Source organism: Balaenoptera musculus, chromosome 4, assembly GCF_009873245.2.
Source record: "Balaenoptera musculus isolate JJ_BM4_2016_0621 chromosome 4, mBalMus1.pri.v3, whole genome shotgun sequence".
Lineage (NCBI taxonomy): Eukaryota > Metazoa > Chordata > Mammalia > Artiodactyla > Balaenopteridae > Balaenoptera > Balaenoptera musculus.
Genome location: NC_045788.1, coordinates 39,955,377 through 40,072,798, shown reverse-complemented (window position 1 = coordinate 40,072,798; position 117,422 = coordinate 39,955,377). Strand labels below are relative to the sequence as shown.

Genomic DNA, 117,422 nt, shown 5'->3' with positions numbered 1-117,422 from the left:
TATGTATAACTGAATCTCTTTGCTGTACAGTAGAAATTAACAGAATATTGTAAATCAACTATACTTCAATAAAATTAAAAAAAAAAAAGACTAGCTTTCTATAGGCAGAAAGCTAGGTCAGATACTCTCTCATAGTCTTTTCCAGCTCTGTGGTTTTATGATTGTTTAAGACTAATACCACAGCAGAATTCTCTTGGCAGGAATTCCCTGGTGGTCTGGTGTTTAGGACTGCACGCTCTCACTGCCAAGGGCCCAGGTTCAATCCCTGGTTGGAGAAGTAAGATCCTGCAAGCCACATGCAGCCAAAAAAAAAAAAAGAATTCTCTTGCCTTCTCTTGTTTTCATTTATACCATTCAGTGTCTCTGTTTGACTAGTATTGCTAGGGGACAGTCTGTCCTTGTTCTCTGGCCAAAAGAACACACACACACACACACCACAGAGGAGGGTCAAATAATTAACTCAGGTATTCCACAGACAGATTCCAAACTGCGTGAGTCTAGTAGAGGAAAGATGTTCACCATTGCCCTCCTTATTGATCTGATTCGTCTCTGAGCATGGTCCATGAGCACAGACCTCACTGGCCTGACCTTGAGGGTGTACCCCCATGGTTGTCCTTAGCACTGGAAAGTGTCCTCATCGACCCCCTTGTCTCTCATGGCACCATGCCCTTCTCCCCCAGCCTCACCGTGCTTTCACTTATTTCTTTTCTCCCCCTTTTCTCCCCACTTTCCCTCTCCAGGAGTGGCCCTTCCCCAACATTAGCAAGTCTTTGGCCTCTTGCTTTGACCTGGAAATTCTCTCAGTCCCTGAGTCCCTGCTTCGGGCTATGAGTCACAATTTCTTCCACCTGTTCCTGCTGCTGGATGGGAGAAGAGGGAAGGTTTATATCCTGAGGTGGAGATGGGGTCAGAAGGACATGGGCTGGAGAGACTTGTTTTCTATTTCTTTTCTTTCCTCTCTGTGTTTTGGCCATCCTATTTAAAATGCAGACATCTTGCATCAGATGGGTAATCCCCTGCCAATAGCTCTCAACAGGTCCATATATGGGAGTCATATTCTCCTTGCTACTCTAACTTAGGACCTTATCAATCAAACGAGCACTGCTTTCCTCCCAGTCTTGTGTAACATTGCAAGGTCCTCTTTTATTAACCAGCCTTGCGACTAGCCATTGCCCTCTACTAAGAGTTGAAGGAAAGGCAATCTCTCCATATGTGTAAGGTCTTATGAAGTTGCAGAGGTCAGCAAACTGTGGCTATGTCTGTGAGCCAAATGCAGCCCACCGCCTGTTTTATAAGTAAAGTTTTATTGGACATAGCCATGCCCGTTATTGTCTATGACTGCCTTTGCTCTCTAACAGCAAAGTTGAGTAGTTACAACAGTGACCTTGTTACCAAACACAAGTTCATGTGCCTGACGCACAGTGAGACAAAATAAACTGAAATGTCAGAGTTTGGAGCAGAGAAAGGTTTATTGCAGGGCCAAGCAAGGAGAACAGATGGCTTGTGCTCAAAAATCCTGAATTCCTCGATGGTTTTTGGGGAAAAGTTTTTACAGGCAAAATTTGGGGTAAGGGCTGCATGGTGTGTGACTTTCTTCTGATTGGTTGGTGGTGAGGTAGCAGGGTGGTGCTCCAGGAATCTTGTGCTCAGCCTGAAGTTACCATCCTCCACCTGGGTGGGGGCCTTAGTTCTGCAGAAGAACTCAAAGATCTTGTTATGTAAATTCCTTGAGGAGGAACCAGGACCCTGCCCCAAGACTGCACTATTGTTTCTTTCTGTTTTAATTTTTATTTTATATTGGAGCATAGTTGATTAACAATGTTGTGTTGGTTTCAGGGGTTCAGCAAAGTGATTCAGTTATACATATACATGTATCTATTCTTTTTCAAATTCTTTTCCCATTTAGATCATTACAGAATATTGGGCAGAGTTCCCTGTGCTATACAGTAGGTCCTTGTTGGTTATCTATTTTAAATACAGTAGCGTGTACATGTCAGTCCCAAACTCCCAATCTATCCCTTCCCACAACTGTTGTTTCTTGACTGCTCCTCCCTTGTTTCTGCATCGCCTCCCTTCCCTGATTAGCAACTGTTTGAATCTGCCCTTTTGAACTCAGGGAAGGCCAGGGAGGCTGAATGAAGCCTATTTCCTACAAACAAGAAAGGGGGGACACAGAAAGGATTTGTACCCGGGAGCCCCGCAGGGTCGTGCTCGGTTTCAACCCTGTGGTCCACAAAGCCTAAAATATTTAATATCTGGCTCCTTATAGAAAAGGTTTGCCAACCCCTGATACAGTGCATCACAGCTAAAAGGAAGAGCACTTCAATCAAAACGATTACGCTTAGCTGCTGCTTTTAAGGGTTTTGGGTAGCTTTTTTCTTTTTTTCTTTTGAATAGGAGACTTAGGCTCTGGAGAAGTTAATCCTTTCATTTTTCTTTCCCTATACCCTGCATGCCTTCATTGTGGCTAAAAGAAATGTCATTTTTTAAATGGCAGAATCTATAAAATTAACATATTTTTGTCACTACCAAAAATTTAATTTAGATGGGCAAGTTCATAAATGTGAAACCTTGGAGTTGCTCTTGACTCCCTCTCCTCATCCCTCTATCCATATCCAACTGGTCACCAAGTTCTACTGCTTCTTCCTCATAAATGTCTTCTACATCAACCCCCCCTTTTCTCTATTCTCAGTACCGTACTCGAAGCCCTTATGTCTCACCCGCACTGTACAATGGCCTCCTACTTACTTTCTTGGCCTCCAAGCCATCCTACCTCAACTAAGTCATTCTCACTATATGTAAAGTGCCCTCCCTCCACTAAATTACTCACCACATGTGCAACCTTCCTCAACATGTACTAGTCATGTATACCTCACCATATGTACACCTCTAATCTCAGAATTGGGCTTCTATATTATTAAATAGCACTACTATTTACCTAGTCACTCAAGCCAGAAACCAAGGAATCATCTTTGATTTGTCATTTTCCTTCATATCCCCCACCTGATTGATCAGCAAGCCCTGTCAGCTCTACCTCCAATAATTTATAGTAATCCTAACAGAGTTAAAGAGAGTTCAATTAACACTTATGTTCCCAGGCCCATTTAAGAAACAACTGAAAGGTAAACATAAAAGTCAACAAATAGAGATCAAAATACCTAGGGGCCTAGACTCAGCTAATTATTGTTCTGACTGGCTCTCCATTTTTATTTCTCATCCCTGCTGTGCCTTCCCTTAGAATGCCAGTTCCATAAATTTCTCTGACGTGTGCCCTCTAGGTACATGCAAAACCTGTTTGCCACCTGTAATAACTGTCTGTCCCTGAATCTAACCCATATAACAATTATTTGAATATTTTGTGCTTATCTTTCTGGTCTTCCCCTCTCAAATTTGTTCAAATTCTTTGTGACCACTTGGTATAATGACCCCAGTCTTCAAAAGATTTTTCCTCAGTTACTCTTACTGTGGATTCTTCATCTGCTCCTTTTAGAGGAGATCCAGTTTACTCCTGGGTCTGACTTCTTGCAGGCAGGGGGCATTTATTTAGTCAGAGGTCTTACCTCTTTTCATTTGTTTTTTAATAGGCCCAGTCACTACTCCTGAACTAGTAATAATTAAAACATCTTTATCTTTTCTAATACCCTCTTTATAAATAATTAGAACTGAGTAAAATCCCTTTTCCTTTTGTATATATCCATCCTTGTCTCCAAGAGGTCATGTTGATCTTCCTATATGTCTAGTCTCTTCACTAAGCCCTCATTCTGTTTCTACTATGGACTGAATGTTTTTGCCCTCCCCAAATTCATGTTATATACTAACACCCAATGAGATGGTATTTGGAGTTAGGGTCTTTGGTACGTGATTAGGTCATGAAGGTGGAGCTCTCATGAGTGGGATTAGTGCCCTTCTAAAAGGGCCCCCAGAGAGCTCCCTTGCCCCTTCCACCATATGAGGTTACAGTGAGAAGATGGATGTCTATGAACCAGTAAGCAGACTCTCACAGACACTGAATGTGCCAGTGCCTTGACCTTGGACTTCCCAGCTTCCAGAACTATGAGAAATAAATTTCTATTGTTTATATGCCACTCAGTCTATGGTATTTTGTTATAGCAGCCTGAACAGACTAAGAGAGTTTCCTAAGAAAAGTTTACTCTCCCTCTAGCTAATCATCTTGTCTCCCTTTACTTTGATTTCATTCTTTTTTTTTTAATTAATTAATTAATTAATTTATTTATTTATTTATCTTTTGGCTGTGTTGAGTCTTCGTTTCTGTGCAAGGGCTTTCTCCAGTTGTGGCAAGTGGGGGCCACTCTTCATCATGGTGCATGGGCCTCTCACTGTTGCGGTCTCTCGTTGCAGAGCACAGGCTCCAGACGCGCAGGCTCAGTAGTTGTGGCTCACGGGCCTAGTTGCTCCGCGGCATGTGGGATCTTCCCAGACCAGGGCTCGAACCCATGTCCCCTGCATTAGCAGGCAGATTCTCAACCACTGCACCACCAGGGAAGCCCCTGATTTCATTCTTTCACTTCCTTTGTTCTTATAGTCAGAACGAAGCATAACTTTCAATTCACCCAATCCCTCCTTGATTTCTTGAGAAAACTTCATTGTTGGAAATGAAAACTCCAGGCACAGGACTTTTAGGTTTTTTTCTACCTAAGGAAGTGGCATATTCTCTTTACCTTAAGAGCGTCCATTCCTATGTATGGGTTTATTAGTAAAATTTACCATTGTTTTATGGGTGAGATTTGCAGTTTGGGTCTCCAAAACCTAAAGCCATGATAGAACTTGTGTAACAAATCCAGAGACATTTGGGGCCACATAGCAGGGCTGATTCTTGAGTCTATGGACAAGCCCCATGAATGTTAGTTGTGTCATAATTTTCTCTCTGAGCTCAAACCACCAGAAAGCGGAACAAAATTCAGACAGCTGATCTAACACTGCCTACCTAGAGCTGGCAATAATAATTTAAAGCCAGAACCTTGTCTAACACGCAAGCCAATATCATCTCTTGACTGGATCATTACAATAGTTCCTAATTCATTTCCCTGCCACCATTGTTACCAAGCAAGGGCTTGCTGCCCAACATGCATAGAAGCCAATACTATAGCACTGACTTTTGAGAAAAGAAAAAGCTATATTGTGAGGTCGACCAGCAAGGAGATAGGAGGCAGGGCTCTCAAGTCTGTCTCCCCAGTATGGGGTTTGGTCACACTTTTATGAGTTAGGGGAGGAGTGTTGGAATGTGGAAGCACTGGTGGGGATGGTTTGTATTGGAGGGCTTTGGAACTTGGCCATTTTGGGTAAGGATGGTAAAGGGTCTTCAGCACCAGATCTTCCTGAACAATGGACCCTTCACTTCTGAAAGTGTTCCTGCATTCAGGTTCTGTTCATGTCCTGGTCCTTTTCTTCCGTGGTGGGGAGAAACTTTGGTTCCCGGTGTTATTTGAGGTAAAAAATTTCCCCTCTGTGCCTTCTTTGGCCACATGACTTACAGTTTTATTCTGTTTCTCTAAAAAACTCAGTATCTTGTTAGAAACAGGATAAGGCCAGTTTGGGGCTTATCTGCAGTTACACCATTCTAGTGCCCCCCCCCATAGTTCATCTTCCACATAGCTGCCAGAATGATCTTTTAAAAACTTATATAAGGTCAAACAAAGGACACGATCAAGAAAGTGAAAAAATAACTCATAGATGGGAGTTCTCTGGTGGTCCAGTGGTTAGGACTCTGTGCTCTCACTGCTGAGGGCCCAGGTTCAATCCCTGTTTGGGGAACTAAGATCCCACAAGCCATGCAGTGCAGCTAAAAAAAAAAAAACAAAAAACAGATAACTCATAGAAAGGCAGAAAGTTTTTGCAAATCATGTGTCTGATAAGGGCCATGTATCCTGAATATATAAAGAACTCTTACAACTCAACAATAAAAAGACCAATAACCCAATTCTAAAATGGGCAAAGGACATGGGTAAACATTTCTCCAAAGCAGATATACAAATAGCCAATAGCACATGAAATGACTCTCAACATCATTAGTTATTAGGGGAATGCAAAACAAAAAACAAAAAAACAACACATTAAGAGGACATCCCTGGTGACGCAGTGGTTAAGAATCCACCTGCCAATGCAGGGGACATGGGTTTGAGCTCTGGTCCGGAAAGATCCCACATGCCATGGAACAACTAAGCCCATGTGCCATAACTACTGAGCCTGCGCTCTAGAGCCCATGAGCCACAACTACTGAGCCCATGCGCCACAACTACTGAAGCCTGCACGCCTAGAGCCCGTGCTCCACAACATGAGAAGCCACCGCAATGAGAAGCCCACACACCGCAGCGAAGAGTAGCCCCTGTTCACCACAGCTAGAGAAAGCCCGCGCACAGCAACAAAGACCCAAAGCAGCCAAAAATAAAAATAAATAAATAAATAAAAGTTAAAAAAAAAAAAGTGGTGCAGCCACTTTGGAAAATAATTTGGCAGTTCCTCAAAATTGAAACAGAGTTACCATATGACCTAGCAATTCTACAGAAGAGAAAAGAAAGCATATATTCATACAGGTATATACCCAAGAGAAATGAAAGCATATAGTCATATAAAAACTTGTATACAAATATTCATAGCAGCATTATTCATAAAAGACAAAAAGTGAAACAATCCAAATGTCCATGAATAGATGAATGCATAAAACGTGGTATATACATACAATGGAACATCATTTTGCCATAAAAAGCAATGAAGTACTATTACATGCTACAACGTGGATGACCTTGAAAACATAATGCTAAGCGAAAGAAGCTAGACACAATAGGCTGTATCATTCCATTTTTATTAGGCAAATCCATAGAGACCAAAACCAGACTATTTTTTGCCAAGGCCTGGGGAAAGGGTCAAAGGGAGTAACTGCTAAAAGGTACAGGCTTTCTTTTTGGGGTGATGGCAGTGTTCTGGAATTAGTGGTAATGGTTGCACTCGTTATGAACTGCTAAAAACCAATGAATTGTACACTTTAAAATGGTAATACATGTTATATATAAATCATATCTCAATTTTCAAAAACACTAATGAGAAAAGAAAAAATTTGTAGTAGATCATGATCTTCTACTGGTTAAACTCTGCAATGGCTTCCTATAGTACTCAGATAAAATTCAGTCTCCTCACCTTGGCCTACAAGGCCCTATATGATATGATCCCTACCTGCCTCTCTTATCTCATACCCCATCACTCCCTTCACCCCCTGTCTCACATTTACATTACATTCTGGGCTCACTGGCCCTCCCACTCCCAACTTTACACTTAACCTTCCTCCTGTTTAGAGTATTCTTTGCCTAGGGCTGCTCATGGCTGCCTCTTCCTTGTCATGGAGGTCTCAGATCAATTTCACCTCTTCAGAGAGGCCTCCCTCACCATTCCCATCACTGTCTATCATATTACCATGTATTATTTTCTTCACAGCATGTATCACTGTCTGAAATTGTTTGTTATACACACATTTTCTGAGAGCAGAGATTTTGTCTGCCTTGTTCACTGCTATCAACCAAGTGCTAAGAATAATGCCTGGCACAGAGTAGAGGCTCAAAAAATACATTTTGAATGAATGAATGGGACCTAATTTGTGAACAATGGAAATTTAGATATTTTGAAGGTACTTGGGGTGCTGAGAACTTCAACTGATTTTGAATGAGAACCTCAGAAACCCCATTCCTGAACACATCGAGACTACATACATAGCATCCAGGGAGAGCAGTAAGAAACAGGAGGGGTGTGGAAATGTACCTCACCATCATTTCCAAATTACCAAAGACAAAATTTTATAGTTGTGGAAACCATGATAAAACTGCCCAAAGTTTATGAAATCAGCTATATAAATCTTGCCACATAATTCATGATTCTGTCTGTTCTCTGAGAGGAGAGTTGAGGCACGCACACACTTGATCTGGGCTCCTTGGAGGAGATCAAAGGGAGGATGGCTATGAGGCAGCACAGTGGGGCATCTCTGGGATTGCAGTTCAGCCCAGACTCTGGGCTCGAGCTTTGTTCCTGGGAAGGGGTAGTAATAAAGAACAGAGCCCCCGAAAAGTACAGAACACAAAGTGCATCTGCTTTGGGGCCCAGGAAGAGGGTAAGCTGGGAGAGACGGGTGGCATAACAACCATTAAGAATGGAATTAAGGGGACTTCCCTGGTGGTCCAGTGGTTAAGACTCCATGCTCCCAATGCAGGGGGCCGGGTTCGATCCCTGGTCAGGGAACTAGATCCCGCATGCCACAACTAAAGATCCCGAAGGCCACAACGAAGACTGGCACAGCCAAATAAATAAATAAATAAATAAGTATAAATATTTAAAAAAAAAAAGAGAGAGAATGGAATTAAGGAGCAACCAAGAATATACCTGTGCTGGGAGGGAGGGGGATGTCAAGATAGTGGGAACCACAGGGCTGACCTCGGAGGGCAAATGAGGATGCCGGGAGCCAGGGAGACACCTCTGAAAGAGACACCCTACTGTTCTTGAAGGATCTGAGGCCTGGAATTTCCATATTTTGCTGATGAAGACTGAACCACGCGCTGCTGTTTCACGTTTCATCGATATGACCTAGGGAAATGTGGTTACACATATAACATAGGGAACAGTGCTCATATTCCCTTATCCAAATGAGGAAAATATTCTCTTTTTATTCTGAGATAATCTATGAATCATATACGTGGAATCATTAAGTGGAAGCAACATTAGGGGGAGGACCATCTGCCACTGTATATTTTAGTGAATTTGATCATGAGGTGAAATGCCTCTAAACTAAGCCAGGTGGAAAAAGGATGTAAAGATAATTTAGGTTTAGATTATCAGATGAGGAGAAAAGTTTACTGAGGTAGGAAAGAAAAAGCTTGGAGGGTTGAGAAAGGGAGGTGGCGCAAAGAAATCAAAGGCTGGTTTAGAAACAATAACCAATATTATAAAATGGGAAGAATAGATTTTTAAGCTTAAAAAGGTAAGGCTTAAAAATTTTTTTTTAATAAAAAAGGTAAGGCTTTATTTTAAATCAGTTTGAACATTTACATGCAAAGTATTGAAAGTAAGTGAAAGTGATTTTTAGAAAGTTTAAATCTAAGAAAGGAAGCAGAACGTGATGTGGCCCAGCTTGCCCAGACACACTGAGGTAGTACCTAGGGATGACCTCCACCGTGAATTAGATGCATGTCAGGTTATAAGAAGGAACGTACTGCTGGCTTGCACAGAACTGAATTTCCAGAGCAGCCTGCAGGATGGCCTCTGCTGTCAAGCCATCCCGCACACTCTGTGGCCCAACGACTCTGCCTGAAGTAGGACTTTCATCACTCTAAAGCCTTCACTGCCTTCGCATCCATGTCTTACAGACTCTACCCTGAATTCTGCCTGGATGTCTAGCCCCACCCTACCTATTTAATCTTTGCTTTTAGTTCTCTCCGGAACACATCCCTCTCAAGGCCTGCCTCTCCACTTGTCCTGCATCTGGGCCTTTGCCTAAGAGGCTGCCTTTGTCTGAAGTGTGCACTGTCTCCTGTCTGCCTAGCCACATGCCACCCTTCTGTCAAGGTGGAGCTTACATTTCACTTCCACCATGGGTCTTTCTTGATTGCCCCTATCTTTGAACTCCTCAAATACAATTACTCAATTACACACTGCCGTGCATTATTCGCTATTCTTGTACATGTAGTAGCATCAGGAGCTAGCGGCAAGAGAAGAGAGGAATTAATAACAGAGGGGAGTGAATTCCCCATTTTAGATTCGGATTTGGATGTGGGTGTCAATAAAGGATGGAGGAAGGACAGCAGCGTGATCCCAGAGGCTTTGATGCAAGAAAGGAAGCAGGGTCAGTTGTAATGAGCCCCTTGCTTTCCCTGTCACTTGGCAACAACATCTTCAGTTTTAAGTTCAGCATCATGAGGAATGAGAAATTTATCTGGATGTCCCAGATAATGGAAGCTTACCGTGCAAATTCTTGGGTTTCACCCTACCTACTGAATCAGAATCTCTGAGGGTAGGGCCCAGCAATGTGTGTTTTAATCATGCTCAAGGTAATTCTGATGCACGGTAATGTGAGAGAACCACTGCTTTCGAGCATAAAAACTTGAAAACTACTTGCCTTTTGGAATAGAACAGACAAAATATAAAGTGGTCCTTTCTTGTGGGACCAGAGTCGCCATATGAACACGACTTCTTGCCCAGTGCCGTTGCAACAAGCAGCACACCAAACTAAACACTCAGGCACCATGCTGCCAGGGCAACAGTCCACCTGGTCACCTCGTTCAGGCAACTGACTGCACTGCTGTTTGGGTCCACTCAGCCCTGATCATTACTTATAACAATACTGGAGGGATTCTTTCACTTGGGACTTGATAAAAACAATACAAAGGCTAATTGAAGCTGAGTGAACCACAGTGTAAAAGAAAATGCATGCCGTTCACTAATTACACCCACACAATGCTACAGAACAGACACTGCGCAGTGGCATTCTGATGTTGTATTCCAATGTCTCCACTAAAGAAGTGGTGGAAATTCTTAGGCAACTCTCAGGAAATGTTTCTGTTCTCAACTGGATTTCAGATTTTACATTATCCAGGCTTTACTGATTCTCCTCTGAATAACTGACTCACTCTGTTCTTGCCACACACCAGTTTGCCCAGGAATGACAGCTGCTTTCCAAGTCCTTTAAAAGAATTCTCAAAATCTGCATCTGTAATTGCTCAAAGTTCAGATTTACTGAGATACCTTCCCGGACAATGGCTGTGGGGTTGTAGCTGTCCTTGAATGCATTGTGGTGAGCCTGCCACCAGCTTCGTACCGCTGGGAAGTGGCCCCTTTTCCACACTCACAGCTTTGCATCTGTCTCTGATGAGCATCTCTGTGCTCTGCCTATATTGAGCTTTACAATGAGATTCATAACCAGTTCAGTGCCTTTTGGGAAGAAATAACTTCCAGACTGAGTCCAAACTGAAGAGGATTTCCTTGGACCCATATGAAAATTTGACAGATGCTGCCAAAATGCCTCTCAGAGGGGTTTACCAATGTGCCCCAGAAATGTAGGGGATGCCTGTTTCCCTACAGCCTCACTGGCAGAGACAGAAATTTCTTTTTCCTGGGGATATCTTAGTGTCCTATGCCATCTTCCCGTGACAGTCACCATGAGAAGAACTTAATCATCTTTCTTCAGATGCTGCTCCTTCCTCTCGGATGCAATTTTCATTTTCAATTTAGTTCAAAGAATTGAACTGAGAACTTACTTTGAAACTACTCCTCACAAGTATAAAATCACAATGCTGGCTATGATATTTGTAATGACCTCTATTCTTTTTCTGTTTGAAGATGAGTCAAGAAGGAAAAGAAAATTTTAAACGGTCCTGCCCCTTTTTGTATAATAGAATTTGGGGTCTCATGGCATCTACCTCCATATTCCAAGACTTGTCTTTTTGTTTCTGTTCATAGAAAAGCACTGTTATTTATTGGGAGTCAAAAGGTTCCCTTACCACACAGTACTGTCCTGTTCTTAATTTCTAATACAGCTGAAGTTCAAAAGTTAATCACTAATGCAGAATGTTAATTATAAGGGAAACCAGGCAGAAGAGAGGAGGAGTATATAGGATCCTTCTGTATTTTGCACTCAATTTTTCTGTAAACCTAAAACCGCTCTAAAAAATAAAATCTGTTAATTGTAAATTACGTAAATCAATTTTTATTACTGCTCCATTATTATAATATTTGTGAGATAAGATAAAACCAAATACAACAAACTGTCCATTTCAATTTTAACTCACTACAAATACTTTCCTACCTGAAAATTAAATATCATTAAAAGAAAGAGAATAAAATAGTCTATTAATTTTTTAAGGCAAAAAATAGAATGGGGGCTTCCCTGGTGGCGCAGTGGTTGAGAATCTGCCTGCCAATGCAGGGGACACGGGTTCGAGCCCTGGTCTGGGAAGATCCCACATGCCGTGGAGCAGCTGGGCCCGTGAGCCACAATTACTGAGCCTGCGCATCTGGAGCCTGTGCTCCGCAACAAGAGAGGCCGCGATAGTGAGAGGCCCGTGCACCGTGATGAAGAGTGGCCCCCGCTTGCCACAACTAGAGAAAGTCCTCGCACAGAAACGAAGACCCAACACAGCCATAAAATAAAAAATAAATAAATTAATTAATTTTAAAAAAATTAAAAAAAAAAGAATGGGCTATGTAAGAAAATGCTGTATTTTTTAAAATATAAATTTATTTATTTTATTTTATTTATTTTTGGAGCTCTAGGCACACAAGCTTCAGTAGTTGCGGCACACAGGCTCAGTAGTTGTGGCGCACGGGCTTAGTTGCTCCGTGGCGTGTGGGATCTTCCCGGACCAGGGCTCAAACTCGTGTGCCCTGCATTGGCAGGTGGATTCTTAAGCACTGCGCCACCAGGGAAGCCCCAAAATGCTGTTTTTATAATTGAGAAATACATACACAGAAAACAACAAAACACATTTTACAAAAACACATACAGAAAGAAGATACTCATTTAATACGTTAGAATGGTGATCTTTGGGGGCAGTGAAAATGGAGGTGGAGTATGATGATGAAATGGAATTAATAAGAGAGGGACATTACATGGACCAACAATGATAACATGCCGTGAGCTGAGTATGATCAAATCTGTCCTATGAACTTGAAATTCAGAAAGGAAAAGAAAGTAGTGGTTCTCAGTCTGCGCAGGGAGGTAGAGTTCAGAGAAATTTAAAAAGAACATACATGCTTCAACCCCATTTCTGACCAACTGCATCAGAAACTCCACTTGTGAAGCCCAAGCTTGTGAATTTTGCAAAAGTTCCTGTATTAGCCAGGAACTTTTAGTTACAAAAGTCCAACTCAAATAAGCATAAGCAATAAAACAGACTGGATTGGCTCATGTGACTTGGAAGACTGGGAAGAGGTCTAGCTTCAGACACAGATGAATCCAGGAGCTCAAGCGATCTCATCATGCTCTCTTTCACTGCTCTCAGTCTCTCCTATTGCAACAGGTTCTCTTTCCATGGGATAGGGACATTTCTGGTCATGTGGTCACCTTTGTTCCTGAGGAGAAGAAGGTGGGGTAAAATGGAGCCCTGTAACTGACAACCCCTCAAGGGCCATGGGAAGTGAAGTAGGAGTTCCCCAATAGAAGGGACAGGCTAAACACACCAAACAAGAGATAATTACCATTATTTCCCAGGCAGTTTAATTTAGAATTATTTGAACGTTCCCTTATAGGGCAGTATGGAGCTTCATGACTTAAAAAAAAAAAAAATCACTGGAAACATTTTCCAGGTTCCTCATCCTGCCATCCTGGCCTTTTGCTCATCTGGCGTGTGCTGCCATGTTCAGTCTGGTCATGAGGATGCCATCATATTCAGTTACACCATGCTTTGTCCCAGGAATACAAAAGCATTCATTTGAACTTGCTGTGTGTCTGGCTTACAGCTCTCCAAAGTGGGCTTGGAATAAAAAAATAAAGATATTTAAGGCACCTGGGCGTTCTGTGCTTTTCCATATGGATTATCTAATTCTCACAATGTAGATGATGAGTCTAAGATGGAGACAGACTGGATAAATTAATTTATCCAAGGTCATTGCATGTAGAAATGAACCCAGGTTTTGTAATCTCCAAACCTTATCTCTGTCCAAGGTGCAATGCTGCACAGGAAGCATTAATAATAACAATTGCTACTATTTATTGAGTCTTTCCCATGTGCCAGGCAATGATTTGCAAATATTATCTCACATATTCTCACAACAGACTATGAAGAAAGTGTTATAAACTCCGTTTTACATATGGGAGAACTGAAGCTGCCAGAAGTTAAGTAACTGTCCAAATCACATAGCTGTCTGGTGGAGCCGGGACTTAAAACCAAGTACATCTAAGAAAAAGGAAAATTTCAGAAGGTCATATGCTGTATGATTTCATTTATATAACATTCTTGAAATAACAAAGTTGTAGGAGTAGAGAGCAGATTAGTGGTTGCCAGGGGTTAAGGATGGTATAATGGATTATGAAAGAGTAGCGCAAGGGAGATCTTTGTGATGATGGAATAATTCTGTACCTTGATTGTGATGGTGGTTACATAAATCTACACATGTGATAAAATGACACAGACTTATACACATACATTATACCAATGTCAATTTCCTGACATTGACATTGTACTATAATTACATAAAATGTAACCAATGGTGGGAATAAGGTGAGACCTCTTTGTACTATCTTTCCAACTTCCTGTGAATTTCAAATTTTAAAAAACTAAAAATTACTTCAAAATTAAAGTTTTTAAAAAGTACACCTGATTCTAAAGCCCATGTCCTTAATTGCTGTCCTATATTATGGTTTCATTATTTGAGGATGAGACTAGCAGTCCAGGAGAGCATAGCACATAAGAAACTGAACATGATTATACAAATGTAAGGTATCATTATCATTTGGTAGCATTAATATGGAAATGTCAGTTCTCCTAGAAGATAACTTCAATATATTTTGCCTCCAGTAAGTCAGAAAGAGAAAGACAAACACCATATGATATCACTTATATGTGAAATCTAAAATATGACACAAATGAACCTATCTATGAAGCAGAAACAGAATCATGGACATGGAGAACAGACTGGTGGTTACCAAGAGGGAGGAGATTGGGGGAGGGATGGAGTGGGAGGTTGGGGTTAGCAGATGTAAGCTTTTATATATAGGATGGATAAACAGCAAGGTCCTACTGTATAGCACAGGGAACTATATTCAATATCCTGTGATAAACCACAATGCGAAAGAATATTTTTTAAAAAGAATATATATCTATGTATAACGGAATCACTTTGCTGTACAGCAGAAGTTAACATTCACACAACATTGTAAATCGACTGTACTTCAATAAAAATTTTTTTAATTAAAAAATTAAAAAACATATATATATTTTTAACATCTTTATTGGAGTATAATTGCTTTACAATGTTGTGTTAGTTTCTGCTGTATAACAAAGTGAAGCAGCTATACGTATACATATATACCCATATCCTCTCCCTCTTGCGTCTCCCTCCCACCCTCCCTATCCCACCCCCTAGGTGGTCACTAAGCACCGAGCTGATCTCCCTGTGCTATGCGGCTGCTTCCCACTAGCTATCTATTTTACGTTTGGTAGTGTATATATGTCCATGCCACCCTCTCACTTTGTGCCAGCTTACCCTTCCCCCTCCCCGTATCCTCAAGTCCATTCTCTAGTAGGTCTGTGTCTTTATTCCTGTCTTGCCCCTAGGTTCTTCATGACCATTTTTTTTTTTTTTTTTTATTTCATATATATGTGTTAGCATACGGTATTTGTTTTTCTCTTTCTGACTTACTTTACTCTGTATGACAGACTCTAGGTCCATCCACCTCACTACAAATAACTCAATTTCGTTTCTTTTTATGGCTGAGTAATATTCCATTGTATATATGTGCCACGTCTTCTTTATCCATTCATCTGTCGATGGACACTTAGGTTGCTTCCATGTCCTGGCTATTGTAAATAGTGCTGCAATGAACATTGTGGTACATGACTCTTTTTGAATTATGCTTTTCTCGGGGTATATGCCCAGTAGTGGGATTGCTGGGTCATATGGTAGTTCTATTTTTAGTTTTTTAAGGAACCTCCATACTGTTCTCCATAGTGGCTGTTATCAATTTACATTCCCACCAACAGTGCAAGAGGGTTCCCTTTTCTCCACACCCTCTCCAGCATTTATTGAAAAAACAAATATATTTTGCTTCCAGATTTTTTTTTTAAATTTATTTATTTTTGGCTGCATTGGGTCTTCGTTGCTGCACACAGGCTTCCTCTAGTTGTGGCGAGCGGAGGCTACTTTTTGTTGCAGTGCGTGGGCTTCTCACTGTGGTGGCTTCTTTTGTTGCAGAGCACGGGCTCTAGGCATGCGGGCGTCAGTAGTTGTGGCACGTGGGCTCAGTAGTTGTGGCGCACGGGCTTAGTTGCTCCGCGGCATGTGGGATCTTCCCAGACCAGGGCTTGAACCCGTGTCCCCTGCATTGGCAGGCGGATTCTTAACCACTGTGCCACCAGGGAAGCCCGCTTCCAGATTTTTAATGCATAATAAATCTAGGCATAAAGCTTGCTTTGCTCCATATGTGAGTAACCAGACCCAGTTATGCACCTTAGCAAATTTACTTGGCCTCCACCTGTGCCCCTCCCCCCACTTCCACTGCTTGCAACTACTACCACCCCATCTCCTAACATCATCAACTTCTCAGCTTCCCCTGAGGATGAGGGCTGGGCTTCAGCAAGGAGCCCAATACATAAATTCCTTCTCCTCCCTCCATGGACTGTTCTGAGTCTCAGGGGGTTTTCTTTCCATGCCTTCCTCATTTCTCTTTTTCCCTCACTCTTGCTACCCTGGGATTGCACCACCAGTGAACCCATAGTAGGTAAGGTTTGTTTCAGGTTTTGTTTTCTAGGAAAACTGGACTAAGATAATGTGTGTTGCCAAAAAGTTCTGCTCAAATTAAATTTTGTCAGATTGAACTATATTTTAAATGAATTTAAGGGGATTTTTCTGTTTAAGATTTTAATGGAATGAGAACCTCTCTGCAATTCATATAAATACATTCTACTATCACATTCACTTTTTGTAAGGTTAGATTTTTACCTATTAGTTTTTCACAGTTAAGTTTATAGAACACAGGCAAATGGCTCATACTAAAACAAACACAGTTTAAAAATGTGTACGTTTTTAAAATTTGTAACCAACAGCAACAAGCATGCCCAGTGTGCCCAGATTTTGAATTCTAATACATTCTTTAATAAAAAGAATCAAGGCTCCTTAGGGAAATGGCTGATTCTAAAGCTGGGACAGGGAACATACAAGATGAAGCATTCTGTTGTACTCAAAAAACAAAAGGATGGCGCAGGTCAAGGACATATGGGAGCCAATGTGAAGGAGCTCCCAAAAACAAACCTGGAAGAATCTGAGAGCAAAAATAACATAGCGTTGAATTATAACCCCCAAAATAAATAAATGTTCAGGAGTCCATACTGGTATAAATAAATGACTGAAAAAATGAACAAGAGAAAAGAGATGTCTTCCTTCTATTAGAATTCCAAATAATTGTTGTAGCTACTTCCTCTCAAGGAGGTGGAGCTTACTATCTCTTCCTCCCTTGAGTGTGGGCTGAGTTTAGTCATTTGCTTCCAAGGAATAGAGTATGATGAAAGGGGGAAAGTTTCTTTATGGTGAAGAAACCTGGCAAACACTACCTAAACTAAATGAGCAAGGTTAACATAACAAGTGATAAGTCATATTGATAGCATATATCCCTGATATGATGCGACGAGAATGGTACTTCACTTCTGTGATCATCCTCTTCAAAGCCTGTGACCCCAGTCTAACCAAACACACACACACACACATACACACACACACACACACACAAATCAAATTGAGAGGGATGTACAAAGTACCTGACCAGTACTCCTCATCCTCAAAACTGTCAAGGTCATGAAAAATAAAGAAAGCCTAAAAAATTGCCATAGATCAGAGGAGGCTAAGGAAACATGATGACTAAATGTAATGTGGTGTCCTGGATGGGATCCTAGAACAGAAAAGGACCATGAGTGGAAAAACTAGTGAAATTCCAATAAAGTCTGGAGTTTAGTTCATAGCAATGTATCAGTGTTGGTTTTTCAGTTGTGACAAATGTAGCTTGCTAATGAAGATGCTAACAATAGGAGAAACTGGGTGAGGGGCAGACAGGAACTCTCTGTACTATCTTGGCAACTTTCTTGTAAATCTAAAACAATTCTAAATTTAAAGTTAAAAAAAACCCTAAAACATTCTAACTTACCAGCTACTTATAATGTAATTTAAAAACAGAAACCAGAAAGGAAAAACATTGCATATAGATTCAGCAGGAGAGGAGAAAAAAAGATATTGCTTATATTTCACATGAATTATCATACACTTCCTTTTTAAAAATAGTTCTCTGATGGTGTTACTGGAATATTGTAAATGAAGAGGGAAATCAGAGAAGTAAAGGAGAGCAAGAGGCAAGGTCAGAGATTGGGGTGAAGGCTAAGGAAGCCAGAGTGAGAGGTCAGAGTCTTCTGAGCAGGCACCGCAAGCTCGGGGAGCCCACAGGTGGGCTGAGCAAAACAGCCTGCTTCGCCTCTTCCCCGGCAATGCCTACCTTGCCCGACACTGTAACCCAGTTGGAATTGAGCTCAGTAATGCAGAAAGAGACTTTTTGGTGTCTGAGGGAAGTCGTTAAGATCTGGAAATCTCCATATCCCAGATTATCCAGAACTACCTGGGTCAAAATCTGGATATTGGTGAGGGAGGGGAGAAGCTAAGCGACTGAGGGAAAAATTCAGCTAAGATTCTGTTTGCTCTTTGCCCTGCAGGAGCTCACCATGGTGCTGTCCAGTTTTCTCAGACACAAGATGTTTAGAAATAGACAAACTGCTTCAGGGCAGAAATAGAGACACAGATGTGGAGAACAAATGTATGGACACCAAGGGGGGAAAGCGGCGGGGGTGGTGGGGTGGTGGGATGAATTGGGAGATTGGGACTGACATATATACACTAATATGTATAAAATTGATAACTAGTAAGAACCTGCTGTATAAAAAATAAATAAAATAAAATTCAAAAAAAAAAAGAAATAAACTGCAACATCATTTTCCCTTTCATGGGATGGTGGTGCTAATTCATATTCAATAAACTACTTAGAAAAAATACTCCCACCAATAACACTGATTTTAATTGATTCTTATAGCTTAAGTGACTATAAATTCTACTCTACAGGAAAACCTTAAAAAAGAATTTAAAACTTAGCTTATATTTACTTCCATGTTATAAATGAATCATCATATAAAGTTTATAATTTAAAAAATCTTAGCTGATTTTATTATATCAACCCACTGGTAGAATAGGTATTATTTCCATCATATAAATGAGAAAATGTGAGGCTCTGAATAATTAAGTACATGGTTGGAGGGCATACAACTAGTAAGTAGCTGATCTAGGTTTAGAGCCCAAGTCATCTGGCTTCAGTTCTCGACCTGATGCTGGTCACTCCATACTCTCAGCCTGCCTGACACTGCCAGGTCCCTTTATAGGCTCAGAACTTCCAGCTTGAATCGGGTGAAGGTAGATTCTGGTACACTTTGGAGATAGGTTGTGCCTCTCACACTGGCAGGTGAGCTTAACCTTGCAGCTCGCAATGTCCTCATCATGTGCTGTCAAGCAATGGGGAATTGGCTTTTTACACAGTCACAGTTGCACAAAACGCACTGAGTTCTAGGAAAGGCAGCGGAGGTTTCTTACATGGCATTTAAAAGTCTCCAATGAAATGATATGTTGATTAAGATTCTGACATTTACTTTAAAATAATCCAGGAGGGGACGGAGGGGAAAGAGGATACCAATGACATAGGAATGGCCGTAAATATGTAGGAAATGGCACATACACATAAGAAATAGGAATGGCCTTATAACGTAAACATTGAAGTTTAGTGATGGGTACATAAGGCTTCATTGTATCATTTCCTCTACTTCCGTATATTTGAAATTTTACGAAGTAAAAAGTTAATAAATTAACAAAGATACAGAAATAAATAACAGCAAGACTAGATCCTGGGGGAAAAAATAATTTAAATAAATAAATTGATTAGACTAGACCCTGGGGGGGAAATAGGTATCTCAATTTTGAAGAAAATAGCTAATTAGTTAGGGTAAGTTCACTTACTTTATAAATTTATTTATTTATTTACTTTTGGCTGCATTGGGTCTTCGTTGCTGTGCGTAGGCTTTCTCTAGTTGCAGCGAGAGGGGGCTACTCTTCGTTGTGGTGTGCAGGCTTCTCATTGCGGTGGCTTCTCTTGTTGAGGAGCACAGGCTCCAGGTGTGTGGGCTCAGTAGTTGTGGTGCACAGACTCAGTAGTTGTGGCTCACGGGCTCTAGAGCGCAGGCTCAGTAGTTGTGGCGCATGGGCTTAGTTGCTCCATGGCATGTGGGATCTTCCCGGACTAGGGCTCGAACTCGTGTCCCCTGAACTGGCGGGCGGATTCTTAACCACCACACCACCAGGGAAGTCCGGTTCACTTATTTTAATACATAAACTTTAAAAGATAATCACTCAGCAACTAAGCCTGTGTGCCGCAACTACTGAACCTGCTCTCTAGAGCCCGTGAGCCACAACTACTGAGCCCACGTGCCACAACTACTGAAGCCCACGCGCCTAGAGCCTGTGCTCCACAACAAGAGAAGCCACCGCAATGAGAAGCCCACGCACTGCGACGAGGAGTAGCCCCCACTCGCTGCAACTAGAGAAAGACTGCACAGAGCAACAAAGACCCAACACAGCCACAAAAAAAAAAGGATAATCACTCAAACACAATAGAAGTTTATTTCTCTCTAACAAAATTGTTGTTCAGGGGAGTGTTGCAGCCTGGAGGAGTAGAAAAGTGAAAGAGGGTAGAGAATGCTCTGTGAAGTCATTCAGGGACTCAGTGAGGCAGTGGTTCTGCCATCTTCAACATGTGGCTTCCAAGTTCCCTCCACTTGTCACCATATTGGCCCATGAGAAGGAGGAAAGTAGCGCAATACCCACTCTCTTGAAATCACAGTCTAGAAAGGCACATACTACTTCTGCTGCATTCCATTAACAAGAGCTTAGCCACATGAAACACTTAGCTGCAAGGGAGGCTGGACATTGTGGCACCATAGTTACAGCCTCTTTGGAAGAAAGAACAAATTTTGGTGGAAAACTAGCTGTCTTTGCCACAACAATCTAGTAGACTTAGCCATTAACATTGGCAGAGACCAATTTATCATAAAGCTTATGAGATGCAAACTTCTAGGCTTCTCACTTGCATAGGCCTCTTCCAAGGCCCTGTGAGGGGCCTGCATTAGTTACCAATTTCTGTATAACAAATTACTCCAAAGCTTATCAGCTTAAAACAATAACCTTATTATTCCACACAGATTCTGGGTCTGGAATCAGGGAGCAGTTTTCTGGGTGATTCTGGCTCAGAATATCTCATGAGGTTGTAGCCAAGTCTGTAGTTATTTAAAGGCTTGACCAGGGCTGGAGGATCCCCTTCCAAGATGGCTCACTCACATGGCTGTGGGCTGGAGGCCTTAGTTTCTCACCACATGGGCATCTCCATGGGGCTACCTGAGGGTTCTCACAGCATGGTAGCTGGGTTCCCCAGAGTGAACGATCCAAGAAAGAGAGAGGTAGAAGTCATAATGTCTTTTATAACCTAGCCTCCAAAGTGACATCACTTCTACTATATTCTATAGATTATATTGGTCTCACAGACCAATCTCAGTACAGTATTGGAGAGGAATTACACAAGGGCATGGATACCAGGACATAGGAATGATTGGGGGAAATCTTCATAATGGGAAGCTGGCTACCACTAGGCCCCCAGCAGTGTGTTCACATGTTCTTGTAACATTTGCAAGAGTAAGATATTTTTATATTCTTTCTCTTAATGAGCCCCACCCCCACCTCCATTATATAAGTTTTTGGCCCCATGAAGCACGAATCCTTTCCTTATGTGACCTTGCTTGAAACTTTAAACATCATTTTAGAATTTGGTGAAACTATTCCACAAACCAAAGTCATAATAACTAAATTCTGAAGGAAATGAAGTAATTTTTCAAAATGCGTTTGTTTTGATTACTATTAATTTTACCTCGTTTGTGCACTGCTGATTTATTATCAATGCTAGATGAGAAGTTAGGAGATCTGGATTCCAATCCAGATTCTACCTCTAACAAACTGGGTGACCTCCTTTTGATAAGATGCAGCCTGCTTTTTAAGCTGGCTTTTTTTTTTTTTTCCTTTTGTCAGTACAGTGAGGGTTGCATTAACTAATCCATACAGGTACTTCCATCCAGCTCTTTAAAAGTTTATGATTTAATGATGTCTCTCTATGCCACAAATTCCTCATCCTTAAAAAGGGATAACAGTATTTACTTCATAGAGTTGTAGAGATGATTAAATGAGATAGCCTACATAAGGTGCCTGGAATATGCCTGGCAAGCAGTGCATGCTCAATAAATATTAGTCATTTTTATTATCTTATGCCTGAAAGCTAACCAACCTCAAGAAGACTATTTTGAATGCTTTTATACTATCACAGTAAGTTCAGTTTTCATCTCAGATGATAGTATAAATTTTTATAAGTTGGCAAAAGATAATGTAAAGTAATATCAAGGATATGGAACAACTGGAACTGCCATACATTTATTGATGGGAGTATAAACTGGTATGACTTTGGCAAAGTATTTGATAATATAACCACTTAAGCTGAACTTATGCATATCCTATGACACAGCAAATCCTCTTCTGGCTATACACCTAACAAAATTCGTGCTTATGTCCACCAACAGACATATACAAGACTATTCATAATAGCTTTATTCATAACAGTCTTGAAACTTGAAATAAACCCAAAATGTCCTCAATAGTAGAATGGATAAAATACAATACAGTCATACAATGGGATGAGTATAGCAGTGAAAAAGGACAAAACTCACCAAGATGATGTTGAGAAAAAGAAGCTACTTCATTATGTGGAGTTCAAAATCTGGCAAACAAATCTGTGGTGTTAAGAGGTCAGAAGCAATTACCTTTGAGAGGATGCTGATTGGCAGAGGCAGTGAGCGAGCCTTCTGGTCTGCTGGAAATGTCCTACATATTGATCTGAGTAGTGGTTACACTGGCATACACATATATAAAAATCAATCAAGCTTTAGATTTAAGATTTGTACATTTTATTGTAAGTTGTACCTCAATAAAACATTTTTTTAAGTTGGTATAGAAAAACATACTGCCAGTATCCTCGACGTAGGAAAAGAGGCTTGGTCATGATTTAGATTTATGCAACTCTGTTTCATTTTAGCTAAATCTTTGACAATTATGGTCATTAGGCAGTCATTAATGAATAATTAATCATTTATTACTCCCCTATCATTTACTACCTTATTAATTGTGTCAACTGTTCATTCATTTCACAAATATTTAAGTGCTGAGTACTCTGCTAGGTGATGGGGCCACGAACAATGAACAAAAGAGACATAGTTCTTGCCTCCACAGGGTGAGGTGTATTGGGGCAAAACAGAAAAGTAAATCAGGAATTACAATTGCTTGTCACAAATGTATTATGGGGATGTAGAAGGTACCTCCTGCTACTGGAGAACAAAGCAGGGGCAACAACCCAGAAGGGAAAGATCTACTGAAGAAAATAATATCTAAGTTGAATTCAGTGACTTTAGAGCAGGAGTAGCATGCTGTTCCCCAGGCCAAAGAGAACATGGCATATCCCAGGACCTGGGAGAAGCTGAATAGGGCTGAACACAAAGTGTGCTGGAAAGGAAGCAAGGGGTGCAATAAATGATGCTGGAGAAGCCAACCCATGGAAGACCCTGCAAGCCCTGAGAAGGAGGTTAAGATGTTATTTATTCTATGGACAGGGAAGACATGATGTGGCATGTATTCTGGATGTAGCAGTCTGTCTTCAATGTGAAGAATGAACTAGAAGAAGGAAGAGACTGGTTAGGAGGCTGTTGCACTAAACTAGGCTGGAGGTGATGGAGCCTAAAACTAAGGCAGTAGAGGTGAGAGATATTTCGGAAGTAGAAGTTGTAGGACTTGAAGTATGGTTGGTTAAGCACAGAAGAGTGAAGAGTGAAGGTTGACACCCAGTTTCTGGCTTGAGTGCTCCTGTTGACAGTGGTGCCATTGCCCAGGATAGGGAATATAATAAAGAAGTAGTTTGCTAGCTTGAGGGATTTTGATGAGGTGAGAAGAGGAAGCTAATGAGTTCTGTTTTGTCTATCTTATGTTTAAGGTGCTTTTGAGTCACTGAGGTAGAGATATTCAGAATGCAGCTGGTGCTGAGGAGAGGTAACTGTCCTGAAGAAATAAATTTGGGGGGATCCCCTGGTGGTGCAGTGGTTAAGAATTTGCCTGCCAATGCAGGGATACAGGTTCGATCCCTGGTCCGGGAAGATCCCACGTGCCGTGGAGCAGCTAAGTCCATGCACCACAACTACTGAGCCTGCTCTCTAGAGCCCGCGAGCCACAACTACTGAGCCCGCGTGCCACAACTACTGAAACCCACACACCTAGAGTCCGTGCTGTACAACAAGAGAAGCCACCGCAAGAAGTCCGCGCACCGCAACGAAGAGTAGCCCGCACTCGCCGCAACTAGAGAAAGCCGCAGACAGCAACAAAGACCCAACACAGCCATAAATAAATAAATAAATAAAATAAATTTATTTAAAAAATTAAAGTCAGAAGTCAGCATTGTACAGGAATTTTATTTTTAGAAATTTCTATAAATTTTTTTTAATTTTTGAATTTTATTTTATTTATTTTTTTATAGAGCAGGTTCTTATTAGTCACCAATTTTATACACATCAGTGTATACATGTCAATCCCAATCTCCCATTTCATCCCACCACCACCCCCACCACCCGCCGCTTTCCCCCCTTGGTGTCCATACGTTTGTTCTCTACATCTGTGTCTCAATTTCTGCCCTGCAAACCGGTTCATCTTGTACAGGAATTAATTAAAGCTGTGAGAGTCGGGAAAATCTAAAATCACCCCTGAATAACATGTAGAGTAAGAAGAGGAGCAGATTTGGTGTAGAACACTGAGGGATACACATCTAGATGATCAGCAGCACAGAAAGAAGGCCCCTCGGAAAACATTGAGGAGAAACGGAGAAAAAGTAAGGAAACCAGATTGTATGCACAGCAGCTAAAGGGAGGGAGATTCTTCTAGAACTGTTAGGTGGGCAACAGGGTCAAATGGTTCCAAGAGGTTACATCAGGGAAGCCTCGGTGATCTTAACAAATGCAGTAGCAGGGAAGGTAGGTGCCAGATTTCAGTGGTTGAGGACTGAATGGGAGGTGAGGGGGTTATTGTGTCTGAATCTCAAACACTCACCCCTTCTCTGAAATTGGGGAATCCTACTGCCCTTGCATTGACTAGTTTAGTATCATCATATTAGAGTACTAATTTTAGACAACAGAGTACACTCTCACTAGTTTAAGCAGAAAAGGATTTATTAAAGAGTATTGGTTAGTTTACAGGATGTCTGGGAAGGCTAAGGAACCAACCTTGGTTTTTGCACAGTCGTTGACAGCACAGCCAGGGGAAAGGCCCAACCACATCATGGGAACTTTCCAGCAGATATGTCCTCGCTGCCATCACCTGCTGCCTGCTACCCATGAACCTAGGATCTGGTCACTAGAACCTCTACAACAGCTGCAGCAGAAGAAACAAACGCCTCTACATCTGTGCTTGCCAGAAGAACCGTGTGGCCTCTGCCTTGTGATGCTCGCTTCTGCATGCCAAGTCTGGCAGGGGTACATCTGCCTGGCAGAAGCATGAGTAACCCTTGCTACACTTCATGAGAGTCTTGGAAATACAGTCTTTAGCTTTCCAGCTGCTGAAGCCCAGGAAGGCAGGCTACAATGAATTGAAAAGGTATGGCATGATTCACTCAGTAATATTGTCACTGTCCATCCCTTTGGCTATTCAGCAGCAGTTCATCGCTCTCCCCATGCTTAAAATTTCAAACCACAAATTGCAACAACATGCTCCTTCCTTTCCTAATGCAATGATTTCTTGTACAAAAGAAGTTACATTCATTCTCTCCCTTCAAGATACAGAATCTCATCAATAACTTCATTCATCTTTGGTTAATGTTTTTCCTCCCCTGGTTAAGTTACAACTCAGTATTGATATCCTGAAATCTACGGACTAAACTGTGAAGCTAACCACAAAATTAAAAGATCAAGGGTAAAAAGAACAGAGCAAGGAAGAAAATAAGGATAGCTTCTACAGGCCACGAGGCTGTAATGGGCGATTATAACTTTCTTCTGCCCCTATTTAGTCTATGCTCCCTTTGCTCTCAGCCAGAAGCTTAAGTGGTTGGAGTCATTTACCTGATGAGATGATCCAAACCTTCTTTCCTGAAAGGTCTGAGCTTTCTATGACTCTGACATATAGATTCCTGAGGTTTTCCATTGGCTTTTACCACTAGGCATGGTAGTAATAGGAGGCAAGGAGGCCCTAGGTCCCAGATATGCTCCTCCTTGCCTTCATTGTATAGTAGAAACCCTATCTCCCCTTTAAAATCAAAATCAAGTACCCCAGCCAATACATGTAATCTCCCCCCCTTGTTCATGATGCATCAGGAATCCAAAAAGACCAGGTGTCAGTCTCAACCTCTAGTTCAATGAAACCACTTTTGTGTCTCCTAATGGACTCATTCCTCCCTTGGATAAGAAGACTGTCAGACCAGCAGGGACAGAAAGCAAAAATTTTGGGGGTGGGTCATTAGATTTATTGGTGGGAGGTGTCACTCCCACTTCACATACATGGGTTTCTGGACCCGTGTATTGTGGGCATGGAAGATATGCATTTACTGCATCCTAACTGATAGCATCATACCTCCACGAAATGTTGTTTCCCAGCTGGTACCTTAACTAGATCTCCCAAAGGACTATCTACCTTTCTAAAAGTCCATCCACTTCTAAGTGATGGGATACATAATAAGATCAGTGAATCTCAGCCATATTCTACTTCATTCATCAATAAACAAATTCCCTGGTCAGAAACAATGGCTAATGGGATACCACAACAATGAACTAGGTACTTAGTAGGACTAGAGATAATGACGCAAATAAAAATTTGGCATTCAGGAAAAGTAAACCTATATCTATAGTAAATACATATTTACAGCGAGGAAGTATTGCTGTCCTCTTCATAATGGAAGAAGCCTATGTAATCAATCTGCCGCTAGACGGCTGGTTGATATTCCAGTGTTGAAGCTGGCTCAGGGCTCAGTTACTGATCGCTGCTGCAAGTATGTTAGGTACTCAGAAGGTGAAGTAGCCCAGTCAGCCCCACTGGAGCAAGCTGATGTTGAACCTATGCATAATCTCCTTCCCTGCCGCTACAGACCCTTTAAAAATGAGACTTTTGAACAAACAGATGCCTGGAGAAAGGCCATTTTGTCCACCTAATTATTGATAACCTTCTCTGTAGGAGTCCTTGACAAGAATCCACATGGGACACAGTTATTCTCATATTCTGGGCAGAATCTAAAGATGTCCATTCATGCACTTCCTTCCTCAAATCTCCTTGTCACAACTTTCAATCTTGTTTTTTCCATGACTTGACTTAGCTCATGAATCAATATAGATCCACACCTCAGAACATCTCCTTCCATACAAAATGGACCACGAGGTGTTCCTTGTAAAACTCACACATCTGCATCTGCTCGGCAGAAAGAAGCTTGTTACGTGAGAAAACCTTGATGATGATTTCTTTTTCCCTGTGAAGGGGAGGCAAGGTCATCTGCTAAAAGTGAGGAAGAAAGTGACAGAATCAGAGATATGAGGAATTCAACAGTTTTAAAATAGGGAGAGAGCCATTTGGAAAACAAAGAAACGATTTGGGAGCAGTTTTGAAAGTGTCCAATTACATAGTTTTGTGATTTTTCTCCAGAAGCCCTACTGTAAGCCAGTGAGAAGCAAAAACCACCACAGTGGACAGGTACAACATGTTTACTGAAACTTCAAGACTATCCATTCACCTGTGTTTAAATAGAATTCCTGGGACTTCCCTGGCGGTCCAGTGGTTAGGACTCTGAACTTCCAGTGCAGGGGGCAGGGGTTCAATCCGTGGTCGAGGAACTAAGATACCGCAAGCCGCTCAGCGCAGCCCAAAAATAAAAGTAAAAGTAAAAAATAAATAAATAGAATTCCTAGTTCACAAAATCAATTTACCAGTTCTGACTAAATCAGGGTTATTATTTACATATTAGCTTTTTAATAGCAGCTTTTGTCAATTAAGGCATAAGAGTAACATATAAAAATTATTTTTCCAAATAAGGATTGTTTGGAATAATCATCTTTTAAAATCTGTAAAATCAATTGATAACAACGGTTGCCTCTGGGAAGAGGAATTAGGTAGCTGAAAGATGAGAGGGAAAAGAGATTTACTTATCCCTTTGTAGCTTTTTTTTAAAAAAACAAGACATTCCCGAGAAATCATTGCTTTCCTGGAATATACTTCATCTTTTTAAGTCTTTTCTTTCCTCCTGGTAGTTCAGAGACTTCTAATGTTGATTTAGAGGTGAATAAAAGCGAAGGCAGGGCCGGTGCTGTGCGTTGGGCCATAACCCTCCACGGTCCACTGGGGCTCCATCTCACCCGGACAACAGCCATTTGCTCATCCCTGCCTGTCTATAAACAACAAGAATTTGAATAATTGCATGTTATTTACTTGTTTCTCTGTAAGAAGGATCTGGAGATGTGTATAATCAGGATTTCTGAGAAGGGCTTGAGGCTGAGAATTACAAAGAACAGTCTTCATTTAAGCTATTTCAAAATATCAAAATCAATAGATGAGCAAAGAAATAAAGACTGCAGGGGCTTCCCTGGTGGCACGGTGGTTAAGAAACCGCCTGCCAATGCAGGGGACACGGTTTCTAGCCCTGGTCCAGGAAGATCCCACATGCCGCGGAGCAACTAAGCCTGTGTGCCACAACTACTGAGCCCACGTGCCACAACTACTGAAGCCCACGCGCCTAGAGCCTGTGCTCTGCAACAAGAGAAGCCACTGCAATGAGAAGCCCGCACACTGCAACGGAGAGTAGCCCCCCCTCGCCACAACTAGAGAAAGCCCGCGCACAGCAACGAAGACCCAATGCAGCCACAAATAAATAAATACATAAATAAATAAAAATTAAAAAAAAAAAGAAATAAAAACTGCAAAAACTTCAACAAACTTAGAGGTTGCCAAAATCTAGCTCTGAGCTTCCTGGAGGCCAGAGCAAAAAAAGAAATACTTTTTCATTTTTTTAATTGAAGTATAGTTGATTTACAATGTTGTGTTCGTTTTAGGTGTATAGCAAAGTGATTCCGTTTATATATATATATATATATATATATATATATATATATATTCCGTTTATATATATATGATATATATATATTCTTTTTCAGATTCTTTTCCATTATAGGTTATTACAAGATATTGAAATAGTTCCCTGTGCTATACAGTAGGTCCTTATTGTTTATCTATTTTGTATATAGTAGTTTGTGTCTGATAATCCCAAACTCCTAATATATCCCTCCCCACTTCCCCTTCTGTGACCATAAGTTGTTTTCTATGTCTGTGAGTCTGTTTCTGTTTTATAAATAAGTTCATTTGTACCATTTTTAGATTCCACATATAGGTGATATCATGTGGTGTTTGTCTTTCTCTGTCTAACTTGCTTCACTTAGTATGGTAGTCTCTATGTCCATCCACATTGCTGCAAATGGCATTATTTTGTTCATTTTTGTGGCTGAGTGGTATTCTATTGTGTGTATGTGCCACATCTTTTTTGTCCATTCATCTGTCGTTGGACATTTGGGTTGCTTCTATGTGTTGACTGTTGTGAATGGTGCTGCTATGAACATGGGGGTGCATGTATCTTTTCAAATTAGAGTTTTCTCCAGATATGTGCCCAGGGGTGGGATCACTGGATCATATGGTAGCTCTACTTTTGGTTTTTTGGGGAACCTCCATGCTGTTTCCCATAGTGGCTGTACCAATTTACATTCCCAGAGAAATAATTTTTGTATTTAATTTGCATTTGGAATAAAATGGAAGATGGCTGTTTTTGCCCAAAAAAAGAAATTCTTTTTTTTTTTTTAATATTTGTTTATTTATTTAGCTGCACCCGGTCTTAGTTGCTGCGTGCTGGATCTTCCTTGGGGCATGCGGGATCTTTTTTAGTTGCGGCATGCGGGATCTAGTTCCCTGACCAGGGATCAAACCTGGGCCCTCTGCATTGGGAGCGTGGAGTCTTAACCACTGGGCCACCAAGGAAGTCCCTCCCTTTGCAGCTTTTGAATTTATACCAATACATAAAAATACCTCTATAGTCCCTCAGTGTGTCCAGCCTCACCAGATACAAGTACAGTTCTCTAGAGGGCTGGATTTTCATCGGAGACTTGACTGGGAAAAGACCTGCTTCTACACTTACATGGTTGTTGGCGGCATCCAGTTCCTCTCCGGATGTCAGACTGAGATCCTCAATTGCTTTCTAGCTGTTGGCTGGAGGCTGCCCTCATTTCCTTGCTACGTGGTCCTCTCCTTAGGGAAACTCACAAGACAGCATCTTGCTTCTTTAAAGCCAGCAAGAGAAAGTCTCAGCAAGACGGATGTTATAATCTTAGTAAGTAATCACATCCATGTAACCACGTACATCCCATCACCTTTGCTGCATTCTATTGATTAGATGCAAGTCACAGGTCCCACCCACACTCACAGGAAAGGGATTGCACAAGGACATGAATAGCAGGAGGTAGAGATCATGGGGCCACCTTAGAGTCTGTCCTGTACCACAGAACATGGCTTCAGGATAAAAACTAGGGGGAGGTGTCACAGGGGTGCCCAAGGGATCTGTTAGGACCATTTTAGTGAATATTTTTCAAATGACCTGGAAGAGAGGAAAAATAACAAAATTTGCCAGTTTTCCAATGGAAATAATTTTCTAGAGAGTGAGATGTCATGACATTGGGAATAAGGAAAGACTGGTCAATGGAAATCACAAGCAACAACGGTAGCAGCATCATTGGCAAGCAGCACGGGGACTTACATCTGAGAACCGTGACACAGAAGCAATAACGGAAACAGTCTAGAGGAGTCTATCAGCCAGACAAGGTGCCTGCCTTAAGGAGTGTCAGGTAGTGCTGCCCCGGGAGGTCAGCAGTGGCGGAGGAAAACATGCTGGTCAACGTCACAGCAGGACAGCAATGGGGGTGTGGTGAAGATTCTCTTCTCAGAGACTGAAGGGAATTCCCTGGCAGTCCAGTGGTTAGGACTCCACACTTTCACCGTCAAGGGCACGGATGAGAGACTCTGATTGCTTTAAAAGAGAGAGAAAGAGAAAAAAGCATTTGCATTCCACTTAATTCAGGGGTATTTGTCACGGGCAAAAACTAAGTAGGTCATAGTATATGGTTGTCAAAGCTCAGAAAAGATAACCAACTGATTAATTTCTTACAGACTGAATAAATTAAAAATGCACTTTAATATCAAAAATCCCATAATCTAAGGCTAAACTATATTGTGTTTTATGAATATTTGCCCTCAGTTGTGTTCAAGAAATATTTATTGAGCAGTTATTATGCTAGGAAATGCTCTAGATGCTTGGAATACAATGTGAACATAGACAAGTGAGGTCTCTGCTCTCGTGGGGCTTATAATAGTGGGAAAGATGAGCATTGAATGAATAGTTACACAAATAGCCATGTAACTATTACTGATGACTGCTATAAATGGCAAGAATAGAGTGCTTTGAGAAAAATATGGCAGGGAGATACAATCTGGCCTGTAGGATCAGGATTGAAGGAAAAGTGACATTCAAACTAAGACCTGAAGGATGGGTTTCCCTTGCAAGAGGGGGAGAAAGAACAGGGCAGCAGAGGAAACAACATGGAAGAAGGCCCTGGGAGGGAAGGAGTTGAGACGTACTAAAGGACGAGGGAGGCCAGTATGGCTGGGACATGGTGACTAAGAGCTCAAAATGACAGTAGCATCATGTAGCACCTGGACAGTAAGCATTTTTAAATTTTATCTTAAGGGCAACGAGAAGCCACTGAAAGATTTTGCAAGCCAAAAAAATGACTGCTATGGTCTGAATGTTTGTGTCCCTCCTCAAATTCATATGTTGAATCCTAACCCCCAAAGATCATGGTATTAGGAGGTAGAGACTTTAGGAGGTGATTAGGTCATGAGGGCTGAGCCAACATGAATGGAATTAGTGCTCTTATAAAGGAGGCTCCAGAGAGATCTTTAGCCCTTCAACAATGTGAGGACACAGCAAGGAGTAGTCCACCCACACTGAATCTGCTGGCGCCTTGATCTTGGACTTCCCAGCCTCCAGAACTGTGAGCAATAAATTTCTGTTGTTTATAAGCTACCGGTCTGTGGTATTTTGTTATAGCAGCCCTAACAGCCTAAGACAAATGCCATAACATGATCTCCCTTTAAACTGTCACTCTCATAGCTATTGAGGATTGGACTGGAGAAGGGGCAAGTGTGAACATAGAGTGGCCAGTGAGAAAGCTTTTCGGTTGTCCAGAGAGATACAACAGTGGCTTGGACCAGGGCAATGACAATGCAGATGGAGAGAAGTGGACAAATTCAACACATTTTTTTTTTAATTGTTTCAAGGGCTTTATTTTTACCTTTTATTTTATTTTTAAGGATTTATTTATTTATTTATTTATTTATTTTGGCTGTGTTGGGTCTTCGTCTCCGTGCAAGGGCTTTCTATAGTTGCGGCAAGAGGGGGCCACTCTTCATAGCGACGCGTGGGCCTCTCACTATCGCGGCCGCTCTTGTTGCGGAGCACAGGCTCCAGACGCGCAGGCTCAGTAGTTGTGGCTCACGGGCCTAGTTGCTCCGCGGCATGTGGGATCCTCCCAGACCAGGGCTCGAACCCGTGTCCCCTGCATTGGCAGGCAGACTCTCAACCACTGCGCCACCAGGGAAGCCCTCAACACATATTTTGAAGGTAGAAAGATCACTTATTGGACGTGAAGTACCCTTCACAGGGAGATGGAGTTTTCAAGCATGACAACCATGTTTCAGGCATGAGCAACTGGGTGGACAAAGTTACCATTTACTGATAAAAGGAACGCCAAGATGGGCATAGATTTGGGGAGAAGTTGAAAAGGCTTCAGTTAAAAGATGTGAGATATTCCCTTCACCAATGGTGGTAATAATAATAATAATAATAAGATTGTAATGATTAGGTAAGAACTGAGCCACATGATTTTTCCTTTTCAAAATAAAATATGCCTTAAGAGTTAGGAGGTAGAATATTTATATGCTGCAGAAGCAGACCAGGATGTTACAGAACAACCTTTGGATTTTGAACAACTTATTTCTGAATGGAAATGCTAATGACATTATCTTAGGTTGGCAATATCCCATAATCAACTCTAGCAAGTTAGTTCTAAGCAGACTGAGCACCCCCCAGTTGACCAATCTTACCCTTGCTGATATAGTAGCTCCCAGAAAGTAAAACCTTTGGAACTAGGACCAAACAACTCTTTCAGAGTTTGTAGAACACAAATTAAAATCATGAATGACCAAACATTTCTCTTCTGAATATAAAAGAACATTTCTGAGCTCTCGTCCAACTACCTGAGGATAGCAGGAGACCATTTCTCTAAGTGAGAATAAAGCTTATTCTGCCAACATTATTATAATGTGTCACTGCCAAGTGATGCCCATATTGTGAAAGTATTGTCTGTGTTAACATTTCATAAAATTGATTTGTTCAAGTGTGTTTTGCTTTTCCATGTTGGTTGGCCTCTCAAGTCAAACATTGTGAGGCTGCTAGAAACAGCACTGTGTCTTATTCAACTCTGAGCCATTGTGGATGTTCAATGAATGTTTGCTGGGTAAAGAAATGAACGTTTATTGTGTGGAATGTAAAAAAAATGCAGAAATATGATAAGTGAATTCAATATAGATAAGTGTTAAGATAAATGCATTGGAAGAAAATAGCTCAGATCGCACTAATGAAATACTAGGTTCTGAGCTATCAAAATACAACCAAAAAAAAAAAAATCTAAAACATAAATAACTGGTTTATGGAAAATATCTATTCTGTGTTTCTCTAGGATAGCAGCTTAAAGCAATGAACTGTAAACAGAGACTTCATTCACCATGATTTTAGAAATGTAGTATTCGGATATCAAAAACAAACAGGCATTGACCATAAAGAGACAATTTTTTATGTGAAAAAAAATCAGACAGCAGTGCATACAAAGTTATACACTTACAACTGGTTTATAAAAATAGAAAGTGGACTTATTTTGTAATACATCTGTCTCTTTGGAAACTTCTATCAAAGATAATAATTACTTTAAACAGTCATTCGAATTCTGTGATATTGAGGGAGGAAGAATATTTCATAAAATATAAATTAAAAGGAAATTGATTCAAATCTCTGATGAATGATTCACTTATTACCATTTGTTTCCATAGTTTGGTTTCTTTTAGCATGGTTAAATTGTAACCTACCTGGTACCTATTCAGTGATCCACAACAGGGCACTCTAATTTTTATTGTGCAATCATTTATAAACCTTGGATTGTAGCCACTTTACATGTAAACACCACCAATGATGACTCTTAGGAAACCGGTGCTGTGTGGTTCTTTCCAACAGTGCTGAAGCTATAGCCCAACATGGTTTTTTTTGGTCCTTAAAGACTAAGATTGAGTTGCAAAAGGATTAATTCACCACCTGCTCTTCAACTTTAGCTTCAGAAACTGTTGTGTTTTTCAGAGAGAAACGAAGATTGGGGAGCAGATTTGGGAGGAAGATTTGGTTTATTACTGGATAAACTCCTAAGTTTGATTTTCTTTACGTATTTTTACCACATGCATGTATTATCTTACGATAACCGCAAAGCCACAATTTTTTTCAAGTTAGCTACTTCTAAAAAACTACGTAAGTAATAGTTGTTGTTGCTGTTCAATCTCTGCTTTCCCCAAAGTTCCATAGAACTTACTGATATTCTTACTATGAAATTCTCTATTATATTATGTAAAAAACAAAGCTGAACCTCTACATAGTCAATCGGAACAAGTTAATTCTCTGTATTCCCAGGATCATGATACCAAAAATAAGCTGAACTCTTCAAAATTCAAGGCTCTTTTTAGCAAATTTTTGATCCCAATCCCAACAACTTTTTGTTGAAGCTGCTCATAGGAAATGAAACGAGCTGAGATGAATTGAGTTGGATTGTCTTTTATTTCTTAACCTCAAGCTCCAATCAACGTGCCGTAAGCAGAGGAAATGCACTGAAAAAAAAAAAAAAAAGGCTGAGAATCTGGACAAGTATTGACGGGATTCAGTCACTGGGTAAGAAAGGACTGCCTGGCTGTGTGAGGCACTGACGTTAAGGTGATAGGAAGCAAAGCAAGTTGAAGTCATCTGGGGTCCAGGGTCCAAATTCACCCTGGAAATGAGCCCCAGATAAATTAGCTAATGTTATCTGTGCTCATCTGTGGCTCAGTTGTACTAGTAAGTTAACTTATTAAAGAATAGTGGGCAAAGAGACCTAGATCACCTCCGTTTCCTTTCTTGGTGAGGTAGGCCCACTTAGGGCTCCAAAGTTCAAGTCCGCAATTGCTTTGGAGAAGTCAAAATCAGAACCTAGGGCTTCTCTGTTCATCAAAATCGGGTTTAAAAAAAAAATGTTTTCTTTCTCCTTCAGCTCTATGTTGGTTCAAAAATATGGAACCAGTTATGGAGAAAAATACTTTGCTGACAAAGCCATCCTTTTTCCTTTAAGACGTTTCAACATTCATCTAGCCTGAGGTTTTTGTGCAAAAAAAAAAAAAAAAAAAATTTAGGCGTTAGGAAAGTTTTCCAGGATGATCTACACTAAAATACACAGCCTTTGCACATAGTCCAAATTTCTCTCTAATTAGCCTTAAGATTTCATATTTGTGGTTTTCAGCGAGGGTGGGACAGGCTTGACCTGTGTACTATAGTTTGGAAGATATACCATGGTGATTTGAATATGTCAAGTCGGTACCTATCCAACTCTAGTGGACACATTCACACACAAGCACAAAAGCCAGGGTCTCTGTCAGTACATCTCAGATTTTATCCCATTGCATTCCAGTGCCTTCTCACAGTAGAACTCATCCATCAACTGAACAGATTTTATCAAGCTTAATTTTCTTGGATTGTATTAGGAAAACAGTAGTCATATTCAATACACTTTTTAAAATTACACATGCTCTCCCATCATGAGAATAATTGTTCTGAGTTTACCTTTCAATTCCTCTGCTAACAGCACCCTTTCCTTAAGTATATTCCTCACACCTTTATGATGGCAAAATTCCAAATTCATAATAATGCAATGTGACATTACAAAAGATTGCTCTAATACATTTTGGGTGAGTTTCTACATAAATACAATGTCTCCATAATATATTGTGACATTTGCTGCTACTTGTTAAATTCACTTTTATGGTTTTGGCTTTCAAAAAAATTGTATTCGCTTTTCACGAAAATCCCACGTAGTAAGGCACCACAGACTTTGGATTGAAACTATAGGGCCTGAGATTTAAATGATAATTCTCTACTGAATCAGCCACAAAATTATAAAGTGAAATTTTCATATTTTATTTAAAATAATCATCTTTATTAAAACCACTCGACATTTATTATTTTAAATTATTTTAAAGCCACTTTGAAAAGTACAGTCGGCACTTGAATAACACTGGGGTAAAGAGTGCCAACTCTCTGCAAAGTTGAAAACCTGCGTATAGTCAGCCCTCCATTTAATTCGTTCCTCTGTATCCGCAGTTGTGCATTCTCCAATTGAACAAACTATGGATGGGGTAGTACTGTACTATTTACTATTGAAAAAAATCCGTGTATAAATGGACCCATGAAATTCAAACCCATGTTGTTGAAGGGTCAATTGTAAAGAAATTCCACACCTTTATTAATAAACCTGCCACGGGAAGTCTGTATGTAATGTGATCCTCAATGCACGAACCCTGGAGCCAGGCTGTAGAGTGGGAACCTAACTTCTGCTATTTTAATTTCTAATTTTTTCTTGAGTTCTATCACTTCCTTTTTGAATTCTAATTTATTTTGCTCTTTTATTTCTTATATATGTATTTTTTAATGTATTTTACCTCATTTTGAAACAATATAGTACTTCAGATCTGCTTATTGAGTATGTCTTTCTGACGTGCTTTTAATGTCTGTATGAATGTTATTTTACTCCTTATTCTTTTTCCTTATAATAACTTTGTATAGCATCAGATCTTGATATTTTCTTGTTGCTCATTTTTATATGAATTTAGTTTTACTGAATTTTAAGAAGAAAGCTTTGTTCAGATAACTTTTATAACTTTGTTCAAAATAGGGCAGCTTGCTTTCAGATGTTTCCTGATTGTTCCCCTTTCCCACATTAGTCTAGACCTTTTTTTTCTTTCTTTCCTTTTTTTTTTTAATTGAAGTACAGTTGATTTATAATACTATGTTAGTTTCAGGTGTACAGTAAATTGATTCAGTTATATATATATTTTTTTCAGATTATTTTCCATTATAATTTATTACAAGATATTGAATATATTTCCCTGTGCTATACAGTAAATCCTTGTTGCTTATCTATTTTATGTATAGTAGTTTGTATCTGTTAATGCCAAATTCCTAATTTATCCCTCCTCCCACTTTCCCCTTTGGTAACTGTATGTTTGTTTTCTATGTCTGTGAGTCTGTTTCTGTTTTGCATATAGATTCATTTGTATTATTTTCTAGATTCCACAAATAAGTGATATCATAGAGTATTTGTCTTTGTCTGACTTACTTCAGTAAGTATAATAATCCCTAGGTCCATCCACATTGCTGCAAATGGCAAAATTTCATCTTTTTTATGTCTGATAGTCCATTGTATGTATATATACACCACATCTTAAGCCAGTCATCTGTTAAGGGGCACTTGGGTTGCTTCCATGTCTTGGCTATTGTAAATAGTGCTGCTATGAACATTGGGATACATGTATCTTTTCAGATTAGAGTTTTCATTTTTTTTCTGGATGTATACCCAAGAGGGGAATTGCGGGATCATATGATAGCTCTATTTTCAGTTTTTTAAGGAAACTCCATACTGTTTTCCATAGTGACTGCACCAATTTACTTTCCTACCAACAGTGTAGGAGGGTTCCCTTTTCTCCACACACTCTCCAGCATTTATTATTTGTAGACTTTTTGATGATGGCCATTCTGATCAGTGTGAAGTGACACCTCATTGTGGTTTTGATTTGCATTTCTCTAATAGTTAGACATGTGGAGCATCTTTTCATGTGCCTGTTGGCCATCTGTATGTCTTCTTTGGAGAAATGTCTATTTAGGTCTTCTGCCCATTTTTTGATTGGGTTGTTTGTTTTTTTGATATCGAGTTGTATGAGATGTTTGTATATTTTGGATATTAGCCCCTTGTCGGTTGCATCATTTGCAAATGTTTTCTCCCATTCAGTAGGTTGTCTTTGTTTTGTTGATGGTTTCCTTTGCTGTGCAAAAGCTTTTAAGTTTGGTTCGGTTCCATTCATTTATTTTTGTTTTTATTTCTTTTGCCTTGGGAGACTGACCTAAGAAAATATTGCTACAATTTATGTCAGAGAATATTTTGCCTATGTTCTCTACTAGGAGTTTTATGGTGTCATGTCTTATATTTAGCAGACTTTCTCTTTCTTTCTTGACTGTTCCTGTCCTGCTAGATTTTGATTATGCTTCCAATCATTTCTCTTCAGTGTGAAGCCCCAGCCTTGAGGCAAAACTAATGCATCAGTTTTTTTGTTTTTGTTTTTGTTTATTTATTTATTTATTTATGGTTGCATTGGCCTTCGTTGCTGTGCGCGGGCTTTCTCTAGTTGCGGCAAGTGGGGGCTACTCTTCGTTGCAGTGCGCGGGCTTCTCATCACGGTGGCATCTCTTGTTGCGGAGCATGGGCTCTAGGCACGCGGGCTTCAGTAGTTGTGGCACGCAGGCTCAGTAGTTGTGGCTTATGGGCTCTACAGCGCAGGCTCAGTAGTTGTGGCGCACGGGCTTAGTTGCTCTGCAGCATGCGGTATCTTCCCAGACCAGGGCTCAAACCTGTGTCCCCTGCATTGGCAGGTGGATTCTTAACCACTGCGCCACCAGGGAAGCCCCTAATGGGTCAGTTTTGAGAATTAATGGGATTACAACACTCTGGCCTGTTGGCCTTACCTTGAGATCCTCAGTTTCCTAGCCACCTACTAGCTGTGTGACCTTGGACAAAAACTGCTGTACCTGTCTGTGCCTCCATCTCTCCTTTCATAAGATGAAAAAATAGGATGATCAGTTTTCATTCAAGGTGGTTAACACATTGACACCCAGGGATCACTTTTTGAATGTTTGGTTAATAAGTAAAATATCCATCTGCTCCTTCTTTATGAACTCATCTTTAAGTTGTAGAAGCTCTGAGGTCATCCGATCACAACTATCCAAAATCCCCAGTGCCTCAGGGAGATTATTCATGGGCTAGCCATAGTTAAAGCTTTAATTTACCCACTCAACATACCTCACACCATTTTGGTTATTAATAAAAGATTCAAGAGAAAGGAAAACTGCTCAATGTCATCCTACTAAGGACACAAATGCCCTTACTTTGGTGTTGAGTCATTTCTTATTACATTTTTTTCATTTTTTTCTTCCCTAGGCTCTCTAGAAACTTGAAGGTAACTTTATTTGTATATAATCAAATAGGACTTCTCAACACCTGGTACTTGAGCAAAAGTGGCAAACAATCTTTTTAGAATGGCCCTGGAAAAACTTTTCTTAAAACTCCAGAGCATTTTTTTAAAGGTTTCTGAAGTTTTCATTTTTTATAGCTTATGATTTACTGCTGAAAATTTGTATGATCTATAGTAAGAGTGTGCCATTTCTTTAACCTGTTGGATTGTATGTTTTCCCTTTTAAGCAACTTTGTTTTAAAACTTATGAATACAAAAAAGGCTAATCAACCAGATTTTTGGAATTCAAGTTGCCAAAAAGCATTTTTCTACATCAACCTAGGATTTATCTACAAAAATATGACCCCAAAAAAGTGTGTGTGGAGGAACTCATGACAACTAAATGCAATGTGTGGTCCTGGTTTGAATCCTGGACCAGAAAAAATGTTTTCTTCTTTTTCTATAATTATTGGGAATTGATGAAATTTAAATAATGTCTATAGAGAGCAATATTGTATAAATTTTCCTGATTTAGATAATCACGCTGTGATTATATAAAAGAATGAACACAAAACATTTGGGGAAAGAGGTATCATGCCTGCAACTTAGTCTTGAAGAGTTCAGAAAAAAGAGAGGATGTGAAAGCAAATGTGGTAAAATGTTAACATTTGGGGACTCTGAGTGAAGGGTATAGGGGAATTTTTTGTACTGTTCTCTTACAACTTAGTGAAAGTCTGAAACTGTTTCAAAATAAAAAGGATTTTTAAAAGTTGGGGGGTTAAGGGAAGAAAGATAGTAAGATTAATGTTGGTAGGAGCACTTTGAGCATTTACAGTATCCTTGAATGTTGCATGTGGAAACAAAAACCTTATTTTAATAGAAAAGTTGGGGGCTTAGAATGCCTCAAATATCTTGACTAGGATTCCAGAACAAAGTCACTCCCCAGAAGTATTCACTTTGATAGGTGCACTGATGTTTGAGTCAGTAAACTGCCATTCCATATTAGCTGAATCAGTGATATCCTAGTGAGCTAATAACTCAGGCTAAGGTCATTAGAAATAGCAGGCCCTATCAGATTGGCAGAGATGAATTGAGTTATTATGCTCAGCTAGCATGTGGGGCAACGATGGTGCTTGTAATCTGTTGGTGGGATTTAGATTGGTATAATCTGGTATAATCTTTTTTAAGGAGCAATTGGGTAGTATGTGTCACATTTTAAATGTTCATACCCTTTGACTCAGCAATTTTACTTCTAGAAATTTATCCTAAGGAAATAGTGGGGTAAGTGAACAAAGATGTATATTCAAGGATGTTCACTCTGTCACAGTAAAGAACAGGAGACATCAGTAGGAGATTAAATAAATAATGGTTTATCCATACAAGAAAACATTCTTCAGCCATCACAAAGTATGAGATAACTGACAGGGAGCAATATCTCTAATATATTAAATAAAAAGTAGGTTGCAGAATAGTATGTATAATATGATCCTATGTATATTTGCATTACTTATTTACATTTAAAGTAGAGATATTACATAGGCATTTATTTTTAAAGAGTGAGGAAACATATGCCAAAAAGAATTTTGGGTAGGTAGAGAGTTAGAAGTGTATACATTGCATTATCCATGGCAGACTATGCAATTTGCAAGTCCCAGTGCAAAATGAAAAGGGGGAGCCTCTCGATAAAAAAAATTAAGAATTTCAAGATAGTGACAGCGATCATTAAGGCAAATGTGGAGCCCTTCTAAGTGCAGAGCCCGATGTGACTATATAGGTCACATGTCCATGAAGCTGGCCCTACATATACACTGTACTATACACTTAGATATATACTGCACTATACTATACATTACACTACAAAGTATATGCTAAGATATACACTACACTAAGTGGTAGTGTATGGAAGGGTGGGTGGAAATATACATGTTGTCTATCCACTCCATCCACCTCTTTGTTATTTTGGGTATAATAATCAGGGCAATACTTTGTGATAAGGGCAATTCAGAGTGTGTTTAAATTATTCCTAAAAGGAGCTAGCATGTTAAGGGTGCCAAGATTAACAATTTGCCAGTGTACCCTTTAGATCACTTTGCATGCCACAAGAGTGCCTCCAAGAGGACTGCCAGAGATTCAATGAGGAGAGAGAGATGTGCATCTCTCAAGAGAAATGTCTGTGGCAAATTTGAATTACTTTTAAAGAGGTTCCACTTTAATGACTATCAGGACAGATAAATGATGAGTGATTTTTTTCTTCTTTTCATGTGGCAAGTAGAAGAAAAAAAAGAACAAAAAATATAAACACGAATTTCCTATCTCTAGAAATTAAATAGCTCTTCTAGGCCATCTGGGTATCCATAAATATTTTTCTACTGCTCTAATTGTTCTTTTTTTTTTTTTTTGCTGCATTGGGTATTCATTGCTGCGTGCGGGCTTTCTCTAGTTGCAGCGAGCGGGGGCTACTCTTTGTTGCAGTGCACAGGCTTCTCCTTATGGTGGCTTTTCTTGTTGTGGAGCACAGGCTCTAGGTGCGCGTGCTTCAGTAGTTGCAGCACGTGGGCTCAGTCGTTGCAGTGCGCAGGCCCTAAGGCACGCAGGCTTCAGGAGTTGTGGTGCATGGTCTCAGTAGTTGTGGCGCTCAGGCTCAGTAGTTGTGGTGCTCAGGCTCAGTAGTTGTGGCTCACGGACCTAGTTGCTCCACAGCATGTGGGATCTTCCCAGACCGGGGATCGAACCCGTGTCCCCTGCATTGGCAGGCAGATTCTCAACCACTGGTGCCACCAGGGAAGTCCCTCTAATGGTTCTGTGATAGACTTGAATTAACCAAATAATAGTATTGCTAGTCATTAGTTGACTGTCTACAAGCTAAATGCTCCTCTGATACTTCTCTTTATAAGTAGAGCTAAAAACCTGGGAAGTCTAATTTGGGATCAGCATGGTAGCTTATGTTCTGCCATGTAGAACATCAAGGTTTGATTAGGCAGATCCTAGGGATGTAGCCAAAAAGGCAAGAGGATAAGACATTCTAATATCTAACAGGCTTTAAATAAGATGGTCTAACACTAACCAGGCCCTGATTCTCAATAGTTTTTATAGGGCCTAATGAGTGAGTGTTGGGATAAGCATGTAGGTGAAAGGACAAGGATTTCCAGGGTTCAACCAAGTGGGGAAGAGGTGAGAAAAACATTAAAAGATTTGTTAAAGATTTTATTTTGAAGTCCATCATAAGGTAACTAAGTCTAACTGACACACCAGGAGTTCCAGACCTTTGACTCTGTAGGCATCTGGAAAATTTGTTGAAACTATTAGAGAAGTTCTCCAAGAGACTTCAGGGTTTTGTAGAACATAGTGACAGAACTATAAATAGAAAGCTGATAAATCCTATGAGGTGTTATGTATTTCAAGGCTAATTTCTATGTCTTGAATGTATTCAATCTTGTACTATTTTTAAATTCATTTTCTAGAATTATATGTGTATACATGGTACCATGTGTCACATCTAATTTATGCTCAGTAATAGGGAAAAACAACTAATAAATACATCAGAGTTCTACTTGTATGTGATTCTCCAAGGCAGTCAATTGTTTTAGGGCATCAGTTCTGTCTTCATTAAAGTTATTAAAATCACTCGTATTCATGAGAATTAATTTTCACCCGTCTGACTAGCACTACTATTCTCAAATTTCAAAAGAGGACCCATAATCCAGGTGTAAGACATTACTGAAGGCGGGAATCTATCATTTTCACAAATTAAAAAAAAAAAAGAGCTCCATTAATGCATCTGCCCTTTTTTTTGTCTGTAGATATTTAACTGCTTTGATCTTAAATATTACAATGACTTTTTCTTTTAAATGATATTATATACACACATGTGTTTGACATGAAGAAATTTCTAATGATATCCTCTGAAGACTGAATGGGTTATGATTTAAGAAATATTGAATTCCCCATTAATGAATGTGTTGCCCTTGATGAGAATGTTGAAGTGAGAATTCAAGCACAAAGTAGGTGGTTGAACTAGTTAACACGTGTGCTCTTTTCCAACTCTGAGACATCATGAATATGAAACAATTCTCACAGGTCTTGAACAGGGCAGAAGATGGTCACAGGGAGATGGGAAAGGAGGCAAATGAGAGAGACACCATGAAGATATCCTATTAATTCAATACCATCTGTTCTTGATTGGACATGGAATGGCAGGAGAAAAGGATGAAGAATCAGTAAAACTTAATGTTTTCAGCTCAAGAAACTGAGTAGAGTAGCACCATTAAGAGAAATGAGAAAGGATTAAGAATTAACAAGTTTTCCTTTTTTCATTGTTTTGATTGTGAAGGAATCCCCTTGAACAGGGTGACTAAAAATAAAATTAACTCTGCATTTCTGTTTTGTTTGTTGGTATCAGAGACCATTCTAGGAGACCAGTCAAGATGTGGCAGGAGGGCTTCCCCGGTGGCGCAGTGGTTGGGAATCCGCCTGCCAATGCAGGGGACACGGGTTCGTGCCCCGGTCCGGGAAGATCCCACATGCCGCGGAGCGGCTAGGCCCGTGAGCCACAACTACTGAGCCTGCGCGTCTGGAAGCCTGTGCTCCGCAACGGGAGAGGCCGCGACAGTGAGAGGCCCGCGCACCGCGATGAAGAGTGGGCCCTGCTCTCCGCAACTGGAGAAAGCTCTTGCACAGAAACGAAGACCCAACACAGCCAAAAATAAATAAATAAATAAATAAATTTATTAAAAAAAAAAAAAAAAAAAAAAAAGATGTGTCAGGAGAACCCATTCCTGACTGGACCTGCGAGGGTGTGGCCCCGAGGAGGCGGCTATAGAGGAAAACCTGGCAAACAGGCCAGAATTCAGGAGTCGAGGACGAACAGTTAATGGAGACATGCTCTGCCTCTTTGCAGATTGACTCAAGAGCTGGGACAGGCCTGAGCCTTCAAGGAGCTAGGCAAGTGGCAGAGGATATGAGGTTTAACCTAACAGCAAGGAACTCAGAATAGACTTTACAGGCTCAATGGAGCTAGTCTTTGAGAAGAATGTCATCAATGGTATTCGAGAAAACTCAAGGGAAAAACTGGAGGCAGAAAGGGGACCCAGGAAAGTATTGCATCAATCTATTCAGAAAGTAAAATGGAATTGGATATTACTGACCTGTAAATTCTATCCTTGAAACATTAATTATGTGGTACATTTTTTGAGTAAGAGTCATATAACCGTTATTTTATATTTGCAGTACTTTGAAAATTTACATGACATATCATCATCTATTACTGTGATGCTTAATTATACTTATTTAACTCTATCCTTACCTTAGGCTGAAACCACCTTAAATGGGATGGCAGGCCAGATCTAGTAGTTCTCAAAGTATGTTCCAGGAACCAGTACAAGCAGCATCAAGTGAGCACTTGTTAGAAATTCAAATCTTTAGATGCTACCCCAGACCTACTGAATCACAAACTCTGCAGATGGAGTCCACCAATTGGGGTTTTAAGTCTTGCAAGTGGTTCTAAAACACTCTAAGGTTTGACAACCACTGCTTCAGGCATTTCAGACTTAGACCTCTTTAGAGCCTGTTTAGGAAAAAAATACTCTTCTGTTTTCTGTCGACTCACAGCACTACTCTCACTTCGGATCACCAAATGTGTGTTTTTATTTCCCACACCAAACAATTCTGCCACACCAGCTGGGTGACCTACATTTAAACTGAGTTCTGACACTACCTGGAGATAGTGTCAGATCCAACAGGTTAAAGTCTTGTGGGACTGAGCCCCACCCCCTGACATCAGTCACCAGTTGCAAGTTCAAGGTGTTACCTGTGCTTCTGACCTATAAGCAGTAAATTGGGGGTTCATATAACCCCCTCCTGGGGGCTTGATTAATTTCCTAGAGCAGCTCACAGAACTCAAGAAAACAGTTTATTTACTGGATTGCCAGTTTATTATAAAAGAATATAACTCAGGAACAGCCAGGTGGAAGAGATGCATAGGGCTCAGTATGGGGAAAGGGCTCAGCTTCCATGCCCTGCCTAGGCTCGCTGCCCTCTCAGCACCTCCATGTATTCACCAACATGGAAGCTCTTCAAACCAGTTGGTCTGGGGTTTTTATGGAGGCTTCATTAGCCACTGCTTCAACCTCCAGTCACCCTCCCCTCACCAGAGGTCCCTATCCTTAGGAGCTTTCCAGAAGTCATCATATTAACATAAACTCAGAGGTGGTTGAAAGGATGCCCATTTCATTCTGGAGCTATTTCACAAGCTGAGAAGGAAAGGTACCCCTATAACCCTTATTGCTTAGGAAACTACAAAGGTTTTAGGAATTATGTGCCAAAACTGTGGAGGAAGACCAAATATATATTTTTTAAATCACAATATCATTGTGGTCTGGCAGAGATTTTTGTTAAAAACCAGCGAGGTGGGAATTCCCTGGTAATCCAGTGGTTAGGACTCTGTGCTTTCACTGCTGAGGGCCTGGGTTCAATCTGAGGCCAAAAAAAAAAAAAAAAAAACCAGGGAGGCAAAATGGTTTTTTTGTCTGTTTGGGCTGCTATAACAAAATGTCATAGACTGGGTGGCTTATAAACAACAGAAATTTATTTCTCACAGTTCTGGAAGCTGGGAAGTCCAAGATCAAGGTGATGGCCAATTCAGTGTCTAGTGAGAAGCTGCTTCCTCATAGACCATAGTGTTCTCACTGTAACCTCATTTGGCGGAAGGGATGAGAGAGCTCCCTGGGGCCTCTTTTATAGGGGAACTAATCCCATTCCTCATGACCTAATCACCCCCAAAGGCCCTACCTCCAAACACTGTCACATTGGGGATGAGGTTTCATGAATTTTGCAGGGGCACAAACATTCAGTCCATAACAATGGCCAACTATAAATAGTGGGGGTTTGCAGCTGGTCAGGCCTGGAATCAAACTGGGGCTCCAGTACTTGTTAGTTGTATAGGATCTTGAGCGAGTTGCTTAGCCTTTCTAACCTCAGGTTCCTCACACAGAAAATAGAAACAATAATATCTACCTTGAGAGGTTACTATGAACTCTGAAGTCTATGTACCTAGATGGTAATCAGGAGTGCTGACTCTGGTGTCAGACCCAGTTCAAATGCCAGCTCTTCTATTGACTGTGATCTTGGGAAAATTACTAAACCTGTGTTTCAGATTTCTCATCTGTAAAGTGAGTAATAATATACTTTCTTCATAGGGTTGTTGTGAGGATTCAATGAGTCAATATTATCAATGGCTTAGAAGACTGCCTGCCCCATAATTGCTCAATAATTATGTTTATAATAGAAATACAAATAACAACAATGATAATAAAATACATCACATAGATAGAATACCTAGACCTAGAATATGGTAGATATTAAATATTTGGTAGCAATTATTATTATTATTACTATTTTAAAAAATTTTTTGGCCTCGCTGCATGGCTTATGGAATCTTAGTTCCCCAACTTGGGCCCTTGGCAGTGAAAGCGCCAAGTCCTAAACACTGGACCACCAGGGAATTCCCGGTAGCAATTATTATTGTTGTCATTATAAAATTCTCAACAAGCATAGGGTTATAAGAGGCTCCAGTATATAGGCACCCCCTGATACTTTCATATAGTCTTTACATTCTAATGACTCCCGTCCCCTATGCATAAGCTCTATGGATTATATCAACATCAATTTTCTGGTTTTGATAGTGTACTATAATTACTCAAGATGCTACCATGGGAGTAGATGGAGCAGAGTAAAGGATATATAGAATGTCCTTGTACATTTTTTTTTTGGCAATGCCTGTGAATCTGTAATTATTAAAAAATAAAAAGTAAAGAAGAAAAAAAAAAAGATAGGGGTAGGGAGCTTGCCTGAAGTGAGAACTACTGGGGCAAGTGGTTGGGCCCAGTTCCTTATTTCTCAGCCCCTAGAATCCTAACATTCCTCTTTACCAGTTTGGGCTACTAGAAGCCATGGGAGCCTGACTAGTGAGAGCTAGCCCAGGTTCCCATAACATTAGGTAAGATATGAATTTGCAGAATCTCTGATACATGGAATTTTACATGTAAGGAACACTGTACTTTGTCACTTCCTCACCTAGCACAGTTCCTGGTGCATGGTGGCAAAGACAAGAAAAGTGCTCCTCGCAACCAAAGTTGTAACTCCAAATACAGCATTTTCCTCATAGAACTATTGCCACATATTGTCACTAGGTTCTATGACATTCATATAAGTACTTTATAGATTAAATAAGCCCTTGTGGGTTAACTTGAACACCTACTCACTAGTCATGACCATGCTTTTATGCACACGTTTCAAAGAACTAATCTTCAAGCAAACTTTTGAAATACCACCCATTTGTAAGTCACTGTACTTACAAACTGGTGCTATTAATAGAAATTTTTAAAAAAATTTTATTTATTTATTTATGGCTGTGTTGGGTCTTCGTTTCTGTGCGAGGGCTTTCTCTAGTTGTGGCAAGTGGGGACCACTCTTCATCGCGGTGCGCGGGGCTCTCACCATCGCGGCCTCTCTTGTTGCGGAGCACAGGCTCCAGACGCGCAGGCTCAGCAATTGTGGCTCACGGGGCCAGTTGCTCCGCGGCATGTGGGATCTTCCCAGACCAGGGCTTGAACCCGTGTCCCCTGCATTGGCAGGCAGATTCTCAACCACTGCGCCACCAGGGAAGCCCAATACAAAATTTTTAAATTGAAGAGGGATAGTGACTCTTCTCAATTCACTGATTTCAAGTTTCCAAATAGTGTTCTGCTTAACACTGTCTCAAAGTTCCCACTCCCCGCACCCACCAAGTTCTAAACTTGTAGACCAAGGAAAGTTTTTGTGTTCGTTTGTTTTGTTTTAAAGAATACTTACTAACATCTAGATCTGGGGAACTCTCTGTTTAAGAAACACTGCTCTAAGTCATATGATCAGTCTCCTCGCCTATTTGGTTTAAGTGGCTCCTTCTGTGTTGTTTACTTTTTAAAAATTAAAAATGAAGAGTATACGTATCCTTTCATTTTTTCAATATTTAGGTCCAAATAAAAAGCAAGTGAAGGAGGCTTCCCTGATGGCACAGTGGTTAAGAATCCGCCTGCCAGTGCAGGGGACACGGGTTTGTGCCCTGGTCCAGGAAGATCCCACATGCCGTGGAGCAACTAAGCCTGTGCGCCACAACTACTGAGCCTGCGCTCTAGGACTCGTGAGCCACAACTACTGAGACCGTGAGCCACAACTACTAAAGCCCATGTGCCAGAACTACTGAGCCTGTGCTCTAGAGCCCGCGAGCCACAACTACTGAAGCCCATGCGCCTAGAACCCGTGCTCCGTAACAAAGAGAGGCCACCGCAATGAGAAGCCCGCACACCGCAATGAAGGGTAGGCCCCGCTCGCCGCAACTAGAGAAAGCCCACGCACAGCAACAAAGACCCAACGCAGCCAAAAATAAATAAATAAATAAATTTTAAAAATAAAAAAAAAAAGCAAGTGAAAAAAGTTTTTAAAAATCTATGGATGTTTGCCTGGTGGCAATACAAATAGATATTTACCAATAATCAATGATTTGTACACATGAATTATGAGTATTTCTCCAATTAATTAGTCAAAACTAACCTTAAAAAAAAAAACTAAGTTAAAAGAAAAACTGGTGGCTCATCTTTCTCAGTCAGATTATTATCAACAGCTATGCTTTTAATCTCTTACCATTCCGGGACTTGAGTCAAAATAAGAAGTAATTTTTTCCAGGCTCCTCAAAAGTCTGAAAAATCCTGGCAATATAGAGGAATAAAGTACCCCACTACCTGATCAGTTCTGTTTTCCTAAGAAAATAAAAGCATATTAACAAAGGTCCAATGTTTTTTTCTCTCTAAAAAAAAAAAAAAGAACCACTCAACTATAAAAAATAGAAATTACACTTTAGTTAAGATTTAGCAACACATAAAACTGCTTCTTGTTTCAGTAAATACTGCCTAGAGTTTTGCTCAATAAATCACTCATAACTCCCCAAACAGTAACACAAACTGTAAGATCCATATTCTAGATTAAAGAGGGATTCCACAATCTTCAAGTTAATATATGTATCATGAGCATACTCCAAACTGCTTAAATGAAATAATGATCAATTATAATTATTTCTGAAATTACATTTGATCAGCTAAAACCCTGTATAAAGCTTCACAAATCCTCTCACAAGTCTCTGCTGCAGAACAGAGAAATAAATAAGTAAAGAAAATAAAGAGAGAAATTTCTTTATTCAGAAAGTGACTCTAAGAGAATTTCATGACACATTGAAAGCTAGTATCTCCATAATATTTTAGACTTTTTTTATACCAAAATAATAACAAGTCAGGATATTACGTACCTGCCATTGAATATCCTGTTTAAAATAGGTCTCATGTATAAGTCTTACAGTGTTTGGTTATAAATATATTTCATAATACACACAAAAAACTTGTTAAATAGTCTGTGTTGAAATGGTATTAATGGCTGCATATTACTATTTCCTTAGTTCAGCAAGTTAAATTTCTGACACCTCCTAACTAAGAGCTACCATATCTTGCCAATTAGATTGTCGATCTGCATTTAGATCTATTACCAACTCCCCGGAAAAAAAATGTACTCCTTTTATATAAATTATGTATCTTCTATCTGGAAAGAACTGGAGGTACAGACACTAAACATGTAAAGTGAGTGGCAATGGGTAGTGATAATTTCAAATGAAAAATTTAGGCCAGCAAACAGACTACCTAAGCATTATAATTAAGGACAACTGTTCATTTTAGAAAAGTGTGTCACGACTCCTTCTAAACATGTGTGTGAGGGGGGGTTGCTCTGAAGCCTATGTCTGATCTACCCCCTGAACTTTAACCCTGGAGTGAGCATGATACCAAATTAAGAATTATTAGAAGGAACCCAGTGTAGATTAGAAGCTGTACTAACTCAGTCAACATTTTTAATCAAGAAGTGTTAGCTTGTCTTTTAACTTATGAAACATACACTCACAGCAGCTTAGATTCAGGTCCTGCCTTTGATAGTCACTGAGTGCACACTACCATGCCAAGTACTAGGTGTCGGGTATATAGAGAAAAAAAACAAATATGGCCCTTGACTTCAGAGAGCTTATCGTTTAGAGAGGGAGAGAGACCTTAGACAGACATTAAACAAATATTTAAAACCGAAATTACAAGTTGTGGTTATTTCCGGTTTGTATTGCATCTCTCTTAGTGGATAACTGTGATCACACCCTTCTTTTAGGAGTACGGTATTCTAAACTGAATTTTCTTATCCTAAACTCACTTTGAAGACATCAGTGCTACAGTGTGCAATGTTATTTCAATTAAATGATTCTTTGGGGAATAAAGATTTATAATGAACATCATTTTAAACTTAGAATCGGCACTGAATTTACATTCAAGTGAACGTTCAGTGTGAATTATTTCCAGGTACAGCTTCTGTTTGCCTAGGCAGCTCAAAGCATACAAAGTATTGAGGACTTTAAAGGTATTATACTTATTTTAAACGTTTTATCTCTGCACGTTCTACCCCGAAAAATATACCGGTAACGAAGTGGGAGGGACCAGGTGTAAAAGTTCCCAAAGTAGTTTGAATAAGGGTCTCTTCCCGCTAACTCGCCAAATTTAAACACACCCAAAGCTTCTAAACACCCCGCTTTCCTTCCGACCCCAATTGCTCCTGCATATTTGAGGAGCTATTAGTTGGATTTAAATATATTTTAAACCATTTCCTTCTCCCGCTTTCTAAAACATTTTAGTACGTTCTTTGTAGCTTGTGTTATTTCTGCCTCTGGTAATAACATTTCTGGTAGAGATGTATATCTTTGGAACTCATTTCCTTTCTCAACAGAGTTAAAATATTACATTGCCTATGCCAGGTGCCACGGTCCCCGCCTTCCATAAGTTAGTACTTTGTGGCCGAGGAGCTCCTTTAACTTTCTAAGACGAAATATCCAGGGGGTGGTATCGTCACAGGATCATCAGCGCTTCCCAACTTCCCACCTGTTGCGGGACTTGGTTAGAGAGGATGAATCAGATTCGTCTAAAACGTCCTTTGCCTTTTCCACCCACTGTCTCTCCCGCTTTCCGCTGCGCATCCCGAACGCACGTCACTCATTCCAGTCCAGGCCCCGAAGCCGGGCCCCCAGACAGCAGAGACCCCTGCCAGGGTAGGGAGCTCGGTTGAGAGGAGGGGGTTGTCCTGACCCGGGATGGAGCAGAGGCGCAGATCCCACTTCCTGTAAAGCCAGCGGAGCTCGCAAAGAATGCTCTGGAAGAGAAGGCTCACCGAAGAAGAAAAGAACGTACTTTAAGTGGGCTTCGACCCCGGACCCCAGACGTCTGGGGTGGGCCGTAATGAGCAAACCAACTCGTTCCCTGGCGTCTCCTTCCCCTTCCCCTTCCCGCCTCTAATTCTCTTTCACTTCCTCCCCCTTGCTCCGGGGGCACGTGGTCCCTCCCGGCTCTGCCCCCACCGCTCCCCTCCCCTCCTGGGCCAGGCCTGTGCCCGGGCCCCTTCTTCCCAGCGTCGCCCGCTTCCCCTTTCCGTTCGCTCTTCCGCCCCCGCTCTCCATCGTTCTTTCTGATTGGTTGAACGCACCGGAGTCTGGTTGGCCAATCGGCGAGCTGGGCTGGCGGCGATGGGCGTGGCCGCGGCGCCGGGGCCCTCAGATCGAGGCTTCCTCCCCCTCGCAGCCGGCAGCACATTCCGCCGCCGTTGCCGCCGCCCGGCCCCGCAGTTGTCTTCGCCGGAGCTGCGGTCGCGCTGGGGTTAGGGCGGGGGTGGGGGGGAAACGGGCGGGGAGAGGAGGAGAAGACCGCGGCGGAGGCAGGTGAGAGGAGGAAGGAAGCGACGCCGCGGCGGGCATAGCAGCACAGGCGGCGGCCCGGTTGCTGGGAGTGTCGGTGCGGCGTGGTGGTTGGGGCGGATCCCGCGGGGCCCGGGCGGGGGAAGGAGTCACCGGCCCGGCCATGGCGGACAACGAGAAACTGGACAACCAACGGCTCAAGAATTTCAAGAACAAAGGCCGCGACTTGGAGGTAAACTCGGGGGCGCCGGAGGGGTGGGGGCCGTGGGCCTCGGGTTGATCTACGCCGGGACTCGGAGTGTGGGGAGTAGGGGCGGGAGCCGCCGCCGGGCCGTGGGGGAATGGCGCTGGGGGCCGGCCCGTCCGTGACGCCTGTGCTAACGCGCCGGGAAGTTTGTGTCTGGCCTGGTCCGCCTCCGCCGGGGAGCGAGGTGCCGGGGTACCGCCGGCGCGGCCTAGGCCTGCCCCGAGGAGCCGGCCCGGCTCGGGTGCGAGGGGCTGGGCCGCGCGGCGGGGAGGCCGGGCGCGGCGAGTGCGGAGGAGGCGTGCGTGTGCCGCGCTGCCCGGGCCGGGCTGCGGCCCCCATCTCGGTAGCGGCGGAGATTCCGGCTCTCGCTCCCGCACCGACGTCGGGCGCCGCGGGCAGGAGGGCGGTGGGAGGTGGCGGCGGAGGGGGACTAGCGTGTGGTGACCGAGTGGGTCTCAGAACTTCCTCAGCGAGGCCCGAGTCGTCTCCACTTAAAGGCATTTTCTCTGGTCTTCCCGACTCCCGCTTTACCCCTGCCTCCCCTCAGTATCCAAACTACAGGAGTCAACTTCTCCGTTGAAAAAAAACACCCCCGGCGTGAGAGGCCATCCTGGTGATGCTAACAGTTCCTTCCAGCGGCCTGTGTTTTACTATGGATATAGCTGATTCAAGATGTGGCTCACGGTGTGCCCTCTTCCAGGCAAAGGATACCCCTTATTTCAGCTTGTTCACAAATCTCTTTACCCCCTCCTTAGAGACCACCAGCTGCATTCTTACATATAGAGTCCAAAGGGTTATACAAAGCTGTCATCCTCTAGTCTACAGTATCCTTTCCCTCCACCTGCCGGTGGTGGTGGTAGCGGGGGATGGGGTGGGCTGTGGAGTGGCACCATCACATTTTATTATTTGAAAAGGGTGAAAAGCAACCTTCATTATCTTAAGTAACAGCTGCTCCTGAGGTTCTTAGGCTACATAAGGTGTGTGGGTTAAGCACACACCCACATCACGGATTTTTAATAGAAGACTTCTTGCCTTCAGGTTTAGGCGTCTAGGTAAATAGGGGTTTTTGTTTGTTTTTGTTTTCCATTCTGCATCTGAATCAGGAGGTTAGCTTTTAGGAGAAAGTGGTCAAGTAGTAATTTTTATGTTGTTTCTTTGTACTTTTTTATACTGAGATCTTCAAATTCCCATCATCTGTTTCTGAACTTTGAGCATTTGCTTGACTGAGATAGTAACTGTCTTTTGGACTTTCCACAAAGCCATTTACTTTCCAGGGCAGTTAGTGCTGTCTTAGTGGGTTTCCTAGTTTGAGGGACTATTTCCTAGTTGAAGTGAAATTTCAGCATCTTTATTGAGATAATTCATATGCTATAGAAATTGCCATTTAAATGTAGAACTTACGATTTTGATTAAGTTTACCTAGTTGTATAATGATGTGATTAAAAATTTTTTTGACCAGTATTAATATTTAACATGAGGGAAAAAATCACAAATTACAAAACCTAAAAACATAAATACCACAAAGTTACAAACATCCAGAGAAATAGCAATTAAATGCTTGACAGTCCTTCTGATCCTTTTCCCCTCTACATTTCTGGCTGCGCTTTTTTTTTTTTTTTTTTAACATTTCACTGAGATGTGATTCAAATACCATACAGTTCACGCATTTGAAGTGGCTTTTGGTGTTTTCACATAGTTGTGCAACCATCAGCACAGTCAGTCTTAGGACATTTTCATGTAGAAAGAAACCCAAAGAAAGAAACCCAAAGAAACCCAAACTCACTAGCAGTCACTCTTTGTCTTTTTAGATTTGCCTATTCTGGATGTTTCATATAAATGGAGTTATACAATATGTGATCTTTTGTGACTTGCTTCTTTTAGGTAGCATAATGTTTTCAAGGTTCATACACTCTGTAATCAGAATGTATTTGTGCTTCATTCCTTTTTATAGCTGAATATTCCAGTGTGTGGATAGACTACATTTTGTTTATTCCTTCATCATTTGATAGACTTTTGCATTGTTTCCACTTTTTAACTATTATGCATAATGCTGCTCTGAACATTCATCTACACATTTTTGTGTAGACCTGTGTTTTCAATTCTCTTTGCTTATACACCTAGGTGTGGAATTACTGGGTCATGTGATAACTTTATTTATTTATTAAACATCTTTATTGGAGTATAATTGCTTTACAATGTTGTGTTAGTTTCTGCTGTATAACAAAGTGAATCAGCTATATGTATACATATATCCCTATATCCCCTCCCTCTTTCGTCTCCCTCCCACCCTCCCTATCCCACCCCTCTAGGTGGTCACAAAACACATATGGTGACTTTATGTGGAGTTGCCAAACTATTTTCAGGTGATCCTTATTTTTTGAATTGATGTTTCCCCTTACTGTGTATCTCTTATTATTTTAGTCAAAATAAGATTGTGTTGATTCTATATTAGAACAATATTATGATATGTGACTTTTAAAAAAATAATTATAAATACACATTAGGTAAAATTTTTTTGAGAAGTTCATTGTGCCTTATGGGCATCCTTGTGACTTTGATGATAACCCTGTGTGTGTATTAGAAATATGAATATTTTCACATTTCCACATAAGAAAATGGAATATGACTTTAAGGGAAAGTCATACTCTCTCCTCACTTGTGATTTATTCTGTCACATATGCCTGCAATGAGATAGAAACATCTTTTATTATCCTTAGAGAACACTTGAATGCCTATTTTGTGTATTTATTCATTACATATATGCCTGTGTCCCTCAAAATACTAATTATGCCCATTTCCTCCCCCCTCAAAATATGGTTTCTGTATTGTGCTACAACAAATTCTAAGAAAATACTGCTTTTTGGTTGGTCTTACAGTGACATGTTTCATTGGAAGGTCTTTGAAAAGAAGTATGGACCAGTGCTGTCCAATGAATTTTATTTAATCCGGTATATCCAAAATACCATTTCAACATGTAATCAGTGTAAAAAAATTTAATGAGATGTTTCATGTTCTTTTCATACTAGTCTTCAAAATCTGGTCTGTCTTTTACACTTACAGCGTATCTCAATTTGGGCTAGCTACATTTCAGGTTCTTAATAGCTGCATATGGCTAGTGGCTACCTTATTGGACAGCACGGATATAGAGGATAGCATGAGATAATTATAACATTTTTTGGTTTGACCTAACATTGTTTGATTCCAAATTATGATGAGTACAAAGTCTTAAGAGTTAATTTAATCTAATCTCTAACTGTGTGTGCCTTTGGGAGAATCAGTTAGTCTTAGGGTTCTTTCATCTGTAAAACTAGAGGTCCTTGACATCTGCTTCATGAGTGTTGTGAAGATTAATAGGTTAATGTTAGGAAGATGCCTGGCAATTCTCTGAGCATTTATCACCTTCAGCTTTTCTTAGGGGGAGGAAGAAGATTTAATAGGATTCAGTGAAATTGATTCTCTAACTCCCTTATTTGCAGTTGGCTCTTTGTTTTTTCTCTGTGTGCATATATAAGTTACGTTGAACTTAAAATTAATGGGAACATTTTTAATGTAGAGAGATGTAATTGCTCATTGAAGGGCAGTTTGGGCACAGGGAATTACTGACCCTTGTAAAGTCAGAATTTCTAAGTGTTGGAATTGAAACTGATTGCATAGCCTTCAGTCTGATAGTTATTCCTGTGTTACATTCTACCATTCTGGCTCCTCCAAAATATGGTCATGCTAACTTCTTGAAAGATAAAAGCATTAAAGAAGTTATATGTCAGTATCCATTTAAAATAACTTGCAGGAACTGTCAGATGACATTCAGGGTGTGGTTTCTTTTGTGCAGTGTGGTAGAGGATCATCATTATTAGTTTGAGATAGTAACCATAGCGAGGGTATGCACAGTGCAACACAGGAAATGGGTAGTGACCAAATTTCAAATTAAAAAATGTGTCGGAATAAAGCAAATTAATCTCATCTAGCTTATGTTTTAAAAGTAGAGGGGGAATTCTCTTACAGACTTTCTAATAAACCTGCATAATTTTTATAGAAGTTCTGAGGTTATCCAGGATTGAATAGAGCATAAGTTATGTTAGAAAAATAATTAGATCTTGTAAAAACACTACTTTAAGAAAAATACTTACCCTAAAAATAAAAGAATATTAAAATACTACATAATTGGAAACTTGTTATTGTCCACACAGCATCAAGTATGAAGTCAGGTTGAACTTCAGGAAAAAATAGTTGCTTGGTTGGCAAGAGTTTAATAAATTGATCAGCTGTTTTATTGTTTAGAAATGGCCTTGGTGATTTGTTAAACTGTACAGAGTGAAAGGCATTGTTAAGCTATTAAGTCTTGTTAACTTTTAGAGACTGACCTCTCTCATCACAAATCTTGGACCATATTTACTATACTTAAAATAACCACTGTCTAATTTTTCATATAATAGTCCAAGCATGTGACAATATGAAATATCTGATAGAAATATAGTTGGGAATTAAATAATTGTTTCTGTGCTTCCTTTCAGCTTTCCTAGTTTATAAGGCAACCAATTTCAGAGTTGCTTCATTGATAATTTTCTTAGAGATATCAAGATGTCATTTTTCATAGAGACTAGTATGTCAAATGTGAATATAACAAGATTGGGAAGAGTTGTAGGAGTGATTTAGCTTTAAAAGAATGAAACAAGTTTAGGAGAAATGTGTAGGTAATTTTTAAACATTGATCTCTTGTATCTGATAGTGGTTGTGGGTCCTTAAGATTTTTTTTTTTAATTAATTAATTTATTTATTTATATTTTTTTTATTTTTGGCTGTGTTGGGTCTTCGTTTCTGTGCGAGGGCTTTCTCTAGTTGTGGCAAGCTGGGGCCACTCTTCATCGCGGTGCGCGGGCCTCTCACTGTCGCGGCCTCTCTTGTCGTAGAGCACAGGCTCCAGACGCGCAGGCTCAGTAGTTGTGGCGCACGGGCCTAGTTGCTCCGTGGCATGTGGGACCTTCCCAGACCAGGGCTCGAACCCGCGTCCCCTGCATTGGCAGGCGGATTCTCAACCACTGCGCCACCAGGGAAGCCCCCTTAAGATATTTTTAAATGTTTACTGGAGTAGCATTCATCTACGTGAGGCCTATATGGTGAAATGAGAGTTTGTCAAATCTAACCTTGAACAATGATTGTGATACTCACTGGTTTAGTTTTGGAACAGAGCAGAAGTCTGATTAAAGGGAACTAACTTCTTGAGCATCTACTGTATATGCTTTTAATTGTATTCCCATCTCTCTCAGTCATGTAAGTAGGAATTATTATTATGTAAAGAAAAAAATTCTAGAGTTAAGTGACATAATAGCATAACATTCAAGGAAAAGGTCTTAACTCAGGAATGTCAAAGTGAAGTCAATACTATTTGTACTGTACTATATTACCTCCCTTTAACTTCTCTCAGCCTTAATACAGATCTCAAAGTTGATTAAAAGGCTATATGTGAAAGCACCTAGCATAGTACATGGGGTATAATAGGCATTCAGTAAGTGTCGTTTCCTTTTTTTTTTTTTTTAAAACCAGAGATCTTTTTGGAAATTGTGTTTTATTTGTGGACTTTAAACTAGAGAACACAATCTGTTTACTTACTGTGCTTTCCATTTAGGTTTAATAAGACAGGGATGAGGGAGACTCCTTTCTTCCACAGATAAAATGAAAGCAATCTTTGTATTGGCACCTACTAAATAAGGACAATATATACGTGCTTGTTATGGTCTTAGTTCAGAAATTTTCAGAGCTTTGGGGCTCAAGACCTATTTATGCCGTTAAAAATAAGGACCCTCAAAAAACTTTATTTGGGGGACTTCCCTGGTGGCACAGTGGTTAAGAGTCCGCCTGCCGATACAGGGGACACGGGTTTGAGCCCTGGTCCGGGAAGATCCCACATGCCACGGAGCAACAAAGCCTGTGTACCACAACTACTGAGCCTGCGCTCTAGAGCCTGCGAGCCACAACTGCTGAGCCCACGTGCCACAAGTACTGAAGCCCACGTGCCTAGAGCCCGTGCTCCGCAACAAGAGAAGCCCCCACAGTGAGAAGCCCATGCACCACAACGAAGAGTAGCTGCTGCTGGCTGCAACTAGAGAAAGCCCACGTGCAGCAACGAAGATGCAATGCAGCCAAAAATAAATAAATGAATAAATAAATGTATTAAAAAATTTTTTTAAAAACTTTATTTGGGAGTTTCTATTAATATCAATTTTTACCATTTTAGAAACTAAAAGTAAGAATTTTAAAAAATATTAACTCAAAAATAACACTAACAAAGCTGTTTTTTAAAAATAAATTTATTTATTTATTTATTTTTGGCTGCTTTGGGTTTTCGTTGCTGTGCGCGCGGGCTTTCTCTAGTTGCGGCAAGTAGGGGCTACTCTTTGTTGCGGTGCACGGGCTTCTCGTTGCAGTGGGTTCTCGTTGTGGAGCATGGGCTCTAGGCACACAGGCTTAAGTAGTTGTGGCACATGGGCTCAGTAGTTGTGGCTCGCGAGCTCTAGAGCACAGGCTCAGTAGTTGTGGCGCACGGGCTTACTTGCTCTGCGGCATGTGGGATCTTCCCGGATCAGGGCTCGAACCTGTGTCCCCTGCATTGGCAGGTGATTCTTAACCACTGCGTTACCAGGGAGGTCCCAGAGCTGTTTTATATAAACATAGATTTCTAACCGAAGATAACTTATTTTTCAAAACCCAGAAAATTTGGTGAGAAGAATGGCCATGTTTAACATTTTTTTGAGTCTCTTTAATGTTTGGCTCCAGTAAAGATAGCTGACTTCTCATATCTGTTTCTTTCTTTTTTGTTTTTTTTTAGATTTATTTCACTTATTTATTTATTTTTTGGCTGCATTGGGTCTTCTGTTGCTGTGGGCGGGCTTTCTCTAGTTCCCGCGAGCGGGGGCTACTCTTCATTGCAGTGCGAGGGCTTCTCATTGCGGTGGCTTCTTCTGTTGCGGAGCACAGCCTCCAGGCGCGCAGCCTTCAGTAGTTGTGGCACACGGGCTTCAGTAGTTGTGGCGCACGGGCTTAGTTGCTCTGCGGCATGTGGGATCTTCCCGGGCCAGGGCTCAAACCCGTGTCCCCTGCATTGGCAGGTGGATTCTTAACCACTGCGCCACCAGGGAAGCCCCCTCATATCTATTTCTGGATTCAATCTTTTGGTATGTTCTTTTGGTTGAAGTATATGAAGAACATCCAATTTCACACAGTAGGCAGTTGGAAAAGGGAGGAACGTTTAATAGCCTTTTCAGATAATTAAGGAAATTATTCTTTGATATACCATATCATGCCATATATGCCAAAACTCCAGAAATAACACTTTCTTAAAAGTTAGTTGTAATGTGGAATGTGAAACCATATTAGTAAACTTTTCTTACTTTGTTACATTAAAATCCATTGGTCTGTCTTGCACTTGGACATGCCTGATTTTGTAACATCATGTATTGGTCATTTGGAAAATATTAGTTCAGTGAGTTGTGTAGATCTTCCGAATGCTGACACATTTTATTTTACAATGAAAATTCACAATTATTAGCATCGCCACATAGCTCATTAGAAAAATCTTAAATATTGGTAATCTGTCAAGCTCACAGTGGTAGATACAAGTTTTCCAAAATTCTTATCTTCACTTGAAAGCTCAAATTTTGTCATTAGCAAGAGATACTTCAAGTTGTTTTCCTTGAAGCCATAAGTTCACTTTGCTCATTTTTGTGAAAACATCTGCCAGACACTTTCTGAATAGCCATAATTTGTCTCTCAGTTGTTCTTTCAAGTAAAAATGATGTTCCATGAAAAAAGTGGCTAGTTCAATTAGCAACTCAAAACAGTCCCACAAATACTTTTTCCTGAAACAGTCATCCTACTGCAGAAGGGGGTATGCTGTAGAAATGGTTTATGTGTAATCCCCATTTTATCACAAAATTTTAGAAAGGAAAGGCCGGTTTTTAATAAAAGTAATTTTTTTACTGTTTCATGAAGGACATTACTCTTTTTTTTTTTTTAACATTTTTTTCTTTTTTTTTTAATTTATTTTATTTATTTTTGGCTGCGTTGGGTCTTTGTTGCTGTGCACGGGCTTTCTCTAGTTGCAGTGAGCGGCAGCTACTCTTCGTTGCGGTATGCGGGATTCTCATTGCAGTGACTTCTCCTGTTGTGGAGCACGGGCTCTAGGTGCATGGGCTTCAGTAGTTTTGGCACGCGGGCTCAGTAGTTGTGGCGCGCGGGCTCTAGAGCACAGGCTCAGTAGTTGTGGCACACAGGCTTAGTTGCTTCGCGGGATGTGGGATCTTCCCGGACCAGGGCTTGAACCCGTGTTCCCTGCGTTGGCAGGCGGATTCTTAACCGCTAAGCCACCAGGGAAGCCTCTCATCAAGGACATTCTTCAGTGAACAGGCTTTTTTCTTTTTAACTGAAACACAATGACTGTTATTACAGCTTGGTGACATTGCCTTAATTCATGCTAAAGCACCAGCGGCTTTACCTATTGCAGTGCAGTACAGTGCAAATGTTAACATAATAAAAAAAAAATTAGTAGTAGTAATTTAAGAAAATAGTTTTGACCTTGTGGACCCTCTGAAAAGGTCTCAGTGTCCCCACAGGGGCCCACTGACCACACTTTGAGAATCACTGTCTGTGTTTATTATTGTTGCTTCTGTTATAGGTGATTGTCACTTTTAATTAATAAAAGACTCTTGAAAGGCTTTATGGTATCACAGTTAAATAACATGGACTATGGAGTCACACCTGGATTTGAACCCTAGTTCCTCTGTTTAATAGTTATGGAAGTTAACTTAATCTCTTTAAACTACTTAAATGCTTAATAGTGCTTGGCATATAGTGCAGGTAGAGTGAATGGTGGCTGCTTTTATTTCTACCAACTTGCTTCATCATACATTACATCCAAATAACCCCCTGTGTTCCCTGTCAGATTAACATTTTGTTTGCAGTTCCTTTTGTACCACTGTGCACCATAATTCAAATCACATCACATGAATTGGAGAAGGCTTCTTTTTCCCTTCATTAGCACTCAAGTGAAAGCTTACTTTCTCCTGTATGCTTAACCAAATTGTCACAGAATTACTAGTTTCTGACTTCATTTCTCTAATCCTGTGTTGTAAGTAGGTTAGTAAATACTTTATGAAGATCTTGTAACTGTTGTCCCACAAGACTGTAAATTTAACCAGAAAATAGCTCTTATTCACACTATTTGGTACATGTGATGAAAAATGGTTTAAGGCCATACACATTTACTGGTACTACAAGATTAGCTTGATTATTTACAATGCTAAACTGTTTTCTGTTACTGTTTGTTTACTGTTAGGACAAAATTTGATTAGCTATCACTTTTACCCTAAATTTAATTTACATTGAACTTAATGTAAATTACATTTTCAATAATGGTATATTTTGGCAAACCTGAAATTTCTTTAAATTTGTATTAACAAAAGTCAGAATCCTAAGATAATGTGGTGTTTCATAATTTGGTGATAGACATATTTTTAATATTAGAAAGCAAATTATGTTCTGTCTCAGTTTCTAGTTCTTTAAATGAAAGCTTTAGTTGCCCAGTATCTACTCTTAATACTTGTTTCAGTTTTTACAGCATGTATGGTTCCTTAAAGTAAGTGCTACGTGAATTTAGTTACAGTAGTTGTATCCTGAAGGCCCTACAGCTAGTCTCTACCTGGTTGTATTAAATGATCCTAACCTTTTTGCTACCCATCCTGCCTATTCCCCTGTTCCTCTTTAGCCACTTTCAGCTGTTGCAGGTCCAGAAAAGAAGAAAGCAAAATAAAGTCTTAAGATTTTTGAATAATTGTTACATTACTCTTGGTTCTTTAGTAATTATGAAACCCAATATTTTCTGTCTTTGTTTAGAATAGTGGCTTTGAATACCATAAACTCTTTTTCCATAATGTTGATATTAAAAGTTAGGTCTGATAGCTTCAGGCTGAAAGAGCTGATTTTTTAATATTATACAGTTTTGTTTTGGGGAACAGAAACCCAGCTCAAATTAGTTAAAGCAAGGTGGGGAATCTGGCTCTCATAACCCAGTAAGTTCGAAGACATAGCTCACATTATAAGAGTTCTAATGAAAGTCTAGGGAGGACTCTGATTGATCAAGATTTGATTGCATACTTACACCTGAATTAATCTCTGTGGGCAGAGGAATGTGGTTCTGTGATTGGCCAGCACAAAGTCATGTGCCATAGGCCAGCTGTGTGTGTGTGGGGGGTGCTTTTGTTGGGGGAGAGTGTTGGTACCTCCACTTAAACCACAGGTTTCTCCAAAGAATGAGGGGTCTGTCTGTTAGAGTAAGAAGAACGGAAGAAAAAGCCTATTGAAGACAAAATTATAAAGCACTACCATCCAATACAGATGTAGAATGGTTTCTTATTTTGCCTTTGACTATTATGTAGAGGTGTTCACAGGTATAGCTACAGAATTGAGTTCATTGTTGATCAACTGTTTTCTCAAACGTCTTATATCAGAGTTTTCACACTTTTTTCTCTTAATGTCTTGAATAATTTTTTCCAATTCCCTTTTGTTCTCCAGCTTTAAAATGGTATTATCTTTAAATTATGACAAAGCTTATTTAGGACCAATAAACAAATAAGTATGATCCAACAGCATTAGTCATTAAGCTGAAAACCATAATGAGATACCACTTCACACCTACTAGCATAGCTGTAAGCAAAAAGATAGACAGTAACAGGTGTTGATGAGGATGTGGAGAAAGTGGAACCCTCATACATGGCTGATGAGAATGTAAAATGGTGCAGCCGCTTTGGAATGCAGTTTGGCAGTTCCTTAAATAGTTAAAGGGTTAACATGTGACCCAGCAGTTCCACTCCTAGGTATAAAACCCAAAAGAATTGAAAACAAGTGTCTGCGCAAAAACTTGTACATGAATGTTCATAGTAGCATTATCTAAAATAGGCAAAACATGGAAACAACCCAAATGTCCATCAACTGATGAATTGATAAACAAAACCTGGATATGCATACAGTGGAATATTATTCTACCATAAAAAGGGATGAAGTACTGCTACATGCTACTACATGGATTAACCTTGAAAAAATGTTAAGAAGCCAGTCACAAAAGATCACATGTTCTGTAATTCCATTTATATGAAATGTCCAGGATAGGCAAATCCAAAGAGACAAAGTTGATTAGTGGTTGCCAAGGCCTTGGGACAAGGGGCACGTGGGGACTGGCTGCTAATAGGTATAGGGCTTTTTGTGGTGAAGAATATGATCTGGAATTGGATGGTGGTGATTGATGTGCAACTTTGTGAATATACTAAAAACCACAGAATTTTACACTTTAAATGAGTGAATTTTATAGTATGTGAATTATATCTCACTAAAGTTGTAGCTTAATTAAGAGAAATAAGTAGGGATTGTGGCAACTTTCTACTACCTAAGGGTCACAGGTGAACTCTTGGCAGCTCTTTTTCACTCACTTTTCATCTACCCTTCCCTGTATTGAATTCATTTGTTCAGCAAATAATTACTCAGTTTCTGTGTCTGAGGTTCTGTTGTAAGCAGTGAGGCTAGAGCAATGAATAACACAGGCTAAATTCCTATTCTCATGGTTTTACATTCTAGAAGGTCAAGATTTCTCAGATCCCTGCTCTAAACTGACCCTGTGGTGATATTTAACCACTGTGAGCTAGTGTTGTAGTAGATCCCTTATCTTTCTTTCCTAAACTCAAATTTATAATAAATAACATACCTTAAATTTGAAAGGAAAGGATATCCTAAATGTGTGGCATCCAGTAACTCTTCCCTTAAGATTTGTGGGAAAGGTTGATTTTTAGAATGAGAAGGCCTAGGATTGCATCTCATGAGCTATATGCCATCAGGAAAGCTTTATAATAATTTTTTTAGCCTCAATTTCTGTAAAATTAAAATCCCTCTTTAGTGGATACTTTCTTTGATTAAGCTTTTAAAAATGCAAGGAATAGGGACTTCCCTGGCGGTCCAGTGGTTAGGACTTGGTGCTTTCACTGCTGAGGGGCCTGGGTTCAGTCCCTGGTCGGGGAATTAAGATCCCACAAGCCGCTACGCGGCCAAAAAAAAAAAAAGAGAGAGAGAGAATGCAAGGAACACCCTTATTCAGACTACGTCAAATAAGGGTGGGGTGTTAGGAACATTAAGGAACCAGTTGTCACATTATCCCAGATATTTCAGGTAGGAGTGTCTTGGTAGGAATTCATGGATCTTTGCTCTACTGCTCTGCCAGCCACTAATTCAGCTACTAAATTTTATTTTTCCTAGGTACTGACTCTCTTAGTCTTTATATAATCTTCGTGTTGAATTACTGAGAGAATCTCCTTATGCTGATAAGCTCTGCCCAAACTGAGGCAGATTGTTTTTACTGCTGGCCTGCTTATGGATTGGCTTTTCCCCTTCACCTCCTCCACCAGTCAGCTGTGGTGTGGGGAAGAGGGGTGTCACATAAGTAACACCCTTTGCTGGCTTTGCGACAACATCCCTGGAAAGAGAAGTTTCTCTATGATAAGGTTGTAAGTATGACGTTATTTAGTCAATGTCACTCCATTCTTAACTTTTCTGTTTGCTTTGTACTCACTGTTCAAATCTGGGGCAAATCATTATTACTTCATCTCTACAGTGGTTGCCTTATTTCTGCTATTGCTCTGCTCTAATTCATAAAATAACCAGTGTGGTTCTTTTAAAAAATAAGTAAATCATATCAACGCTCCTCATCTGCTTCAGTTGCATCCCACCACATTTAGCTTTCAAACTCCTTACTGAGACCTTTAAGGCCTTGCCAAATCTGGTCCCTGTCTCCTTCTCCTACCTCTCTCACTTATTATCTCCTTTTACTATGCTCTCACTCATCTTCTTTTAATTCCTCTAACTCTAACACATTAATAGCCCTCTCTTCTTCAGGCCTTTCACACATGCTGCTCTGTCAGAATGCCCTTCCCACTCCCTTTATCTTCATCCCCTTTCCTTCGCCTGCCTGGTTATTTCTCATCTTTTGAATCTTCAATATCATTTACTTAGAGGCCATCCCTGAACAGGCTAGTTGAAAGTTAAATCCCACTGTTGTTTTCCTCAAGAATACATATCATAGGGCTTCCCTGGTGGCGCAGTGGTTAAGAATCTGCCTGCCAATGCAGGGGACACGGGTTCGAGCCCTGGTCTGGGAAGATCCCACATGCCGCGGAGCGACTAAGCCCGTGAGCCACAACTACTGAGCCTGCACGTCTGGAGCCTGTGCTCTGCAACAAGAGAGGCCGCGATAGTGAGAGGCCCGCACACCGCGATGAAGAGTGGCCCCCACTCGCTGCAACTGGAGAAAGCCCTCGCACAGAAACGAAGACCCAACACAGCCAAAAATAAATATAAATAAATCTTTAAAAAAAAAAAAGAATACGTATCATAATTTGTTAGTGTATTTACTCAATGTTAAATTCTCTCATCAGACTATAAGCTCCCTGAGAGTATGAACCTTGTCTATTTTGTATACCACTCTATTCTTTTTTTTTTTTTTTAATAAATTTATTTATTTATTTGGCTGCGTTGGGTCTTTGTTGCTGTGCGCGGGCTTTCTCTAGTTGCGGCGAGTGGGGGCTACTCTTCGTTGTGGAGCGCCGGCTTCGCATTGCGGTGGCTTCTCTTGTTGCAGAGCACCGGTTCTAGGCGAACTGGCTCAGTAGTTGTGGCTCGTGGGCTCTAGAGCGCAGGCTCAGTAGCTGTGGCACACGGGCTTAGTTGCTCCGCGATGTGGGATCTTCCCAGACCAGGGCTCGAACCCGTGTCCCCTGCATTGGCAGGTGGATTCTTAACCACTGTGCCACCAGGGAAGCCCCCACTCTATTCTTAATTCTTGTCACAGAGCCTGGCAGATAAGTGGCACTTAAGTAAATACTTGTGGAAGTCAAAGGCAACTTTAAAAAAGAAAAAAAAAAGAGTCATGTGCTCTGATTAGAATTAGTGACTAAATCAAATTTTTCAAATCAAGTTAATTTTTCTCTTTTTAAAAATGTTTATTTATTTATTTATTTTGGCTGCGCTGGGGCTTTGTTGCAGCACGTGGGATCTTCGTTGCAGCATGTGAGCTTCTTAGTTGCAGCATGCGGGCTTCTTAGTTGCGGCATGCGGGCTTTTTAGTTGCGGCACTCAGGCTTCTTAGTTGTGGCATGTGGGCTTCTTAGTTGTGGCATGCATGTAGGATCTAGTTCCCGGACCAGAAATCAAACCTGGGCCCCTTGTATTGGGAGCTCAGAGTCTTACCCACTGGACCATCAGGAAAGTCCCAAGCTAATTTTTTTCTCTTGAAATGGTAATGGCATGGTAATTGGAGAAATTTTTTAGAAAAATGGAAAAATAAAATAATCCTCCATAATCTTACTGCTGTTAATCTTTTGGAATGTTTCCTTTTTCTTGTGTACATTTTGAAATATATTTGGACTTAATTTGGGTTCTAATGGGAATAACTCATAGTAGAATATAGCAAAGTTTCTCAAGTTTGGCACTATTGACATGTTGGGCCAGATAATTCTTTGTTGTGGGAAACTTCCCTGTGCGTTGTAGGATGTTTAGCAGCATCCCTTGCCTCTGCCCATTTGATGCCAGTAGCATGTCTGTCCCCTTTCCCCCAAGTTGTAAAAACCAAAATTGTCTCCAGAAATTACCAAATGTCTCCTGAGTGGCAAAGTCACCCTGGGTGAGAACCATTGGGACACAGTCTTGTGGGATATAAAATTAACAAACACTAACAAGGAACAACCTGAAAAGGAAATTGAGAGGCATACCCATTTACAGTAGCATCAAAAGGAATAAAATACTTAGGAATAAAACTAACCAATGAGAAGAAAAACTTTTACACTGAAAACTGTAAAATGTTGCTGAAAGAAATTAAAGGGGACACAAATAAATGGAAAGACATACTGTGTTCATGGATTGAAAGACTTATTATTGTTAAATGTCTGTACTACCCAAAGTGATGTACAGATGTAATGCAGTTTCTATCAAAATCTCAGTGGTATTATTTGTAGAAATAGAAAAATCCATCTTAAAATTCATGTGGAATCTCAGCGGGCCCTAAATAGCCAAAAGTAATCTTGAAAAAGAAGATAAAGTTGGAGGTCTCATACTTCCTGATTTTAAAACTTAGTACAAAGCTGCGGTAATGAAAACTGTGGTATTTGCATAAAGTCAGACATATAGACCAATGGAATAGAATGGGGAGCCCAGAAATAAACCTTAGCATGTATGGGCAAATGATTTTTGGTGAGGGTGCCAAGACCATTCAGTGGTAAAAGGACAGTCTTTTCAACAAATGGTGCTGGGAATATTTGATATCCACAAGCAAAAGAATGAAGTTGGACCCTAACCTAACGCCATATACAAAAAATAACTCAAAATGTATCAAGAGCCTAAATATAAGACAAAACAATAAAACTCTTAGAAGAAAACATAGGACAAAGGCATCATGACATGAAACTAGCAGTGATTTCTTGGATAGGACACCAAAAGCATAGGTGACAAAAGAGAAAATAGGTAAATTGGACTACATCAAACGTTAACATTTCTGTACATAAAAGGACCCAGTCATCATTGTGAGAAGGCAACTGGCGGAATGGGAGAAAATACTTGCACATCTAATATGTGGTTAATATCCAGAATATATAAAGAACTCCTACAACTCAATAACAAAAAAAACCTCTATTTTAAAATGGGCAAAGGATTTGAATAAACATATCTCCAAAGAAGATATACAGGTGGCCAACAAGCATATGAAAAGGTGTTCAATATTACTAGTTATTGAGGAAATGCAGATCAAAACCACAATGGGATACCACCTCATACCCATTAGAATGACTACTGAAAAAACAAAATCCAAAAAAAAAAAAAAAAAAAACCCCAGAAAATAACAAGCGTTGATGAAGACATGGAGAAATTGGTACCATGGTATACTGTTGGTGAGAATGCAAAATGGTTCAGCCACTATGGAAAATGGTATGGTGATTCCTCAAAAAATTAAAAATAGAATTACCATATGACCCAGCAACTCCACTCCTGGGTTCGGAATATACCCAAAAGAATTGAAAAGGACTTGAAGGAGGTATTTGTACCCTTAATAGTCATAGCAGCATTATCTGCAGTAGTCAAAAGGTGGAAGCAAACCAAGTGTCCTTCAGTGGGTGAATGGACAAATGAAATGTGGTATATGCATGCAATGGAATATTCTCACTTAAGAAGAAAGGAAATTCTGGCACGTTACAATGTGTGAAACTTGAAGCCATTATGCTAACTCACAAAAAGCAAAAATTGTACAATTCCACTTACATTAGGTACCTAGAATAGCAAAATTCATAGAAACAGAAAGTAGCTTAATGGTTGCCGGGGGGAAGGGAAAATAGGGAGTTGATGTTTAATAGGTTATAGGGTTTCAGTTTATTGAGATGAAAAGAGTTTTGGACATAGGGTGCACAAAAATGCGAATGTACTTTACTGAACTCTTCACTTAAGAATTAGTACGATGGCAAATTTTACATTTTTTAATAAAAATTTTTTAGTTAAAAATGGTTATGATAGTACGTTTTATGTCATGTATTTTACCACAATTTAAAAAAAGGAAAGAAGAAACACTTGACAACCAATGTTAATGAGGATGTGGAGCAAGGGGAAGTCTCATTCATTGCTGGTGGGAATACAATTTGGTACAGCCATGTTGAAAGACAGTTTGGCAAGGTTTCTTACAAAACTGAACATACTCTTACCATACAATTCATTAATCACACTCTTTGGTTTTTATGCAAATGAAGGTAAGTAAACTATGATACATTGAGACAATGGAATATTTTTCAGCACTAAGAAAAAATGTTCTATCAAACTATGAAAAGACATGGAAGAAGCTTAAATATATACTACTAAATGAAAGATGCCAATCTAAAAAGGCCACCTACTGTATGATTCCAACTATATGACATTCTGGAAAAGGCAAAATTGTAGAGACAGTGGAAGATCAGTGGTTTCCAGAGACTGTAGGCAGAGTACAGAGGATTTTTAGGGCAGTGAAACTAATCTGTATGATACTATAATAATGGTAGATACATGTTATTTTATATTTGTCAGAACCTGTAGAATGTACCCTAATGTAAACTATGGACTTTGGGTGATAGTGATGTGTCATAGGTTCGTCATTTGTAACAAAGGTACCACCCTGGTACAGAATGTTGATAGTGGAGGAGGGGCGAGGAATACATGGGAACTCTGTACTTTCTGTTCAGTTTTTCTGTGGGCTTAAAACTGCTCTAAAGTTGACTTTTCAAAAGGTATGTATGGCATGATATTATTCATATTAAATGTTAAATGTATTAAAACTATTATAGATGTGTTGATATACAGTCAAAACACTCATGAGAATTCAGAAAAATGGTTGCTTCTGGGGAGGCAAAAGGGGAAAGGGAGTGGAGAGGGTTGAGGTTGGAATGAGGTTTCAGCAGTATCTGTAACACTTAGAAATTCTTATTTCTTTAAAAAATAAAGCAAATAGGACAAAATAGTGATATTTATTGATACATGAGTATCTTATGATTTTCTCTACTTTTTTGTATATTTGACATTTTTAAAAAATAATTTCATACTTACAGAAGTGGTTCATTTGGGAATATATATGTTAAAATGTAGTCTACTTCATTGACTGCATTGATGGAGGGGGAACCATTATTTACACAAATTTAGTCTTGTCCTGAAATATACGACCTAGTCAGAAATAAGACTGCTTGCAGAGTGGCTTAAGAGAACAAGGAAGGGCTAGAGAGAGGGGTTTGTTTTCATTTGGAGAAATCTGTGTTGTGTAGATACCAGAGCTCACCTTTGGTTCTGTAACTTACTCAGGTACAGTACTGTAGCACAGTAAATAACATGTGGGTTAGAAGCTTTGAGTCTTGGGTAGTATTTTTCAGCTTATTAAGTGTCCAGGGATGGGAATAAATGGTAACAGGAACAGACCAGGATTCATAGTAGATTTGGGGTGGGATTCATAGTAGATCTGTGATGACAAGCCATATTAAATTATATTATATTAATTAAGTTATATTATATTATAAATTATATTTAATTTATATTAAATTATAAAGTAAATATACAGTAATCTGTTGGTTCTCAGTCCTCATCTTATTTGACCTATCAGTACCATTTGACATAGTTAATTATGTATGCTTCCTTGAAAAGTAATTTTTTTTCACTTGATTCCAGATTTGCACAGATTCCTATTGCCTTCTGTCTCACTGACTGTTCCTTCTTAGTCCTCTGCCCCTTAATATTTAAAGTGCCTGAAGTTATGCTCACTCTGTAGATAATCTTATCAAATCACCTGGTTTTAAATACGATTTATACACAGCCAGCTTTCTAAGTTGATATTTTTAGTCCTAACCTCTTCCTTGAAACCTAGGCTCAAACTGACTTCTTGACTCATTTTGATTCATTATAAGTATATTAAGCTTAGCATGTTCAAAAGTCATATTACTCCCCAAACCTGCTTATCATTCAGTCTGCCCCATCTCAGTAAATGGTAGTTCCATCTTTCACTTACTTGGACCAAAAACCTTCCATTCCTCATTGTTTCCTCTCTTTCACAGTCTTATCCAGCCCATTAATTAGCAAATTTTGTAGATTCAGTCTTCGGAATATATCAATCTTCAGAATCCGCATCTCATATCTCCTCTGCTATCACTCTGCTCCAAACTATTATCTCTTATCTGGATTACTACAGTTATGGTGTATTCCCAACACAGCAGCTGGAATGATGCTGTTTTAAGTCAGAGTATGATGTCTCCTTTGCTCAAAACCCATCAGTGGCTTTCTATCGCACTAAGAGTAAATGCCAAAATCTTTCCAGTGGCCATCCATTTCCTTCTCCTCTGTTCATTGCATGTCAGCCACCTGGACTCTTTGCCTTTCCTTTTCTCTCATGTCTGGTCCTTTTTTACTTGCTAATTCCTCTGCCTTGAATACTTTCTGCCAAATTACCAGCATGGCTTGCTTACTCATCTTAAGGTCTTTACTTAAAAATATCCCTCTTCTTGGGACTTTCCTGGTGGTTCAGTGGTTAAGACTCCACACTCCCAATGCAGCGGCCCCAGGTTCAATCCCTGGTCAGGGAACTAGATCCTGCACGCTGCAACTAAGACCTGGAGGAGCCAAATAATTATTTTTTAAACATTTTTTTTAAGTTAAAAAAAAATCCACTTTCTTGGCTTTATATTTTTTCTCTCTAATATTTGTCACTATCTAACATACTATATATTTTAGTTTTATTTATTGTCTTTCCCCACACTAGGTTCTGTGAAGACAGAGATTTTTATCCTTTAGTTCCCTGCTGTGTCCTTAACACTGAGAACAGTTTATGGTATATAATGGTCAGTAAACATTTGTTGGGTGAATTACTGGCTTTTTGTGTAGATGTACACGTCTGTTTAGTATGTGAGCATAATTAGAGTTAATGCTTCTCAAATGGTGTTTTAGTAAAGTAATTCAGTGATTTGCCTTTTAATGAAGTTTTTCTGTTGCCATTGTGAAAGTCTTAGAACGTAAGTTCACAAAGAAAAATTAATATTTTGAAAATCCTGAGGAAAAAGAAGGAAAAGTAGCTTATTTGAAGAGATATGCAACAGAAGCAGACCTAGAATGAAAAGGTATTATGGTCTAGTATAAAGAACATTGGTCTGGGGCCAGGATAATCTGAGCCTTGGACAAGTCACTATAAAATGAGATAGTTTAAATGATTTCTATTTTTTCCAGTTTACAAAATCCTACAATGATATTTGTGTAGATTTTTCTGTAACAAAACCATGAATTTGAATTGATTATATTCATAAAATATACGTACAAGGAAAATATTCCTTAATCTCCTGGTTTTCATGTTTTATTTTAATCTGATCTTGTTTTGTAAATGGAAATAATAATTGGTTTTCTCATGTGAGAATGCACCAGATAAGCAGAGATAGCAGATTTCTTTAGCAGTGTTGTAAAGCTTGGGTTCTGTTGACTTCCTTAACTTGGTTGAATCTCATTTGGTTTCCTGTTCTTCGTAGTTTTTCCCAATGTCTTTCCCGTATGTTTTCTTCAACTTGTTATTCAGTCAGTTCCTGAAATTGTATTTCTTCTATAAAGTACTCAAAACCTTTGAAGAGAAATGATCACTCTTGCCAGGTTTTGATCAGTCTCATTCTAAAAGAGAGGGGAGTACCTTCCCTTTTGCTCATATAAAATTCAAACATGTATTGTTTGGTATAACAGGTTTCTCTATGTGTTGTCCTTAATCACTTTCTATGTGATTCTGAAAGTTCACCTTGCAACATTTCCCATCTTTGAGAGGGTTGGTCATATGTGTCTCACCAAACTTATGGTCATTGCTTAACCTTTTTTCTTTCCCTACCAAACACCTCCTCCTTGCCAGCAACACACATGCACAGACACACATACACACAGAGTTCATTTGTTTGGTAATGATCTCGGTTACCAAATCTATTGAAAGCTCAATGATTTCCATGTCCTTTTGTCATTTGCAGCATAATTTAAGGCCAAAAAAACCCTGCAAGATGTGAAAACACACAGCAGCTATGCCAGAGCCACGCAATATCTTTTCATTGTTTAGAATTTTGAGCTATGGCTTTCTCAGTGTTCTTAGCATAGAAGTTATTGCCATGGGTAGCAACTTGTACTAATGGCAATTTTAAATATTTTTGTGACTTTGTTTTTTGAAGTTGATAACATTGATACAATTTTTGAGACATAAAAGATGTTAGAATCCCTTCACTCTACAGATGAAGGAATTAATGCCCATAAACATGGTAACTTGACTAAGATTACAGTAATAAAAGGTAGAGCTGGGACTAGTAGCCATATACTAGTAGTTTAGCCATATGGTAGTTACCCATCCTGGGGGAAGACATGTATGTATTCATGTATTTTCTCCTCTGTTATGTGTGTGTGTATATACACCTCTTGTACAAGGTAGGTGAATATAGAAAACTTAGGAAATTTAACTTTTTCCTTTTCTTCTTACCTTTGTTTTCTAACTTTTCCAAATAGATATGTATAACTTTTGAATTTAATGTATTTCCCTGTTGTTTGAGTATTGATTAGATAGTGAAACTCTACTGCAATGCCATTCCTTAGAGTTAACAATTATTAACAGTTTCTAACATTTTTGTGATTTTTTTTTTTAATTTATTTTTTGGCTGCGTTGGGTTTTCATTGCTGTGTGTGGGCTTTCTCTAGTTGCAGTGAGCAGGGGCTACTCTTCGTTGCGGTGCATGGGCTTCTCATTGTGGTGGCTTCTCTTGTTGCGGAGCACGGGCCCTAGAGCATGTGGGCTTCAGTAGTTGTGGAGCATGGGCTCAGTAGTTGTGGCTCATGGGCTTTAAAGCGCAGGCTCGGTAGTTGTGGCGCACGGGCTTAGTTGCTCCACGACATATGGGATCTTCCCGGACCAGGGCTTGAACCTGTGTCCCCAGCATTGGCAGGCGGACTCTAAACCACTGTGCCACCAGGGAAGTCCCTTTGTGATTTTTAAAAAAGTACATTCATGTAATTTAATAAATTTAGTAAGTTAAATTTCAATGCTTATAATTTACATGTGGATCATTTTAAAGTATGGTATTTGTAGATTCAAATTATTTCTTAAAACTGCTCCAAAAGCTTGCCAAGGTTAAATCTGGCCTCCTACTGTGAATTTACTTTTAAACTTCTCTTATACTCAACCTCCATTCATCTTTTTACTTGTCAGAGATAAGAACTTAAGTCTGCTTATGAAGACTTTTGTCTATCACTAGTAGTGCTAATTAGAACTTTTCTCTCCTACTGCTGCTATTAATAAATATTATCGCTGAGAAATAAATCCACAGTTTGAGCAAGCATATAACGTTTAAGCATTTAACATTAAGCGTTTAACTTTTTATTGTCATAAATGTGAAGTTGGAATTTATTTGCCAATCACCTGCAATTTAACAACATATATGCTATTTGGCAAAGGCATAAATAAGCACCATAATGACTGCTGCTGGAGAGATCAACAAGTGGAGATGAGAGGAGGGAGAAATAGGTAAAAAATGGGAAAACAGACTTTTATAGTTATTTATTTTTAGCATTAGGTTTACCATATTTATTGGGTTAAACAGCTGTTGTACTTACGTTTAGGATGCGATGGTTATTTAGGTTGAAAACACTAGTAACTCACTTTTAATTCTCTCTTGTTGTATATGCTCTATTTTCTACCTGAAATGCCTGTCTCTAACTGAATTTCCATTCAGTCTTAAAGATTCAGCTTATATTTCATCAGCTTATATTTCATCTTTATTACATAGTCTCTCTGCTGTTAAGATTAGTATGCACGTTATAACACATTACATATGTTTAAATGAATAAAGTCAAGTAACATTTAGAATGGTGTTTGGCACCCAATGTTTGCTAAATGTTAGGCCTTATTACTATTTTACTAAATTGTACTTTTTTGTCATAAGAGTACTACCTCCTCAAGGCCATGGATATGCTATGTCTGGTCCATCCTTGTATTTCTCGTGATTGGCAAGTAGGTGATTAATAAATATTTGAATAATTGAGTGTGCTTTTTAGCAGGCTCTAAGTAGTAATACAGTAGTAATCCACGTTGGGGGGAGGATTTGTGTGTGTGTGTGTGTGTGTGTAACTTTTTAAAAACTGCTTTATTGGGATATAGTTTACTTTGCATAAAATTCACAGATTTTAAGTATACAATTAAATGATTTTTAGCAAATTTTCAGAGTTGTGCTAACATTACTACATACCAATTTTAAAATATAGCTCATCACTTCACAAAAGATCTTATGCCTGGTAAATTTTTTTATTCTTTTGCTTTTTTGTGCTATTATCTAAGTATCAGTATTCCTAGGGTAAAAATGACAGGCTGGATGAAATAAAATCAAAGTATTATATTCCTTACCTTTGAATGACTAACTTTAGAATTTTCTTTAAACGTTTTTCTCTAGTAAGACTTACTGAGTCCTTACTGATCTAAACCCTAGCTTTTTACTCAAGAAAATTTAAACCGTTCAGTTTCATACAGTATATTATTACATCATCATATCTTAAGTTAATAGTGTTTAAAGTTTTAAAGAAAACAGTATATTATATGGATAAAAAGTGACTTAGAAATTAACTAGCCATAAATTGGAAAGAAAGTACTCTACTTTTCACCCCATTGGAGCAGAGAAAGTAATTAATCCCTAGAACCTAGCACAGTAATGGATACATAGTAATTATTTGTTAATTTTAAAGACTACATACCTATTAAATGGAAATACCATTCTGTGTTCTGTAAGATTCACTTGTTTGAATTTTTTGACAATTTCTTTTTCCCTTTTGCCTGAATTTAGAACTTTGAAGCTGTATTACAAGCAAAGAAATATAAAAATTCTGGATGATCAGAGCAGCCTGAACTCTACTCTTTATTGGGGGGTGGGGGGCTGGAGGTGGGCACCCTCTACAGCCTTTGTTTTTTAGATAGTCTTTGGCCTATAAATAAGCCTTTGGCCAGTTTGGCAGCCTTTTGGAATTCTGATTGACAGCTTACTGCATCAGTTAAGTCATGCAAATCCAGAACTATTCTATTTGTATGTAGTATGTAAAAACCCTGCTCTTTAAGATAAGTTAAGATTTAGAAAAAGAAGCCTTATAAATCCCTTTCATGAGACCTCAGAGAAATAAAAGTCCTTCTTGATTCGAGATGGGGTTGTGATTTGAAAATGTCTAAATATCTAATACCACTTTTAAGACACTTTGTTTTTTGCAATAAAAAACATGGGTAAATGCTGCCAGGTTGTTGCGTAGGATATCTTTCTATCTTACTATTTCATTCAATCTTCTCTTTACCTTGGAGGTAACAGCTTTCTCTCAAGAGAAGAAAACTCTTTCTTGCTCTATTATAAAGAGGTTGTCAGTTCTTTTATTTTGCAAGTATTTCTGTGGATAGTAATAGCCCAAAGCTTACGTCACAGCAACTACAGTGCTAAATTGTCTTGATAAATCCTTTATTAAGAGTTTCAAATTATCAGAAACTCCAAATTTAATAAGTAAGATGTACTAAAATGGGGAAAAAATTGTGTAAATAAATATTTAGGTCAATATATAGCAGTTGTTTAGGATTTATTAATAGTTTGCTTTATTAAGAAGTTAAAGCCCATTCATTGTACATTAATCCCACTTCTTTAGATGGGATTAGAGACTAGACTAGAAATAATCTCTGTCCCTCAAAAGTCTACCTTTTACTGAACAAATCTTTTAAGTAGTACATTTTGCAGATTTTATTTTCTGTGAGAATCAGGACATAGTTTTATGTTATTGTTTATTTGAATTATTTATTGTTTTTGTATTGTGATACAGCGAAAGCGCATTGTCTTGATAATAGTACTTTTGCTTTGGAATGAACCATAGGCTCTAAAATTGGCTTGAACTCTATTTGACTTTAAGACTTGTGGGAGACAATATGGCATAGTGGTTAACTGGCTTTGTATGAGACTGTCTGAATTCTAATCCTGGCTGTCCCACTTCTAGCCATGTAGCCTTGGCCAAGTAGTTTAACTTCTCTAAACCTCAGTTTCCTTACTTGTAAAAAGAAAAATATTTCTTCTTACTTCTTAAAGGCTGTAATGATTAAACTATGGTGAATATTGAAACTCTTGTTGTAATACTTGTCTAATTATTTTTATTCATTTTGCAGCCTATCTTATTAGTATTTTTTAATTGTCTTGGTATTTTTATTTTAATATTTATTTATTTATTTATTTATTTTGGCTGCACCGAGTCTTAGTTGCAGCATCAGACTTCTTAGTTGCAACATGCAGTCTTCTTAGTTGCGGCATGCATGCAGGATCTAGTTCCCTGACCAGGGATCGAACCCAGGCCCCCTGCATTGGGAGCTCGGAGTCCATTTTCTTAGCAGTTGCTGTATAGTGTATTAGAAAAGGCCTTGAAGAGAGAATTTCCAGTGCATTAGAGGAATAGCAAAGTTAGTGAGGATACAGCAGAATGAATGGAGAGAATGATAGGAGCTGAGATCTTAGAGGTGGTAACCAGGGAGGGGGTGAGGTGGGAAGACTTAAGCCATTATAATGACTGGGCATTTACTCCAAAGTGGAGAGCCATTGGATGGTTTTGAAGAGGGGAGTAACATGACCTGATTGACTTTTTAGAAGGGAGTTCTAAAAAGGAGAAAGGAGTTCCTTACTGAGTCCTTATTCCCATGGAGTCTATGGGTGGAATTCAGGAGGTCCCCTGAACTTAGAAAAAAATTAATTACATCTTTGTTTTCACTAACTTCTAACTGAAACAGTATTCCCTTCAGTTAATAATGTAGCCAGTAAACCTCAGTAGTTATTAAAATTACCTGTGATTTTTGTCACCACCAATAAAAATCAGATTATTGTTGCAAAATATGTTTCACCTAATATCTTATCCAGTGCAATGGGCTTTCTCTAGTTGCAGCGAGTGAGGGCTACTCTTCATTGTGGTGGCTTCTCTTGTTGCGGAGCACAGGCTCTAGGCTCACAGGCTTCAGTAGTTGTGGCTTGTGGGCTCTAGAATGCAGGCTTAGTAGTTGTGGCACGCGGGCTTAGTTGTTCCGCGGCATGTGGGATCTTCCCGGACCAGGGCTCGAACCCGTGTCCCCTGCATTGGCAGGCGGGTTCTTAACCACTGCACCACCATGGAAGTCCTCTATGTTAGGTAACTTTAAAATGAGAAAAACACTTTAAAAAACAGAATGGTTACATTATGTGGTAGAATAATTAATGTGCTTCTTAGGGATAATGAAATAGATCTGCCTATACCACCATGAAAGATCTTTACGATCTTTAAATAAATAAACAAAAATAAGGTGAAGATCAGAATAAATAGATAAGTGTGTCAAAATCATAGTAAATCTAACAATGTTTGCCTTTAGAGAAAGAAACTATGAATGGGCAGCAAGGTTCTCTCCCCTTCTCCCACCCCCCCCTTTTTAAAGCAGTTGCATTTACTAACCTTTATACATATATTAGTTTTTAAATAGGGAGTTCATATGGGGGGGTGAGATTACCTTGTATATATATTACTTTTTAAATAGGAAGTTCATATAGGGGGTGAGATTATGGGTTCTTTTATTCTTTGTACCTTTGTATTTTTAATAATTCTTATGTTACAGTTTAAAATTTTTATGATATATCCAATATTACAGCTCCATTAATAATTTCAAAGTGATGTTCAGTATTTGAGAATGTGAATATGAAATGAAGATAGGAAATCATCTATATAATATAATCTTTATTATGAGTAAAATATGACTATGTGTATATACGAGTAGAAGAAAAGATAAGGGGATGTACATCAAAATGTTAATATCAGTTTTCTCTGGGTGATGGAATTTGAGGTGATTTTTAAAAAATAATTTTCTTTAATTTCTTGTAGACTATGAGAAGACAACGAAATGAAGTTGTAGTTGAATTAAGGAAGGTGAGCCTGATTAATATTGGGTGCTTTCAAACATAATTCTAACAACCTTACAGCATATAGAGAAATTAGCAAACGTATATTAATCTCAAGTGCTTAATTGGCATTTCTTTTTCTTTTGAAAATGGAAAGATTGACTAAATTTGACAAGCTATTGAAGTTGACAAGATCCAGTTTGTCCACTATCCAAATATAGAGATAAACACATTATCAAATGATCTTTTCTTCTGTAATTTTAAATGATTTATATAAAGTATATGTCATACTAAATAGTTCTGCTATTTACAGTAGTAATTACTCCATAAAAGGAACTTGGTACTTAAAAATTTCATCAACTTTTCAAGTATTAAAGTAGGTTAGTTGAGAATATATTTTTAAGTTTGTCCCAAACATTTTTAGTGAAATTCAAGTGGCCCTTAAGTTTTGTAAGGTATTGTGGATTTTTGTCTGATTTTGAACTGCCCAACTTTTGCTTTGACTTTGTTTTTAGGTGATAAAGAGAAGCTCCCAGATGATGTATAAAATGGTTTAGTACTTTTAAATAAATATGTATGTTTGGTTCTGGCTAAACTGTACACTATCTTTTTTAATCAAATTATTTTGTTTTTTAGTTTATTTATACATTGTTCACGGTTCATTAAAAATGTAATATTTGGGGTTTGGGGCTCAAATTAGTGTTGCTTAAGTGTTTAATTCACAATTTGGTTTAACTTTCTGCATTTGCATTTTACTTTTAAAAGTCACTTCATGTTTTTTTGTAGGCACAGGACTGCCTAACCTTTGTATGAAAGTATTTAGCTTTTTAAAATTTAACTGAATTTTTTTTTTTTTTTTTTTTAAGAATAAAAGAGATGAACATCTCTTAAAGAGAAGGAATGTACCACATGAAGATATCTGTGAAGACTCTGACATAGATGGCGATTATAGAGTGGTAAGTAATTGTTATTCTGGTAATTTAAAAATACCAGAGATAAATTTTTACATAAATACAGAATTACAAGGTGATTTTTAACTTAGTTTTCTCTAACTTTTTTCCCAGCAAAATACCTCTCTAGAAGCTATTGTTCAAGTAAGTTGAGTTTCCCCCCCCTTTTCATTTGTATTTCTTGGACTTAACAACTAATTACTGTGTATCTGCATCAAAAATTGTTTTGTTTTTTATAGAATGCTTCAAGTGATAACCAAGGAATTCAGTTAAGTGCAGTTCAAGCTGCTAGGTAAGTTAAATTTTAAGGACATATTTTGTAACTTACACAGGAGTTCTCTTTTGGGTTTTCACTATATAGTAGTCCTGTTTCTTATATTGACTTTGATGACAAACGATGAAGAACAGTCATAGACCAACTGAATTTATTTTCAAAATTATTCTCTGATTTAGAGTATTAAAATTAGCAATTTTCTAAACTCACTAATACATTGAGGCTTTAGTGTGGCTAATAGGTACAAATGCTAGGGAAAAGTTGATTTGACAGGGTATTGCTATAGAGTAATAGAAGAAAATTATTTATAAAGCTTTTTACCTTTTACTGATTAATAGGTATTTAATTTTATTAAAAGTCAGATTCATCAAATCCTGCTCAGGTAGCTAATTCTTCTCACAGTCCTCATATTGATCAAACAATGAATTGAATTAAGGATTACTGTAACAGTGTACAGGGAAGTACACATTAAGATTTAGGACTACAGAGACTCCCACTTCTCAGTCAATGTAAGAATATTTAGTTATTTTTGCACATTTCTATTGTAAAACCTATGCACTCATATTTTAAGGGAAAAACAAGAAAAAATTATTACTGAGACATTTGTATTAATAAATAGCTTGGGGAAGACATGGTTGTATCATAGTACAATATAGTGGTTTCTTTGTTTTTTTTAAATTAATTTATTTATTTTTGGCTGCATTGGGTCTTTGTTGCTGCGCACGGTTTTTCTCTAGTTGTGGTGAGTGGGGGCTACTCTTAACTGCAGGGCGCAGACTTCTCATTGCGGTGGCTTCTCTTGTTGCAGAGCACGGGCTCTAGGGCGCGTGGACTTCAGTAGTTGTGGCACATGGGCTCAGTAGTTGTGGCTTGTGAGCTTTAGAGCGCAGGCTCAGTAGTTGTGGCGCATGGGCTTAGTTGCTCCGCAGCATGTGGGATCTTCCTGGACCAGGGCTCGAACCTGTGCCTCCTGCATTGGCAGGTGGATTCTTAACCACTGCACCACCAGGGAAGCCCTCTTTGTTTTTTTATAAATAAAAGAATAACACCCTATGTTGTAATTGTAGGAAAGAGATGCTTAAGCAAGAAATTGATTCTAGTTACAGAATTTTAAAATGGAAAAAAACTTCACAGTTTTGTATAATATCTTATCCAGTGCATGAGTCCCTTTTATGTTTATTAGACTTTCCTACTTTTGCGTATTCACTTTAAATGGCCTAGAACACATATGGAAATTATAGAATTAAAGTGTTGCCCACCACAGGTAGAAGAACTTCTTAGAGAGGACTTCGCTGTGTAGGAAGAAAATCACAGAAGTTTTCACATCTCAAAATGGCAAATTAATGTTAATAGGAAGAATGATTAAGAAATTGATACATTATGTTCACCATTGTCAGAGTTGATTATAGTATTGGAGCAGCTCTTCTCAACATGAGTTCTGTAAGATAATTAAAGCCCTAAGGCTCCTAAGACAGGGGATCTCAAAATATAGTGTGTGGATCCCTAGGAGAGCCTGGGATAACTTCAGGGGGTATTATTTTCACAATAATTCTAAGACTTTATTTGCCTTTTTTTTTGTTGTTTTTACTGTGTTAACATTCACATGGATGTTGCAAAAGCAACTGTGGGTAAACTACTGGCACCTTAGCACAGAGCAAGACAGTGTCACCAAACTGATGATACATTGTAGATACTGTATGTGCCATTTTACAGTCAAAGAAAAAGGGCCGTTTCTCTTTAAGAATGTCCTCAGTGAAGTAATAAAAAATAATTTCTTTTATTAAATTTGAAACCTTGATTAAGAAAGACTGGGTTTATTTCCTACGTTGTGCAAAGAATCGTACCATTTATTACAGAAAATACTGTGAAGAAGCAAGTGGAATAATTCTTGCTTTGGTAAGAAGTTTAGAACCTAATCCGGAAGGCAAAACTATATTAAAAATAGTGATGCTCAACAGCGAATGTAGCCATATGCCGTGTATATATTCTCGGAATTCAGAGAGGGTATTTTGAAAACATTTAACTTGAAAAGATAGAGTTTGAATAGGCAAAAAAGAGAGCATTCCAAGTGTGGGGAATAGGATTTGAAGGGCCTAGAAATTAGATTGAAATGGTCGGACAGACAACTGACCTGTTGTTGAATTACAGAGAATAAGATTAGTTAGATAAATAAGATGGAGCCAGTTCTTGGAGTGTTATAAAAAACTCAGTCAAGGAGTTTACATTGATAGGGTAGTAAATTAGCAGCCATCACTTGGTTTATATAGGGGAATAATCTGATTAAGCTTGCTTAAACATTGTCTTCATATAGTAGTTCAGGGGATTCAAATTGGTGAAGATTTGTGTTAGGCCACATTTAGGATTTGTCAGCTAAAACTGCAGTCTGCCATATGTATAAATGGGCACTAGGTATTGTTTTACTCTCTAAGCTCCATGAGAGCAAGGATGTGTCTGTCTTGTTCACCTTAGTATCTCCAATATTTCTCTGGATATTTTCCTATGTATTGCTGTGTTTATTTCATTTCCTTTAGTTGTTGAGATGAGAATGTTGTTGAGCTTTTATGACCTTTGATTTGGTATATAGAGTAGGATGAAGAACTGGACACTAGTATCAGCTATAAACTTGTACCAGCATCCTATCTGCTTTTGTCCTAACTTAAAAAAAAGTAGTTCATGTTTTACCATTTTTTCCTAATTATTAATAATCTCTGTAAATTTATAAATTAATCTTTTTATAATAGAGAAAAGGTTGCATTATATAAATTTAAAAAGTAGCTTGCAGGGAGAGTATTTGCACCAAATATTCAGTTTATTGTAATATATCAAATGTGAATTTGAATTTAATTATATGTCATTAAGTTTCACAAGGGGTATATTTATATCTCTTATAGGAAGCTTTTGTCCAGTGATCGAAATCCACCAATTGATGACTTAATAAAATCTGGAATATTGCCTATTTTAGTCCATTGTCTTGAAAGAGATGACAAGTAAGTACATTATTTTAAGAAATAATTTAGGATGTATCCTTTGCAGAAGACAAGATTTTCTTGTAGTTAGTTTGGTCTTTAAAGGAAAAAAAAAAAAGGGCTATAAGATGGAGTTGAGAAGCCAAAGTGAAAAACAGTGTAAGGTATGTTTACACCAAGAGAGGAAAGTAAAGACCAAACGGGAACTTGAAAATGATATATTTAACTTTTAAGCTTTGAAAATTGGCAAAAACTAGTTTAGCCAGATAGGTACTTGAGAAAACTGTTTGGGTAGTAATGTGCAGGTATCTTAATACAGAGTTCTTATTAAAAATAAGGACACCTGAGGAGGTTGTATGCTTTTTATACCGAAGAGATATTTTAAATAGTCATTGGAAGTTAAAAAAAAGGTACTGGGTGCACAGATCTTTTGAATAAAAATATTTAATACTTTTAAAATGCTAGGGGGAGGAGTGGTTGGTAGATATTTGGGCCAATGTAGAAATTCCTGCTGTTTAAAATTATTTGTTTTTTGTAGTCCTTCTTTACAGTTTGAAGCTGCATGGGCTTTGACAAACATTGCGTCTGGAACCTCTGAACAAACTCAAGCAGTAGTTCAGTCCAGTAAGTTGGTTATTAAGAGACAAAATTGTGATTTTCACAAAAAAAGTTAATTAAAAAACTCAGTGCTTTTCCTAAAAGAATAGAGCTATTTATATTATAAAGTAATTAAGTATTTTGAATTCAGTAACAAATAAGGTAGTTGAAATAGGCCAACTCAAGTATGTTTCTTTGATCATCTTGTCCCATTGCCTGACATTTTCTATTTCGAAAAATTCATTTGATTCTAAATCTGAGAACATTTCGTAATTGTAGTAGTAGTTACATTATTGTGTTTATAGGACATTAAATAAATAAAGGTGTTTTTCCTGTTGCCATACTACCTGTTGGGCACTGTTAATGAGATGTCCATTATACATTTTAAAGAAATCTTCTTTTATAAAGTAGTCCTACTTTAGAGAATGGCTTGAAATTTTTTTTTTCATTGTTATTATAGGATTGGTTGTTTTTTATGTTCCAAGAAATGTAAGTGGGAAATAATTATTGAAAGTAATAACTTGAATTATTTTCATAAGTACTATTTGATTCTTCTACTAAACAAAGAAATTAATAATTTTAAAGAAGGTACTTTCAAAATCCCCTTCAAATATGTAAGCAGTATACTTGTCTAAGCCTGTTAAAATCTTAAGCACTGTCATGATTTTGAAAGGGAACAAAAATGTTATGCAGTGAGGATTTTATTATATAGACACTTGTATTATAATATTACATAGAAAAGATAATTTCCTTAAATCTTAATAAAACTGATTAATTTTGGGTTCAGGTGATTTTAGGGTTTGGTTTTTTTGGTTTTGCTTTGTATAGTTGACTGTTTAGTTAATTTTATGATCTCAAGACAATGTCTTAATCCCTCTTTTTCCTTTCTCTTTTGTGTTCCTTAAAGATTAGAAAGAGGCTTAGAATTTGTTTTAACACTGTTAGTCTGTCTTAATATACCAAAAGTAATGGATAAATGAATTACTTTTTATTACTTTTTACTATAAGTAAGCATGATTGATCTACATGTACTCAAATAGCATTTTTCAGAGCAATATCAGAGGGAAGAAAAGAAATAGAAGAATCATTTGTTCAGTGCAGTATTATTCTGTTAAACGTCTCTTTGTTTTTCCTTGTGTTAAGCAACAGAATCATTTTCTGATTCAGAAGGTCTCACGTGGCACAGGAATCCCTGGCCTGGCTAAAGACCCATATGATGTTATTTTAAATTTTTATATTCAAAAGTTATTTTAATAATTGGAGTTTTTTTCAAATTTGAAGATAATGCTAATCTTTAAGGAATTAATTTCTTGAAATTGGAATTAAATCCGGTTTTAACTGTGAATGAAATTTTATCAGCTTAATTTGACATTTGTGTGTATGTTAAAACTGTCACTTCGATGATGTATAGTCTGCTAGCCAGAAATTTTCCACTACCGTTATTCTAATGAAAATCAATTAATGAAGATATATTTTAAATATATTTTTGATAGGTTTCTTTCTTTTGGGATTTCAGCAAAGAAACAAGTTTGATTTTTGGTTTAGATTATACTGTTTTCAACCTTTTTTCTTTCAATTTTATTGAAATATAATTGATATATAACAGTATCTTCAAACTTAAATGATAGCTTATGTTTTCCTCCTTCAGATGCTGTGCCACTTTTCCTGAGGCTTCTCCATTCACCCCATCAAAATGTCTGTGAGCAAGCAGTGTGGGCATTGGGAAATATCATAGGTTTGTCTAAAACTTGTAATACTAGTCCAACAATCGTTGTTATCATGTACTATGTAATAAAAATGACTACTAGTAGTTGAAAAGAAAAAGCAATTTGCCTTTTTTAGTACTAGTTTTTATGAACTAGTTTACAGAAATTACAGCTGTTTAAGTATAAACCCATAGTAAACAGAATGAACATTTTTGTTGCTTGTGATACCATTATATCTCTTTGTATATAGTCACCTCTTAATTATTTGAATAATTATGAAATATGTATGTGATTTAGGTATTTTCCTCTTTCTCCTTTATTATGTTGGTCCATTTTATTCCTCAACTCTCTTACTATCCTAGGAAATAATAAAAAAGGAGGAGGCAAAACTTAAACCAAAATTTTTCTCTATAATAGCAGTTCTGAGAAGAATCTAAATTGAAATTTTTTATATCTCTTGTGGATTTTAGTACAATGAAATATAGTAATGTTATCCACTATCATCATGAAGTCATCATCATACATGTGGTATCTGTACCTTATAGGCAGTCTCATTAAATGTTGACCACCGTGATTGCCATACCTTCAGGTTTTTTCTGATAAATAATTGTAGGAAGAATAATTAAAGACAATTCCAATATTTCAAGAATTTGTTTTTTAACTACAGCCTAACTTTACCCAAACTCAAAAATTCAAAAATCTATCCTCCAGTGGAGAATGGAAAAAATCTGGAGTCTGAACTGTATTGTGTACCATGATGTTAAAAGTTATTTTTGCCACAGATTTTTTTATTTTTGCATGGAAGTAATCAGTTTTACTCTGATATACCTCCTCTTTATTACCCTTTTGGGGGCCAAGATGGAAGGTAAGGTATGGTTAGTGCCCCACAATTGTGAGTTTTCAGATGGGAGAATTTTTCTATAAACTGTTCTTGGCATATGGTATATTACTGTTAGGAATGCTATCGTTTGTATATCCAGAGTCCCTCACTTTTATACCAAATTGTAGATTTAGAACTATTAATACAACATCTTGATCTTTGGCTTTTAACTCCAGTGACATTATAGAATTAATTAGAATACATGGATGCAAAAAGAACAAGCATTTTATCTTCAAATACCACAGTGCAGGGCAAAGTGTTTTCACTTACGGAATGTAATACTTCAGTGTGGCTTTCATACTACAAATTACAGTGATACTCTAGATAGAGGAAATTAAATTTGGCACTTTTCTCTAGGGCAGTGATTCTCAAACTCTAGCGTGTTATCAAAATTATATTAAGGGCTTGTTAAAACAGAATCCTGGACCCACAGAGTTTCTGTTTCAACAGATTTGGGATAGGGCCCCAAAATCGCTATGGGAACCACTGATCTAGGGGTATTGGTTCCCTCTCCCCTGCCTTTTTGAGACATAGTTTCTAAGTGTATAGAGTAATTTATAGTTAATATTCTCTATGCTTTGATATTAGATCATCAGTATAAATTCTACAAATATTTTCTCTGTAATGGTATTTCAATATATCTCTTTTTATAACATGAAAGTTTCTTAAACTTAGAGTACCATTGAGAGAGAAGAGAAAAAAGCAACAATTCTGTGTTCACAAAGTACTTTAAAGCCTTACTGAGGCTTTTAGATGGCATAAAAACATTTTAGGGTGAACAGCATATAAACCTGAATACATGAATAATGTGCAAAAAAATCTTAGTACCTTATCTTGCTTCTCTTGGCTCAAAGACCTAAAATGTGAACTAGGTTATTATTGTCTAAAGCTTTCACATAAAACGAAATAGTGTACTTGGTTCAAATACAGGAAGTAGCATATTGAACCCAGTGCTTTACGTTTTCTGAGTTGCTTATTGTATTGAATTAATAAATCCTTCTTCCTACAGGTGATGGGCCACAGTGTAGAGATTATGTCATAAGTCTTGGAGTTGTGAAACCTTTACTTTCCTTCATAAGTCCATCTATTCCTATAACATTCTTAAGAAATGTTACCTGGGTTATGGTCAACTTATGTCGCCACAAAGACCCACCACCCCCAATGGAAACCATTCAGGAGGTAACAAGTATTTCTGTTTTTGTTTTCTTTTAAAGTAAGGTAGATATCATTATGTGTATGTTTTTATCTGTGTATATTGTATATTTTAAAATCTATATATTTCTCTCTTCAGATTCTTCCAGCTCTTTGTGTTTTAATTCATCACACAGACGTAAATGTGAGTAAATGCTTCCCGTCCTATATTTTTATATGTATATATGGTTAGGGCTTGTCCCAATGACGTAGGGGAGAAAATGACATTATGTCAGTGTACTTTATCAAATTTTTTCATTTCAGGAGCTGCAGTACATAGTTTGGTATTTTATATTTTCTCTGTGTTTACCCATATCACAATATTTAATTTCAGTGAAGAAATCAAGCCTGTTATTTTGGTCTGGGCAGTAATGTATGTGCATATATTATATATTAGTGTTGTGAAAACTGACATTGGAAGTTCTTAAAGTTGCCAGTTAGTAATCTCTCTCACTAAGATTTTATCTTTGATTGTTCATGAGCTTTTTATGAAAGCTCATTTTGACAGCTGGCCTTTGAGAGAACACTTAACACCTAGTGGTGGTATTTTTCGAAAGGTAATAAAGAGAAATATTTGTGCCTTTATGCATGGGTTTGTATTCATATACCATTCTTACACCAAACCATGAATATCAGTTGCTCTTTAATTTCATATTTACTCTATTAATTCATTTATAGTGACTTTGGTAATGGCTTCACTTGGTGTAGAGATAATTCTTGAGTATACAAACAAAAAGGAAAAAAATCAGTGCAGACTAGATTTTAAACATAATAAATATATCCTACTCATACTTAATAACACAGAGAGCAAAGGAGAAAGCAACTCAGGAAGTATGAATGAGTGAGAAACTGCCGTAACTGCTTATAAATTCAGTCTAGCCTTCATTGTGTTAGAAGAGCTAGGAATATAATGGGTAAAAGAAAATCACATGAATAAAACGCATAGTAACAATCAGCACCTTGTGTAGTTCTTTAAAAACACAGTTTGGTATGATCAGTGTCTGACAAACTGCTTCATTCCTTCACAGTTTCTAGGGTATTAATCCCCTTTTGCCAGGATCTCTGTAAAGATACGGAACAAATTAAAGTTAGAATTATACTGCATCAAGCAGTGACATAATGTGCTTGATATTCATTAGATAGATGAACATGATCTTTGTCCTAAAGATATTTTTTCTAGCTCCAGATAGTCTAGGGTGTTTAAAAAACAAACAAGCAAAAAAAACACACATGTAAACAAATTTTGGTTTTGGCTTATTATAGCCAAATTCTTTGATTAAATTACAGTTTTTTGTATTTTACTTTTATTAAAAGATATTCAAGAAAGATTAATCTCAAAGTTTATAACTCTTCTGGAAAACTAGACATCTTGGTTGACCTTATTCAGAGATGTATTGTGTTCTTTCCACTTGTTTACCCCAATCCATTTGAGATTGTAACTCCGTTTTTCTTGCTTTTGATATATCTTGAATTTCTCAAGCCAGTTTGCATTGTTCTTTTTTAGTAGCATTAGTAATATTGTTTATTAAACAATAATGTTTACTAAAAATGAAATCTTCTTAGGTTAACACTTAGGAACAAGTTCTTAAATCAGGCCATCAAAGAAATAAAAAAAATAAAATAACGAAACTGCTTCCACAAACCATAAGTGAAACATTGAAATTACACTCTAGTTGTAATTAGTAAACTTATCATAGACTTAACTTTGCTGACACAAAAAGTGCCTATAAGATCAGGCCTGATTTAAATTGTGATTTTGATGTGAGCATATTAATGACATGTTTAGTATTGGGCCTTTTTAAAAAAATATATCTGGATTTTACATACAGTCATGCACAAGTAACTTGAAGTTTTTTTGCCTGTATCAACAAATTTTGGCAAAAAAAAAGTTACTTTTGTAAGTTGAAATTTAGTTGTCTCACATATTTTGATACCACTTTATGTGTGTGAATTTTTCATTTGGTGTCTTCTTTTTACATTAAAAATATCCATAGTGCTTTCTTGAATTTCTGAAAGGGAAAATGGCAAAGTGCTATTTTCTTCTAGGAGCTTCTTGGATGTTTTAAACATATCATTGATTTAGAATTTAAAGGTTTCAGACTTTTCTGGTTTGTCTTTTGACAGAGTTCATATTCCAGAAAGGCTTTCGGAAGTAAAGTTTCAGGCACAATTATTTATTACTGTGTTTTTGTCAATAATTGTATTATTTAGCAGTTTAACAGTTGTTTGTCATTCTTCGTTTTGGCCATAACTTCTAATTAGGACTTCACATACAAAGAAAGAAGAAACACAATGGCCTGTTGTACTTTGAAATATAATTAAGTTAATTACAGAGGCTTTTTTTTTAAAGTACTTTTGGCAGCTGATGTAAATTATAGTTTTGTTTGGTTGGTTGGTTTTTGGGGGTTTTTTTGTTTGTTGTTTTTTTTGTTTTTTTAACTAGAACATGTTTTTTGATTATAGATCTCACAAGTTGACCTATGGTTGCTTTTAATGTCTTGATCTGCAGCTGTGGGAGATTTCTATTTGGGAAGTTGCCTCTGGTTTTATAAGGCAAAGCGAACTGGTTGGAAAAGATGAAAGTACTATAATCCTAATACTGGAGTATTGGCTTTAGACCTACCAACATGGTATTGATGTGAGAACACCTTGAATATATTCACCTAGCCCAGATGTTTTGAACCACCGTGTATGTTGGATACATATACTCTTTCCCACTACATGCGTTTATCACAATGTCCTTGGACCTAGTATCCCTCAATCTGAGCATTCGGGAAAGAGAATGTCTTTTTCTCATATTTTATGTGCTGTGTAGTGTGTTTGTATCTTTGTGAGTTAAGAGTAGATACCAATCTGTGAACAAGATCATAATTAACCTAAACATCCTAAATATGGCTATAAGATGCACACACTTGATATAGACATTCATAGATGATGATGCTTAGTATAATAGAGAAGACTGATTCCAGTGAATTTAGAGAGAAAAGGGAAGAAAGAAGATAGTAGAACAATCATAGGTTAGTCCATATGGTTAAGAATTTTTGAAATGAGAAAATATTCAAAGGCTATTTGAATTTTTTTTATTCATTAGATATTGGTAGATACGGTCTGGGCCCTCTCTTACCTTACTGATGCTGGCAACGAACAGATACAGATGGTAATAGACTCTGGAATAGTCCCTCATTTGGTTCCTCTGCTCAGCCACCAGGAAGTTAAGGTTCAGGTGAGTTTTTTATTGATAAAAACATGCCACTATTTGCTTTAAGTGTGACATTTGAACACGGGTAACGTCAATAGTGTAAAGTATTTTTTTAACCTAATAACATATCTGCGATGGAAAGAGTGAGTTATTATATCCCCATTTTAAAGATGGAGAAAATGAGATAGATTACTACAAGAACCTCCTCCTCCCCATCCCCCAACCCCCCCAAAAAAAGCCAAGTTGACTTCTTTGTAAATTACTGATTTCTAACGTAGACCAGGGCAGTTCATATAGCAACTTGGGTAGCATCTGAAACAAGTACTGATTATTTTTTCTACTTTTCCTATTTTTCTTCTTCCACTCTCCTGCTCCTTCCCCCACCCCCCTCCCCACAACAGCTGTCCTTTTTTATTCTCCTTCACTGCACCTGGCAAGTTTAGTTAATGCTTAGCTTCACTGGCACTGTGATAAAGGCTTTGTACTGAAATGTGCTGCTTAGGGGCTTCCTAAATTGTCTTCTCTCAGTTATTTAAAATCTTTTTCTTTAATTTTGTTTTGTTTTATTCTTTTAAAATCCTTCCATATAAATATTTATCCCAAAGAATCTGCATCTAGAAAGAGCCAAAAAAGAGAAGGTGAGAAGTTCACACTTATATTATAAGCAGTAGCTGTCAAACTACGATGGTAAAGGGAGATGCAGCAAGCAGCAAGCTCTCCCTACCCTTCTGAGGTAAATAGCATGCTTTAATCTTAGAATGACTAAGAGCCTATAAAGCACAATAATAGCATAAGGAAAACTGTTAACCTGATTCACTATTTCTCAACCATGGCTGGACAATAAAATCAGCTGTGGGAAGCCTAAAGAAAAAAAATTAGTGTATTTCCCTTGCTCTACTCCTAGAAATTCTGTTTCAGTAAATCTGGATATTTCCTAGAAACCTGGGCTTTAAAAAGCTCTTTAGGTTATATTCATGTACTGTCAAAATGGAGACCCACTGCTATAAAATTTAAAGCACTTTAAAGAAAAGAGGGAACACTTAGCTAAATTCAGAAGAATTGATTAATAGAATAATTTGTCATTTAGGGTTATTTGTGGTTTATTTTAAATATTCCTACTAGATTCTTATGAAGTTTGCATTTCTTAAGTGTGGTACTTATGTCTTGGTATAGGTTTTTGGTTTGCATTTTGTTTTTGTTTTTTCAGAATGCATCTTCAGTTTAATACTGGACTTTATTGAGAAAATAGGGCTTGGACTTTCACTTGAGCCAACTCTCAAGGAAAGTTAATGTTCTGTACTTTACCTGGTAACTAATAGAGATTTTTAAAAACTTTTTCAACTTTCATGCCATAATTTAGGAACATAGAAAGAATAATGTAATGAACTATGTAGGTTTCCTCTATATCTCTACTTCCCCACCAAATTATTTTGACACATATTCCAGATATCGTCTAATTTCACCCAGGCTGCATCTCTAAAAAGTAAGGCTATTTTTTTTAACATATCCACAATACCATTAGAGCACTTTAGGAAACCTTAATGTTAAAATCCGATCAGTATCTGAATTTTACTTATTGCCTCTTTTTTTTTTTTCCTTCACAATTTTACCAAATCAGTATTCAAACAAGGTCAACACATTGCATGTGGTAGCTATGTCTTTATGTTTCTGTTACTCTACAACTTTCTTCTCCTTTTTTTCTTTCCCCTATTAAATTTATTTGTTAAAGAAGCTAGACCACTACAAAACGTTTTTGAAAGAAGTTGAACAAGACCTAAATCAGTGGAAAGACATCCATGTTCATGGATTGGAAGATTCAGTATTATTAGGATGGCAGTGCTTCCCAAATTTATCTACAGATTATATGCAATTCCTGTTAAAATTCATATGGAAATGCAATGGACCCAGAAATAGCCAAAACAATCTTGAAAAAGAACCAAGTTTGGGGACTTCTCACTTCAAAACTTGACTACAAAGCTAGAGAAAACAAAACTTTGTGATTCTAGCATAAGGATAGACGTATTGATCAGTGAAATAGAATCAAGAGTCTAGAAATAAACTTACACATTTATGATCAATTGATTTTCAGCAAGGGTGCCAAGAAAATTCAGTGAGCAAAGAATAGTCTTTTCAGCAAATGGTGCTGAGGCTACTGGATATCCATATGTAAAAGAATGAAGTTGGAGCCCTACTTCACACCATATTTTTTAAAAATTAACTCAGAACGAATCAAACAGCTTAATGTAACATTCAGAAGTATAAACCTCTTAGAAGAAAACACAGGCATAAATCTTCATAACCTTAGATTAGGCAGTAGTTTCTTAGATATGACACCACAAGCAACTAAGGAAAAAATAGATAAATTGGACTTCCAAAATTAAAAACTTATAAGGAAACCATCAAGAAAGTGAAAAAGACAACCTACAGAATGGAAGAGAATGTTTGCAAATCATATATATGAAAAGGTATTTGTGTCCAGAATACATAAAGAACTCTTAAAACTCAATAAAAAAAAAATGACAACCCAATTTTAATATTTATTTATTTGGTTGTGCTGGGTCTTAGTTGCAGCAGGTGGGCTCCTTAGTTGTGGCATGTGGGCTCTTAGTTGCGGCTCAAGGGCTCCTTAGTTGTGGCATGCGTGTGGGGTCTAGTTCCCGACCAGAGATCAAACCCAGGCCCCCTGCATTGGGAGCGTGGAGTCTTAACCACTGCACCACCAGAGAGGTCCCAACAACCTAATTTTAAATGGTTTAAAATTTTAATGTTCTCCAGAGAAGACATACAGATGGTCCATAAGCACATATGAAGATGTTCAACATCCTTAGTCATTAAGGCAAAGCAAATCAAAGCCACAGTGAAGTACCACTTTATACCCACCAGGATGGTATAATCAAAAAGACAGTAACAAGTGTTGGCAAGGATGTAGAGAAAGTATAATTCTCATACATTGCTGGTAGGAATGTAAAATGGTACAGCCTCTTTGGAATATAGTTCGACAGTACCTGGAAAAGTTAGATGTAGAGTTATTATATGTACCTGGAAAAGTTAGATGTAGAGTTATTATATGACCCAGCAATTCCATTTCCAGGTATATACGCAAGGGAACTGAAAACATATTCACACAAAAACTTTTGTATTATCTTATTTTCTTTATGGCCATAATTACTATCTAAAATTATCCTTCATACTTACTTGTTTATTGGCTGTTTCTTCTTACAATAATGGAAGCTCCATATGAGCTGGGTTTGTGTCTGTCCTATTCACTCCTCTGTTCCTAAATCAGTGTCTGACACAGCTTGCTCAAAAAGCTTAGGTAGGCATGAATGCATAAAGATATCTTTCATAACCTGGGGCTTCCCTGGTGGCACAGTGGTTAAGAATCCGCCCACCAGTGCAGGGGACACGGGTGCCATCCCTGGTCCGGGAAGATCCCACATGCTGCGGAGCAACTAAGCCTGTGTGCCGCAACTACTGAGCCTGCGCTCTAGAGCCCATGAGCCACAACTACTGAGCCCACATGACACAACTACTGAAGCCCATGCACCTAGAGCCTGCCCTCCGGACAAGAGAAGCCACCGCAATGAGAAGCCCATGCAGCAACGAAGAGTAGCCTCCGCTCCCTGCAACTAGAGAAAGCCCGCGCGCAGCAGTGAAGACTCAATGCAGCCAAAAATAAATAAAACAAATTTATATAAAATAAACATGTATATATCTTTCATAACCTGCCTAACATACCTTTGTGGTAATAAGAAGTGATTCATATAGAACAACATCTCATTAAATCTTTTTATGTTTCAGACAGCAGCGCTTCGAGCTGTGGGCAACATTGTTACTGGAACTGATGAGCAAACACAAGTAGTTTTGAACTGTGATGCTCTTTCACACTTCCCCGCACTTCTGACACATCCCAAAGAGAAAATTAATAAAGTAAGTATTTTTAAATACTATTTAATAATTAGCATATAAAGGAGCCATTTTCATTTGCAAAATTAGAGACTCAAGTGTCTTTAATACTGATTATTAATATAAACTGTCATTTAGACATTAAGAGAAAATAAAGTATTTTACTTTTTCTGACATGGATTGGTACATGATTTTCCACATATAAAACCGATTGTAAACAGTGCACATTTGGCTCTCTTGGAAATGATGAAATAGAGATAATTGGGTGTTGAATGTTGTATGATTGGAAGATTTTAATACGTAAGTTAAGTAATGTAAGTTTAATATTTTTTAGCTGTTTGATAGAGTGTGTGTGCATGTGTGTGTGCTTGTGGAGGCTATGAAAAGGGGGCACTGACTGGTGATGCTGATGTTGGAGTGCATCTGAGGCTGTTGTAGAAGTACGTGGGTTGTTGATTACAACATTGCCGATGATTATAACCCAAGAACCGCTCACCTAAGTGGCCTAGCACCCTAAAATCTCTAACAGGTTCATTAAACATGATCCTGTGATCTGATCCAAAAGAGCCGACTGCACACTAGGAGTAAAACTTGTTTACTACTTTTTTAAAATAGAGAAAATGTTTCCCTTTAGTAAATTCATATGTTTAATAAATTTATTAACTTTGGTAAATTATAGCAATATCCTACATAGGACATTAGGCAGATATTTTGTCTTATTTCATTCTGTGTTTTTAGTATGCATTTATTATCTATGAAAAAACATGACTTGTAATCATCTTGGTAGAAGTAGCACATTGTGGTGTAAAGGGTAGCATAAAAAGATCATTAAGGTAGACCAATAAAGCAGTCAAACATCTGGTTCCACTTTAACTCTTGAGAGAGATGGTGCAATGAATGACTATTACAAATAAGTATACTAAAACAATCCACTATTTCAGTTTTTGTGTCTCCATTATCATGAATAGTTGAGAGATTTATCTACTTTGGCTAGGACTCAATCAGAACAGAAGAGAGAATAAATAAAGCACGCTATGTGAGGAGGACGCTGAATCTCCTTTACAATTGTTTTAGGATTTGTATTTGTATTGCAGCTCATCAGTTCCTTAGTATTTGTTCAGCCAAGCTTCTTTTGAGTCTTAGTGTTTGGGAACATTGCTTTCAAGAATTTTTTAGAAGGGTTAGTTCATTATGACTTAGACGAGGGTCATTAGCAATTTATCCAAAGAAAAATATGGAAAGGGGATAGGGGAATTCAGATTCCTAAATTTTTTATTATGGAACTTACTCCATAAAATCATTTGGATGTTGTAGTGAATGTGCTTTTTCCTAGTTCAACTGCAGGTTTTATTTTTTAATGAGAAATATTGAAGGGGTCTTGTTCTACAGGAAGCAGTGTGGTTCCTCTCTAACATCACCGCAGGAAATCAGCAGCAGGTTCAGGCAGTAATTGATGCCAATCTTGTACCAATGATAATACACCTTTTGGATAAGGTAAGAAAGTCATCTTGTATGTATCTGCGTAAGAGGAAAAGAATTATGTGAATATATACTTTTCTGTTTAATTACAACCTATACAATGGCATGAGTAGTACAGTAAAATAGTATTAATATTAAAACTTTAAAGCAGTTTTTATGTACAGGAAATAGTTCCTTTTAGAAACCCCTGGCCCTTTTTCTATATCATTCTTTTATCAAAATTACCATTATCCTGAAGTTTATTAAAAATTCATGTTACTACTACTGACTATAAATGCTTACATATTGTTCCAAGCACTTTACATATATTACTTTATTTCTTTATTACTGTAACTCTGTGAGGTTAAGAATTATTCCCATTTGACAGATGAAGAAACTATGGTATAGTATAAATAAATTGCCCAAGATCAAACAGCAAGTAAGTGTGCTATTTAATCATACGCCATATCATTGCATGCTTACATTAACGTTTGGGAAAGAGACAGTTTAAAGTGTCCAATCACAGCATGAGGGTTTTTTTCTCAACACTGACCTGTTAATTAAAGAGAGGATATCTCGATCTTCTTTTCTTCCATGCTTCCTACAAACTGGTAGTAGAGGCTAATTTCCTATAAACTGGTAGATTGGGTTCAATTTTTAGGCAGAAATATTTAATGCACTAATGATTCACATGAGGAGAAACATTCTATCTGTTTGTCCTACATTTAGTGATATTTAGAGTAAGTCAGCTCAGATGTTATCAGCCTGTTTCAGCCAATTATTATAAAGTTATTCATCATTCTTTCACATAATGGTTTTTCGGCAGTCATGATGATCATTACCTAGATCACTTATTATACAAGGAACTGCAAAATGATGACTTTGTAATTCTGCCATTCTTTATGTATTAACCATGATTCTTCAATAAAGAAGAATAAAGAGCTTTTCCTTATCAACTATTGGTTTACTCTAAAATATATTTCATATAGGAAAGGCAAGACAAATGTTTGATTCTTGCTCATTATCACTCATTTTTTGAATGACATGGTTCCCTAATGACCTCAAAAGGAGACGAGTGTAAAGTTTTTAGTGTCATTAAGGAAATGATGGATTTACATATGTGTATATTTTTTATATAAGTTTTAGTCCTTTGTAGTTATTCTTTCTGACGTTCAGGTTGTCCCTGACCAATGGGAACCTCTTAAATTTGGTGCCTGTGTCTTTTTTACATCACTGCAGTAGTTTTTGAGAGCTTCCTACCTTTTGGATGTGATATGATTCCCAGGCTTATCTTGTATATTTTCTGATCTACACCTGGAATTAACTATTTTCCAGGGTGTCCTGGTTCCGTTTTGTAGCAAATGGTATTTAAAGATCATAGTTCAGGTACTAAGGATGATCATTGCTACAAGGTTGTCGTGGTATCTAGGCTTGAATGAACAAAATAGGTGATAATTTTTTTTTTAAAGAAAATGAAAAATATGCATGTTGTAATTTTATGAACATGAGATTCATAAAAAACAAATCATGAATGAACAGAAGCTATCCGATATTACTGGGTATTTAAGATAGCAGTGTTTTTATTTTTACTTCTTCGATTTTATATTTTTATCTCTTTTATGCTGGAAATCTTCCTAAATACATGAACATAATTATTTGACTTATATATTGAGATATATAATATAAATCTATCAAAATAACAAGACTACATTGACACTAACAACATGATTACTCCACTTTTGAGATTTCCTTGAGGACTTTTTTGTCTTTAGGATGTATTCCATCAATGATGTACTTAAAAATAAGGGCGCTTGAAATAATTCCTGTATGTGTGGTTAAGATATACAACTTGATATACAGTTAGGTTATTTCTGTTTGTTTTTTATTTGTGGAATTACTTTAGGTTTTGTTTTTTATTTTTATTTTTTTTATTTTAGGCCGCACTGTGCGGCTTGTGGGATCTTAGTTCGCCAACCAGGGATTGCACCTGGGCCCTCGGCAGTGAGAGCGCGGAGTCCTAACCACTGGACCACCAGGGAATTCCCTTGTTTTTTATTTTGTTTTGGTTATATGAAGCATTTATAGTTTCCAAGTAAAGAATAGGTACTTTGTTTTCAAGGTATATACACAAAGGTCTAACTTCTGTTTCTGTTCATTCCTCCCTGTTCTTTCCCTTCCTTTACAGATAATCGTTTTTATTAGTTTTTGGTTTATTCGTCTCTTGTTTATACTTTAAATATAAGGAAATGCCTATGTAAAGGTTTTTCCATGTTTTTTGCCAGGTTGTATTTAGGATTACTGGATCTACAAATAGACATATATGTAAATTTGCTATATAATGCCCATCCACCTCTAGAAAGGTTGTCCCGTTTTACACTCCTACCAGTCTCACCAACACATATTTGGGATTTCTCAGTCTGATAAATAAGAGTAGATATCCCACTGCAGTTTTTCTTTTTCTTTTTTTGAAGTATAATTGATTTACAATGTTGTGTTAATCCACTGCAGTTTTAATTTTCATTCTTATTTACATATTTTTTTCTTAATACATCCTAAGCATTTTTCCAAGTTGCTAGTCATCTTAACATTAGTGGCTGGTTATTATTTTATTCTTTAGATTTGCTATAATTAGTTATTCCTATGTTGTTTAAGTTGCTTTTACTTTCTGACTCTTATGTGCTGCTAAGACATTATATGGAAAGATACATAATATTACTTTGTTTTGAATTATTTGCTTGGTAAATTCTGAAAGGTAAGATTACTAAATCATATATATGACTTTTTAAATGATTTTTAAATTTATTTTTTCAATTTATATTTGAAAGACAATATATGAGGGTAATGTCTTTATGACAGTCTCATTAATGGTGGGTATTTTCATTTTTATAACTTAATGTGTTTAAAAGGATACCTTACCCTTGACATTTCTTTGATTAAAGTATAATTGTACATTTCCTCTTTTTTTTTTTTGACTGATATTATTTTATTTTATCATTGACTTCATTTAATCTGATATCACTGAACAGCAATATCAAGTCAGTTTGTTGCCGGGAAAGTTCACAAAAAGGAATCTCCATTTGTTTAGGGTAATTTGAATTCAAAGCCTTATCTTTATTATATGTATATAGAAAGGCTAGAAGAAAACCTAGGGGAATAAGCAGTTGAAAAATCATTTTCAGAAAACACCTTTTCCAGTTTACCCTATATTGCAATTTGTATCCTTTAACTTTGCTTTTACAGGGAGATTTTGGCACTCAGAAAGAAGCTGCATGGGCCATAAGTAACTTAACAATTAGCGGAAGGAAAGATCAAGTAAGTTCAGCTCTTATTTATTTCTCAAAACTGATAAAATAACAGTACCAATAATTCTAAGATTTAGATTTTAGTAAATCATAATTTAAGATAATAGCAAGATAACAGGCATTCTGTGATATATAAAAGTGTCACCTTGACTTCCTTTAGTTATATTTCGTAGATGTGAACTGTTTTCTTTCCAGCTTCTTGGCCTACAAGAATTTTCTAATCCGTGGTAAGATGAAGCACTTACGGTCAGGGTTGTTTTTTTTTGTTTTTTAACAGTGTTAAAAAAAAACAAGACTTTTTAGGTTAATAGGGCAGAATGAAACTGCCTCACAGATTCTCCTTACAAATGAACAACAACAAAAATTGTCTGGCAGCAAACCAAACAAGGAACTAAACTCAACCAGAAAGCTGGGACTAAGAACTAGGGTGAACAATGTGAGGTGCCTAGTGCATAAAATATAAAGAGACACTTAACTCTCATAGTTGTGCAGGTGACAAAGCTTAACATTGTGCCAACTGGCGAAAGAAAATGAGTTTTAAAGGACCCAGATATGGGGGACTTCCCTGGTGGTCAGTGGTAAAGAATCCTCCTTACAATGCAGGGGACGTGGGTTCGATGCACTACAACTACACGATGTAGTTGCACTACAACTACTGAGCTCGTGCACCTCAATTAGAGAGCCTGCCGCAAACTCTGAGCCGCGTGCTCTGGAACCCGAGCGCCACAACTAGAGAAGAGAAAACCCACATACCGCAACTAAGACCCGTGCAGCCAAAACTAAAAAAAAAAAAAGTCCCAGATATGTTTCACAGACAAGTAAAAAAGGATGAATTTGGAGCTGATAATTGTCACAAATAAGCTATAGACTGGTGGTGACCAGTGAATCCACTCAAATATGAATACAGAGCAGAATATAAATACAATATGTGGAAATAACTAAATAAAAAAATGATAGAAGAATATTTTGCAAATTTTATGGAACCAATAGAATAGCAAATTGAGAGGTGGCCAGGTATATATGAGTGCTAAATGTTATAGCAAAGAGTTAGAGGATGCTCTCACATTGAACAATTGTAGTTTTAAAAAAATAATCATCCAGCCTCTTAACTGATTTCATAATTTCTTAATGTTAGAAAGGATCTCTGAAGGAAGTACTCCTTATGGCAAAGAAATGTGTCATATGAAGTTGAATGATTCCTTCATTTTCACTTTAGTTTTTTTTTCTAAGTTCATGAAAAATAAACATACTACATTAAAAAGAAAAGAAGGTTAGATTAATGTAGTCTAACTTAACATGTGAGAGGTGAGGTCATATTTCCATATTCAAGATTTTAAAGTCAAAATTATTCCAGTGAGGACTTCCCTGGTGGTGCAGTGGTTAAGAATCCGCCTGCCAATGCAGGGGACATGGATTCGAGCCCTGGTCCGGGAAGATCCCACATGCCACGGAGCAGCTGAGCCCGTGCGCCACAACTACTGAGCCCGGGTGCTACAACTACTGAAGCCCGCGTGCCTAGAGCCCGTGCTCTGCAACAAGAGGAGCCCGCGCACCGCAACTAGAGAAAGCCTGCACGCAGCAATGAAGACCCAACGCAGCCAAATAAATAAATAAATAAATAGTAATGAAAATTAAAAAAAAAATTATTCCAGTGAGATAATAGGGTGCACGAATGAAGTTCACTTAACACATATCATATCATGGTATTTTCATTCTTCAGGTGGCCTACCTAATCCAACAAAATGTTATCCCACCTTTTTGCAATTTGCTGACTGTAAAAGATGCACAAGTTGTGCAAGTAGTACTCGATGGACTAAGTAATATATTAAAAATGGCTGAAGATGAGGCAGAAACCATAGCCAATCTTATAGAGGAATGTGGAGGTAAGTTTATTATAAGCTATTGATATTATTCCACATTTTAATGTTCTTTTTGTAACTACTTTTATTTTCTAACTAATACAGCACTTCTGTATTTTTCTGTCTTAGATAATCAAGTAACAGAATAAAGTAAATACTGTATTCTATATCTGCAGTCCTGCTCAGCTTCTTGCATATGCTTAGGTAACTGAATTGTTGCCGTATATTGAACAGGCACTGTGCTAAGGTACTGGGAAGACAGTGGTAAACAAGACACAGTCCTTGCCCTCAAGGCATGTAGTCTAGTCGTGGAGATAAATATGAACTGATTTAATGTGCTAATTACCCTAATAGAAATGTACAACAAAAGGAAATACCCTAATCCATCCTGGAAGAAGCAGGAAGTGACACCTGAGCTGGATTTTGAGAGATGAATAAGGATTAATAAAGTAAAAAGGGATGAAAGGTGTTCCAGGCAGAAATAACACCATGAGCAAAGTCTGAGGTGAGAAATAGCATTCAGCAAATTATAAGTAGTTTAGTGTTGCTGAATCACAAAATATGAGGTAGAAACTGCCAACAGATAAGGCTGCAAACTTAGCCATTGACCAGGCCCCTGCAGTCTTAGAAGCTTTGTAGCACAGCATATACTTCAGGGCAGTGGTTCCCAAATCTGGCAGTGTACCAGAGCCACCAGGAAGGTAAACAACACGTCTCAGCTTTCAACCCTTAGGATTAACATGTAGACAGAACATGGAAGTCTCAGATGTGGCTGTGGAATAACATGTAAATGTTATCAACCTGGATAAGCATAAAAGTAAAGATCTTTGTGATAGAAGTTGAGAAGTAAATGAAAGGAGGGAGAGGTAACTAAGAGTAGGAGAACCAGTATCTTCATCTTCCTTAGTAGAGTTCAGAGGCTTGAAAATTAATAAGAAGTAAGTATTTTTAAAGTTACTAAAGTGACAAATAGAACAGCAACAAAAAATGCATAATTATCAAGTTGGGAACAGGACATGGGGAATACTGTTAGGGAAATAATTAGGAAGGGAGTACCAGAAAAATTAAAAGCAGGCATTGTTAAAAAATTTTCCTACTTGTATGTTTTTTTCTTTTACCATATAAACATTTTAATTATTAAAAATTTATTTTTATATATTAAAATAAAAATATAGATCTTGAGCATTGCCTGTCTCACTGGAGGCAAGCCCTAGGAATATGTATCTTACAAACTTCCCAAAGGATTCTGCTGTAGGGTATGACAAGCCATTGGAAGATCTTACCTAGTGAATTGATGTGTTTAAATGGAGCCATGGATATGAGGGGAATGGAACCATTAGAGACAAGCAGGAAACCACCTAGGTGGTTTCCATATATTGTGGTGAGGCCACAATAAATGAAGGCAGTGATAATAGAGAAAAAGGGGAGATGACAAGATTCAAGAAATGGATAGACTTTAAGGTTTTTGAGATTTGATTATAGAGTATTGAGGGTAAGGGGAACTTATTAGTCTGTCTCTCAGATTTCAAACTGTTGTTGAATATCACCAATAAGAATACGGTATAATAAACAGTGTAAATGAAGAATAAAAATTACAAGTAACAAATTGCAAATTTGTTAAATATTTAACAAATTTATTTAAATTTATTTAAATAAATTTATAACAATTTATTTAAATAGCAAATAACAAATTGTGTTTTGGATAGTTTGAGTTTTAGGTACCTGTGAAATATCCTTGTGGAATTATCATACATGTTTAAGATTTTCAACATGTGAAGCTCAGAAAAGAAATGAAGCCATAGATTTATAAATCCTCAGCCTATATGTAGTAGTTAAACTTTTTCATGGAAGGGCCCCATAAAGAGAGTGTGAAAAGTGAGAAACACGCCCAGAACAGCTTCTCCACTTAAAGAATAGATAAAGGAAGAACACTCATGACAGGGCAATTTCACTTTAATTCAGAGGCCTTAAAATTAATTATTACCCCTATAAAGCAAAACAATACCCAGTTTGCATATCAGTAGGTTAAGTTTATATATTCTGCCTATGATTTAATAAATTTATTAATATTTACAGGGAAAATTCCCTTTTCCCCTGAAATAGTGTGGTTGATCTTGATCATTTTTCATTATACTTTAATAGCTGTCTTAACATTCATATTTATTAATCACGAGTACTTAAAAGTTTTTTTCCTAAATGCTCACTAGAAAAACTTGGCAGATGCTACAAAGTAGAAGGAATTTGCTTTTAACTTTTTTTTTCCTTGCCTCTTTGGGGATGTGTGTGTGTTTGTTTGTTTTTGGCCATGCCACATGGCTTGTGGGATCTCAGTTCCCCGACCAGGGATTGAATCCGGGCCACACAGCAGTGAAAGCCCAGAGTTCTAACCACCTGGCCACCAGGGATCTCCCAGCTTTTAACTTTTAACAAAGCAATTTTACATGTTATTACTCTTTATAAACACTGATGTGTGTAGTTATTCTGCTGAGTAGATAGATGTCCCATTGCTTATGTTTATATGTAGTTAGACACTCAGATAATTTTTTAAGATAAATATGCTATATCTTTGTGCATAAAACCTTATTATTTATAAGATTCACCTTTAGAATAGATTCCTCAAAATTGGATTTTGTGTTCCCAAGATTATTGTAACTTTTTTGTCACTGCTTTTTAAATATTACCATTATTTCACTTCATAAAATTTCTTACAGGACTGGAGAAAATTGAACAACTTCAAAATCATGAAAATGAAGACATCTACAAATTGGCCTATGAGATCATTGATCAGTTCTTCTCTTCAGATGATGTATTTAATAATTTTATAATTTTCTTAGTTTTATGTATAAACATAAGTCTGGATGAAATGTAAGCTAGGACATATATGTATATATTTTGGGGGAATGGAATTGAAATAGGTACATGACAGTAATGTTACTTATTTCAGAAGTACAAATATTTCAGTATTTTAAAGTCCTTCAAGGTATTAAAAAGTAGTACTAGCTCTAATGGCAAAAAAAAAAAAAAGATAAGAATTTTTGGACAGTGGATAAATCAGGCTTTATTTTCCCTTGATGTCTTTATAAACAAAACAGTGAAACTAGTATATCCTATAATAAATCCATTATGACAATAATTAGTCTGTATTTGAATATATTGTCACTGTTATTTTTAGTTGGTGACCAAAAACTAATACAAAGATAAATAGATAAAATGAAAAAAATTATCAAGAAACATAAGTATTTCTTGTACTTATAATAATATATATATATTACTATATAATGTAAGGTATAGTCCAGAATAGTGTCTTCAGATTGTCAGTATGTGGTAGTTGAAATTAAAGAATTATTTTTAGTATCGCCTCTTTGGGAAAGTTAAATGTAAAATTAAAGCAGTTGTTTCTTAGAAAATTATAGTGATTATAGATAGAACCACCAGTGGATCTCTTGAATGATTTTCTCAACTTTTCAAAAAAAAGAAAAATGGAATGTTATTAAATATTTTGTTAAGCATGCATGATTTGAGCATTAACTTGACAAGGATAATACTAAAGAAGAATTACAGATTATCAAGCTAAGTCCTATTTAGAATATAATACTAGTTGAAAAGCATACTTTTTTAAAGGTAGTTTTTGTCACATGTCTTAAAGTTGGATTTTTAGAAGTCCTAATTGATAATTAGGTATACATAAGGCCTTATGATTTCTGATACTTCAATGTGCAGGTCTTGTTTACTCTGTTGCATCATGAAAAGAATAATAAAGATGATGTGCCTATTTATAGGAACTACACTATAGGTGCATAATTTTGTGGTATTTCAACCTTTAGATATAAGGCATATAGAAAGAATATTATACATTTTTAGCAGAGCTATTATTTTACCACTTTAAGCTCAAAAGTCATTTGTCTCCAATTGCTATTAAAAGATTAACCAAAGAATACACTTACTCTCCAAAAGTGGTAGCATTACAGTGAGTATACTCTCTGAGTTTGAGATGTAGGACCATCTCCAGTGTATTACTTCTCTTTCATTCTTTCAGAAGATATACGTTTTGCATATTCTCTTAAGTTTCCTCTCTTTTTGGCATCCCTTAAGACAAAGCCTTTATAAAGTGTTTCAGGTTTCTGAAGGGGTGGTAGGACAGTGTTGGCACCCATCATCTCCCATACTTTTTTTTTTTTTTAATTTATTATTTTATTTATTTTTGGCTGCGTTGGGTCTTTGTTGTGGTGCACGGGCTTCTCACTGCGGTGGCTTCTCTTGTTGCGGAGCACGGACTCTAGGCGCGTGGGCTTCAGTATTTGTGGCTCGTGGGCTCTAGAGCGCAGGCTCAGTAGTTGTGGCCCACAGTAGTTGTGGGCTTAGTTGCTCTGCGGCATGTGGGATCTTCCGGGACCAGGGCTCAAACCCGTGTCCCCTGCATTGGCAGGCGTATTCTTAGCCACTGCGTCACCAGGGAAGCCCTCCCATACTTTTTAAACGGAAATAGTACTACAATGCTATTTTTTTTAAAACTAATTATCACTTTCTTTTTCCTTTTTTCCCTTAGATTGAAGAAGATCCTAGCCTTGTTCCAGAGGCAATACAAGGTGGAACATTTGGTTTCAATTCATCTGCCAATGTACCAACAGAAGGGTTCCAGTTTTAGAAAGATGTTGTGGAGGTTAGGTACAATGCAGCACTGAGATATATATATATATACACATATATATAAAAAGGTTTGATCCATCAAGCTTGGCTCATGGGATCTGCTGCTGCATTAAATCGGGAAAGAAAATGTGAAGATTTCATTTGGAATCACAGCAAATGCCCAAATGAGGTCAAGATGGCGAGTGGGTGCGAGTGAGAATGAGTGGCAAAATGTAACGAAAACTTTACATGAATGCTTATTTAGGTTGTTCAGAGTAAAAGGGCTACAGGTCACAGATCTTCAGTGCCTGAGGAGGAACATTGACATTATATCAGCTGAGGGGAAAGTGCAGTAATGTCATCTTCAAGCCTTGTAAGCATAAAAGAGAATAGGATGCCCATATAAGTCAAAGGAAAATGAGCCCAGGCCTTGCTATGAAGCAGTGTGTGAATGGACAATGTTGAATGAATGTCTGGCTCAGTGATAGAGAGCCAGGTTCATCTTTGAAATCTAGGGCTCTTCATTCATGAAGCAGACTCCTAGTCGTGGAGTGACTGTGTACGAGAGTATGATTGTGCTGTATGTGAACGCATGCAAGCTTGATTTGCCTTCAGGGGGCTGATAACAAACCTAGTAAATCATCAAAGTGAGATCATAAGTGTTACTGTACACTGGACATGAAAACAAAGACCAGTTCAGCAGCAGACATTGGTGTACTCTGCAGCCTGTGTTTTCTATTTCCCTTCTTCCCTTTTCCCACCCCTTCTTTTTTTTTTTTCTCTTTTTTTTTTTTTTTGGGTTTTTTTTTTTTTTTGGTTTTTTTTTTGTTTTGTTTTTAGGTTTTTTTTTGTGGGGTTTTTGTTTTGTTTTTAGTTTTTATTTACTTTACCTAGTACGGCTTTTTAGTTGCTTCTCAAGTCAGAAAACTTTCAGGAAGGTTTCCCTGTGCATTTGCACCAGATGAATGTTTGATGCTATGAAAAGCTTTCCATATCATCAAAACTAATTTGTGTAGATTTTTGCATGAAAAAAAATCATAAATTTCCCTCAAAATAGACTGTGTTGCAGTACACAAGTTACCATAATAGTATAAAACAGTAAAATGTGCTTTAAAAAGCCATCCTTTTCATTTTCAGAGATAACATAAAGATCTTTGCATGAGGTAAATCTACAGCCTAGTTCATTTTTAGATTTTGTTGAGTCCTGTAAAGAAGAAGAAGAAAAAAGTTTCAGTTGTGGTAGAATACCGTGCTGTGTTTAAATGTTACTTGTTTTCAAACTTTGTTTTCTATGAAAATGATATGGAAACTTCTAAAATGGAATTTGGTGCATATGTACTGCTGAATAAAGACCGATGAAGAGGTTTGAGTAGATGTACAAATCAAGTAATGGTTTGAACACCTTTAATAATATGCCTAATCTGTTCAATTGTTTTAGAATCTTTTTATCTTAGATGTAGGCAGCCATGAACAATCTATTTTGAGCCACTTTAGGGAGAAACCTTTGTATTTTTAAAACTTGCATAAAAGTTATGCAAGTGGTTTTTATAAATTGGAATAATACCTCAGTTTCGAGGTTATGCACACTAAATTAAATGTGACATAAATTAATTTGTACAAAAAGAACTCTTTATAAGGTGGCTCATTGTAGGAAATCCTGTGCCTTCCCCTTTGAGCACAAGTGTTGCATGAACAACAGTTTGCTATAAGAAACATACCAGATTAGCCACCATTAGCATCTATATCTACTTTGTGTTTAAAAATCAACTGGTAATTCTGAAACACTGTAGAATGGATAAAAATTATTTTGTGATCATAACTCTTTGTTGAACTAGAGTATTTTTGCAGCATTCCTTGTCATCAGAAACATGGTTAAAGTTTAAAACTAGAAGCAGCAGAAAACTAGCTTGTAAAATTTATCCAAGTAGAGTGCAGGCTAGGCTGTCTTGGGGAAATAAACATTAAAACTCAAAGCAATGTTTTACATGGGGCGTGTGTCTGTGCTGTGTGGATTTTTTTATATATTAGTGTCAAGTTAAGAGTAACTCAGTGGCTTATGTTTGCTTGTCTTTCATAAGCTTTTGATATAGACCCAACATTACAGAAGAAATTTCTTAAATTATTTAATTTCAGTATAGATGTATTAATAATCTAACTGACTGAATTTGTTCAGGTGACACCATCTTTGCTTCTACTTTCTCCCTGTCCAAACCAAGATTTTGACCTTCCTTCACCCCTCCAGCAAAATGGACTGAGAGAGACAACTTGAGCTATATTTTAAGTATTTCTGTAACTACAACATATGGTTCCAAATAGATTGCATACAAAGCATGGTTTTTACAAATGGCTTAAGTTACCAGAAGGTGGACATAATAGTACTTTGCATAATTCATGTTTCTTAGTAAACAAAAACCTGGTTCAAAGTAAGCCAGTGAGGTTATAATAGGCCAAATGATTTTATAGAATAATTTTCTTACAGATGCAGGACTCATGGCAGCTTGCTTATTCAAGGCCTGCAGGAGAATCTGATCTCAGAGAAGGCCCTAAGCTCTCTTTTAAAGGGCTTGCCTGATTAAATCAGGCCCACCCATTATAATCTCCCTTTTGATTGACCCAAAGCCAAACTGATTAGTACCTTAATTATACCTGCAACATCCCTTCCTCTTTGCCTTATACCATAGCCTAATCACAGAATGATATCCATCATATTCACGTATCCTGCTAACACTTGAGTAAAGGGGTTTATAAAGGGTATAATCACCAGGGAATCTTGAGAGCCACCTTAGAGTTCCTATACCACAAAGAAATATTAGTATTTAGAGTTGGAGCAGTTTAGAAGTGATCACCTGATATATTGCAAGCTTATTTTTAGATGAAGATTACCTGTGAGACTCTAATGAAAACTTTGGACCGGCTTCCTTCCAAAATGCATATACATACAGTTTTAGGGGTTCTGTGGGAGTCTGAATTTCAGAATATGAATGAACTGTCCCAGTCCCCCAGTTCAGATGATAGAGTTGCAAAGAAGTGACTTGATCAAGGCCAGACAGCTACTAAGGGCTAGAGAAGACCCAGATTGTACCTTCCACACCATTGGAAGCTATGCTTTCAATTACTGTTCTAAAACTGAGTTCATTTAAATTTGTGAGCCAATGCAGAAAAATGTTTATGCAGCTTTTCATATCTGTATTTTGAGGAATGGCTAACACTAATTCTTAGAGAAGCTTGTGAGTTTTGAAATTACAGTTGACCCTTGAACAGTATGGACTTTGCAGGCCCACTTAAATGCCAATTTTTTTTTCACTAAATACATACTACAGGGTCAACTGTACTTTAAATCATCTTTAGATTACTTGTGATACCTAATACAGTGTAAATGCCATGTAAGTAATTGTTAAGTACAATGTAAGTGCTGTGTAGCTAGTCCCTTGAACAAAGCTGGAGTTAGGGGTGCCGGCCCTCCGCACAGTCAAAAATCGAAAATCCTCATAACTTTACTGTTGGCCCTCATATTCGTGGTTCCACATCCAAGGATTCAACCAGCCACAGATCATGAAGTACTGTAGTGCATATTTAGTGATAAAAGTCCATGTATAGGTGAACCTAGGCAGTTCAAACCCATGTTGTTCAAGGGTCCACTGTATTTGATTTCTTTGAGTTTCCAAAAATTGATCTTTCATTATGGATATTAAGAAGGTGAACTACAAACAGGCCAATTTAGCTTGAATCAAAAAAGTTACTAGTTAACGCCTGAGGTTTAACGGATTATTTACTTCTTAAACAACATTTTAAACATTTAAGGAGAAAATGGTTTTTCTTTTTAACAAATAAGCACATTATTGAAGTGTATACTCTTTAAAAATATAAGTAATGAAATTATGCATATATGCCTTTAAATAAAATCACAGTGCACATTTATAGTCTTATTGTAATGAGTTAATTCCTAAGTTAAAGGAAGATGAAAAAAATGAAGATTTGTAAAGCCTATATTCCAGTGTGATCAGAAGCAACTGAACTGTAGTGTCACATTGCATATTAACTATCACGTCAATAATATACAGGAAGGTAGATTGAATGTTTTTTCTCTTAAGACTTACCTAAGCAGTTCCATTAATTTTGAATATTCTAAATTCAGGCCCTTTAGGTGACAAATTTGGTTCAGGATGTCCATGCCAGGATGTACTGTTTATAAAATTGACTTGGCAGCTGCTACTTGGTGTATAAGAGCAGCTGAGTGTGGAGGAAAGTAAATACTGCCCTGCAGATTCTTTCTGATTTACCTCTTACCAGAGGCCTGCACTCCTGTCTTTTTTTCTTTTTTTTTTTTAATTAATTAATTTATCTTTGGCTGCGTTGGGTCGTCGTTGCTGGGTGCAGCCTTTCTCTAGTTGTGGCGAGCAGGGGCTACTCTTAGTTGTGGTGCGCGGGCTTCTGATTGCGGTGGCTTCTCGTTGCAGAGCACGCGCTCTAGGCACATAGGCTCAGTAGTTGTGGCACGTGGGCTCTAGAGCGCAGGCTCAGTAGTTGTGGTGCACGGGCTTAGTTGCTCCGTGGCATGTGGGATCTTCCCGGACCAGGGCTCAAACCCATGTTCCCTGCATTGGCAGGTGGATTCTTAACCACTGTGCACCAGGGAAGTCCCTGCTCTCCTCTCTTATCACTTACATTGTTGGCCCAATTTCCACCTTCTCTCCACAAGTTTTGCATCTTTGCAGCTCTAAATATGCTTACTCCAGGTTAACTTAGTTTTTCCAGACTGTCAGTTCTTCCAGTTTTATTGTTCGTGAAGAAGATTTTTTATAACCTTTTCATTTCTTTTTGTTATTCTTCAAGCATGAATCCTACTTCCAGATCATTCATTAAGTGTCCCATCCTCTCTAGTCCTCTGGTTTTTGAGCATTCCGAGCCACCTTTCCCCCATACTTTCTACATGGTTACCTTTTTACTGATTTTGTAATTGGATACTATAATGCTAATATCCAACACTTGGACTCAGCTTAGGAGGGTATTTCTCTTATCTTAAAAAAAACAAAAACAGGGAAAACGCCTGGCGGTCCAGTGGTTAAGACTCCGTGCTTCCACTGCAGGGCGCACAGGTTCCCTTCTCAGCCGGAGCGCTAAGATCCCACATGCCACACAGCCAAAAGTCATTTTGGCTCATAGTTGTGGGGTTGGGAAGCAATCGACATACCCTTAGTCTCTCCTGCCTTACTGCCGTACTTCTTGTTTCTCAGGGGTTGTCCCCCTGTCCAACTCATTAACGTAAAATTTATCTATTACCTATTATGGCTATTTTCTATCTCCAACCATTTCCCTTTGTACTTGCCAGTGTGCTCCCTCCATAAACAAATTACATTCTGCCTCAAATCTAGTAGCTCCCATCTACAAGATGCCCAATCTATGTACCCGTATAACTGATGCAGAGAAACTGGTTTTATCTTTTTTTTTCCCCCTTGAACCTGTTTAAGATGGTTATAGGAAAGCTGTTAAGGAGCTGTGAAGGTACCTAAATAGTAACTTTGTTCCAGTCTGAGTCAACTAGTGATGTACTGAAATTTTGTTTCCCTGTTCTCTCTATCCCCGGGTAACTCTTTTTTGCGGCTCTTCCCAGCTGCAGAGAGTAAAGAAAGCTAGAGGTAGCAGATAGGAAGTGTCTTGTTTGGATCCTAATTTCTCAACCACTTTACATACCTTGAACATTCCAGATATCTGTCTCCTTCAGGAAGCCAAATATATCCAGTACCGTCTACTACCCTTGCCATCCCCGTTAGCTCTCACTTTGCAGTGTGTGTTTTACACCGATGGTAATTTTTCAGTCTGTAGAGTCTGTTCAGTCACTGCTCTATCACATCTGCATTTTAGTCTTTCCACTAAATTGTAAGCTTCTTAAGGGCCAAAGTCAGCAAATAAAGCTCTGTAAACCCCATGAAAGTGCCATGAGTTCTGTGGACACTCAATAAAGGTTTGTGATTACAGTACAACCTCTCACATGAACTGATAGTAGTGACTATTTCTAAAACTCTTCAGTTTGGAATTTTTCGGTTTGCCTCATTGCATCTGAAGTTTAGAATGCTTTCTGTAGGAAGGCGTTCATTGCCAGATGAATGCTCATTTCTTTATTCCCTTTTTTCACTCTTGATATTTACCCAATGTCAGATCTGGATATCTGACACAGGATATTGCAATGCATCGTCATGTGTCTTTCAAATACCAGCCTTCCATAATATAAAGCAGGGGGTAACCTAATATATAATACTATTGATGCAATTAATTTTTTGAAATGTGTGATTTATTGAAATATCTTTGCATCATAATAGTGTTTTTACAAAGAAAGTATCCAAACCATAAAGGTAAGTGATTACTGTTTTAGTCTATAGTATGAAATTATTAGAATGCTTTTTGGTTATTGATGTTGCAGTGTTCTTTTTTTTTTTTTTTTTTTATTTATTTATGGCTGTGTTGGGTCTTCGTTTCTGTGCGAGGGCTTTCTCTAGTTGCGGCAAGCGGGGGCCACTCTTCATCGCGGTGCGCGGGCCTCTCACTATCGCGGCCTCTCTTGTTGCGGAGCATAGGCTCCAGATGCGCAGGCTCAGCAGTTGTGGCTCACGGGCCCATTTGCTCCGCGGCATGTGGGATCTTCCCAGACCAGGGCTCGAACCCGTGTCCCCTGCATCGGCAGGCGGATTCTCAACCACTGCACCACCAGGGAAGCCCTGCAGTGTTCTTTGATTAAAGTAATTACATAAGCTTTCTTCTACAAGACTAGTAATTATACGAATTTTTAGATGCTGGAAATAATTAGGAGCAAGCCCAAGGAAGTCCCTCAGTTTTATCTAGTCCTGATCTAAACAGTTCTGATAATCACCATGGTGTTTACTCATTTTTTCCTGTTCCGTGTTGCAGAGGCCTTAAGAGCAAATTCATACAGTGGTCCCTTTGATAGAGTTTCTGGCTTCATATCCTAGCTCTGCCACTTAGCTCCTGTGGAACTTTGTAAAGTTACTTTAGGTGCTTCTGGTTCTTCATCTGAAAAATGGAAAATGTAGTAATGCCTACCCAGTGGGTTATTTTGTGATTTAAATGAGTTAAATCACGTAAAGCACTCAGAATAATCCTACGTAAATAATAAGCACAGCAGCTAGGAGAATTTCCCTTTAACTTTTGCTGGAAATAAAGGCAGGAGCCTTATTTTTTACATTTAACAAATACCTGAGAACCCATATTGAGCTAGGCATTAAATCAGGAGTTAGAGGTATGAAGCCAACTAAAATGTGTACTTGCTCTCAATTTAGTTTACTGAGGGAGAGACAGTCAAATGGATACATTAAAAGCAGTAAGTACGGTGACAGGTGTACGTGGTACCTTTGGTAAACTCCACTGTTTGGGGACTGCATCAGAGCATTTGATGGAGCATACAAAAAGTTTAGACTTACTCTCTCTAAATTCATTATCTCCAACTTAAGACTTTCTTTGGCTATTCAGACTTTAATTTTTTTTCAAATCCTAACCCTCTATTTCTCCCTCATTAGTAGATTACCTTTCCTATTTTAGGTGCGGGGAGGTGGCAAAGAGAAACTATATGAGAGAAACTCCCTCAGCTCACTTCCTGCCTAGAGACTTATACTAGAGGAGATAGATATCTTTCCTCATAACTAGGGCAGTCCCATTGTCTTCAATCCTGTCTCCTGCTACTTCTCAGGAATCTCACACTGTGAATTATGGCTTTTCTCTCCTTTGTATTCAGCTGTTCCCCTTCAATGTGATCCTTCCCATTAACATTTGAACATGCAACAAATACTTCCCAACCTAAAAATGAAAGTGCAGCCCTCCCTCCCCTTCCAGCTCCATCCTCCCCTTACCACCACAGCCAAAGTTCTTTTAAGAAGTTTGCTTCCAATTGCTCAAGCCTCATTCTCAACCCATTAGTCTCTCATTTGCCCTCATCACTCCATAAAGCCCTTGAAAAATCACCAGTGCCTATATGTCACTAGATTAAATGGGCAATTTTTGTCTTTATCTTGACTCAGAAAAACTAGACACTTGACCACTCCCTTCTAGATTTTCACAAATTCACATTATTTTTCCTCCTCTGACCATTGCTACCTCCTTCCCTCTCTCCCCTCCCCCGCCAAATTCCTAGCCAGCATTTTGTCTCCTTTCTAGCACATCCTTTTCCCTGTCATTAAATGTTTAAGGGGTTTAACTCTCAACCCAGGGTTCTCCTCTCACACCAAACTTCCTTTAATCTATGCAAAGATAGAGTAATCACACTTCAAGGATCAGCTATGACATGCCACTGATTCCCAACTTAGTATCAGCTTTCTCTAAAATCTCCATACTGCTTCCTTGAAATTCCCACGTAGATACCTGAAAGACAACCGCAACTGTAACTTGTCCAACACTAAGCCTATGATCTTCCTCTCCTATCACCAAGCATGTCCTCTTGGATTGTTCCCTATCTCAGTATCAGTTCCTCTGAGTTCTCCAAAATGGCTCTTGCATCCTTTGACTTATCCCCATTTCTGCCTCCTTAGTCCAACCGTCATCTCTTTTCTTGAACCGTTGCAAAAGTCTGTTAAAATGGTTTCCATCAGCCACTGTGGCTCCCTTTCAATCTGATCTCTGCATTAAAGCCAAGACTGATGTTTCTAAAATTCAAATCTGAGTGTGCCAGTGTTGTTACCTAGAACACTTCATATCTTCTCACTGCTCTTAGAATAAAAAACATTCTTTTTTCTCTTAAGTTATTGGAAATTTTATTTATTATTTAATAAATTTATTTTTTATGGCTACGTTGGGTCTTTGTTGCTGCACGTGGGCTTTCTCTAGTTGCAGCAAGTGGGGGCTAATCTTTGTTGCGGTGCGTGGGCTTCTCATTGTGGTGGCTTCTCTTGTTGTGGAGCACGGGCTCTAGGTGTGTGGGCTTCAGTAGTTGTGGCACACAGGCTCAGTCGTTGTGGCACACGGGCTTAGTGGCTCCACGGCATGTGGGATCTTCCCGGACCAGGGTTTGAACCCATGTCCCCTGCATTGGCAGGTGGATTCTTAACCAATGCGCCACCTGGGAAGTCCCAGAAATTTTAATCATGTGCAAAAGTAGAGTAAAATAATAAATCCTCATGTACCCGTCACCCAATTTCAACCATCATCAACACATGGTCAATCTTTTTTTTTTTTTTTTTCTTTTTTTTTTCTGCACCGCGCTGCTTGCAGGATCTTAGTTCAACCAGGGATCAAACCCGTGCCCCCTGCAATGGAAGTGTGGAGTCCTAACCACTAGACCGCCAGGGAAGTCCCGACACATGGTCAATCTTGTTTCATCTCTGGCCCACCAACTTTTCCTATCTCCCTTGAATTATTTTGAAGCAAATCCTAGGCATTTCATTATGAATCTCTAAAAAATTAAGAACTTCTACTTCTTAACATAACCACAGCAATATCACATCTTCAAAAAATTAACACTTCCGTCATAGTATCTAGTCCACGTTCAAATATCCTTGACTTAGCCAAAATCATTAACGTGGCCACAGCCTTTCATTTTCTGGCCCCTGCCTGTTACTCTGGCCGTTTTTTCACGCACACCACTCTTTGTGCTTTGACTCCACTGGCTTTTCAGATCCTCTTCTCGTGAGGCCTTTGATTTTGTTTTCTCTGCTAGAATATCCCCTTCCCCCTTTCCTTGTTCATCTCTCAGCTTAAGCATCACTTTCTAAGAGAAACTGGCACTTACTGCCCAACTTAAATTCCTTTATTAAAAGCTCTCATAGAACTCCATTCCTTTTGTTTAGCACACCTTGAAGTTCACAATTAAGATTCATACAATACTATACTATAGCAGGAACCATGTAGCACATTGCCTGGAACATAGAGCACAAATACTCTTTTTTTTTAAAAAATATTTATTTATTTTTATCTTTGGCTGCATCAGGTCTTAGTTGCAGCGCGCGGGCTCTTTGTTGCAGCAGTCGGGCTTCTCTCTAGTTCTGGTGCGTGGGCCCTAGAGTGTGCAGGCTCAGTGGTTGCGGCACGCGGGCTTAGCTGCCCCGCGGCATGTGGGATCTTAGTTTCCCAACCAGGGATCGAACCAGTGTCCCTTGCACTGGAAGGCAGATTCTTAACCACTGGACCACCAGGGAAGTCCCAAGAGCACAAATATTCTTTAGATGAATGAATAAATGGATTTATGGGAGCAAAGAGGATGGGTACTTAATCCAGACTTGGGGAAGAGAAGTTGTCAGGGGAGGCTTCTTGGAGGAAATAGGGCCCTCCTGACTGACTCAAGAGTTAGCCAGATGAAGTGGGGGGCAAGGGCCTTCCCCAATGAGCAATGTCAGGGATGGGGAAAACAGAATCATTTTTAGTCTAAAAGTTGACATCAGGGTTGGTGGGAAGGGACCAGAACAAGCAACAGATAACATGCTTTATTTAGGAGGAGAGACTTAGGGATTTTAAGTGGGAGAGCGTCATTGTCAAATTTGAACTTTTAAGTAAATCACTGTGTCAACTTTGTTGAACATGGATTTCAGGAAGATAAGAATAAAGGCAGGGGCTTCCTTGGTGGCGCAGTGGTTGAGAATCTGCCTGCCAATGCAGGGGACACGGGTTCGAGCCCTGGTCTGGGAAGATCCCACATGCCGCGGAGCAACTGGGCCCGTGAGCCACAATTACTGAGCCTGCGCGTCTGGAGCCTGTGCTCCACAACAAGAGAGGCCGCGATAGTGAGAGGCCCGCGCACCGCGATGAAGAGTGGCCCCCGCTCGCCGCAACTAGAGAAAACTCTCGCACAGAAACAAAAGACCCAACACAGCCAAATAAATTAATTAATTAAATAAATTTATTAAAAAAAAAAAATAAAGGCAGGAAGACCAGTTGGGAAGCTCTTAGAGCAATTGGGCATGAGAAAAGTAGGTACTGAATAGGGCAGTGCACAGTAGAAATAGAGAAGAGGGAATGACCTAAAAAACATTTAGAGGTATATCCGTTATCAGTTGTCTTTCAGCTCCGAGTCCACCCTTCTTTGCCCTACTTTATGACACTGCAGCTGGCTGGTGTAAATGTTTTTCCATTACCAGCTAGCACAATGTTGGGCTTTGTTAACAGAGAGCCCTGGAGTAACACCACAAGACCATTGTGGCAGGATGATGCTTCTGGATGCCAATTGTCCATTTTTATTATTCACCACTAGAGCCCAGAGACCCTAAGGGACCAGTTCGTGCTGTGCCTTCTGGCCATGCTCTCTCAGCATGGCAGCTGCCTCAGAGCAGCTCCAACAGGCTACTTCCACAGCAATGTATGTATGTGTGTATCATACAGGAGATATGATGAAAATATATGTATAATTGAAATTTTATCAGAAGAGTAACTTTATAAGAAGTGTGCCAGATTAAGGTAAAGAAAACTTTAAATGCCACTGCAGGAAATCGATGTAATCTCAAACTGTATAAAAGCTCAAAACTCAATGATAAGAAAATAACCCAATTTAAAATGAGGGGACTTCCCTGGTGGTGCAGTGGTTATGAGTCCGCCTGCCAATGCAGGGACAAGGGTTCGAGCCCTGGTCCGGGAAGATCCCACATGCTGCGGAGCAACTAAGCCTGTGTGCCACAACTACTGAGCCTGTACTCTGGAGCCCGCAAGCCTAGAGCCCCT

At 38.3% G+C, this 117,422-nt stretch overlaps 1 protein-coding gene and 1 non-coding gene across 2 annotated transcripts; both read left to right on the top strand.

Annotated features, from left to right (window-relative positions):
• Positions 1-52,102: 52,102 nt before the first annotated feature.
• Positions 52,103-107,764, top strand: KPNA4 (karyopherin subunit alpha 4). Its single transcript, XM_036850184.1, has 17 exons — positions 52,103-52,352; positions 78,843-78,887; positions 79,726-79,815; positions 79,924-79,953; positions 80,049-80,101; positions 82,975-83,070; positions 83,588-83,673; positions 85,295-85,381; positions 87,242-87,411; positions 87,524-87,568; positions 90,515-90,646; positions 94,424-94,552; positions 95,918-96,022; positions 99,227-99,298; positions 101,009-101,171; positions 103,859-103,953; positions 105,694-107,764. Exons 1-17 carry the CDS (start codon positions 52,284-52,286, stop codon positions 105,790-105,792), a joined length of 1,566 nt encoding a protein of 521 aa, XP_036706079.1. The 5' UTR covers positions 52,103-52,283; the 3' UTR covers positions 105,793-107,764.
• Positions 94,767-95,090, top strand: LOC118895073. The gene has a single exon (XR_005019848.1).
• Positions 107,765-117,422: the final 9,658 nt, after the last annotated feature.

Bases quoted from the DNA above. Each gene is read 5' to 3' on its own strand.
- KPNA4 (XM_036850184.1), top strand. From the start codon at position 52,284: ATGGCGGACAACGAGAAACTGGACAACCAACGGCTCAAGAATTTCAAG. The intron at 96,023-99,226 runs GTAAGAAAGTCA...TTGCTTTTACAG, and splicing joins TAATACACCTTTTGGATAAG to GGAGATTTTGGCACTCAGAA. The intron at 103,954-105,693 runs GTATTTAATAAT...TTTTTCCCTTAG, and splicing joins AGTTCTTCTCTTCAGATGAT to ATTGAAGAAGATCCTAGCCT.